The 109961-nt window shown below is 39.3% G+C and overlaps 2 protein-coding genes across 5 annotated transcripts; both read left to right on the plus strand.

Moving 5' to 3' along the window:
- Positions 1 to 11277: 11277 nt before the first annotated feature.
- TRPC3 (transient receptor potential cation channel subfamily C member 3) lies at positions 11278 to 72211 on the plus strand. Of its 3 annotated transcripts, XM_019741417.3 has the most exons (13): positions 11465 to 11814; positions 30265 to 31036; positions 36903 to 37091; positions 44807 to 44971; positions 47709 to 47925; positions 49485 to 49718; positions 51693 to 51957; positions 54926 to 55121; positions 56407 to 56616; positions 57871 to 57918; positions 59616 to 59699; positions 67832 to 67907; positions 70603 to 72211. In XM_019741417.3, the coding sequence occupies exons 1-13, from the start codon at positions 11603 to 11605 to the stop codon at positions 70743 to 70745; spliced, it is 2811 nt and encodes a 936-aa protein (XP_019596976.3). In that variant the 5' UTR covers positions 11465 to 11602; the 3' UTR covers positions 70746 to 72211. The 3 variants fall into 3 exon arrangements, with proteins under 3 accessions (XP_019596977.3, XP_019596976.3, XP_019596978.3); XM_019741418.3 differs by lacking the exon at positions 57871 to 57918 and having other exon boundaries at positions 11278 to 11814; XM_019741419.3 differs by lacking the exons at positions 57871 to 57918; positions 59616 to 59699 and having other exon boundaries at positions 70603 to 70883.
- A 2571-nt stretch (positions 72212 to 74782) lies between these two features.
- On the plus strand, positions 74783 to 109193 carry BBS7 (Bardet-Biedl syndrome 7). Of its 2 annotated transcripts, XM_019741399.3 has the most exons (19): positions 74784 to 75000; positions 76580 to 76645; positions 79620 to 79682; positions 81090 to 81265; positions 83916 to 84102; positions 86040 to 86112; positions 86531 to 86647; positions 88271 to 88401; positions 92054 to 92138; positions 92846 to 92948; positions 94534 to 94726; positions 95906 to 95980; positions 98291 to 98356; positions 100115 to 100254; positions 101941 to 102105; positions 105456 to 105565; positions 105684 to 105787; positions 105919 to 106042; positions 107981 to 109193. In XM_019741399.3, exons 1-19 carry the CDS (start codon positions 74965 to 74967, stop codon positions 108112 to 108114), a joined length of 2148 nt encoding a protein of 715 aa, XP_019596958.3. In that variant the 5' UTR covers positions 74784 to 74964; the 3' UTR covers positions 108115 to 109193. The 2 variants fall into 2 exon arrangements, 1 of the variants encoding a protein (XP_019596958.3); XR_012498235.2 differs by lacking the exons at positions 105456 to 105565; positions 107981 to 109193 and having other exon boundaries at positions 74783 to 75000; positions 105627 to 105787; positions 105919 to 105961.
- The last annotated feature ends 768 nt before the right edge of the window (positions 109194 to 109961 follow it).

The raw sequence follows: 109961 nt of genomic DNA on the forward strand, positions 1-109961 counted from the left end.
ATTTTATATTTTGTATTTATTAAAAAAATAGCTTCTAAAACAGATCTAAAGTCATAAATAAGACCTTATATGTTTTCACATAAAGTGACTCTAATACACTATTCCATTTTTCCCCTTCACTGTACTAATACATAAATCCTTTTTTATGGGTTTTTATTATTCGTCTTGAAATCAGTTTATTTGTGGATACTGGGCTTTTGCTGAATTAGCTCCAAACGTGTCTTTGTTGATGTTTTGATGCATTTGGCTAGAGGTACATAGGATTTCTAGCCAAGGATGAGCTGATTCTTTTTAAATGCGGTATTATTGGCAGCATAGGCCCTTCAATGCATTTTTGGTAAAAATCCACCTGTGATTCACTAAGCTGACTTTCCATGGAAATTGAAGTCATTTATGGTCTGGGAGCCTGCCATGTCCCTTCTGATCTGAGAAGCCTCTCTCTGCCTTTGGGCTTCCAGAATTGTAAGCTGGTAGCAAAACAGTTGAGTAGGGAGGAAAAATTCTCATAAAACAAAACATTCTAAAGAAATGACACTTTTTTGTTGTTCAGTAACCAACTGTATAACTTTTAGGAGACATACTTCTGTGTGCAGAAATAGTTTGTTTGATACAGATACCAACCCTTTTTTTATTATGTCTGGGCTCTGCAGCAAGTAGCACCATCACAAGTGCCAGGAAGTCCCTCGCACAAAGCTCTTTTTCCACGACAAATCAAATTCAAGCCAAGAGTCAAAGCTTCCACTTTCCAATTCCATCTCACACCATCCTCCTGTTCTGTAGTCAAGCCTAAATCTATTTTCTTTTCGGTTTACCATAACGAAGTTCTTTACGAATTGTCTCCATTCCCATTTCCACCTCAGTTACAATGGAAGTTTACTGAATTTGATGTGTACATGTCCAGATGGACTTTGCCTGTCCTTGTAGGTAAAGGGGACGTTGGACATCACTGCTTCCCAGGGACCCTCATACATGTCACCTAGAGTCCCCCTTTGAACACTTACTCCACTGCTAAGAGACACAACTTTCCTTACAAAGGCAGTTGCTCACAGTTTTCACTCATTGATTAAGATGTAAGTCACACCATTAATTTTTTTCCTCTGGCATCTAAACCTCTCCTAAGAAAGTATTTATTGAATTGAAAATGAATCTACAGAGGCAAGTGGATCACGTTTCTTTTAAACTATTTCCATGATAAAGATGTTAATATATATGCATGAACATTTAGCCAGGACAGTGCAGAAGGATTCAAGCGTTAGAAGGTGATCAGACTAGATATCCTTTAAAATGTGTTTCAAATCCACTCAGTTCATGATTTTCAGACAGTATAACCTTCTCCCTTTCCTTTATCCCTGAAATCCTTAAAGACATTATAATGATTATAATATCAAAAATATTAATAATGGAGTTACATATTTTATGTTGCTGTGTGAATATCTTGTCATTTCAATTTTTAATGAAAATTTGCATGAACTTGAGACCATTGAGGATCCCATGTGTGTGGATATTTCACACAGTTTTAAGGTAATTTATTCCAGGTAAATGTAGGGAGAAGCAAAGAACTTTAAGAGTTTATTCTCCTTTTTCTCTTTCCTTTTGCTCTGTCTTAACACTTCCACCTACAGAATTACAAGGTAAAGGACTCACATTTGAAGATGAGAGAGAGCTAATGGGGGGAAAGTTAGGGAAGACATGGCTTAAGAGATGGGGAAACATTCATTGTCCTCTATATATCTAGAGTGTTTAAGTGAGGCCACTTTCCTCTTCCTAAATCCATACCTGGTTAGCCTTGGGGTGTCAGGAAGTCAAGTCTCTCTTCATCCGTTGGTGGTGAGGAGATGCTTGCACTTTTAAACAAAACAAAGGGAGGTAAAACCAGTGACGTGGAAACTAACAACTTTATCCTCATTCTATAACTGAACAATTCCGATCTTAGAACGGGATTGCATTTGCAACCTGTAAAAGACAAGTGTGCAGCACAGAATAAATTTGACATTAAAGGGCTATACATGCAAAAACTTTTTATCACCATTTTTTTAAATTAAAGTTTATTGGGGTGACAACTGTTAGTAAAGTTACATAGGTTTCAGGTGGACAATCCTGTAATACATCACCTATATATCACATTGTGTGTTCACCACCCAGAGTCAATTCTCCTTCCATCACCATATATTTGATCCCTTTTACCCTCATCTCCCACCATGTCGAATATGTCCTATGGACTTACCCTCCACAGGAATAATATAAATAAGAAATTATTTTAGCTCATTTCACTAAAGGTAAAAATACTCTGACTGGAAAAACTGAAGTATTCCATTTTCTCAAACTCCCTTTCTGACAGGTGACTTATTGGACATGTTTCTGCCAGTTTCCCACTTGTAAGTCATCAGTGCTTTTTTTCCTCCCTCAAGGAAGGACAAATATAACTTTGAGGAACATGTCTGTAAATAGGTCTTGGAAGGGGGTGAGCAGGAATCATAGGAACGAGGATGAAGCAGAGTTGTTCTTACCGTTGCCAAAAATAGAGGACGGAGAGATTTGATTTCTGTGTGTACACACAGACAGAGGTCAAGGAAATGAGAGCCAAACACTCACCCTCCTTTACCTCAAATCTCCAAACGCAACGGCAATCTCAGCCTGGAGTAGCAGGGCTGGCGGGACCAGCAGTGTCAGGCCACTCCTCAGACCATCAGCACAAAACTAAGCACTCATCAAGTGTGTATCTTACTACATCAAGAGCATTGATTTCCTCTGGTACTGATTTTACATTTAAAAAAACAAAACAAACAAAAAAAAGAAACAAAACGCTATTAGCAAGTATGTAAACACTGAGGCAGACACAAATTAATAATGCATTTAGTCCCATGGGAAAGTTACTACAACTTCTTTAAAAACCTAATTTAATCTTGGAGATATCTGCTTTGGGGACAGCTGAGAATATTTTCATCTGTAAATTGTCCAAAACTACGAAGGGTCTGAGCTTTTACATGATTTGCAAGCTAACAGGTTAGTCACAGTTTCATGGATGTTGGCAGAAGGCACAGACCTTCCAGACCAGAAACAAAGGACAGGTTATTATCCACAGCAATGGTCGTAAGTAGAGGGTCAGAACTTGTGTCAGCTCCCTGAGCACCAATTCCCACAGAGGGACAAGCAGAGGGCCAGATGACACCTGCACATGCAGTGGGTTGCATTACAAGAAAGGAACGCCGAGCTTAGGTAACTGAGTCTTTTATTAATATCATGATCAGTAAACCTGTCTGACCTTTGCCCCAGGGGGAACATTATCTTTACTATAGTGGACAATGAACCAACCTACACTTTGCTCCAGAGAGAGACCCTATCTCTATCTTGCAAGGCCGTTTGCCACCAGACACCCTTAATGATATTCCAAAACAAAGGCAGCCATTGCCTCTCCTTGCAGGATGTACGGAAATGTGAGGCACTCAGGGAGAATTGTCTTGCAACAATAAAAAATGCTCAAGATTGAGACAATACAGACAGCCGCTAGCTCTGCCCCGTAGCCCACTTTCCACTCTCCTCAAAATCGGAACCTTTTTTGACAGTGCTATGGGCAGATGTTAATGGGGTTTGAGAGGCAAGTTTACATCCTTTGGGGATTGCAGCAGGAAAGCTGCAAGTCACAAACCCTGTAGGGCAGTCACCCCAAGGCTGCTTGGCAACTCCACACACGTCTCTCATCCTCCCCACAAAAGAAACATCTTACTTTCACTTCACTTTACTGCACAGCTGGTAATTCCACTAAATGGATATTCATTGCAGTTTTTGAAACATAAAAATCTCTTGGAGCACGAAAGGACTCTTAGGCATTCACACACATTAAATTTGTGTAAGACATGTTCCCTTTAACAGCTGGCTGAGATTGGCGGCCCTGAAGGAACAGCAATTTTGACTGACAGAGGCTACAAGTGTGACTGAAGCATAGAGCGCTTTTAGGATATAGCAGGCCAGATAGATACGTAACATCTCAGCGCAAAGAAAACAACACGAAGTCACTGCGTCCATAGGTGCCAGGGAAGACGGGCACAATAAGATAGGAAAAGATGTGAGAGAAAGAGTAGGTAGATGCCAAAAAAAGTGTTTTTGCCCGTTTTGGCACTGTGTCCAAAGCAGCTCTTCATTCCTTAAATATTTATCAGGTATCACCTGTTGTAACTGCTACTATTACTAGTTACCGTTTATTGAACACTTGCTATGTTTCCAATTTTATGATTACCCTCGTGTGACAAGGTCAGATGAGACATTATCTCTGCCTCAGTAGAGCTTACAGTCCAGTGGGAAAGACAGACAAGTGAGTCAAGAGTTCCATAATTTAGTAAATACTATTATAGAGGGGCATGTAAATCAGACAGCGCAGGGCCTCGCTTTAGGACCCAGACTTCAGACTCTGTCATTAGTCCTATAGTTCACAATAGTGAAGTAACAGTAGCTAATTCTTACACAGTACAGTCGTCCCCCCTTATCCATGGGGGATACGTTCCATGATCCCCAGTGATGCCTGATACCACAGAGTGTTGACTGCTATATGTACTCAACATACCTTTCTACACATACATACCTATGATAAAGTGTAATTTATAAATGAGGCCCAGTAAGAGATCAACAACAATAACTTATAATAAAAGAGGACAATTTTAACAATATGCTGTAATAAAAGTTCTGTGAATGTGGTCTCTCTCTCTCTCTCTTTCTCTCAAAATATCTCATTGTACTGTACTCCCCTTTTCACTTACAGGAAGCACTTACAGCTTCTCTTCGGCATATCTGAATCACCAGCATCCCTACTCTGCTGCTTTGGGGCCGTTATTAAATAAAATAAGGGTGACTTGAACACACACACTGCCATACTACGACAGTGCATCTCACGACAAGATGGCTACTGAGTGACTGACGGGCAGGGAGCCTGTATGGCGCGGAGACACTGGACTAAGGGACGATCACGTCCCTGGTGGGATGCAGTGGGTCATTGGAGATTTCGTCACGCGCCTCAAAAGGGCATGCAATTTAAAACGGGCCCAAAATACATGTTCTCAGATACCTCCCTATAGTGTCACTAAAATATACTTAAGCTAACTAAGTATGTGTGAGCTGTCCAGGAAATATAAACATCACTTACATCTTATTTCTATCATAAAGTAAATTGTGAGTTCCAAATTTCTAGCTTATGAAGAAATTTTCAAAATACTTGTTTTAAGTTAGGTGACAGCCTGGGCATGTAAAGAGCTGCAAGCATTAGTTTATAGGTATATTATAGGTATATTAGATACACCGTTTCTAGGACACTGTAAATTCTGTGAAAAAGGCACTAGAATATTAATTACCACATATGAGTTTAGGAATCTTCCTTTTTCAGGTTTAATTGTCTGATATACAGCATTTCCCGTCTTACTCGTTTATGCTGTTAAGAAAATTAATGACTTGTTTACTTTAGAAAGCAAAGATTCAAGAGGATAAGCAGGTATGCCACAGACTGGGAGAAAATATTTGCCAAAGATATATATCTGATAGAGGACTTTTCTCTGAAATATACAACAAACGCTTAAAACTCAATAAAAAACAACGAGACTTACACGGGCCAAAAATCTTAAGACACCTGTTGATACTTAACAGACACCTCGCCAAAGAAGATAGACAGGTGGCAAATAAGCATATGGAAAGGTGCTCCACATTGTAAGTCATCAGGGAAAAGCTAATTAAAACAATGAGTTACCACTATATACCTATTAGAATAGTCAAAACCAGAACACTGACAACACCAAATGCTGGTGAGCATATGCACCAACAGAAACTCTCATACATTGCTGGTGGGAACGCAGAATGGTAACAGCTGTTCTGAAAGACAGTTTGGAGGTTTCTTGTAAAACGAAACATATTTTTACTGTAAGATCCAACAATCACATGCCTTGGTATTTACCCAAAGAAGTTGAAAACTTATGTCCACACAAAAACCTGCACAGAGAGAGAAATCAAAGATGGTGGAGTAAACACTGTGCCCGTTTCCTTCTGTGAATACGTTAAAATTACAACTAAATTATAGAACAATCAACCTGGACAACCATCTGAAGTCTGCCGGACAGAGTTTTATAACTAAGGATATAAAGAAGAAGCCACATTGAGGCTGGTAGGAGTGGCAGAGACAGGAAACAGGCTGGCCCCAAACCTCCGTGTGGCAGCTGAGAATCAGGAGGGATATCTCGGCCACAGAGGTTACCCCTAGAGAAGTGAGGGGTCCCAGGCTCCACACCAGCCTCCCCAGCCCGGACTACCTGTGCCAGGAAGAGGAGCCCCCATGACACCTGGCTGTGAAAAACAGTGGGGATTCTGACCATTCGTGTGGGACGGAAGGCTGCAGGAGAAACCCAGATGTTTTCCTAAGTGGCTGACACACAGACTCACACGCAGGCACTCACCTTGGGCTCTAGCGGAGGGACGGTGACTCGGAGGGGGTGTCAGAGGCACACAGTGAGGCATTCTGAGGTGTGTGGCCTTGGGGTGAGGCCTAGAGGACAGTCACAACTTCCCGTGTGGGGCCTACTCCCCGGTAGCCAGCAGGCGGGGTCACCTTTCCTGTGTTGAGCCCGCCGCCACCATGGCCAAATATGAATCTGATTGGCCTGGTGAGCTCCGCTGCTCTGCCCTGCTGACTCTGCTGGGATCCTGCCCCACCTGACTTCCCCAACATCAGAGGTATTTTCTCTGCGAGCAGCCTGGCCCGCCCACATTGCGCGCTTTCTTGGAAAACTATGGGAGTCCACAGGCCCTGGGCAAATGGGGACTGGCCTCTTTGTGCTCTGAGACTTTTGCTGAGTAACTCCATGCTGGCACCAAACCAGAGTCTACATTAACCTGGGACCACAATTCTTCCCACTCTAGTGACTCTCTGAGACTCTGCCTCACCCTACTGGCACAAGGCTTTATCAGTGGCTGAACCTTAAGGGAGCAGGCAGGTGGCAGCAGGCCTTGGGGTGTCCTGGCATTTAGCACAGCTACTACAGACATGGTACTGGTGGCATGAATGGACCTGGAGGGTATTGTGCTGAGTGGAATGTCAGGCTAAGAAAGACAGATGCAATGTGATTTCCCTTATGTATGGAATCTAAAGAACAAACACACAAAACAGAATTAAACTCATAGATACAAAGAACATTTTGATGGTTGCCAGATGGGGGGGCGGGGTTGGTAAAAAAGGAGACTGGATTAAGGAGTACAAATTGGTAGTTACAAAATAGGCAGGGGGACGTAAAGCATAGGGAATATAGTCAATAATATGGTAACAATTATGCATAGTGCCAGGTGGGTGCTAGTCTAGTCAGGGTGATCACTTCTTAAATTATATAAATGTCTAACCATCATGCTGTACACCTGAAATTAATATAAAATAACATTGAATGTCAACTGTAATTGAAAAATGGAAAAGAGGGGGGGACGGTGAAAGGGAATAAATAAGAGGTCCACATTTCCAGGTATAAAATAAATGTAATATACAATATAGGAAATATAGTCAATAATACTGTGATATCATGATATGGTACCAGATAGTTGCTGGACTTATCATAGTGATCACTTCTTTGGGTATATAAATGTTGAATAACCGTCGTGTACCCCAGAAACTAATATTTTTAATAAAATATTTTAAATATTTTTAATAAAAATCTTTTAAAATTTAAAAATAAATAAAAACCTGCATGTAGATGTTTACAAAACCATTTTCCTAAATGGTTATGTATAAATTTGTACATCCAGGCAATGAAATATTTAGCACTAAAAAGAAATGAGCTATCAAGCCGTGAAAGGACATGGAGGAAAATTAAATGCATATTACGAAGTGAAAAAAGCCAATATGAAAAGGTTATGTGCAGTATGATTCCAACTATATGACATTCTGGAAAATGCAAAAACTATAGAGATGATTAAAAAAAATGAGTGTTTGTGAGGGGTTGGGGGAAGGGAGGGATGAATAGGCAGAGCAGAGGATTTTTAGGGCAGTGAAACTAGTCTGTATGGTGAATCCATGTCATTATAAATTTGTCCAAACCCACAGAATGTACACCACCAAGACGGGACCCTAATGTGATCTATGGACTCCAAATGATAACGACGTGTGAATGTAGGTTCATCAGTTGTAACAAATGTGCCACTCTGGTGGGGATGGTGACAATGGGGGAGGCTGTGCCTGTGTGAGCCAGAGAGTACATGGGAAATCTCCGTACCTTCCCCTCAACTTGGCTGTGAACCTAAAACTGCTCTAAAAAATAAAATCGTTTTTTAAAAGAAAGCACAACCCATTCATAAGATGAGCTTGTATTAAGGAAGAAAAAAATGGGCACTGGTTAGAACAGTATACCTATTCCCATAACTTTTATCCCAGGGTGCAAGAATTACTGCTCAACAGTGACGTAGGAGTAGGTGTCTCCCAGATAGCCCTGGAGAGAAAGGGGCAGGGGGGAGGTCTTCCACAGCATGGAAACAGATTTTAAAGAAGGTACAGAATTTTCTTAGAGACATAAGAGAAAATTTAGAGACCATCTTCTGCTACCAGGTTAAAAAATAGTCACTTTTATTTTATTTGGACTTACCATGAAAGTTATACTTTACTTATGCCTCAAGGGCCACCTCTACTTGAAAATAAGCTGCTTCAACAGTTGGATTTTTCTGAAGACTGAATAATAATTTTTTTGTTCCCCAAAGGAGTAATGGATTTTTAATGTTGGACAAACACTTATTTCATGAGTACACAAACGCAGGGATAGACCCTCTCCTACAAAAGAAGAAAACAAGAAGGCCAAAGCTGGCTTGTGGCAGGACGGCCTTGTTTCCTCTCTCTCCTTAATTTCCTTTTCGATTTCCTCTCTCGGTTTTCAGCAATCCCAGGCACACACTTCTTAAGAATAAAAGTCAGCAGACTCTGGGTGGAACAATTCTCTAGGCTCAGGACTCGGTGTGCATTAGGCGCTGAATTGTGCCCCCTCCCCAAATTCACATGTTGAAGTCCTAACCTTGGAACCTCAGAACGTGACTGTATTTGGAGATGGGGGCCTTTAAAGAGGTAATTCAGTAAAAAATGAGGCCATTAGGGTGGGCTCTAATCCTGTAAGACTGGTGTCCTTATGAAAGCAGGAGATTAGGATATAGATACAAGGGAAGACCACAAGAGGACACAGGGCGAAGACGGCCATCTACAAGTCAAGGAGAGAGGCCTCAGAAGAAACCAACCCTACTGACATCTTGACCGCCGACTTCCAGCCTCCAGAATTGTCAGAAAATAAATCTCTGTCATTCAAGCCACCCAGTTTGCGATAGTTTGTTATGGCAACCCTAGCAGACTAATATAATATGTAAGAGTAAACCCTGATACTCCAGCCTTCCTGCTGTGCTTTTACCCAGAACCTCATCATAAGAGTAGCGTATGAACTTGTTAACGTAATTATAAAGAAACTCCAGACTTCTGGATTCGTTTGATAACATGTATTGAGCTTGTCCTGCACATCAGGTACTGAGCTAAAAAGACAAAAGACAAAAAGATGAGCCTCCAAGTTGCTCAAAGTAAATAAGATCCTAAACCATCCTCAGGGAATTCACAGTCTGAAGAGGAGACAGACATAAAGAGTTAATTTCCATCCAGTGTGACCTGTGGTAAGATTGTGGCAAGCACAGAGTGCCATGAGGAAGAACCAGGGGCTGTGGGAGCTTCAATGGGGTGTCACATCAGAGACACGTTGAACCTAGGTCTTTAGGGAAAAGGAGAAGTGTTCCAGGTGGACAAGGGAGACAGCTCAGTGACAGGAATACCACAGCCAAAGTCAGGGAAATTGGGGTGTCCAGAACGTCCAGCGAGGAGTGAGAGGTTCAGGGTGACTGGAGTTAGGATGTGTAATGAGGGAGGATGAAAGGAGAGCCTGAAGGATGAGGTTAGTCCATGGAAGACTGGGAGTGCCAGAATTGGGTTTTAACCCGAAAGCCGTGGGAAGCCACCAGAGATTTTGACAGAGAAAAGTCACGCTCAGACCTGCTGGACCATGTTCTCTGTAGCAGCATGAAGAATGAAATAGCACGGGGAGAGGAGGGCTGCAGGGAGGCCAAGGGCAGCCTGAACTGAGCCAGTGGTATTGGGGTGGGGAGAGCAGCCCAGAGGTGGGATATTCCAGAGATGGGATTGAAGGGGGCCGCAGACTCACAGGGTGAGGCTTCTCAGTTTACTTCTGTCCGTGCCGGTATGGGAAAGGAGCTTCTGACTGGAAAGTACTAGACGATACTGACTTGTTTTCTGCATCAGGGGCATAAATAAACAGCATTGCTTCCTTAAACATACAGACTTTTTATCATCTGACTAAAACACACAGTATTTTATTTACCTTCTAAGAATTAAATTCCAAAGAACCACACTTCCTTACTTGTGTTTTGTTTAAATTTGGGAATAATTGCTCCTCAAAGACATACAGTAAAATTGGATACAGTTAAAAATGTGTATCTTATTTTATCATCATTGCCTGGTATTTTCCACCAGGTTGGACTTGCTGAAAAGCTGCCTCTTTAAGGCAATAGAAAGCCTTGGAAAATACATTCACTTGGGTCTAATCTGAGTCTTCTCATTAGCTACCTACCTTAAATTGTTTACTCAATATCTCTAGGCCTCAGTTTTATTTCTAAAACGTGGGATAAATTCCTTGATTCCTAAGGCTCTTTCTGACTAAAATTCCATTGTGTTTTCTCCCAGAAGAAATACTGTTGTTGAATTTTAAAATGCTTTTTTTTTTTTAAGTTTTAAAAAGGAGAGCTTAAATTTTGCTGGAAAAATATTTCTTGGGAAGCATATAAATCCTGTTAGATGTTTTTGAGATTCATTATTTTTTAAAAAACTGAAACATCGTGCACGTTTAAAATATTACCATTCTTGGGGTACAAAAGCACTCAGGGAAATGTACTTAAACCTGTGTAGGTTCAGCTAAGTCCTGCTTAGAGTGAGGAACAACGAAAAGTGATGCTTTCGAGTTGAATGGGGTAACTACGAATGCGGGAAAATGAACCAGCCAGCCGATTCCCTTTTCCCTCCTTAAGAAACTTGTGTCTGTACATGGAAACGGGCTGTGGAGCCTCTGGAAGAGAGGTGGCAGGATGGGAAGGGAAGTCTCTCTGACCCCCTACCTGCGGGTCTGTCCGATTCCTCCCCCGCTCGCACAGAGTGAGAAAGATCTCACCCCTCCCTCCCTCTCCCGTCCCTCCTCCCTCCCGCTCCTTCACCCGGAGTAACGCAACTGTCCTCCCAAGTGATGCTGTCGGAGCAGGCGCCGGGCTCGGAGGCGGCAGCGCGGCCGCGGCGGGGCGGGAGCGCCTTTCGCAGTCCCCGCGCCCCGCTCCGCCCCGGGCTGCCTCCTCGCGACCACAGCCGCCGCCGCGGCTCCCACGGTTTGATGGTGGGCGGCGGCGGCGCTGCGGCCTCGGTTCCCGCCTCCAACTGCTGGGTCTCGGGCCGCGCCGCTCTCTCCTCCTGCCTTCCCGCCCCTGGCTGCGCCTGGCTGCCGGGGCCGCGGGAGGCGGAGAAGGGGCGCCGCTGGGAGACGGCGCGGCGCAGGCGGAGGCCGGCGCGATGTCCACCAAGGTCAGGAAGTGCAAAGAGCAAGCCAGGGTGACCTTCCCCGCGCCCGAGGCGGAGGAGGAGGGCGAGGACTTGGGCGCAGAGCCGCAGCGCCGCCCGCGGGGCTGGAGGGGCGTCAACGGGGGGCTAGAGCCGCGCTCCGCGCCTTCGCCGGGGGAACCGCACCGCTACAGCCCGCCGCCCTTCTCGCCCGGGCCCGACATGTGAGTACTGGCCGCGGCGGCCCGGGGCAAAGGCGCCCCCGCCGCCCCGCGACGTGCCCTGGACCCCAGACCCCAACCGGCACGGCCGGCAGTCCGATTCGGGGAGGCTTCGGGCCCGACCTTGGCCGGGGTCCTTCCCTGGGTCCTGCTCTCTAGAGGGACTTGGGGGGCGCGGACTGCGTGGCGGGGGCCGTGTCCTGGCTGAAGCGCGCGGAATTGCCCCGCAAACGGACGCCAGGCGCGCTTTCCAGCCAACGGACACTTCCTATCCTACGGTCGGGGATGCGCGTGCGACTACCCCGTGGGCTGGGAACCCCTCGGAGAATAGACCCGGGGTTCCCACGTTCACCCGGGGATGCCAAGGAAGGGGAAGGGGCGCATAGACCCAGGCGCGCGCGCACCCCGACTCGTCCCCGCGTCGAGCCACCCCGGGAACGTGGGTCCCCTCGGACGCTCCGGGCCGTCGGGGGCAAAGGGAAGGGACTGTGTGCTATACGGAGTATGGGTGGAAGATGTACCCGGTCGCTTGGTTTCCCGACGGCCCATTCACAGTTGCGAGAAACCTGGAGCCGAAGCCCCAGTAGGTCCCCCGGGAGAGAGCGGCGCGGGAACCGCTCTGATGACTTGGGCTGTAGTCCCCAGGCGGCTCAGGGTCAGCAGCTCTTTCCTTTTTTAAAGGAAGGTAGAGGTCGGCGCTCTAATGTGTGAGAAAGAGCAACTTTGCTTCATTGCCAGATCTGCCAGACGCAGAGAGGATGAAAAAGAGGGTGATTCGCTTTATAGGGCGCAGGCTCTCTATTTCTCTGGTCACGTACCTTGGGCGTGTCGCGGGTTTACTGTCTTTTTTAGGAAGAACGCTCGGATCTAGGTAGAGAAGCTGGGGTCAGACGAGGCGGGCGGCGCTACCCGCCTGCGCCCGGGAGCTGGTTCTGCAGCGCCCCCTGCTGCCGCGAGCTGCCTGCAGCTCCAGCCGAGGTCGCTGGGGCGACCCGGACCCCACCAACTTGCCTGTAGAAAACAAATAGGGCTGCAAGTAGATCGCCTAGGAAAGGGTTCTGATTTAAAAGGAGCGACGCATCCGGGTGTGGTTCAGTTATTGCTGAAGATGAGCCTGGAGTGGAAATGCCCCAGGAAATGGAGGGAAGTAATGAAATCCTTAGGGATTAAAGCACCACCAGCTTACATCCCCGCCTCACTGAGGTTTTAAGTCATGGTCCATTTTCCCTTTTGTCCATTTGGCTTTTAGAACCCTGTTCAATTTCTTGATTCTTTTTTTTTTCTTTTACTTAACTCTACATTAAATTGGACACTAGAGCACTCTTATCTGAGAAAGTGGGCCGGAGCAGACATTACTCTGCGTTTTGAAGTTTGAGGTCAATTGCACAAAGCTGTCAGGGCAAATTCTATTGTGGACTTAAAGTGTAACTGTTAATGGAACATCTTCCTATCTATGTTCTGAGCTTACATAATTCTACAAGTAAATGTGTACTTGTTTCGTAAAGCCGTTGAGAAGACCCAGTCATTTTAAGGAGGTAGACATTAATTAACGTGTCTTCTGGAGGTCCCGCAGCAGCAGCAGCAAGCTCTCCGTGTTTATTTGAGGCCTGTAGCATGGTAACGTCAGATTCTAGCTTGATTATCTGTAGCAGAGATTCGCTCTTCATTCCTTGAGTAGAAGTAGCCACAGTTTAATAGCTCAGGTGAACAACAGCCCTAGTGGGAATTGAAGAAGGATGACCCCAGGGTTGTCCGTCAGTAGGCAGAGCAGAAGGGATGCTGAGAGTAGAACCCACTTCTTCCAAGAATATTCCTCAGTGTCATCCTGTTGTTCATTTCACTGCTCCATGCTCCAGTATTCCATTTGGGAGTTTTAAACAGACTGATTTAGGAAGAAGGATGACATCTGTTAAATCGCTAACAAGACTTTTGTAAAAACTCCTTTGATAGAACTCTCAATTCAACCAGTGATTCAAGCCAAGACTTCCTCTACCCCAATTATTTGCAAACCTAGGACCAAGTATTAATAGTAAGTCGCTGGTAAGGTTAACTCATTCTTGAAGTCTTTTACTTGTTAAATATATCTGATGAACTCCAAAAAGGCATTTGAAAGCATTCTCCTGAATTTCAATCCAAAGACATTTCTTAAACATTGACATATGCAAAGTGCAGGCTAGGTACAACAAGCCACAAAGATGGGTATGACAACTTGTCTGCACTCAAGGAATTAAAATCTCATGAGGGAGAGGTAGAAATAAAACTGGACTTGAACAATTATGCTATAAGTTAGAGGAAAATAAGCACCATAAAAAACACATACACAAGAATAGAGCTATGAAGGGTCAAGTGCAAAGGAGAGTAAGACAACATAAGGTTGTGGAAAAATCGAGGAAACGTTTGTGGGCCTTAAAACATAGGTAGGCTAGGAGGCAGACACAGAGTGGGTAATGAATTCAAGCCCTTCCCCCACCCCCAAAATGCCAGGCACATCTAGAGGATATTAGTGGACTTTGGTTAGAACACAGTGTGTAGGAGAGCAGTGAGATGTGGCTGGATGTGTTGGTCTGGGCTATTCATGTGAAGGATCTTGTATTCTCAGAGGAGGCAGGAGGGAGCCATAGATTGTTTCAGAGCAGCAGCAATTGGGTCAAAGCCTCTCTGAGAGCAGGATGGATTGACGGGGCAATTGGCAGAATGTAAATTAATAAATTAGGGAGCTATTGTAACTATCTAGGCTGAGCTTAGGATCTGTAATAGTGTAGCACTGGTGGGATGGAAAGGGGAGAAATCAGAAGAGAGAATACACAGAATCTTTGGGAATTTGCAACTACCTGGCCAGGAGGGATTTAAAGAGGGATTTAAACGTAGATAACTACCATCATTAATGTATTGTAGAAAACAAAAGAAAAAGGAGGATCTGGTTTTTCAACTAATTCAGGAAGAGGTGTCAAACAGAAAGATGGAATTGCAAGTTTAAAGCTTGGCGCTATTCAGTCTACTATCTGATGGGAACTGTTACAGGGTTGTATGAGTACATGATATTACCCCAAGGAGCATGAGAGAAAAACAAAGGAAGTCTAGGTTCCCTTTTCTGAGGGAAAACATTTTGTTGCGGGGGCGGGGGGGGGGGGTAGAGAGGCTAGCAAGGAAAAGACAGAAAATGTTGAAGGCACAGGTGGTACTAAGGCCAGGCTACATAGAGAAAAGAGTTTCAAGAAAAGGGAAGAATTGACCCACGGTTGTCAAATACTCAATAAATCAAGAGAGAAACTTAGGAGTCTGCTTTTAGTAAGAATCAATCCTTGTTATATTAGCATACGTGCACAAAACCATTAGCTTTCTCAGCAGTGTTACCTTTAACAGAGAAAGACTTCTAGAAAAGAGGATTCTTCTAGTTTTTCTTCAGAGAGGGTGCTGTAATTTGTGTTTACATAGCATTTCATGCTGTCGTTTATACTAATTAACTTGAATCGCACCTCTTTGAAGTAGGTTTTATTGTCATCATTGGACTGGTACACAGAGAAGTAGTCATTTTCTGAAGGTTACTTGGCAAATCAATAACAGAGTTTCTGTATTCACCGTAGTGACTAGTATTAACTAGTCACAATGCTGTACACAAGAGCTCTGGATTTATTCATCATTTATTTATTCATAACTGCAACTGTGTTCCCTTTGACCAACATCCCCCCAATCTCCTCCCCTAGCCCGTGGTAACCACCCTTCTATTCTCTGATTCCGTGTACTTGATGTTTTTAGATCCCACACATAAGAGAGATCGTGCAGTATTTTCCTTTCTGTGTCTGGTTTATTTCACTTGGCATAATGTCCTCCAGGCTCATCCATGTCCTCACAGATGGCAAGATCTCCATTGTATATCTTCGTCAGTTTCTTTGCCCATTCATCTATTGATGGACACTTAGGTTGTTTCCGTATCTTGGATCTTGGCTATTTGCCAAGGCAGTAGATTCCAGGTGCTCTCACACACAAAAAAGTAGTTATATGAGGAGGTGGAAGTGTTAATGACCTTGACTATATTAATTTCCCTATGTATATCTTTTTTTAAAAAAAGTCATTAAAAAATAAAGCCACAGAGTGATTAAAAGATTTAAAAAAATAGTAAGCTCAGCTCTATATGATAGGGGAGCTGCAGGTGAGTACACAGTGCCTTCTTACCTGGATTATCCAGTAGGATGTCAGTGTCTGTAGCGCAGGCCCCGTGTCAATGTCCTGATCTAGGCTTAGTTCTCCTGGGAGGTTGAGAACAGTGGTGTGTGTGCTGGCTTGAGCATCAGACTGGAAGTTGCCTCCTCCTCCCACCATCAGATGGCAAATCAGACGTTCTCCAAGTGACTGCTAAATGTCCAGGAACAGAGGTTTGGACTTTTTAAAAAAGATTTGTATTAAAATATAGCTAACATACAATATTATATGAGTGTCAGGTGTACCTGAATGATGTGTGTTGGTGTGGGCCTGTCTGGGTTCCTCTTGTTTGGGACTCTGTGCTTCCTGGTCTTGAATACCCATTTCCTTTGCCAGGTTTGGAAAGTTTTCCAGTAAGTTTTCAATTCCTTGCTCTCTCTTTTCTCCTACTGGTATCCCTATGATGTGAATGTTGGTACACTTGATGTTATCCCAGAGGCCCCTTAAACTATACTCATTTTTTTTTTTTTTTGGGGGGGGCTCTTTTTTCTTTTTACTGTTCTGACTGAGTGTTTTCTGCTACCTTCTAAATCACTGATTTGATCCTCTGCTTCATCTAATCTGTTGATTCCTGTAATATATTCTTAATTTCAGTTATTGTATTCTTCATTTCTGACGGGTTGCTTTTCATATTTTCTATCTCCATTTTTATGTTTCCTATTTCTTTGCTGAATGAACTTCTCCCTGAGATCAATGAGCATCCTTACAACCAGGGTTTTGAATTCTGTGTCTAGTAGAATTCTTGCTCGTCTCTATTTTATGTAGTTCTTTTTCTGGAGTTTTGTTCTGTTCTTTTCTTTGGGACATGTTTCTTTATCTCTCCATTTGCTGCCTCCCTGTGTTTGTTTCTCTGTATTAGGTAGGGCTGCTATGTCTTCCGGTATTAGTAGAGTGGTCTTAGGTAGTAGGTGTCCTGTAGGGCCCAGTAATGCAGTCTCCCTGGTCACCTGAGCCACGTGCTCCAGGTGTGTCCCTTGAGTGGGTTGTGTGTGTTCTCCTATTATAGTTGAGCCTTGGTTGCTGTTTGCATGTTAATGGGAGGAGGGATTGACCCTCGGAATCACTGGTTGTGAAGACTGGCCATGACTACAGTGGAAGAAGTGTGGTGCAGAGGCTGACGCTATGGAGCAGGATTTGCTTTAGCCTAGGCTCTCATGCCTGTCCTTTCTTGGAGGCGACTTGGGTCACCTGCTGGCCTACTGGGTGTGCCAGACCCAGGGGCACCTGAGACGGAACCCACTGCAGGCTAAGTTGAGCCACAGCCTGTGTCCTGCCCAGGGCCACCTGGAATGAGCCACAAAGCAATCCACAGATAGCTGCTGCCTGTGCTTTTTCTTGGAGGTGCCTTGATAGGCCAGTGTGAGAACCAAGGCCGGCTGTCACTGGTGCCAGGTTTGGGGCTGCTCAGCCAGAGGTACGGGACATGCTGAAGCCAGATGCTGCTTGTTTGGGTTTTGTGAACCTTTGAGACATTTTAGGACAGTCTGCAACATAAGCCAAGGCAGGCAGTTTGTACAAAAAAGCCACTGGAAGTGACTTGGGTGTGCCTGAAAGTTGGGCGGGGCAGGGTCTCAGAATCAACAGGATGAAAGAACGGGCATTAGCCAGGTTGATGGAGACCCAGATATGTCAGTCGCCTGCATCTGCGTACTGGAAAGAGGGAGCACTCCACAAAGAAATAATAGTTTCCACCAGCTCGTCCATCAGGGAGAAAGCTGCCCCTGCAGCCCTCACCCTGCAGCCAGACAACTCAGTTCCTCCCCGTATGTCCGTGGTGCTTTGCGTGCCGCTGCCCCAGCACTGGAGCTCAGAGTGAGGGAGTCCGTCATCAGGTAAGTCCATGCAGGGGCCATTTAGGAGGAGCATCTGGGACTGCAGCTACCCTCTGTCTCACTCGGCCACAAACACCACTGGTTTTCACAGCCATAAGTTATGGGGTCCTCTCTCCACGGCACTGGAACCTGGGCTGGAGAGGGGCTGGGATGCTTTGCTCCTCAGGGGGGGACCTCCGCTGTTGAGATATCCCTTCCAGTTTGTAATGGTCACATGTGGGTATGGGATCAACCCGTTCTGCATCTCTGCCCCTTCTACCCTTCTTGAGGTGGCTTCTTCTGTGTGTCCGTAGTTATAGGGCTTTGGTCCAGCGAGACTTCGGGCGATTCTCAATGATGGTTGTTTTGTAGTTTAGTTGTAATTTATGTGGTCGTGAGAGAAGGTAAGCACAGCATTTACCTTCTCCGCCATCTTGACTGGAAATTCCAGGAGTTTGGACTTTGAGGACTAAAGTCAACTAGTGTTATTAAGGAAGAGGCAGGTTTCTCCACAGTTATGGTTTAATTTTCAATAGTAGTGCAGCATGGCATTAGACTTGAGACCTTTAGTAATCTAAAATTTTAATTATTATTTTAGTTTATCCCCTAGGGTATAATTTCACAGTATGCAATATAGAGTTGTCATTTTTGTTGGTTGTTTTAAATTATTGTATATACTATCAACGTAACACATGAATATCATTTTAAAAGTTAGATAGTGCTGAAAAGGCTTATAAGAAAAATAGCAAGTCCCCAGTGGTTCCTTGGTTCCCTTCCTCTTTCTTCCTGCCCACTCCCTTTACTTCACTTTCGACTCCTTCAACTACTACTATCTTATTGCTGTACTTTAGCTGGCATCAGTAGTCCCAGGTGGGAGTTTTCCCTCACTCGTCCCTTTTATTCTCCACCTATCCTCCACCACATGATTTATCATGATTTCTGGTTAACATCTTAAAGTCTTCATTATTATGACTGTAAGTACTGTGCACTGCTCAGTCAAGTAGTATATGATTTACACTGCTTTTATAATTACTGTTTTTCTTGGAGTAAATATTTGTCTCATCTGTTCTTGTTTCTTTATCTAAATCTTCTGCACGCTCTGTGTGTTCTCCTAAAGACATCCCTTCTGAAATCCTCTGACTTCCTTTGTATGTGGTTTTCAATTATTTTTTTTCCCTCAGGAAGTTTTAGGGGGGAAAAAACAATCGTCTCTTCATTAGTGCTGTTCTGATATGTCAAGATGATATGCTGTGGTATGGGTCTTTTTTTCATTACATGAGCTGGACACTTGGTGATCCCTTTCAATATCTAGAGATTATGCCCTGTGGTTCTCTCAGAAGTTTTCGTGTATTATTATTATTTTTTTTTTCTTACCCACTATGTTCATTCTTCTCTTTCTGGAATGCCTGCTATTTAGATGCTGGACTTCTGGACTGATCTAGTTTTTGTATCTCTTTTTTCCTATTTTCCAGTGCTTGTCTTTTCTGTTCTTCTTTCTGTGATATTTCTTTGAATTTATATCCCAGTACTTTTACTGATTTTTTTTCCATTTTAGCTATTATATTTTTAATCTCTAAGAGCCCTTTCTTGTCTTATGAGTATTCCTTGTTACAGCATTCTTTCTTATTTCAGTGATGCAGTGTTTTTTTTTTTTGTTTTTTTTTTTTTATTTCTCAGGCAGGAGAGATTTGGGAGATAATGAACCTGGCTGCTGTATTCTATAACTGAGTAGGGATCCCTCTGTTCTTGGTCCCTGCCATCCTCTGGGCTGGTACCCCCACATCTAGAGCATCTCGGTTCCTATTTCTCCAAATATTTTATATCCTACCTTCTTTATAGGGGTGAGGTTTGTCACTTGATCATATCAGTTAGGGGTTAGAGATCTGGCAGAAAAATGTCTACCTACTCCTTATACATATTTTCAGCCAATTCCCCCATTTTTGGCTCCTGCTTCACCTCAACTTTCTGGGATTTCTTTTGCCTTCAATTTCTGGGCCCTTTCTGGTATTGAACAAGGCAGGTTATCTTGTCGTGTTACAGGCACTGTGGTTGGACCTTTCTTCTCTCCACTGAATTATTCACTATTCTTCCTCATCTCTTTTCCGTCTTTGTGTATTGTGGAGTGGGGGCTCAAATGTCTTCCGGTTTCACAGAAGATGAAATTTTTGCTGTTCTTTGTTCTCCTTGTTGTTTAGGGAGACGTTTGGAGAGGAGATGGGGTAAGAAAGGCTTTTATTCCATCATCTTGAAACTGAACATCCCTGTGATTATATTTTAGGTGTTCATATAAGCCCCACTGAAGACGGGATTATGAATGGAACCGAAATTGCAAAAGGGAGACTATTCTTAACATGACTGATTTTATTAGGCAAATGGAGTAGATCGTAACCTACACAGTGTGATGTAAGGGTCGTCTGAAGTCTCCCACCTCCAATCACGTACGTGCCACACTAACATCATCACCCCCTTCAGGAGCAGGCTCAAGGCACAGGGACTGGCCGCTCAGCAGTCTCCTTGAGAGGCAGTCATTCTTCTGAGCATGCCGGCAGCACGACACAGTGTCGGCCCAGCAGGGAAGACAGATTAGTGGCCTGGGCAGCGTGGACTCATAGGAGTCCGGCCCCGGGTACAGGGTCTGGAGTTGGGAACTGTGGGGTGGCCAACCTCACACTTGTGCATAAGGGGCTCAGCAGTGACTTTATGACAACGCTTAGGATTTCATAGCATTTTCTCTTTAATTTAGCTTCTAGGTCAGGGATATTTGTCTACAATTATCTAGTCAAGAAAAATTCCTCTATTAAAAAAAATAACTTTTTTCTTTGCACTATTCAAATAATAGGTGACAATACGGGTTTGGTCCTAGACTTTTTTAAGCAATGAGATTTAGAAGTCCACACGTGTGTGACTTGTTAAAGAAAGAGCATGACAATGATAATATTCTACACCACTTTTGCATTTCTAAATATATTTTGTCAAATAGGACTGACGCATATGGATTCTCTGTTGGAAAGTAGGTCGCAGGGTGATGAGATGAGGGCGAGCATCTTCAAACCTCAGACTTTTGACCTCGGATATGGAAGATAATGATAGAAAACCAGATCCCTTTGCTTCTAATAACATTAGAGGTTAATAGGTATATAATTGATAATGATTAATACATTTAAATTGCCAAATATGAACTTCTTTGGGGTCAGAAGAAGTTTTTGATTTTATTACTCTGTTCATTTTGTTCCATTTCTTACTCGATTATAAACAGATTTTATATTTGACTTCTAATTTCATTGTCACTCGTCTTCCTGAAATAACAAAAATTAGTTTTAGAAAGTATTGTGAAAATGAGTTTATTTTTTAAAATAAGCCTAATTATTATTAGATCTTATTAATTCTAAGATTTATCCTCTGTTTGCCCCCACATTATTCTGATGAAACGTACCTTTATGTAAGATCAAAATCAAGAGCTATAGAATCCATAAGTTACTTTTTGTGCTGTAACTAAGAATTGAATGTGATCAAGCAGAAATCTGCTTTGGAAAAAGAATGATTATTTATATTACTTTAATTTCTGATTATTCATTTGCATGAAGGTACTCAACGGCATCTTTTTGTGTAGAAAAGTTACTCCAATTCCCCTCCCCCACTACTTCCACACATTATCACACGTGATCATGGGTATTCTTTAATCTGGAAGGAGAACTGTCTGTTCCCTTGGTCTTCAGTCTTACAGATTAAGCACACGTGCATCTGTGAGTCCATGTCTCCAGCACGTAGACTTTCATTGGCCATGTACTAAAAGCCAGATGCACAGAGATCAAGAGAGGCAGTCTGCTCTTAAGGGTATTATAGTATCATTGAGGAGAGGCACGAAACCAGACGATGACGAAGCATCCGACAGTAGGCTTAATGGATTTACACACAAAATGCCATTTCTGGAAGCAGGAACACCTAAGTTCCAGAAGGCACTTGCTAGACTGCTTTCTGGGCTCGTGTGTAAGAAGTATAACCAAGAAGTCATGCCGGCAGTGGTTGGGGGTCCTCACCTCTGCTCCTGGTGGCCTTTCAGAGGGATCAACACATGTTAAATGGCTTTTTTGCTTTTGTGGTTTTAGCTGCTGAGGGGCCTGATAGGGAAGGGAATGTGGATAGGAGCCCAGAGCCTCCCTTTAATATCTACCTCTTGTCTCTGACTTGGTCATTAGGGCTGATGCCCAAATTAGTATATGTATAATAGGTTTATTTAAATGATACGTGGAGAATTCTGACTATAACAGGCCAACAGAAACTCTCAGGGAATTGACTGTGCAGACCCAACTATCTCTCTAGACCTGTAAATACTGGCATCTCCACTTTCATTTTTTTGTGGCATGCAAATCTTCAGAAATGAAAGCTGTGCTTTCCTGTTTCTTAACTGGGGCGCCTTATCTTGCTGGTTTGGTTGCTCCCATAACAGTGTATTCTTTGGCTGCTTGTAGCATCGTGGTGCAGGCTCGGCAATCGCTGCTTTGGGCCGTGGCGCTGACGTAGCCCTGTGCCCTGTCCACTAGACAGGTGAACTGGTGGGGCGCCCTCCTCCAGCCTTGCACACCGGTGCACTTAGGGGCTCCTAAGGTCCAGCGGCTCTCCCACTCCACTCCTCCCCCTCCACAAACACATATATCAAAAGATGTTCAAAACATGTGTTTTCAATGACATTGTCAAAGCCATTTGTCAGGTGCTCTTTCCTCCTTCCAAGTGCACTCCCATGTACGGCATACCGCTTAGAAGGCAGGTGTCCCCAGAGGTAGCCACATTGACTGATAGGTGCCTGTTTGCCATGGGGACTGTGAGGCTTGTCTGTCTTTTGACTTTTCTTCTCTGACTTTCTTGTCCTTCGTCAGTGCCTGCTGCTTCCCACCTTCATCACCACTTCCAATTATCACCACCCCAGTCCTGTAACCAGCACGGTGCTTGCTCCCTAATGCCTAACACGTTTTCCCTCCACTGTGCTTTTCTCACTACCAGTCTTCTCTGGCTCCTTCTGCTTTTCTTGCCCTTCACAGAATGACAGACCGATCCTTTCCCGTCGGCCCATCCACTTTCTTCAGTGTGGTGAACTGATGAGTCGAAACAATTTGGGTGTGATTCTTGCTGCTTTGGCTCACATCAATGGTGTTGTTACTTGGCACGCTTGCTTGCTAGATGCCTGGAGTAGTGGAAAGTTCTTCACCTCATTTCAACAAAGGATTTGAGGTGACTTCTTTAATAATCTTCATTTGTTGCTGAGTGCTAAAGAGCTTGTAATTCAATCCAGAGAGCCGTTTTAAAAGCTGTTCTTTATAGAACCAGAATGTTCCAACACATAAGCTAAGCATGTATTAATAATGTTATTTTGATTTGCAAACTGTTGTTCATTTTTCTCATTCCCTAGAAACACTACAGGAAAGTAGAGAGAGCCTGGCAGAGGACCTCTGAGCTCTCATCTCCCAATTCTCTACCTCTCAGTGACCTTAAGGAAATCACTTAACCATTCTCACTAAGTCTCTTCATTTGTAGAGTTGCTATCAAGTAACAAGTATTTTCGAACTTCTACTGCACTGTATTATGTACCATCGAGGTGACATAAAAAGTATGAAACATGAAAAAGGAAGCACAAAGCATTTATCCTCAGTTGAACTTAGGGGACATGAGTATCACAGGAGATAGTAATCAAAATTACATTAAATGTACAGAGTTACTGGCTCAGGCTGAAATGGTCAGGAAGGGCTTCAGAAAGGGTCAAAGGAACGCAGCGTTTCAGAATGAACAGAGCTGCGCAGGTCTGCTAGTGATACCTGCGAAACCGTACCTTCCGCGCAAAGAGGTGTAAGGCAGGCTGGACCGTGGAAGACAGGAAGGGCTTGAACCAGCGAAGGGCAGAAATGAGAGTATGTCCCTGGAGAGAAACAAAGGGAGCATCCCGAGGCAGGCGGAGCAGGTGAGGGGACCAGACAACTTGCACGAGCAGCAACATGGCTCCTGTGATCCACCTGGAACAGGTCGTTTCCCTGACCCTCCTGCCTGCAGGCTGGGAGAGAAGCAAATGAACTCAATGTCCAATCCGTGGTTTAAGTGAGATTTTAAAATGTTGTTTTGTGTTTTGCTTGCTCAACAGACACTTCTTGTCATTCAACAAGTGAACTAAGCAATCAATAAATTAAGCAGTGAGGTTAAGGAAGCAATTAAGCAGGTATGTGAGTGAATCAGGAGGGAAAGCTTGCCCTGCAGTCCTGAGGGACTTGGTCAACTAGTATCTCCTGTGCCTTGAACCTGTGTCTAAGAGACCTTTGCTTGCTGATTCCCAACACCCTCCCCCCCCCCCCCCACCAAGTCTTCACAAGGAGTTGGAGTCTCTTTACGGTCCAAGCATCCACCCCTAGTTGAGGGCTCTCCAGAGAGATGCTATGAGGCCGATTTCACTGATCTTAGTTTGATACACTAAAGTGCATTTCCTTTTTAAAGAAATTCTCTCTCACTTGGATAAAATTGCTCAGGCTCTCAGAAAGCTGCCCCACCCCTTGCTTTTCTCTGTAGCATCTGGGCACTGGGGGAGGGGAGTATTTGTGTCCCTGGAGGGGGACAGGGCTGGGGTCCTCTTACTCTTCTGGTCTCTGGGATGTTCATTGTCTGTCAGCGGAAGTGATTTGACCTTGGCTGACTGGCCTTTGTTAGGAGCCAGCTGTGCTCCCTGCGTAAGTGATTTCAGCTCCTCTCCCACGGGCTGCAGAGCTGGGCGCCTGAGCATACATCCTGCATCCAGCTTACAGCCCCCGTGGGCGTTCCTAGTCTCAGCACAGGGTCCATACCATGTGGGAGCTGAGAGTGGCTTGAGAAAGCCCTCACCATTCTGCTGCTTCATCAGACTGGGCTGTCTCAGATCTCCAAATAGATACACCGGGCAAGAACCTCCCGCCCTCAGTGGTTCCTTACCCTGCTGGAGCCTCATTTTGACTTTTACTTCCCTTCTGCTATGTCTTTTTTCCTTCCAGGACAGTAAGCACTGTGGCTGTGCTGCCAAAGTGGCAGAGCTATCTTGTCTGCATGATGAGAGCACTCTGTGGTCAAGTTTCTTCAAAATTAATGAGAGAAAAAGGAATTGAGCAAATCCTTCCTCAAGACGATTTCCCTTGTCCCAAATGCTGCTTGCAAAATCCCATTTGTCTTGCAGGAAGCTGAAAATTGCCTTGATCTTTCTCTTTGCACTTCTCTTCTAAAATGTGTCTTCTCCAATTCCCCCTAAACACACCCACCCAACTCTATACTGCACCAGTGACCCCCCAGGCAGATGCCCTGAGTCAACCAGGGCAAAGATCTTGTGTTTGGAAAGGCACAAGAGAAAAGCACTTTACTAATTTTTCAAAAAAAATACCCTTGATAGTATGTGCATACCCTTGGTGGTACCGAACTAAGCAGAATAATGTGTTTATAGGACAGTGAAGAACGAATCTGGGCAGCGAGGAAAGAAGGTTGGTTAGGCAGTGGGGCGGGCTGTCAGTGTCCCTGAAAGTCAGCCAGGGGATTCTAGTTTTTTTTTATCTTGCTTTTAAGAGACGTGTGACAGTAAAAGCGAAGTTGAAAATGAGTAAGATGCTGGGGATGGCTGCGGGGTGCAAAGAGGAAAATCAGGAGCGGCGTGGAGCCCAGAGTCAGACCGCGGGCGGAATCCCAGTTCAGCATTTTACTGAATGTTACCGTGGACAATTTCTTTTGAGCTCAGTTTCCTTACTTATGAAACAGAGAACACAATACCTGCTTAATATCATTGTTAGGAGAATTAAATATGATGGTGTGAATGAAGAGCATATACATATGCCAGGCACTCGGTGAAGTGTAGTTGCCTTCCCTCTCGCCATCTCTGCCAGAAAGCTGTTGCAATGATCCAGCTGTGATCTGTTAAAGATCTGGAAGATGATGCTGGCAGTGAGAACTGGAAGGAGGGGTCCAGTACAAGAAACATTCCCAAGGAGAAGCTTCAGAACGTAGTGAAGGACAGGTTCAAAACAGTGAGTCATAGGTGACCTTGAAAGTGCTAAGCATGAATAACCAGCCTGAGATGCACATATTAGGAGCAGATGCTGGTTTAAGGGAGAAGGGCATTTTAGAGTGACCAGGGGACAGAGAGTTATACGTGTGGGGCCTGAGGTCAAGTAAGAGGACAGGGCCCTGGAGGAGACTTGGGAACTCAACTGAACAGATATTATTGAGTATCTGTTCCCTGTGGGACACTGGGTGAGGATACATTATAAAGCGTGACCTTACCTTACCATCCAGGAATGTGTGCAGTGGTGGCATGTAAGGGGGTATTTATTGATACTCTATGTTTTAAAAAAGAATTTAGATAACCATAAAATAGGTTTAAAAGACACAGCGTATAGGATAATTTATTTAAAATCTACATGAGAAATCTTTTAGGAGGAGGGGAAAGACTGCATCAGAGAGCTGAGATGCAGTAGTGATGGTTATTGAGCATTTTTAGATGTAAACTGTTCTGGATACCCTGGGCTTTACAAAATGGCCACAGTTATATAGTTTACATTAGTAGATTCAAGGAAGCAGACTCATCTAGAGAGGCTTCTTGCTACACAATTCTAGGAAGACTTAGCACTTGAATCCTCACAAAAGGTACAATGACAGGCAACCTCTTTGACCCTTTAAATGCGGTTTTGAAGAAGACATGGTGACCTTTTAAAATGATCAATCCTTGATAAAAGCAAGGGCATGACACTAATTGGTTACTGATGAGGGCATTTCTGCGGGCTTCTTTCTGACTGTCACTCAGGTAAGTAGCTTCCTGCCAATCAAATGTTAAATGGTAATAAAGCATAGAGAACTGAAATGGACATAAGACTGATGTCCCTTAGCCTGACTGCTCACCATGTTATTTCAGCTTTTCTCTGGGCCAGTGTGACAAGTGTTTGCAGGCCTCATAGCCTGGGCTCATTGATCCAGCACAGCTCCTTGTTGTTACTCTGGAGGTTCCCAATCCCTAGTGCGCACAGGAATCGCCAAGGATGCTCATTTACAATACGGATTCCAGGGCCCCACCGCTGAGGGATTCTGATGTAGTTCATGTAGAATGGGGCCCAGAGATCTGCATTTTAACACAGTCCAAGTGATCTTGAGACAGGTGGGCCTCAGGTCACACGGAAACACTGGTTGAGGTCAGATAAGTTGATGGCAACATTATAAAAACTGAGGAGTGTTACTTGTATTTTTGCTTCTGAATAGAATGGAGCAAAGAGTTGCCTTTGGGTTCACCAAAATATTTCTTAGGAAAAATTTTTTATCTGCTTTCATGTTTAGACAAGTACTAAGAACCCAAAGTTTGTTTCATAAAGCTACAGGACCTGCATCGCCAAGCCCCGTGGAGACCAGGGCCATGTTTATACATTGTAGATGAATTGAATGTGACTCATGCCATTCTATCAGCCCAGATTAGTGATGTTTATCTTAATACTGTAAGGAAAGTTAAAAAAACAAAACAAAAACAAAAAAAACTTCCTATGTGGATTTACCATGAAGATAAGTACCATTAAGTCAGTTCTTTTAATTTGAAATTGCAGCATAATTTGTTCTAATTGAGAAATCTGACTTCACACTTAACTCAGTGTTAGAGTCTTTTAAAGACAAAACCAAAATGACTCATGTAACTTGTGTTGTCTAGTACTAAAATCCCACATTTCAGCTCAAATACAATATGGAGGTGTAAGTTCCAAAAAAGAGAAGAAATACTAAGATAAAACTTAAAAATACTAAGAAATGCAAGGAAAAAGATTCATGAAAGAATCGTTTTCTAGTATTTTTAAGGCATTCTCTTTGGGGAGAAAAGATGGGGTTTTTATAAGTGATTTTCTTTGTAGGTAGCAGTCATTAGATAAAAGTCCTTTCCATTAAGATGTGACACTAATAAATAATGAGTTTATTTCCCCAAAGATAACCCATCTAAGATTGGAATTCTTCAGACATATATACTCTGTATATATTCTGTAGTCTTAGATAACGTCAACATATTATCAATAGAAGCACAAAATTCATCTTTTATATGATATGAAAATTCTAGCCATTTGAAGAGCACCAGTTTGTAGCTTAATAGTAAAGATATTAACCAATAAAAGTCAATACTATTAATATTAATAAAATATACTTATTAAAATGACAATATTTACAAGATTTGTTTAAAACCCTTGTCATAGTTTGGTCTCGAAACAAAGTTCTCTTCTGTGCAGTTCAGTGAAGACTATTTTCAGTTCTTGTCGGCTAAAAATCATCATACCAACACACAGACGCACACACAACACACACCCCCACTTACCCTTGCACCTCCCTGTCTCCCACATACCACACACTCCACATTCCCCACTCCACACCCGACCCGACACACCACACATCCATACCCTACTAATAATAGTCAAGTGTAGGGCAGTTATTTAGCTTCAGAAAGATGGTACAGGAACGGTTGCCAACAAGTACTTGCATTTTTTAGATTTTGTCGACTAAGGAATTAAACAAAAATTTTAAACATGAATTTTATTTTTTAATTAAAATATTCAGACTATGGTTAAAACTATTCAAAATGTGCAGAATGTAAGTGAAAAGGAAAACTCTCCTTCCCTGTGGATCCTAATTTCCACTCCCCAGAGCCCAGGTATGAAAAGCTGCTGTGTTGCTTTGTAGCAATTGCTACAAATACGTGTATGTGTGTGTGCATACACGTGTATGTATGTGTATGTAAATGTGCTATATCAATACTATGTTTATGTAGTTTTTAAAGTTGATCACCCGACACTAGTTGAGCGGGGAGAATGGGGTGCTAGTCGCAGCGCTCTCTGACCTGGACAACAAGCCTCTCTGGGGACCTCTGTCCAGCCAGGTTTGCCGGGCCACGTGTCCTTGTCCTCTGTCTGTGGCTTTTGTGCTCTTCTCTGGGTTTGAGGCCCACAGAGCTGAGAACTGAGTGGGGGCTGGTCACCACCTCTGTTCTTCTGGAGCTCTCCCTAATACCCACCTGAATGTTCACCTCCAGACCCCCAGGGAGGCCAGTGTCCTCTGGTTTTCAGCCCCTGAGTCTATGAATGCTGTTTTGTCAATGGTAGAAGGTATTTCTGGAAGACGTATTATGGAAGGAAAGTGTTTTTTCCTAGCCATTCGCTTTAAACTTGTTGCTCTTATTTGCTTCAAAAGTCATGTGAAAAGAGCTTTACTGGCCCCTTTGCTGGTACAACTCATACAAAAAACAAAAATCACAGATTTCTTTAAAGAAAGTTATATTAAGCATTTCAATCAGCAAGAATGTTAGAACTGGGTAAAGGTAAAGTTTCAGGCTTATACTTATAATAATAGTCATTGAAATATTAAAAATAATCACAATGTTAAAAACTATATTATTTAACATTGTTTTTCAGAGACGCAGAACTTCTAAAAAGCTTTTTATTCATGAGCTCATGGGAAAATCTGGAGTACTTTATAAATTTCCCTTTTACACCTGGGATAAGGAAGCCCAGGGGAATGAAATTATTTACCCAGCATCACAGAAACTGAAATGTGAGCTCATCAGTTAATGACATGATTTTATTATGCAGCCAAATCTCAACGACTGAGGCTGGTGTTAGGACTTTGGTACATATTGTCCTGGATTTGCAATTTGTGCCACTTGCTTTATTCACAAAGTGATACTAGTGATTTTTAAACCATAAATCATACCGTATCCTTTTAGTTTAAAGAGGCAACTATATAATACTGGTAATTAAACAATTCTTATTACAAAGGCACAGTTATTTTCAATAAAATATATCTAGATTGATGCTCTAATTTTATAATTGTTAAATCTTGTGTGTCATTGGAAAAAATCTTATTTATTCTTTTGGTGGGGAGGGGAGATACCCTTAAGAAATAAAAGTAAACCTAAGATCCTAAAAGATAATACTTGGCCTAAATACTGGGCTTTTTTTTTTTTTGGTCAATATTTTAGTTAAAAATGTGCGATGACTTGTGAGGATTGTTCTGGCCAAATTCTTTAAAAATGTGCTTTCTTTAGCCTTCAAGCCTAGTGCTTTGTTGCCCAGTACCTGCTAGCCTCTATTTTCAAGACTTTTTAAGAGCAGCAGTACGGTTATTTCCACAAAATACGAGACATTCCATCTTTCCCGGGGTCACAGGGAGCTGCAGGTGTCAGGAAATGGTTTGTTACGGTTTCTTCTGAAAGCCGTTTTCCGTGGAACGGGAGCCCTTGTGCGGAGGGCGAGCGGCCGCTCCCCGGGTTCAGGCAGCCCAGGTCTGACAGGTGTGCACGTCAGGGGTGCTGCTAGCGACTGACCCATGGCCCTCGGGCCGCAGGTGTGCGCCGAGCGCTGTGCACTCCCGGAGGGCCCGATGTGTGGGAGGAAGCACCTTGCCCTAATAGTCTAGCTGTTTTTTCGTTGCTGCTGGTTAGATTCATGGAGGGAAGCCCATCCCTGAGGCGCAAGACGGTGATGCGGGAGAAGGGCCGGCGCCAGGCCGTCCGGGGCCCGGCCTTCATGTTCAACGACCGCAGCACCAGCCTCACGGCGGAGGAGGAGCGCTTCCTGGACGCCGCCGAGTACGGCAACATCCCCGTGGTGCGCAAGATGCTGGACGAGTCCAAGACGCTCAACGTCAACTGCGTGGACTACATGGGGCAGAACGCGCTGCAGCTGGCCGTGGGCAACGAGCACCTGGAGGTGACCGAGCTGCTGCTCAAGAAGGAGAACCTGGCGCGCATCGGCGACGCGCTGCTGCTGGCCATCAGCAAGGGCTACGTGCGCATCGTGGAGGCCATCCTCAGCCACCCCGGCTTCGCGGCCAGCAAGCGCCTGACGCTGAGCCCCTCCGAGCAGGAGCTGCAGGACGACGACTTCTACGCCTACGACGAGGACGGCACGCGCTTCTCGCCCGACATCACCCCCATCATCCTGGCCGCGCACTGCCAGAAGTACGAGGTGGTCCACATGCTGCTCATGAAGGGCGCCAGGATCGAGCGGCCGCACGACTACTTCTGCAAGTGCGGGGACTGCACCGAGAAGCAGAGGCACGACTCCTTCAGCCACTCACGCTCCAGGATCAACGCCTACAAGGGGCTGGCCAGCCCGGCCTACCTGTCCCTGTCCAGCGAGGACCCGGTGCTCACCGCCCTGGAGCTCAGCAACGAGCTGGCCAAGTTGGCCAACATCGAGAAGGAGTTCAAGGTAAGCTCTGCGCTCCGCCCGGCCAGCCGGCCGCTGCCTGGTGCCCGCCCTTTGCTCCCGAATCGGTGTTACCCAGTGGATTTAAAACCAGGACAGCTTGGGAGCAACCTTCAGAAATAGCTGATGATTTTCCTCTGTCAGCATGGAGCTGTGATAAATTCGCTTTGGGGATGAGGATATATCTGGATCAAAGGGTCACAGTTACCGTGCTGCTCTGTGTTGTGGATCAGCTTTAGAACACAAGACTTCTCCCCTTTCGTCAAAAGGCGGGATTTGCTGTGACCAACCCCCTTCCTAATTCTCCCTCCCCTTGTGTAGTTAGCTGTATCCTGTCACCCACCACAGAAGTAGCAGTAGTTCTGCATGCACTGTTTATTGGTCCAAACATTTGTGTATCCCTTTAGATCGAAAGTCAAAAGACTAATATAAAATGCCAAACTTTCATTAATATGACAAAAATGCCTCCCCTGAAATCCACAAATGTATATTCAAAGTGGTGAGTGTAGATATATGAACATCAGCTCAACCCAGAAATACAAGGACAGCAGAGTGTTTTGCTTTAATGGATTTTTTTTTTAAGGAGTGAACTTTTTTCCTGGACATCATCTATCTCCAGTCAAGCAGTATTATTATTCAGTTTTATAAAAATTATACATTAATGTAGAACATTTTATTTTTTATATAATTGTTACATCCTCCTATGCATTTTGGATGGTTCTACCTATTAAATCTGGGGCAAAAGGAAACCTGGTCCTTCTGGAGAAAGTCAGTCAGACTGTTTTCCAGCAGGTTCTTTTCTCCTGTTGTCCACCTGAGAAGATGATTATAGACATCAATTCCTCAAATTACCTCCTGGATGCTGAGTTCATCTCCTTTCTAGATCAGTGTGATCGTGTCAGACCCCAGAAAGAGTGATTATTCTGTCTTTCAGATCTTACTACAGTTTTTCATACTTGAGTGAGATTTACACAAACGCTACTAGCAATGTAATTCAGGCTAGAATTCTTGAAATATAATTCTTGCAAGAAGATGGTAGGAAAGTTTTGTGGGGTTTTTTTTCCCCTTCTATACACACCAAGTTCCTAGATATTCATCAACCTTCATTTTGTCCTGGTGGAGCTCGGGCCTTAGTATAATTTTATTTGTTGTTCCATTAAATTTTTTTTCTGATACAAAAGCTACACATATTTATTATAAAATTTTGGAAAATGTGGGAAAATACAAACAATAAAATAAATGTTACCTGATATCTACTCCCTTTGAAGAGATTCATTATGTAGTATTTGAAAGACTCATTTCCTTGGGCCCAAAATGAATTTTTTTTTAGACTGAACTCAAAAATATTGAAAATCTCATTCTGTTTAGAGAGAATAGGAACACATTCAGGTGAAATAGTTCTAAATGTCACTTCTTTATTTTGACATAGTAATAAAAAATATAATTCTGAATTTGTCACTTTCAGATGTCACAAAAACCATTCTATGCATTTTGCTTGATATATATTGAAAGTCTATAAAAGAGATGCTACAAAAGGGAATATTTTGTAAGATTATACTTTAATAACTCGGGAAAGATGGTGACGTTTGCAGTTCTGCTCAGAAAAGTCATCTCAGTAGTGATGGTTAAAAATTTGTCATTCATAGTTTTCCACTGAAGCTGGCTACATCTATATTGGTAATACTTAGAAGCTCCTTTACCCTGACTTAGAGTCACCGCTGATCTTTCAAAGGTGGGAAAATATTACAAGAGGATATATATATATATATATATATATGTATGTATACACACACACACACACACACACACACACACACACATACATATATATGTATAAAAGTGAGTTTACAAGGGCATCCATAAAGTTGCCAAATATCCAAAGATATGTGAAAATCATCTAAATCTCACAGTTCCTTTATCTGAATTATATGGAAAGCACTTGGGTAGCAACACGTTCCCTGAGCCGATATACAGACAGTTCTTCGGAAGTTATAGTCTCTAGGGGACTACAAGTCCCTCTCCCCTGACTAAACGTTCATTTTCTTTCCCATTCTCACCTGTCCTTGTTACTCTCTTCTTATCTGCCTTCCCTTCACTTTTTTGCCCTCATATCCCACACTCATGTCCATCTGTCAGGGCTTTATAAAGATAAAGAAAATAGTACTTTCCCAGCTCTGACCCAGGACTCTCAGCTCTGAAAGGGCTCTGTATGTGCAGCTCATTCTGGATGCAGGCAGGTAACCTAATTTGCCCAGTTTCATGGTGTTCTCTGTATTCTTTCCACAGAGACATTGAGCCTTGAAATAAAAAAATAGATGATGTGTTCCCTAGTGGAAAAGAGGTGATTGTTTTCCCTTTTCAGACACCTATCCCTATTTTATCTTCTCCCTGGCCTGGAAGATCTAGCATCTCCCCCTCAAATTGCTATCACTCGGGTCTTTCAGAGAAAGTTCCCGGCTGCCATGCAATTTTCAAAGTTCCTTGAAAAAATAGAGGCCTGGTGCCGAAAACATATGAATGTCATTACCCCAAGAGGTTGAGCCTTCCAGGATCTAGATTTAGATAAATTAATGGATGACAGCATGATGACAGGTTATTAAAGAAATACTTTGGGTGTGCAAATGCTGTCTGTAGCTATTCTGAGAAACAGAATACTGGAAAGGATGGACTCTGGGTCGAATCCTTCAGATGTCAGAGGCAAGAAGCCAGTCATTTATTAAGCTGTGAGAATGCAAAGTGAAATTTCCTAATTCTGAGTCAGCGATGTACTTTTTTGCAAAATAAAGAAGCCATTTGCCTTCCCTGTGTCTCAGTTTTCCTCTCTTTAAAGTAGAAAAGCAATTTCAATTTATATCACACACAGGCTGTAAGGAAGAGGGAAACTTAATATAATCCTAAAGCAAGATAGCGTTTTATAGCAGGAAAATACTCTGGGAATCATCTGGCTATACAGAACTCTCATTTTACAAATGAAAAAACAAAGGCTATAGCCAAGGTTCCCCCTGCTAAGTAAGCCTAGATTTGGGTGTCTTGGGTCCCAGTCCTAAATATTCTAACATGCTGTACCTGGTAATATTGAATCACATTTATGGTACTAGATGTGTACTAAGCAGGTTCTAAGCATTTAGTCTTCACAATGGTAATATTAGGTAGCTCATTCTCATCAGAGAGGCTGATTAACTTCCACAAGATCACACAGCTAGTAAGTGGTAGAAGCAGTGTTTGAACCCAGGAAGTCTAGCTTTAGATTGATGTTTTAACCACACACTCTCTTTGTTTTTAGGGAAAGGATCTGACAAGACCAGGCCTGCTTAGAGTTGAATTTCAGTTTTCCTTTTAAGGATAAAAAGGGATTGCAGTTATGATTAAATTAGTGTGCTGAAACATGTAGGCAGGGTGTGATGAGGACGAAGTTTCCTTGTTCCTCCCCTGGCTCAAGCAGGTCCTCAGGATTTTGAGTACCTGCTCTGTGAGGTGGGCAGCAGGTCCACCTGGTAACTGTGTGGAGGGCCCTGGTGATGGATGAGTGGCACAATGAAGGTGATTAAGCCACACAAAATCAAGAGAAAATTATTCGCAAATGCTGCAGACCACACAGATAGTCTGAGTTGTGAAGTAACATGCGGGAGGACCTCGTGGTAGAACTAACAGTCACCTTATAGTCAGTGCAGATGTTAGGTAGTTCCTTTTGTACACGAGGAGAGGCCGTGGTAAGCTCTCCATTTTCCATGGGAGTTCTGCATCTATTGACAAAACGGTACCCCATGACCACAGTTAACAGAGACCCCCGTCATCGCCAGCTCTGATCACTTTCTGCACTGGAATAACAGACTTCTTCCAGTGGGAAATGTTTAAATTGTTATGAAAACAAAGTGTTTTCCTTGCAACTCGATGGCCGGTTTTTTGTTTCTTGACCGATCTTTCAGGGTATGTGAAAAAAAAACCACACAGCTTTCTTTACGATGGGACAATGTACAGATTATAATGTTTAAAGATAATGAGTCATTATTTAGGTATTATTACTGCAGAAGTCGTTACTAAGTTTTCTCCAGGCACAGAAAATAGTCTGTTTTATTTCTCTTTAGTGGAGAAATGGCCATCCTGTGTTGTACCAAATCTTAACAGAACAGTTTGAACTGAAGAGTAATGTGAGGAAATTTCATCTAAAAAAAACTGTATTAAAAGGGGAGCTTTATATGGAAACAGACATGGATTTAATACTTCTTCTGGATGCTGTAATAAAATATTTCATTAGTCTTTCAGGCATGGAAGGCAGATGGATATTTAACTGACACTCTGCATAGAAACCAGAGACTAAACATTTTATTAATTTTATCTGTTGCATTGTACCAACTTGAATGGAAACCAAAGGTTGGAGTTTTTATTCATTTTATCTGTTCCCTTATGAGGTGAAAAGGATTAACTGTAACTGTTCTTTATCTGAATTTCTGAGATCTGAAATGGAAACTATTCTAGTCTGTGGAGGCTTTAGTTTCTGCTCTTCTTGTTTATTTTAGTTGGTGACGTGATTTTAGCCCATTGATTCGAATTAAGTAATTATTTAAGGGAACAAAATGGAAATTCTTCCGGTCTTTTTTTTTTTTTTTTTCCGGTCTTTTTTTAAAGTATGATTTCTGGAAGCCCCACATTTGGAAATCCTGCTGTGTAAAGAATGATTTCGTTATTAGACGTACACAGTGTCTCAGGACATGTTGAAATGAGGAATTCTGTTTTCTTCAAGTGTCCCAGATTAGATTGCCATCTGGCTAACTTTCTTAATGGGCTGAAATTTTAGTGAAAGCCGTAGAAGCAGAACTGGGGTTTCTGAAAAATAAGGCACTTTCCCAAGAGGGTCGTTGGCACCCTGTCTGGAACCAATGGGTGAAAAATAGAGGCCCTGTCAGAAGGTAACAGGGAAGGCTGCCAGCTGACTTCCTTATGCCAGTCCTCCAGTCAGTGGCACTATGTAAATATGCTAACGACAGAGTCACAGGTTATTTTCAGCAAGGTGTTAGTTGCAGTGGCCTGGAATTTTTTCTCTCAGGTATTGATACTCTGCAACCTTTGAGAATTCAATGACATAGAATCAACCAGACATTTCTCTCCTTCCAGTTCTGCAGCACATCACAATGTGCCCTGCGGACATACAAGGAAAAACACCGGCTCTCTATGTTGGTACCTGTGCATCTCTTTGCATTCCCTGTGAACCAGTCATTCTCAAACGTGTGTGTCAGAAACACCTGGAGAGTATGTTAACACAGGTGGCTGGGCCCCATCCTCAGCCTCTATCTAAATCAGGACATCAGGGATGGGGTCTGAGAACGTACATTTCTAACCCACGGCCAGGTGCTGTGGAGGCTGCTGGTCTGGGAGGCAAAGTCTCCGTGAAGGCAAAGAGATAGGAAACTGGACAAGTTATTTTCACATATAGTCAATCTTCTAGGTCAGATCGCCACTTTAGAAAAACCTCTGTTCAAAAAAAAAAAAAAAAATTCATCATAGTAATGGTTTTGCTTTGGCTTTAAGAAAATGATTGTTTATCCGTACAAGAGAGATACGGCCTTTTTAGATCCTTTGGTCTTTCAGCATTAGCACTTAGCCAGTGTCTTTTAATGCAAACCAGTGACTTAACGTGCATAGCATTTTCGAGCTGTCTCATACGGTGGGCAGATTGCATAAGGTCCTGGCTAATGGAGTAAGTGGGGACAAACCCAGCCTGTATCTAACTCAGCAAGCCTTGCATCCACGTAGGGGATGTTTTCTATCCAAGGAAGGGACGCCCTTTTTCTCAATGCACAAAAACCCTAAACACTCTCCATTGGAATTAAAGCGAATTCATTGTATTGAGTTCCAAACCTCTTATTCGTAGAATGACTATCGGAAGCTCTCCATGCAGTGCAAAGACTTTGTCGTGGGCGTGCTGGATCTTTGCCGGGACTCGGAAGAGGTGGAAGCGATTCTGAACGGAGACCTGGAATCCACAGAGCCTGCAGAGGTACACAGGCATAAGGCTTCATTGAGTCGCGTCAAACTTGCCATCAAGTATGAAGTCAAAAAGGTGAGTGACCCCGCCCACCCAGCACCATATTGGAATAACGTGGAATATCACTGTGTATTTTTCCAGGACATTTTTTGAAATAATAAGAGTAGAGATTATTGATAAAAGGTTTTTTTCCCCCTTCATGAAAGAGATTAAGTGAAGTAGCAGGGTATCCAGCTTTGATCCTTTCCACTTTTCATTCATTGTGAGGCCTTGAATAAGTCATTACATTTCAGTTTCCTCTATAAAAAGATAATATTTGTTATCTGTCTCAGGATTTTAGTGGGATTTCAATGGATTAAGATACGCAGAAGAACTTTGTAAACCGTTCATTACAATGCAATTAATAATAATAAAACCTGTGACTTCGTACACTGTTGCATGCATGCTCACCTTTATCCTTATGGTAAGCCTATGTCATTATCCATTTCACCTATAAAATAGGTAAGATAGGTGATGAGATTGCTATTCTACAAGGAAACTGAAGTTCACCAAGCTTAAGTGGTATGTGTAAGGTCACACAGCTATGGAGTTCGTCATACAGTTGCCAGAAATAAAAATTATGATTACGTCTTTATTCTGGTTACGGTAGGTAAACTGTTATGTATATCTATTTGCAGCTTGTCTGAGGCTTTTAGATAACTTATGAAAATTGTAGTTACGATCTTTCACTACAATTTCAGGTATGCAGAATCTAACAGCTTATGAGGGTGCATGTTAGGTAAATGAAATTCTTCTGTACTTTAAGAGAAACTGATAAATCACATGGAAGTAAACTATCATCAGGAATAGATCCAGTTTCATGAACAGGTCAGTTCCTATATAGCTGAGGGTTCTCTCCTTGCCATGCGACGTGGTGCTTAAGAGGACAGACTCCAAGGGTTCAACTCCCTGTGTGACCACAGTCTCCTCAGTAGTCAGGTGGGGACTACAGTAGTAATGACTTTTTCAGTTGTTTTGAGGATTACATGAGCTGATTAATGCCTGTAAAGTAACTAACACGGGTACAGTACTTGGTGATTGTTCATAAGGATTAGCTAAGGACATTTCTATCTACATTATGACAACTCATTCTCGGAATGATGTGTCTTGAGCAAGTTCAGTGCTTAGTCATCAAACAGATTTCATGTTCATTGTTATCGTTCCAGCCCTTAGCAGCAGACCATAGCCAATTTAAGGAGAAAGGAGTTTAGTGAGGGATATTAGGAGGCTCAAGAATCATTAGAAGTGGAGGAACAAGCTTCTCTAAGCTGTGTTTCCAGAAACCTTGCCCAGAACCAGGCCCAGAAGTGACCTGGGTTTGTGAGGCCCAAACAGAAGAGCTGTGTGTGTGCTGCAGAATGGCCGGCACCTGCACTGGCAGACAGGTGCCCCGAGCCCTGCCTGGTAGATTGGCCCTTCCACATCAGAGGCCTGTGCAGGTGCCTGTCACCAGTGGGACCTGGGCCCACGTCGGCAAACTAGTGAGGATGGGGCGACCTCTCTCTCCCTCTCTCCCCGCCCCCGACACCCTTGCACACACACAATTCTACCACAATGGAGAGAACTTCCACGTGTGGTGTTCACAGGACTATAGCCAGCCATTAATGACAGATCTTCCCTTCTACTTCACGGGACAGTGAAATGTGAGAATGCTCAGTAAATACGGAAGTAAGATAACTTCTCAAGGAATTCCTGGGTAAAAGACAATGAAGCTGGCTTGATTGCCCTCCTCTGAGAGCACATTTGCTAGTTGAAGTGTTGTCTCATTAGAGGGAAAGATCATTTTGAATAAGATTGATATTAAACCATTTTTAGAAAACTGTCTGGACATTTATTCGCAGGTCTTGCAATACGTATCTCTTCTCTTTAGTACCTGAGAGAATTGATTTCAGTGGTCACAGGTTCTTTATCATTGCTGTGAAAGTGTCATATTAGCAGAGACAGCTCATTTAGATGTGCTTCTGTTAACAAAGCTGTCTTGCAGAGTGAAAATCTTCCTGCGTGTTCGTTTGAAATAAATTGATGTGTAGATTATAACATATGAGGTGTCATTAATAATAAATTCACTATCAGTCAACTGCCAGGAAACAACAACAACAAAAAATGTATTTGGAACTGAAAGGAGATTTAAGACTTTGCGGGTATTTCTGGTTTTGTGTGTTTTGTGCTATAAAAGGAATATTAAAGTCTTTGATTTGGAATCTTCACTCAATAAATGTATACAAGTGTAAGAACGCCAGTTTGGAATGCCCAAAAAAGGCCCAATTCCCCATTTTTCCCTCTTCTGTCAGAGGATTCCTTTATTCTTTACTCAACACACATATCTCCACTCCAGCAAAGGAAAAATACGCCACCCACTCCTGCCGCTTCCTTCTCCTACCCTCTTATTTCTAGCCCTGAAGAAAAATCACCTCGTGGGTTATACAGATGTATGGGACACCACCCACTGTAGCACTGAGGTCGTCTGTGACTATAGGAAAGGCATTGGGATTTCAAAATAATTTTATATGTTACAGAATTTTTCCCGTGATAACATAGTAAACTCGTATTTAGTCAAATCAACCCATAATTCCACCAAGGAAACCAGTTTGAAGCAATGGTAAGCTGTGTAGGTCCCATGGAAGACTCAGGAAGTGTCTTCTGCCATCTGCCCAAACCTCCTCCCAGCTCTGCTTCTGAGTCCGCTGGCTTGTGTCTGGGCTCCGAGTTCCCAGAACTCAGCTCTTCCCTGAGAATCACACCACGAGTTCAACCAGGCCCTGGAGACTCAATGGCAGTTAATCAAGAAAATGAAAGTATGAAAAACCTGCATAGGAACATTAATGATTATGTGGGAAAGAACTTTTCAATATAAAAGTGACTGAAGATACAACAAAGCAAAAATATAAATAATTTAACCACGTACAACTTAAAACCTCTGTACAGCAGGAAGCTCATAAACAAAAAAGCGAAAGACAAACTGGGGAAAATATTTTTCTCAATTATAACTTATAAAGGATTGCTATTCTTAATACCCAAAGAGCTCAGTAAGGAGACTTTCCAGAGCCCTATAGGAAAATAAGCCAAAGACTTGAACAGGTAATTCACAGAAAATTGAAATGGCTAAGAAAAACATGTTTAAAATTTTCAAGTGTGCTAGTAATAAAAGAAATGCATACTAATATACAAATACCATTTCTCATGTCTCAAATTATTAAAGAATAAAGAATTACAATTCTCAGTGCCATTGGGTAAAATGGGCAATCAGAATGCTACCAGTAGGGAACAAACAATAACGTATTTCTATCAGGGATTTTGAAGATTATTCATCTTAGAATCATTTCTGAGGGGTCTCTAACAGAAATAATACAACTGGAAAGATGTAAATACTATTAGCGTTTGTAGATTTACCTACGTTCTTCTATAAAAAGAAAATGGAAGATGAAATTTGATGTTTTAAAAAATGAGTACAAGAAAATTAACTTTTAGGCAAAAACACTAATTATTTTCGAATTAGAATACTGGACTGTTTGCCTCCCCAAAAGTCCTGAGCTCAATTTCTGTCTCTCTATCTTCTGGTGACTTGAGGAGAAACACCAACCCCCTCCACCCATGGAAATACCGAGAGGTCTGTCTGCTCCTACTGCACTGCGTGTATTGTAAGAAAGCCCTTGGCAATGATAAAAGACACTAGGTCTCAATAGACCATCGAACCTAGAAAACTGGGCTCTTGAGAAAAAGGAGAATATTCCCTGATTTCTTCCTCCTTGCTCTCTCTTTCCTCCGCAGTGGGTTTAGGTTTAACTGTAGAAAAATCATCTAGAAAACAGGCATGCAGCAGTATAAACAAAATGATCCGTGGTGTATGCAGAAAGTGTTCAGAGAAAGCCCAGAAACTGAGCAATGCAGCCAGAGAGTAGTGAATGCACTGCGGACTTTGGGTGCGTGTGCTGGCCGGTGTGGGCCTGAGTCCTGCACTGGGCAGCCTCAGGGCCGGCTTTGTGGCCAGGCACCAAGAAGTCAGCATTTTACACTCATTGGACTCAGAATCCAGAAATCTAGCACCATGTAAGTTCTCAGTTTATATGTCCCAATTCAAAGAACTTTAAAAAGAAATGGAATGACCTAGTTTTTATTCACAAGAATATTTTCTTTTAAATTGTATAAACTGTAACTCCAACAATGAAATTAAGAACAAAAACAGTGTCCCTACCATGTTTGTACACGACAGTATATCCACGAAGACAGTTCTTGTAAAGGCTGATTTGATGAAAAGACAGTGTAACATGATTTTTTTTTTTAAGTTGAAAATTATCTGTTTTCCAGACCTGTCCTGATTGGTGGTTGAGTTTACAATCTATTAGTCATTTGGCAAGGGGAAATAAATGTTTTTTTCTCAATGCTGTAGTCGTTTTGTTCCATGGAAAGACTGAGATTTTCTTGTGCGTCAATCATTCTCCCTTTAAGTCAGAAAACGTCAAAGAAGGCTATTATTTTTGTAATTATTTCAATTACTGGTCCACTGAAGTTAGAAAGCAGCATACAAATTTGATCCAGCTGGCTAGGACTAGTGTGGCAGCATGAGGAGATGTTTTAGGAGGTAAAACAGTCATAAGAGATAAAGGTCACTGCCGCCCCATTTTGAAGTCACTGAAAAGAGCAAAACTCATGTCCTAGGGGGATTAGCTTTTTTACCCTCATTTATTACTACTGTATTGGTTTTCTTTTTTTAATGTTCCTTGTGTACTCGTATGAGGATTTAAAATCAATGGAAGAAAATATCTATTTGTGTTTTCTTTCCATGGATTAAAAGAGTTCAACAGACGCCATATGGTGGTGTTTATTATCTCAGTTAACAAGAGGGCAGAATTAGAAGTATAGGAGATATGGCTATTAAACTGGGTAAAGTGTAACGAGTAAAGTGAAAACCACCACGATTTGGGCTAGTGTCTAACGGATATCAAGTGTCTGCACTGTATGTACAAGTCTTAATGGGTCCAAGATTGATCAGCACCTGGGTGCCGTGTGGAAAGGATCGATTCCCATCAAGCCTGTACCTGTGTAACCTTCGTACATTGTAATCAATGCTGTGAAGCACATCTTCCAATCCTAAGACTAGCTCGAGGAGGAGGAGCGAGAAGAGGGAGCCATAGGACAACATGAGTACTTCTGTCCCTGAGAGTTTAAAACCTACGGAAGAAAGGCTGGACACTCGCAAAAGGGAAATGTGTCTACCAATTTCCTACGGATACATGCACCCGTCTGTTACCTTCCTGAGCATTTCTGTCTTGCACAAACCCACAGCCTATAAAAAGTGCACTGATTTGATGATATTGCAGAGTCTACCTGTAGGTTTCCCAGGATGCACCACTCCCCATTCAAAGCCAAGCCTGGCTGCAGTCACAGCCTGCCTTTTATTTGCTTCTACCCGACTTGCCACAAATGCAGATTTTCCAAACACCAAGACCAACATTCAAATGAAGACTGTTTTCAATGCTGATTATTTATCTTGGCAGGTATGTGGAGCCCAGGTCTCCATTATCGCAGCTTTTTTCATATTCATTGATAGCTCATTGTGTGCCCTCAACCAGGGACCGCTCATCACGTAGGGCAACGCTGATGCCCCTGTTTTCATCTTCTTGTACCAAATGCCTAAACCAGATACCCAGTGCCTGGTTCATGGGACAGGCTTTTGACGTCCTGAAGAATGAGTGAGTGAATGAATGAATGAATGAATGAATGAATGAGACATTTAGGGTCTGTAGAGGGGAGGAGGCTTATTCACACAGAAGGAGGGTGAAGCAGGAAGGAAATGATCTAATAGATGTAGGGACAGAAGGGGAAGTTTGGAGAAGTTCTCAACAAGAATCCTAGGAAATTGCCACATAGAGCCCAGGAAACCTTCAACCTGATTATGTCCACACATTTTGTCATGAGTTCAAATAATAACTGCACTGACCTTGAAGCACTGTTTTCAAAAATCAGAACTTTGGAAGAGTTGACAAAATCTTGAGTTTGGAAAAAAGACCTCATGTGCACTTTGTAGCTGGCAATGAGCAGTGAGCCTCGGGACCTGCAGTTTTTTATAACTGAATTAAAAAGAACTTACAAGATAAAATACGCTTTTTCACAGTGAGTTCATCAAGCAAGAAAAGACAGCATCTTCTCTTTAGCACTTTAACTCTCCCAGCCCCTACCAGTTTGTATTATTGAAAAAATTTAAGTATTTCAAATCTAATAGTTGTAGACCCACCCTCAACCACCTCTGTCAATGGGTCGTCGACTTCTCCAGCTCAGTGGCACGCAGCTACCACCAGAGTGACCGTCATGGGCTCCCAGAGGGTGGGCACACTGGGGGCAAGAGTGGGCATCTGGGGGAATTTGTGCCTCCACTGCCAACTCCAGGGGATGAGATTTTATTTTTGGTTTGGAGTTGTTGTTTTTTTTCCTTTTTTTTAATGAAAAGCACTCATGGAAACTATACACCAGTAAGTGAAACCTTCTTCATTGCCCTGTAGGTAAGCTCTTAATAAATAGCCAAATAACTTGCAGGATTGCCCAGAGTTACTAGGAATCCTTAGGATCGGTACCTCGGTTCAGGATGAGCCCACTGCCTGGTGGGAACTGTGGCTGTTCACGGCCTCTCAGAGTTCGCAGAAACATCTCACGGGCACTTCCTAACAGGTTCACCATTATTGTTTGTGCTATGGTTTAGAAGATAGCGATACCTTGACTCTTGTATCACTAAACACTCTTTTTAAAAAAAATATGTTGGCACTCATAGTTGATTTGGGTCTGACCCTGAATAATTCCTGGGCTTGGGCAGAGTGTACCTGGCCATTCACAGAAAGGCAGATCCAGCTGTAAATGGGAACCGTTGCACCTTCTGGTGTAGGGACCTTTCCATGGGCCTGATGACAAGGACATTCTGTTACCTGAATAAGGACAGGATCTTAAAGAAGTCCCAGTTATTGTAAGTAGATGCAGGCAGATGACTTAACAAAATCAGATGGCAAAATAAAATACAACGGCAAGGATGAAATAAGTATAATTTGCTCATTTTTCCTGATTAGACTTGTAGTTATAAAATTACCACTGGAAATAAACGTTTGTGGTTTTTTTGACCTGTGATAGAGGAAGCAATAAAAAGAGGACAGAGTACTGCAATAGGGAGGAAGTGACATTTGATGCCAGCTCCGAGAAGCAGTGCATTGTGGACCGAGCATAACCTCTGCAGATTTGTTGACTTTTGGCAAATCTTTTGCAGAGTTGCCATGGTCGTGCATACATACACATAGGCCATATCATGTCTATGTTTCTCACACATGTAGCATTTTAGGAGTTGCTCGTGAAACGTGACACGTTTCTCTTTTAGGTATAATCTACATTAAACCAAATAACTTCTTTCTTTTCCATTTGAACTAAATGACAAGTAAGCAGGCAGACAGCAAGATGGAACCACCTTTCCACAAAAGAAAGCGTATGACACCCAGATTCCAGAGCAGAGTTTGGATTATGGAGAGTTTCAAGCAGAAAGAATTGTAGGTCAGGTCAACATCAGTTTGACCCTCTTTTTTCCCACTTTGGTTCTTCTATTGATGCTGAAGCACTTTTGAAAAATGAAGGGAAGGTAAAAGAGAGTATTACCAGAACCTTCCAGCGCCTGTATTCTGGGGAAATGTGCATTAATATGTTTAGGAAGTACATGCATTCAGTAGTTGAACTGTGGACAGTGACGTGGTGACCCGCCTCCTCTCTCTCCCTCCTGACAGTTCGTGGCTCACCCCAACTGCCAGCAGCAACTCCTGACCATCTGGTACGAGAACCTGCCGGGCCTGCGGGAACAGACCATCGCCATCAAGTGTCTGGTTGTGCTGGTGGTAGCCTTGGGCCTTCCATTGCTCGCCATCGGCTACTGGATTGCACCTTGCAGCCGGGTACAGCTTTTTACACCCATTTGCTCTGTGGTGGGTGTGCCGTGTCCTTTTAGGGGGAAAAAAAGAGACAGCTTCCTACTTAAGGCTCTTATTGGTTTTACCCTGAATGTCAATTGACTCAAGAACACGAATTCTGCTTTTTAATGACCGGATCAATTCAAATAAGGGAGGAGAAGGGATTTGGTGCCTGCCAGTGGGATAGATCCCATTTGTAGGCATAGAACACTCAGGCTTTTAAGATAGACTCCCCATGGCAGACAGGAGGGAGAGCTGCCGGTGGGAAGTAGCATGTGCACTGATTGCACAGCTTAGCAAACAGAGTCAGCTGTGCTGGCCTAGGCACGGGCAGGGCAGAGCCCTGCTGCAGGGATACCAGGAAACAGCCAGCCTGGTAACTGGAGGGCGCTCGTTCTAACCGCTCAACGCCATTTGAGGCCAAGTGTTTTAAGCCCAGTTGTAAGCGTGATCTTACCCAAAATTCACAAAAGTGCGTGCGTGTCAGCTTCCCCGAATTTTTCACTCTTCAGAAGAAAAAATGTAGAATTTGGTTTTGGGGGCTTTGACTTTTTTAGATGGCTTGTTGCTTTCATTTTGCCTGAATCGTTTTGTTCACAACCTTTCTCCCTCTCTCAACTTGCCAACATAGAGTCAAGTTGATTGCGCCTAAAAGATCCTGAACGAGATGTGGGAAGGACTACCAGTCATGCTGACAGAATTTGCGTTAGGTTAGCAAAGGGCACGGCCAGGAGAAGACTAGGTCCTTTCATCTGAGGTCCTTGAATCCTGTTGTTACATTCCCAGATCTGGTTTGGTTTAAATCAGAGGCACTTTCAGGCAAAATGAGTCGAGGCCACTTACAAATGGCCCTGGAAACCCGTCATCTCTCTGGCTCGGCAGCCTCCCCGCAGAGTCCTCGTCTGCAGGCACCACATATGTGCACGAATGTTCATCCATCCCACTTTATGCCTGAGCCGCCTATGTGATTTCAGGCAGGAAGCTTGTCATTTTGATCAGTTTTGATGAGTTGAATTCCTTCGTTACAGATCATGGAAAAATACCTTAAGATGCCTCAAATACATAAGCACTAAAGACTAAAAAGTATAAGTAATATGAGACAGCATGCATTAAAGCAAAAATCATTTCCCATTCTGGGGGAAAGGAATTGGAGAGTTCAGGTTTCTAAGTGTTTGTCTCTTAGTGGCAGCTTAATCAGTGAAAACATTCCATCAGATCTGGAGGAGGCATCTTGAAGTATATGCACTCCCTTTTTCTCATCTCCTGTACAAGTGCCGCTGATGGTATGGTGAACTCGCCAACCAGCAGAGAAGGGAAAGGAGTGAACGTTCGTACCCACGTTTATACCTGCCATATACCACCTGTCCAGTGGTGAAAGACACAGCAAGGTTTCTCCACCTGGAGCCTGTCTTTATGATAGGCACGCTGCTTTCTTTTCGTGTTATTTAAAGTTTCAAAACACCAACCTTTTGGAGACTTGGCAACTCCCAGGAAATCACTCAGTGTTATGAAGGAGCTACCCCAAATGTGCCCTCTGCAGCTGCCAGACAGCACAGTGATACATAAATGTGTCATTTATTTTCCTGTATCTAATATGGAAAATGTGCATTGATCTGTGTGCATTCATGGTCAATGCCAGAAATGCTTGACATTCTTTGGTTGGTTGTTGACATCAAATTAAGGTTCTGGACATACGAAAACATTAGTTTGAGGTTGCAGTCTTTTAAATGTGAATCTTGGTGCTTTTTAAGGTCACAGACTAAGTTGAAAAGTAGGATCCAAGTGTGTAGAATGGAGAACATAGTTGATAAATCTTCCAAATATACCTAATTCATGGACCGTGGAAGCCTTGGGGACAGGAGGAATTGTTTTTCATTTCTCCTAGAACATTGGGCTTTTAAGGACATCCTACCACAAGGGATTTTAAAGGCGTTACCTTAAAATAATTATAAACTGAACTTTAGAAATGCTCTTGTACTATTTATATGATATTCCAAACTCAGGGATGATTTTCAATTTAGTTAACCTACTTAGAGGTTTTAATCATTGTGTACCTCCCTCTTCTAATTGGGATAGTAACAGATAAAATATTTATCCGAATGATAATATCCTCTGCCTTTTTTCTATCATACAAAGCACAACTTGATTTTGGAATATTTAGAAATGAGAACTAAAATTTACTTCTGTAGTAGCAAGATTGCTTTTTTATTCTTCAAAGGGATTAATGTGTACAAACACATCAACACATTTGAATTATAAATGAACAACTCTACAAATTTATCGTAACATTTCAATTTTAAAGCAATAAAGAATTATACGTTACAAATTGGGAGTTTCTTTTCCTGGACTCCAAAAACCTTGACATTGCCTGTCTTTCAATGCAAAAATAAGAATAACCAGTACATGCCCTGTGATTTCCAGAAATGCATCTGTTAATGAAGTATATCCTAAGACAAACTGGATATTTGGAAACAGTGAGGTTCAAAGATGTCTTAAATTACGTTTGGAGGATGCATCCCCTAAAAGAAGCAATTTTCACAATGTAGAGCTCTTCAGAAACAGAAGCAAAGCTTTGAAAATGTTCTCATTTCACCGTTTTGTTTTTGTTTTTGTTTTAAATCCCGTATAGTAATTTTCATAAGTGGAAGCCAGATTTTCAAAAATAAAAGTTTCCTTTTTCTTTCTCTCTCTCTTTTTTTTTTTTTTTTTGGTGTGGTTATAGCTGGGGAAAGTGCTGCGAAGCCCTTTTATGAAGTTTGTGGCTCACGCTGCTTCTTTCATCATCTTCCTGGGCCTGCTTGTGTTCAATGCTTCAGACAGATTCGAAGGCATCTCCACGCTGCCAAATATCACCGTCATCGACTACCCCAAACAGATCTTCAGGGTGAAAACCACCCAGTTCACGTGGACTGAGATGCTGATTATGGTCTGGGTTCTTGGTAAGCCTTTTATTTTCAAGTAACCTAATTTCTACCAAAAACGATGTCTATAGAATGATTGGCATTTTCTATTTAAAATGTTACTGTACATTATATGGTGACAACATCACCATTGTTAGATGAGCAGAATAGCAAAATAATAGAATAATTTGGCAGCATAATGCGAAAAGGTATCCCTTAACACCAAATAAAAATTTTTAGGAGTAACATGAGCCTAATATTTATTGATATCTAACTTTAATGATTGAATCAAATGTAAGCTTTTTAATGTCATTCACTGTGATGATCAAATATTTAATTGGAATTCTTATGAAGTAATCCCAGCGGCTATTAGCTGACGACTAAAGAACACTTATATTGTTTTAGTTTCAGAGATTTTAGGAAAGTGTCCTTTTTCAGAACGTTTGTTACTTCCCCTCACAATAGCCTGTTTTGAGTAGCTACGCATATATGAAAGTGAACATTGTATTACATCATCTATAAATCCCATTGTGTGCTCACCCCCCAGAGTCAGTTCTCCTTCCATCACCATATATTGGATCCTGTTTACTCCCATCTACCCCCCCCTTCTGCTCTTACCCTCAAATTGTACACTTGAAACCTATGTGACTTTACTAATTGTCAACCCAGTGAACTTTAATTGAAATACACACACACACACACACACACACACACACACACAAATTGTAAGCAATGTGAGGGGGAAAAAGGAAATTGGAGCCAGTTGATCTTTTGATCACTAATCCAGTCACCTTTGTATGTTCTCCCTGTTTCACCCAGTGTGTTTCTTGATGTCTTGTCAGTTCCCAATTTAATAGGTCGGTTCCTCCCTCTCATTCACTCCTATGGCCTCGGTCTAGGTCAAGCAATTATAAATTTTATTCTGAGCCATTACATTTCTTTTTAAACTTCCACAATATTTTCTCCTTGCGCAGCCAAGGCAAGGAGAATTTTGTCCTTTTCTCCCAAGATGGCTTTTTCTACTTTCAGTTTCTTCCTAACGTCCTAGGGCCTCCCACGTAAGCTGCTTCTTTTTCCAGTGATGTTCCTCACCTCCTCGGCCTGAAGCTGGAAGGAGAAGAGGGGTAGGGCAACGGCGTACGTGTTCCTGGAAACCGTTCTTGTTAAATCTACCATAAGATGCTCACGTGGAGGCTATTTCTCCAGTGATCGCTATGGTTTGGTAATTAACCAATGTAATTGTATAAAGACGAATTTCTCCTGTCCTCCAAAAGTCTCATGGGGCAAAACTGTTCGCCTTGTAGAGCCTCCCTGACGTAAGTCCTCCTCCTTCCTGCCCTCGCCCCCTCAGTATGAGTGGCACCATTTCTGGTGGCACACGTACAAGTGTGTTTCTTCGAATTCTAACTTGGTGGAGTAAATCATTCTTTGGGTGGAAGCCTCTTCTTCCATTTATTTCTGCCCACGGCCTCTGAGCTGGACAGCGGATGCTTCACGTACGGGGCATTTTATAGACGGAGACTGATGTTAGATGAAATACGAGCTTCTCAGTCTAAGCTGTGAGGTCTAACGTGTACCCTCCGTGTGTGTTGGCACAGGAATGATGTGGTCTGAGTGTAAGGAGCTCTGGCTGGAAGGACCTAGGGAATACATTTTGCAGTTGTGGAATGTGCTGGACTTCGGGATGCTGTCCATCTTTATTGCTGCTTTCACGGCCAGGTTCCTAGCTTTCCTTCAGGCAACGAAAGCACAACAGTATGTGGACAGTTACGTCCAAGAGAGCGACCTCAGTGAAGTTACTCTCCCACCAGAGATCCAGTATTTCACATACGGTAAGTCAGGAGCTGCAGGGCCCTCTTATGTTTCGGGAGGGGCAGGGGAACCATGTTTTGGAAGGAAATGTCAGTGAAGAGTTTATTTAGTAAGCGAAGAGTGCTGCATGTTTCTGGACAGTGGGGAGAGCATGAGCTTTAGAGCTGGATTCAAACCCAGGCTGTGACTCTCCCTCGCAATGGGACTCTGTTCAAGTTAATTTACTTCTTTGTGCCTTAGTTTTCACGTCTATAAAAAGAAGGTGCTGCGAGGTGGGAGAAAATTACCTTTAAGCCTAACAATGTAATTATTATAATATACTTTCAGGACCTGAACCTGTCTTAATTGGGGGGAGGGCGAAATAGCTTGATAAATTGCTTGATGTGGAAGATGAGTCCCAGAGCATGGGTTCCAGGAGGTGAAATAGTAATCGGTGCTAAACTGCTGTACAGGTGCGGTGCTGAAAAATTCAGCAGAGCAGGAAGTATTATAGGAGCGACCTGACCCTACAGTGACCATGAGAGTCTAAGCTCTGAGCACCTGCAAAAATCTTGGAGGGGGTGCTGTGCCCCTGGTCCACGTGGCACAGGATAGAGTTGATGCCACACATCTGTATCAGGGATGCCCCGCTGATACCCAGCGTGCAATGCCACTGGTGCCTTTCCTGCCCAGCACACACCCACATGATGTAATGTTAGCCTCCCTTCCCCCGTGGCCAAATTGGGGAATCACAGTTGGCACATGTTCATATGATTGTAACATCTTCAATCTGGAAAATACTTCAGAAATGAGGGTCTCACCTCCATTTTACAGATAAGGAAACTGAGGCACAGAGTTTAAATGTGTTCTGATTGTGAAGCATAGGGCTTGCGTTGTGCTGAGGACAAGCCGCCTGTTAATGTTACTGAAGGTTGGGCGTCTGCTCCAAAGTATAAGGTGTACATTTTCACATTGTAAACTTTAAACTCAGTAGCTCTCATTGTCAGCAAGCAAAGAGGAGACCAGATCAACTGAACAAATGATCACCATTTATAGTTAAAAAACTAACTTAGATTGCATGTTTGTGTTATATATATATCTCGACTGTCACCATAGCCTATTTATTCATGTGTATTTAATGACTCATCTGGAGGGAAATTTGTGAATTCAGGCTGCAGTACTTATTATGTGTGTGATTTTTATCAAGTTTTTAACCTAAGTCTTGGTTTCTACATCTCTAAAAAGAGGATAATGATAACATCAAATCCATAGGGTCATTGAAAGCCGTGTCCGATACATATTAAACATTCTTCTGGGAGTGGCCAGGTTTGCACAAAATTAACCACATACTGTGTCATTGACCTTCCAGGGAAGTGGGTAGAGTCTGCTGTGAACTTGCTAAGTAACCTTGAAAGGGATGTTAGGGTCCTCATTTAGAATCAATATCCAAAATTTCTGCACCTCAATAGCAGTTCACATTTTCCAGGAATAAGTTATATCACGCTCAGATGTCACGTTGACAGCACCGTTGTGATTCAGTGACATTCTCACTAATAATATGACAATTTACTGCATAGACTGAGAGGAACTAATTTCCCCATCAAATATGGAAAAGAAGTTTGTGCCAACTGAGCCAATAGGATGACAAATAGCTGGTCAATAAATCTAGTAACAGAGGGGCAAATCAGTCATCCTGACTCAGTCTGTGTCTGATGAAGTGTTTTAACCTCTTTCTTCCTCTTTTGCACTTCATTCCGTTTCTGCTCAATGTGCGGTCAGCTTAGTATCTTTATAATTGTGTTCCCACCACTGAAAGAATTTGTATGAATGTAACAATCATCTGTTTCTGGTTTAACACAACAAATAGTGCCCGGACCGTTAATTAAATCTAGAGTCGTTTCCACCGAGATATTAACCGCGTCCCTACCCACAAGATAGATCCTATTTATGATATTGATTTTGCATAGGTAGCCGTGGATAGAAAGTTCATTGTTCATCTCTCTCTCTTTTTCTAGCCAGAGATAAGTGGCTCCCTTCGGACCCTCAGATCATATCGGAAGGCCTCTACGCCATCGCCGTCGTGCTCAGCTTCTCCCGCATCGCCTACATCCTCCCTGCGAATGAGAGCTTTGGCCCCTTGCAGATCTCTCTGGGCAGGACTGTGAAGGATATCTTCAAGTTCATGGTCCTCTTTATTATGGTGTTTCTTGCCTTTATGATTGGCATGTTCATACTCTATTCTTACTACCTGGGGGCTAAAGTCAATGCTGCTTTTACCACGTAAGTAAGACAGAAAAAAAGGTACAGTGAACAAAAGGAGAAATGTCAGTGACTGTAGGAAAGATGTTTTTCAGAGCAGAAAGAAAAATCCATTAGAAAGTTAGTGCTTGTGTGTGATCACGTTGCTCCAGAAGCTCCCGTCTTTGAGCTTACGTAGTGAGCGTTTGACCACAGAACGGATCCGAATTTGGAAAAATCCTAGACAAAACAGGTTATTTTGAGAGCGTAAAGTAACAAATTTGTAATACCAGATGTCTCTTACATGATGTATGACATTGAATTCAGTTTTGTCATTTTATAGTGATTACTGTTATTCCAACCAAGAAGCATTGGCTCTTCTTTTAATATAACATTAATCAGTACAGGATGTCGAGGAAAAAGAAATTCTAGCTAAATGTGTACAGCCCACTGTAAAGGTAATACAGTGGCCCCTGCTGTGGGCCTGCTGGTTTCTGCACTGGAGGCTCACCTCCCCCAGGCAGTCTTCCTTGATTATTGATTAAGCTTCCTTGATCTTTGTCCTTCTAAGTTCCCTCAGCATGGAGACATTCAGATGGTGAGATTGCTGTCACCCATCAGGGTTCAGTTGTCATGGCAGTGGGCCCTTCCTCTGGATGTAATCCTTGAGGGGGGTTCATCATAAACCCCTCCTGCCTCCCTTTGTACCCTGTAGTGCCACAGCTGGAAACCAGGGAGCCATTCGTTAAGTTCCCTGAGGCTAAAATAGAACCTCAAGCGCTTTCAGACATCTAAGTTGTTTGAAATGGATTTTTTCAAATAGTTAATATAGAACAGGTCTTAGGGGTGAAAGACAACTAAGATTGACTTGCTTGTAAAGAAAAAAATCTGTTTGAACCCAGTAGAGGAAGGACAGAGAGATCCTGAATACAATGCTGCCCCTTTCAACTCTATGAGCTCTCATTTTATATCATGTTTTCCCGAAAATAAGACCTAGCCAGACCATCAGCTCTAATGTGTCTTTTGAAGCAAAAATTAATATAAGACCCGGTCTCATTTTACTAGAAGACCAGGTATAATATAACAATATAACATAACATAACATAATGTAATAATACTGGGTCTTATATTAATTTTTGCTCCAAAAGATACATTAAAGCTGATGGCTGGCTAGGTCTTATTTTCGGGGAAACATGGTACCTTACATTTTCTTCACGGTTTTGTGTGAAGACCTGGCAACATGATAGCATGGAAAGAACGGCTGAAACACCAGGCAGACCTGGATATGGATGTGGTCTCTGCTGTGCTTTAGCTGTGGCCTTTGGTCAAGCTACTTAACTTGTCTCTGTTAGTTTCCTTATTTTAAAAATAAGCATTAAAAGTTTAAATCAGGCTGTCATGAGGATGATATAAGGTGACTTATATGCAGCCTCTTGTCCCCAGGAGGAGCTCAGGACCTGCCAGTACCCTCTCCTTTTCACCATCCCCCTCGCCCTACACATGTAGATTCTCCACAAAAGTTGGGGTGGGAAGGTTTGCAAAAGAGAGAGGAAGAAGGCAACAGTTTTGTGATACTGTTAAATTAATGGCAGGAGCACAGAGCTTATAGTGTTTCTTAGTCTCCTTCCAGCGTCTGTGCTATGGCATCACACAATCAGATGTTGTATAACAGAGAGTAACTCTGTAGGAACAGGAACCCTCCATCCCCGGGACCTAGCACAACTTCTAAAACATAGGAGGTGCTCCATCGATGTTTGTTGAGTGAATGAATTAATAAACTAGTACTAAAACCTATAGATCTATCAAGTTGTTATTTGGAATCTATTATAAGAAATCAAAAAAGCACTGATTCCATAAATCTTTCTTTGCAAAGAAGGACTTACTTTTGATTCCTCCTTTGCAATGAAATTCCATACATGTAATTGTTTAGTTTAAGGATTAGTCTTGCGATTTACAGACAAAGGATTACAACTGGGTTATATGACAAAGCCAGCCAAATTTGGTTGGCAAAGGTCATTTAAGTGATAAAAGCAGGGAGTTAGTCTAGGGAGGGCCTAAGTGCAAATTGCTGCAATGGAAGAACCAGGAAGTAGATGATATAAATTAAGGGAAAAGAAGAAGAATCTTTCATTCTGTTGCTTCCTCTTCGTTTCCTCCAAGCATGACTGTTAGCTAGGTAATATATTTTCGTGACAAAAATTCATTTGCAGTGGTGAAAAGCCTGTGCCCCCTCCTCACCCATGGGTCCCAGGCTCCTAGTGTTCCTTAGTTTCCAGCGACCTGTGTTTCTTTGGCTACACTTTCAGAGATAGTTCTTTGCATAAACAAGAATGTGAGTACTTGTGTGCCCCACTTTTTTATTCAAATGGTAGAATATTTCACCCTTGCCATGTCATGTTTTTTCATTTAAGCCTATATCTCAGCTCTCATTTTATAGAAACACGTGAAGGTAGATCTGTCATTGTCCCGAGTGGCTGCATAGCATCCCATCACATGGATGTCCAGAGTTATTTTCCCACTCCCCTATTGATGGATATTTGGGTTGTTTTCATTCTTTCCTGCTGCCATGCTACAAGGAATATGTTTGTGCCTACTATTTTGACGTGGGTATAAAATTTTAATTCTGACCTTGTTCTATTCCAGAAAACCTGATTTAAATTTCTAAACCACCTACCAAATCAAACCCCAAACTTCTGTCCTTCTGGGAGAAAGGAGTGGGTATTATGGCATGGCTTTAGCTTTCCCCTGCTGAGTTCAGAGAATTGTCACATGATGAAACGGTACAGAAAGGCTAGGCATTCGCACGATTTAATCGTTGAGTTCCTGAAAACTTGAGAGCATAATTTCTATTAAATATGATGATAAAACAATGCTACTCGGGGTTTATGATGATGATATTTTACGATGGCGTGTTACATCTGTACAGTATTCAGACCCTGACTTGTTTTCACTTTTGACATTTTACTCACGAAAACTGTTCCTTTACTTACTGTGTACCTTCTTTCGACAGTGTAGAAGAAAGTTTCAAGACTTTGTTTTGGTCCATATTTGGGTTGTCGGAAGTGACTTCCGTCGTGCTCAAATACGATCACAAGTTCATAGAGAACATTGGCTACGTTCTGTATGGAATCTACAATGTAACTATGGTGGTCGTTCTACTCAACATGCTCATTGCTATGATTAACAGCTCATACCAAGAAATTGAGGTAAACCTGATTCCCCCCCACGGGGTCTGCCTTGCCATCCCATCCCTAGTAGCGTAGCACATCTGCTTCTGTGCCCTGTGGGGGAGCTCCAGCCCATGGAGACAGAGAGGCTTATACCAGGCAGAGGGAGCCTGGGCCTTTTTCTGTGTTTTCCATCTGGACAGATAGGCATGCACCTTCCAGTGTCTTCTAGGAGCGCAGCAGCAGTGCCCATGAATTTACCATTGCTCCGGTGTGTTTCAGAAGTCCTGAAATTAGTGGTTAGAACAAGTATGGGCTGTCGGGATAGTGTCCTCTCCTCAGTTAGCCAGCAACCACCTGAAAGATCCTGGTAGAGGGATGACTAGGTGTCTGGAAAGCACTGATGATGCCCTTAACCAGTCAGAATTTTTGGAATGCTAGAAGTCACTTTGTGCTTTGGATCAGGCAGGTTTGGCACCTTCCTTCATCGTTGTACATATGTTCCCTCATATCCTCCAGTTTAGTATTCAGTTTTAGTGTTTCACTGTTTGTTAAGTGCACGAAGTGTGTGTTTTAGCAACACAGAAGGTAGTGTTCTCGAAGCAGAAGATAAGTCCTCCAGAAATGAAAACCGTGGCACTCTGCACACTTGCTTGCAGTGGCTGTTTAGGAAGTGGAAAATGAGTGAGCCAACTTCCTTTGCCTGCGGACCCCTCCTCTCCATTTCTTCTCTCCGTTCCTTCTCCCAGTAAGGACGGTTATGCCCTCACCATGGGGCAGCACTGAGGATAAAAAGAAATGTAAGACAGGAATTGGCCACTGAGGGCCTTTTGTAATGTCAGACACAGAAATTCCAAAGTGCAGAATACTATTTTTTCCCTTTGCCCTTGGGGTATATATGCTGTATCTACAGCCTGGCTTGGATGGCTCTAGTTACGGAGGGAGGGTGAGTACAAAGTGGGGAACTCTTGTTGGATATGCAGACTTGGCTGGTTGGGGAGGGAGGAATTCATCTTTTCATCCTTGACCCTGAATTTTTCTTGTGTGTTTACTTTGTTTTTGGATGGCAGGCAGGAAATTCTGGTTAAATTTCAGTGGGTACAGACAGAAGCATATGGAAGAGAAATTTTTTTAAAACTGAGTATTATAAAAGTGGTACTCGGACTATTAAATAGGCCAATAGAGATTATATGCAGACAAATGTATATGTCACTTATCTATTTCAAATGCATAAGTTTTAGGTTCATTGTAAGAACCTACTGGAATCAATTACTAAAATATTCAGTTTTTAAAATGAGTTGTTCTTTTCTGTTTTGTGACACAGGATGACAGTGATGTAGAATGGAAGTTTGCTCGTTCAAAACTTTGGTTATCTTACTTTGATGACGGAAAAACATTACCTCCACCCTTCAGTCTAGTTCCTAGTCCAAAGTCATTCGTTTATTTCATCATGCGGCTCATTAACTTTTCCAAATGCAGAAGGAGAAGGCTACCGAAGAACATAGAAATGGGAATGGGGAACTCCAAGTCCAGGGTAGGTCTCGGAAACTTAACCACAACCTTAAGCTAAATGGTCTGTCTGTCTCCTTGTCTTTTGATGTTTGTTCAGTGTTTTTTATGTTAGAAGATGTTGAAAGTTATTGTCCATTCCATAGTCTTTCATAGACTAATACTTAATATCTTCATAACGTCTGAAAAAGTCACTTAGTCTATGTCTTGCCTTTGGTCAGAATGTCATGTAGACTACCAGATTAGAAACAAACAAAAACTTCCTTAACTTGTTAAGAGTAAACAGAAAAATTATTGTTAGAAACCACTTGGGGTTTTTGTGTGTGTTCCATGCTTCACAGCTGTTACTCTGAAGCTGAATAATTTTAATCTCACATTTTCCACTTGGTTTTATGTGTAATTCACTACCATATTCTTCTTATTTGTAGAAACCCTTTATTGGGCTAAATACTCTTTGCTTCCTTCAATATTATAAAATGGATACAGAACTCAGAGTATCGTCAAATAGTAACCATAAATGCCCCCTTTATAAATGACCAAGAACGGTTTGTCCATAAGTTGTGCTGGTTGAGTCAACCTTATGAACGAAGATGAGTTTCATGATAACACCTGATTATCATGAACTTAACTTTCAGGGATAGAATTGGTATAGGCGACAGAAGTATATGGGCAGAACCTCGGATGTCAGCAATCGAGGCAGATAGGAGCAAATGTGTGAGGTTAAAATAGAATTTTTGCCTAAAGTTGGGAAAACAGTCTATAGCTTCTTGGAGCCACAAGGTAGCAATGTTATCTCCATAAAGTACAGGCCTTCCTGAGCAGAGCTAGATATTTTTTCTCAGTTGAAGCTGGAAAAAAGACTGGATTCATACAATTTCATTTCTCACTTTTTAAAATAGATGTGCCTTTCCAAGACTTGTAATACCCTGACATCTCATTCTTTAAGAAGGTGGCCTTTCAAACCTTTATTTGTTTGACCTAGATGTGGGCTCTTCAGGCTATTAGGTTGCAAGGCAGTGATTGGCTATGATTTGAAATACTACCTTGTATATGCCCAGTGAGAAGCAGTATATGTAAGGAAGAGAGCCTCGGCGTTAGACCTGGGTTTGAATTCTGGTGCTTATGGCTTATTAGCAAGTACCATGGATAAATGATTTCATCACTCTGAGCCTTCATTGTCTCATCTGAAAGGGAAAACTTCATAGGGTTCTTGAGAGGATGATGTGAGATGTCTAAAGTTCCAGCCTCAACAAATATCAGTGCCCTTCCTCATTCACAGTTTACAAAGTGCTTTGCTGTACATTTGAACCTCATGCAACACTGTGAGGTAGGTATGACTATTATTCCCATTTTATAGATAAGACTACTGAAGCTGTTACAGTAACTCACTTATGCAAGCTCACGGGGGCTAGCCAGTGCGGGGTAGGTGTTTTCATCAGATGCCTAGCTCGGTTCTGCTGCCCCTGGCTGCGCTCTGGCTTGGTTCCTGCCACACTTCCTCCCCATGGGCTGCACCTTCAGCTGCAGGGTTTCTTAAAGGGGCCGGGCTCTGATTGTCACCTTGGGCAACTCCTGCTACTGCTGACATGGACTTTCTCTGCAGATTTATTAACTGAGGCTTCTTTCTTTTAAAAGGAAGCCTCTCAGGCATGGGGACCACAGCTCTTGCACTTTGCACCTTAATGTTCTCTTTCTGTGGGTAACTGATTTCATTCCTGATGTTGTCATCATGTGGAAGGGGGAAATATGAACAGTCATGTTGCAGAGAGGGCATTCAGGTGGCCTGGGACTACCTAGACCCTGTAAGGGAAACACGGCTTGTGATCAGGGACGTGAAGGGAGCAGACGGCCTCCTGCCTGGATTGCACCGTTAGCAGGAAGAAGGCTTTTCGCAGAGGTTGCTGCAAGTGGAAGGAAGGCTGGGCTCTGATCTCCCAGGAGCCAAACTCCTTGGCTTTCCTCAGTCTCTAATATCTGGTTAGAAACTGCCATTTTGATTTTATTTTTTTAAATCGTGTGTGGAGCTGTTTAAATTTGTTTAATGTTACTCATATTCACAGATACTCTCTGTGAACTGAATTTAGTAAAAAATTGGAGAAGTTTTATTTCTATTTTTCTTTTTTAGAAGAAAGGAAGGAGCCTCCAGAAATGTTTTGTGCTAACCTACACAGCTAACCTCAGTCAGCGGTCACATACTGACCCCCAGTGGCTCCTGGGAGAGTTCACTTTGCCCGTCAGGGTTTTTCTCCTCGCACCATCGTGAGGACCCCAGCACCCACAGCTTCCTGAGTTTTGACGGTGGGGAGGCAGGTGGCGGATTAATACATGGTTTTGGACAGGGGTCCCTGCCTTTGAATCGCACCTTATAGGTAGCAACTTGTCCGCGAATAAGAAGCGGGCCCTGCTCACTCTCCCTGAAGAGCAGGCGGTAATTGTGTGCACCTCTTGCTTCACCTACTCAAAGTTAAACCTTAAAAAGAAAGAGAGAAAAGAAAAGATTACCAAAATTCGTCAGCCCAGTTCTCTCCAAAGTTGTGAGCCTGGCTCAGAAGAAGGTCAAGATACTTGGGAAAACGTGTTATTTGGGCAAATATTTTAGGGTTACAAAATACTAAGTAATGCCATCTGAACTTGTAGTGTGTTTCTGCTCAGTGCAGGAGAGGAATGTAGGGCCAGGAGCAGGTAGCATGGCTTCTGAACTTGGCCTTGTAGGTGCTGTGAATACATTTCGATAAAGTATACAGGGTCCCCAGGAGCAATTATGTTTACGACTTAGTAAAATATATTTTCAGTGAAGCAGTCCTGTCACAGTACATCCTGCCAACATGTTGATACACATGAGCGTTGTACTCACATTAGTTTTTACCTTTGGAAATACATTAAATCACCTATAAAACTCAATGTCCACAAAACGTTCCACAGAAATATTGATTCCAGAAATGTTATCGAGATGAAAGTAGATTATATTTTTGATTTCCAAGTGAATGTATTCTAATTTACTAGGTTAATTGTATTTTTTCCTAGTTAAACCTCTTCACTCAGTCTAACTCAAGAGTTTTTGAATCACACAGTTTTAACAGCATTCTCAATCAGCCAACACGTTATCAGGTAAGCATTCATCAGACATGTCTCTTTTTTTGTTTGTAATTCTGTGTGTGTGTGTGTGTGTGTGTGTGTGTGTGCGTGCGCGCGCACATGGATAATGACTAGACTTAGATTCTTCAGATTTACTACCGTCTTTCCCCCAAAATAACCCCTAGCCAGACAATCAGCTCTAATGCTCTTTTGGAGCAAAAATTAATATAAGACCAGGTCTTGTAGTACTACAATATAAGACTTATTTTACTATAAGGCCAGGTCTTGTATATGATATTATATAAGACCCGGCCTTATATTATAGTAAAATTAGACCCGGACTTATATTAATTTTTGCTCCAAAAGACGCATTAGAGCTGATTGTCTGGCTTGGTCTTATTTTTAGGGACACACGGTTTGAGGATAGAATAGAATAGAGAAAATAGAATGTTACTTGCAGAGAATTTTGCAAATCAGAGTCCAAGTTCTTTGTTTTTCTAGTTGAGGAAGGAGAATTTCTTTGCTGTATTGAAAGCAAAGTGTTGCCACAGTTTCAAAAGGACATTATGTGATCGCCTGAGCTAGAGAAAGCAGTGGGAGATGTGGTGTATTTGGAAAATAATACTCTGATACATTGCCCAGATTGATCTTTCAGGCAGTCCATTTTTCAATGGATTCTTAGGCTACACTGTTTCATCAGTACTACTTCAAAATATCTTTTGCACTTTGATATTGGATGTGACGTTGGAACACTGTTCTCCAACTCAGAAGAGAGTATAATCCTTTATTTTCCAGATGGTTGATCATTTTTGATTATCAAATCTTTAGATTTCTAGAGTGTTCAAGATCACAAGAATGAGGATCAAAAAATTTATAATGTGTGGTGATGACAACGAATAGCTTTAGTCCTCTTCATGTGACTTTCTTAGAAGCAGCAAGTTGTACAAAATTACTTGGCACAGTGATTGCCAAAGCTTTACTTTTTAATGGTTATATTATATTCCATCATATGGTTATATTTATCAGTGTTCTGTTGATGAAAAGACAGAATATTGTCATACTGCTGTAAGTAACCTTGTATATATGACATTTGAAATGTGCAAATCTATAGCATTGTCTGGTTAAAGTATATGGGCATTCTAATTTTTTAGTTATCAAACTGATTTTGATGGAGTTTGTGCCAATTCACATTCTTAAAATAAATGTATGAGAATGCCTATTTCTTCTTTAATTTTCCAACAGTGTGTTACCAAAGGTTTTTATTCTGGCCAGATCCGTGGAAATGGTATCACAGTGTAGTTTTACTTTATATTCTTTATCATTAATGAACTTGACCATCTTTTTATGTTTAGTGTTCTATATGCTTAAAACCCAATGCATATTTGGCTTTCTTGATGGGCTTTTTGCTATAAACTAAGAGGAATTTTAAGAATTAATTAATTCTTTTAAGAAAATCAGCCCTTAGCCTGTGATAAGAATTGAAATTTTTTTCCCAGTTTGTTGTATGTCTTTTTAATGTTTGTGGTTGTTTTTCCCCAACTTTTTGATTTTTGTGTAGCCAACTTTACAGATCTTTATAGCTTCGGGTTTTGGGTCCTAATTAGAAAGATCATCCCCCATATGAGAATATTTTTTAAATTTTTAACCTATGTTTTATTTAGTATTTTCATGGTTTCACTTTTTATATGAAAATGTTTGATTATCATAGAATATATTTTGATGCAATGTGTGAGGTGAGGATCCAAATTTATGTTTTTCCAGATGATTACACAGCTGAGTGTGTGGAGTAATCTATCTTTTCTATTGATTTGAAATATCGCGTTTATCATTTACTAAATTCCTGTTTCTATTTAGATTTATTTATGGGCTTTCCTATGCTGTAGAACCACATTATTTGAATCATAATGATTTAAAACAAAATCAAACAAAAAAAAATACACACACGCATGTCCTTACTTCAAGACTCTTACTTTACATACTTTTTCTGCCTATTCTTTCTTGTTTATTTTTTTATTTGAACTTACGAGTAACTCAAATAGGTATTTAGAATGTGGGGCTTATACACCATCTGAACAAAGGGAGATTCATTTGTGGAGAGGTGACAGACAAAGGAAAAGAGGTTTGGGCTCCTAGGGATGGTAAATTATGGGAAGGTAAATATCTGGGAAGCTAATGGGAGCTAAGGGTTGCTTTAGGAATGCTGGTTCGTGCAGCCCCATCTCAGTACCCCCTTCCTATCTCCAGTGATGATGCTTATTTTCCCTCCTTCTGATGCGGGAGAGGGGAAGGGGAAAACCTTCACCAAGGGAAGTTTCTAAACTGCTTTTAGGCTGACAGGAGGAGGGCATAGAGCTCTTTCTGCATTTTCTGCTTCTTAATCGCCTTCAGTTCAAAATAATTCTTATGCCAGTGACATATTTTGGGGTGGCATATTCTGCTCCCCTTCACTACCTTTTCAGGGACTATAACCCACATTTGTTTTAGTTTTAGCCCAATGGTTAAACAGAATCAAAATTCACCACTGGTCTTTTTGCTGTAGTTTTCTATTCATTTCGGTCGGCTGAAGTTTGTCTTCACATAGTTTGTTCGAGAAGAATTCACAGGAGCTATGTTTTCCAACTTATTTAATGCTCCCAACTGTTTTGTGTTTTCTGTATGTCTATATTGACTAGCTGTGAAATTCTTAGATGCGACTTTATTTCTTCATGTATTTGTAAACTTTGCTCCAGTGCTCCTAGAATGGAATGTTATGAGAAAGAGTTTGAGGCCAGCCTGATTGTTTTTCTCATATAGTTGACCTGAGGTTCTGGCCTGAAAACCCCAAATTTTCCTTGTTTATCATTGAAATCTAATAACTGGCTATTGATTATTCTGTAGGTGGATCTATATGAATTTTTTCCTGGCACATGGTGTAGCCATTCAATCTGTACATTCAAGTCTTCTTTTATTTCTGGGGAATTTTCTTGAATTATATCTTGAAATATTGTGTCTGTTCCATTATTTGGTATATTCTTTAAAGATACCAATTGGATGCCTGAGGAGAAAAAGACAGATGCCCATCTTCCATAGCTACCATCTTTTCTCTATTCCTTTTGAATTTTTCATCCATTTCTCCTTTTTGTCTCCTTTTTTCTGTAGTGTATTTTATACCTATCTATCTTCATATGTGCTGCTTCTGATTTCATTTCTGTGTTTGTTTTTTCCTTCTTGAGATTTTTCCAACTTATATATCACTTCTTTTGGCACCATATTTTCTTTGACTTCTTTGTGCTTTTATTTCGAAGACATGATTGGTATATATTTTTTTTAAATTTTGTTTTAATAATGGCATTATGTGTTTTTATCTTTGCTTTAACATTTTTCTGATGAGTGTTCTTTATTTGCTATTTGTTTCATCCTTTTTTTCTTAAAATATCTCAATATAGATCTTCTGTAGATACCCTATTGGGAATACTCAGTTTTGAATGAAGTAAGTTCTTCTTGGACCAGCTACTTTCAAGAGGTTGGAGTGGGGCTGGAGAATTCCAGGGCCACAGTCCAGGCAATTAGGAATTTTCCTGTAGGCACGAGATTGTGCGTGTGAGTTCATTTTTTCTTTATTTTTCCTTGTCAAAGAATAGCATTGTAGGACAATTCACAAGGTAGACTCTCCCTCTGCATCTCACTGAGTACTCCTGGTAAATACGGCTTTTGTCTATAATTTCTTCTTCAACCCTGTATCTAAGCTTCTGTAGACGTTATATCAAACAGTAAAGGGAAGTTCTGAGCCATGAATGTCTACTTTTGACATTTCCTCACACCCCCAGGTGACTGTTTCTTATAACCTTTCTAAGAAAGGGTATGGGTGTCTCTAAGTGTCATTAAAGAAGTTTAGTCATTGTTTTTTTTTTTCCTGTTTTTTTCTTTCTGTTTCCTATTCTCCTTGTTGCTTTTGAGTGGTTTAGAAGAAGTAGAGAAATTCCTAAATTCCCTCCCAAATTGAAACTTCTTGTGACTGAAAATTGTTGGTGCCACCACAGCTCAGAGCATTTTTTAAATATCTCTGAAGAAATATTTTTTAAAATTAGTTTACAAGACCCACAAAAAGTGTTTTATTATTTTCTCGTTACTCAGCTAATTATTCACCGTATTAACAACAGTCTGTGCCATATGACTTAACCAGATTTTCAAAATCTGGTCGTCACCTTATCTGTCTTACATTCAAATGAGTGTTTTCCTCTCCAAAACAATTACTTCAAACACAGAGATTTGAATGTGCTACAAAGGGCACAGAGGAAGAATTCCAAATATGTGTTGATCCATGGCAGTATTTATATTAACATTAACTATTAATAGTACGCTGAGGTGATTTTTTTTATATATGTAAAGAATTTTTTGAAAAACTGGGGAAACTTTTTCTGAAGAACATAGTCTTGGAGAGATAGTTAAGATTGAATTCTGCTCATGAATACCTGTGTTCATTTGAATTAAAAGTACATAGGTAGGCCAAGACAGAGGTGTAGGAAGGCCCTCAACTCACATCCTCCCACAGACACACCGAATATGAACCTACATATGGAGTAATTCCTCCTGAAGTAGAAGTGAGGGCTGATTGACCAGCTTCTGCACAAGTTATAGAGGGTGTTAAAATTTATAAGGAACCATAAAATACCCCAAATAGCCAAAGCAATCGTGAGAAAGCAGAACAAAGCTGGAGGCATCACTCACTGATTTTGAACTATATAGTATACTACAAAGGTATAGTAATCAAAACAGCATGGGACTGGCATGAAAACAGACACAAAGATCAATGGAACAGAAAAGAGAACTCAGAAATAAACCCATACATATATGGTCAATTCATCTACGACAAAGGAGGCAAGACTATACAACTGGGAAAAGATAGTTTCTTCAATAAATGGTGTTGGGAAAACCGGACAGCTACATGCGAAAGAATGGAACTAGACCCCCATCTTATACCAGCTACAAAAACAAGTTCAAAAATGGACTTACTTGAATATAAGACCCGAAATTATAAAACTCCTGGAAGAACCCATAGGCAGTAAGCCCTTTGACTTCAGTCTTCGCTGTGTGGGCTGCCTGCCCTTTGCACAGCTCCCAGACCTGGAGATCTGGCTCTGACTTGAGGTGTGGATCTAATTGTCACCCTTTCCATAACAATAGCCCATTGCCCCAATCCTGTTTGCTGACAGTCTACCGTTTCCCACTGTTGCATACTACTGACTTCCTCCCAGCATAGTGGAAATTTGTGTTTGTCAAATAATAGGAGCACAGGTTGATGCAATGGCTGGTCCTCTCTTGTCTGTTCTTTTTGCTCCCTGACTAAACTGCCAGGAGCAAGTCAGCAAGTTGGAAGAGACATTTCATTGGGAGCAGGATGCCAGGCTCCCTTTCATTTAGGCACCTCTAATCTTTATGGGTGATTGCCTTGGATTTGCCCCTTCCCTTAGCTTCTGGGGGACACCCCCTCCCTTCTACACAGGGGAGAAAGAATAGCCTCCTTCCCCCAAAAGCTCATGATCCCTCTCACATCTCAGTTGCTCTCCTCATGGGGTTGCTGAGGAGGAAGTAGGTGCTATATAGCAGCACCCTTTATCCACGCTTTCACTTTCCGAGATTTCAGTTACCCACTGTCAATTGTGGTCTGAAAATATTAAATGGAAACTTCCAGAAATAAACAATTCCTACGTTTTAAGTTGTGGGCAGTTCTCAGTAGCATGATGAAATCTCACTCTGTCCCACTCTGTCCCAGCTGGGACATGACTCATCTCTTCATCCAGAGTCTCCACATTCTACACACTCCCTGCCCATTAGGCACTTAGTAGCCACCTTGGTTACCAGACTGACTGTCATTCTATCACAGTGCTTGTGTTCACATCACCCTGTTTACTTTATAACGGGCCCAATGCACAAGAGTAGTGATGCTGGCAATTCGGATACGCCAAAGAGAAGCCGGAAAGTTCTTCCGTTATGTGAAAAGGTAAAAATTCGCCACTTAATAATATAATCTCCGCATAATCTCATATGCTGAGATTACTAAAATCCACGGTAAAAATTAATTTTCTATTCATGAAATTCTCTAATTTGTAAGTTACACTTTATCGTAGGTATGTGTGTATAGGAAGAAACATAGTAGACAAAGGGTTTGGTACTACTAGAGGGTTCAAACATTCACTGGGTGTCTTGCAAAATATCTCCCATGGATAAGTGGGGAGTACCATATCTGCATTTTAGTTCAGGCCTTTGTTTCTTTCCTTTATTACCTTTTGAATGTGATATTTGATGGAGGCACAAGAATATGTATAACACATAATAAATTATGAAGTATAATTACCTGCACACCTATGAAGCCACCTCCCGCCTGAGAATGATAACATTATCTGTCCATTGCCTCTATGTAGGTGTCCCTCCCTAGCCCACACCCTTGCCACCACCTAAGAGATAATCCTTAGGTGGGTTTCTCATTCTTTTCCTTTGGTTTTCTTTTCAAAGAGAAGATTATTGCATATATAGGTAATCCTAAAAATGCATTATGTAGATTTACTAGTTATTGAGCTTTATAACAATATCTTCATACTTCGTGACATCTGCAACTTGAATTTTTCATTCAACATTTATGCTCCTAAGATTCATCTATTCTGTAGTGTATGGCTACTTTTCATTAATGTCATTAATTTCATTAGTGAACACAATGACATTATATTACGTACCATACCATGATTTGTTTGTTCTTCTGTTGATATTTGTTTAGATTGTTTGCAGTTTTTGTTTTTTTCGCTATTTTGGACAAGATTGCTATAAACATTGTTGTTTATGTCTCTTGGTCCAAATGTGAGAAGTTTCTCTAGGTGCTGTACCAAGGAGTGGACTTTCTGGGTAAAAGAATGTTCAATTGAAAAAGATAAGGCCAAATTATTTTTCAAAGTGGTCTGTTTATACTCATGCCAATAAAGTGTAAAAATTCCATTGATCCATATCCTTTCCAATACTTGGCATTAGAAGATTTATTAATTTTTTCCCCTCTTTAAATGTAAAATTGTATCTCCTTTTAATTATAATTTGTATTTCCCCAAGAAAAGACTTTGAGATTGTTTTATATACTTGTTGACCATTCACAGTTCCATTTCTGTAAAATGTCTGTCTTTTGCCCATTTTTCTATTGGATTATTTGAGTTTTTCGTACTGAATTAAAGTTCTTCATATATTTTGGATCCAAATTGGTCATCAGTTACAAGTATTTCCAGTATTTTCTCCCAGTTTGTGGCTTGCCTTTTCACTTTCTTTATGGTATCTTCATAAATAGAAGTTTTAATTGTAATGAAGTTGAATCTATCAGTCTTTTCTATTACAATTATCATTTTTACCTTGTTTAAAAAACATCTAGCTCTACACTGAATTTATAAATATATTCTCCTATACTTTCCTTTGAAGGATTTAAAATCTTTGTCTTTCACATTTAAGATGCATGTGGAATTAATTCTTGTGTGCATGGTATGAAGTGGGGCTCCAGTGTGATTTTTTCCATATGGATAAACAATTATCCTGTAAGAGCAGTTATTTAGATTGAAATACATTCACAATACATATTTCTACAAGAGAAAAATATACAATATAACAAAATATATGATATTAAAAAAATAAAATAGAGCACATATAGTAATTTATATATATACCAAATTTAAAGAAAAGGTATTGGAAGGGCAGACATACACTAAAATAATAGTGATTATCTTTGGATGGTGGGATAATTGAGCATTTTGTTTATTTCTTTTGTCCTCTGCATTTTCCAAATTCTCTGTGTTGAACATATAATCGTATTTTTTTAAACAGTGAGAAATAAGGTAGTGTCTATAGATGATAATGTAGTGTCAACATACCTTAAAAAAAATCGAGAAACCATGAATTGAAATCTTCCCACTTAATGTTTTAAAAAGCTTCTTCCATTCCTGGGGCTGGGGAGATGTTTGTGAATTATGCAGTAAGTATCAGTAGAAGGTGAAAAAGGGTTAACTTCTGAAACCCGGGTAATTCTTCTGTAAGTAGTTACATAAAATTGCTTTCCCCTGAGTTGTTTGCTTTACGGGTATGTAAGGCTCTTTGGAGAATAGGATCCAGGTTACTTATGTGTATCATTGGTGATAAAATCATTTTTTTTTGCCCAACAGCAAATAATGAAAAGACTTATAAAGCGATATGTTTTGAAAGCACAAGTAGACAAAGAGAATGATGAAGTGAATGAAGGTAAGCATCTCCAACTTGAAAAACATCCTTTTACAAATAATTTAATGAACTTGGAAAATTTCAGTAATTTGAGTTTCCTGTGTTGGCAGATTAAATACGATACTTTAAAAGGATACTTTAAAAGTCCAATAATCTCAAATAACAGTTTAGGTCCCTCCAAGATTAACAGGAGAATCTTATGTTACATTTCTAAAATTCTATCTTTTTAAAGAAACGGCTATTAAAAATATCAATTAGAAACAATTTATCTCTACTCAGAATGCCCTGATTCTTAGAGAATATAAAGTCTGCCATCTTTCTGGGAGCTTTAAAACCCCTATTACATAAGGTAGTTTCAGCGAGTTCACATGAGTGTTGACGTTTTTCCAATGACGTAGGTAAAATAATGGTTGGCTCAGACAGAATCCACATTTCTTCAAACATGACTTTGTTGTCTGAAAGAAATCTCTCACCAATTTTTCTTATCTGAGTTTCTCTTTTGCCTTTCATTTTTCTCCTTGGCTCCTTATTTAAACATGTCTGTTTTTCCAGGTGTATCCTAGGCAGGGCATCTGTGTGAGCTAGAAAAATTGTTCATTAAAGACTGGATTTTAAGCCAAAAAATCAGCCCAGAGTTGAAAAGAAATCAACCTGGAGAAATGAATTGCCCTAAAAATGCAAGCAATAGCTTTCAACACAAATGAGATGCTACTAGATCTGTTAAGAGAAGAAAAGGCTAAACAGCAGTGAAACTATTAATGAGCTTTGCAGTCATTACTTGATTAATGCAAGGAATCCCTTGCAAGTTTGAGTCAATCCAATGGTATGTGTATGTAGAAATGAAATCTATGAATGTATGAATGAAGACCAGCAAAAATCCAATCATGGTGACTAATTGCAAGGCGACAGGGTTGGAATATTTCTAAGAATGAAATTTAGAAGTTTAGAAAGTGGAAATCTGATCAGTTATACCATAACCTCCTTGAAAAAAACCAAAACAACAACTAAGTAAGTGATGGGGCCATGACAGCATCAAAAACAAGGAGCCATCTTCCAAGCCCTTACACAAAAGAGGAAATTGAATTAATGAGAATTTGGCATTTTGAACAAAGTTCTAAATAAGAAAATATCATATATTGTAACCTCGTTTAATAAGTGAAGAAACGAGAGTTCCAAGAGGTTGAGTAATTTGTGTTCCCTGTGTTGGCAGATTAAATATGATACTGAGTATTCAGTCTCTCTATAACTCAAAACCAAGGAAGAAGGATGCGGTACTACGGAGGTGAAAGGGCGTCCACTGGGCTTACGGTCCAAATATGATACCGAATGGTATTTGAATCCATTTCTGCCACAAAACTGACCTTGTGACTTCAAATTAGATCAGTTTATTCCCTCTACATTGCCATATGCAAATGGAAGAAGCACTTTTTTTTTGCCACAAAAGCAATTTGCAAATGTTTTGTATGTATTCTAAGGGAGAGTTAGAATTCCTTAAAAATAAAAAGATTCTGACTTTAATAAAAGAACATAGTAAATATATTTTAAAACATCATAAAGATACCAGGACATATCATTAAAGGGATGTTTTACATGTGATTATTTTATCATAAAAAGCTGTTAAAGTGCCAATGATTTGAAGAATCATTTCTTAGATTTAAGGTAAATTCCTGCTCCAAAATTAACCTTTCAGGGTCAATGGCTTATCTACATTGCAATTATTTATAAGAGAATCCAGTTTTTAATTACAGTCTACATATGCTCAAAATACTGCCAAACACAATTATGGAAACAGTTATGTTTTAATAGCCAAAAGTCTCCTATGGCGACTCCTGTGTATGTCCACATAGCCAGTGGTATCCCATCTTAAACTGGGTTCCTAGACCCCAATTCCATCGTGGCGGGGCAGGTCCCCCACCCAACAAACCACTCGCAGGACACCAGCAGGGTATCTGAGAATTCAACTCAATTCTGATACCATCTACCTGGAGATAGCATCAGATTCCATAGGTTAAGGGTTTAGTCCGACAAGACTGCCCCACCCGTCCCTCTCCCCCCAACATACATATTTCAGGCGCCAGACTCAAGTCTAGTTGGTGCTTTTGACCAACTAGCCACAGATGAGAGGTTCCAACAACCTCTCTGACTCAGAATGCCAATTGTTAAGTCCAGGTTGTCACTTGTCCTTCTGACAGACTGGCTCTAAATCAGAGGTTCCCACAACCCCCTCATTGGGTTGTCTTAATTTTCTAGAACAGAATTCAGAGAAACATCATACTAGATCACTGGTTTATTGTAAAAGGATATAATTCAGGACCAGCCAGATGGAAGAGATCCTAACAAGGACGATGATCTGTGTAGGTGTCAGCTCTTCAGGCTGGGGGAACCCAAGGGGCTCCCTATAGACAGAAAGGACGTCCCCTGGTTGTAGATCAGTTAACAGAGAAATCACCCTGTGCTAGACTGCTCCCATTGGCCGAGCCACAGGACGACAACTTCAGCTGAGTTTTACTATTAAGAACTTAGCTGCACTATTTTTATAGCTTTTTTCAAAGGTCAGTATATTTTTAAAGACTAAACATTTTCAAGGAAAAAATCTAAAATACCTTGGAGACCTTATGAGGTAAATGTATTCATATCGTATAAATTGTATTCTGTTCTTTTCTAAGTCCAAAGAGCAGATTGCCAATTGTGTGTATTTTTAATCCAAATACTACAGGTGAATTAAAAGAAATCAAGCAAGATATCTCCAGCCTTCGCTATGAACTTCTGGAGGACAAGGGCCAAGCGACTGAGGAATTAGCCGCTCTAATTCATAAGCTCAGCGAGAAGCTGAGCCCCAGCGTGCTGAGATGTGAATGACCCCATCACCCAGAACATGGCTTGGACTAGAGCACAAATGTGGGCAATAATATTTCTAAGTATGAAATACTTGAAAAACTATGGTGTAAATTTTTAGTATTAACTACCTTTATCATGTGAATCTTTAAAAGTTAGGTCTTAATGATTTTCCTGTGTTATCACATGCAAATGGTCTTCATTTTAATTGTCTGCCTTGACATCACGAACAGTGACACACCGTCATATTTAAGGCCCAATATTACTACATTACTGACATTTTTGTCCATTTTAGAGTAAGCTTTCCTCCGTCTTTGCACTACCTGTTGGCTGCCAAGAAACTGTAGGCTCCTTGGGGACAGGCACCATGTCATATTTATCTTTGTGTCTCCAGCATCTAGTACAGTGCCTGGTACATAGTAGGTGCTCAGTAAATGTTGTTGAAACCAAATGAACGGAACTGCCAACAAAATACAAAAACAAATAAAAAGGCTGTCACTATGTAGCACACCTCTTGTAAAAGTGCTGAAGGGATTTTTTAAAAACAAAAAACTGAAAACATTTCACAAGCAGCTATGACTTGGTCAGATTTTCTTAGAATTTTTTGGCATCACTGATAATCCCAGAACTTTTGAGCCCCAAAGGAAGAATTTAACAATGAAATGGGTTAATAGAAAATATGATTACATTACATATTTAAGTTTCATAGAATTGTTCAAAACAACACATTAAAGATTTTTCTAAAATACATGTTGTTTGCTTTCTGTCTTAGATTTCCGTTTCTTGTTTTTTCAGTCATGTGAATTTAGTCATAGGGGTGATGAATTTTTTTAAGGCTGGGGGTTACTTAGCGCTGTTATTTTGTTTTAACCTCCTAATCTCTGCCTGTGATGCTTTAATGCTAAGATATCAACAACTGACTTCCTGTCTTGCTCATTCACTCCATTCGGAGTTTTGGAGGGTGTGCTTATGGGAAGAAATAGGGAAGAGCAGTGGCTGTGTACCTGAAAAGGTATGTCCAAGTACCACCAGGTATGTTCCATTTCCCTTTAAGGCCTCTCTTACTTAAAATGATGGACATTTAAGTAATGTCTCATAGAGTTACGCTTAACATCCTGATTCTCTTAAGTCTGTTCCTGTCTAGTCCTACAGGAATAGCCATTGTGATCACACCTCAAAGATAGTTTCATAGGCCCTAACCACCAATTAAATACACGATACTTTAAAAATCATTATCCTCACACATGAAGACAAAAAAGGAACATTAAATGGAACTACATAAAGCTTTGTAAAGATGATTTCTTAATTTCTACATTTTGGGACTTAAAACAATTAAGTTTAAAAAAAGAACTTTATACATTTTTGCTACTTTAGACTATTTCATTAACTTTTGTGCTATTCTAATAGTACTTTGTCTTAAACAGTTTTGAAACTTTATGTATTTTATGTTATGCCTCAGAAATGAATAAAATATTGAATTTTTTCATTGTTATGTTACTCTATTAAAACACTAAAGATACGGAGTTTGCATAATAGACAGTACTTTCAGTCTTTCAGTACTTTCTAATATCCCAAGTGCGGACTGTTTGTTAATAGCTGTGGAATGGAATATTTAATGAGGTCTCTAATTGGGGGTTGGGAAAATGTTGAATGGAAAAGTGTCTGATTCAGCTGGGGACATTCAGCCTAGGATCCTTTGAGTCTTGAATGAAGATTAAGCTCATAGCATTTTTTTTTTTTAATTCCGTACCTCCCACAACTGTAGAATTCTCAACACAGATCAGACAAGTTCTTCTCTGTTATGGGCTAAACTATGTCACCCCCTAAATTCATATGTTGAAGTCCTAACCCCCTAATGCCTCAGAATATTACTGTATTTGAAGATAGAGTCTTTAAAGAGATAACTAAATTAAAATGAGATTAGGGCAAGGCTTACTCCTCTGTGACAAATGTGCTTATCAGAAGAGATTAGTACACAGACACAGAGGGAAGCCCCTGTGAAGACACAGGTTGAAGATGTCTCAGGAGAGAGGCCTCAGAAGATTGGTTTGGTTCCCTGCTGACACCTTGATTGGTACTCCTAGCCTGTGAGATCCTGTAAGAAAATAAATGTCTTGTTTAAACCACCCAACTTGTGGTACTTTGTTATGGTGGCCCTTTCTATCTAATACACCTTCCAACCCCCTAAATTCTATAATATTCTATAAAATTCTATTTTACGCTATCTCCTTTGTGGCTATTTTTCAATTTCTAAAAATGTATCTATTTTTATTGAGTCTAAATTAACACATATTTTCCTCAAAGTGCTATATGGCTAACCCAGCTCAAGGCATTATTGTCTAATTTAACATAGTTATTTTAGCCTCAGAAAAATAATTTTTCTGGAACACCCTGGGACCTAGGCAAAACCTCAGATCCCTCTGTAGGAAATAATTGCTCTTTCTAAAAAGCACCTCTTCTCAGGGGTTTAATTTTTGATTCACAATCGTTTGTGACCTCTCCCCTAGTAGACCACAGAAATCAGCAACAGGCCAGTATCTTATTCACCTGTAGTATTTCTGTAGGCAGAAGTGTACACTAAAGATTGATGACAGGAATGAAGGACTTTGAGCTCTTGGTCAGATCCTGAGTCACCATAGGCCAGCAGTAGTCTGAAGGTCCCTGAGGCCTTTTCAGGGGCTCTGATTTTGAAACTATTTTCATAACACTAAGATGTTTTTGTGTTTTTCATTGTGTTGACATTTGCACTGATGGTACAAAAGGCATGGTGATTAATACTGCGGGTACTTAAGCATGAATCAAAGCAGTGGCTTCAAACTGTAGTAGTCGCTGTATTCTTTATGCGCACATTGGCAGGAAAACAAAGTTTCATATAAAAACGTTCATTATGAAGCAGTAAAAATTGTAAATTTTAAGCCTTCACTCTTGAGTACATGTCTTTTTAAATATTCTCTGATATTGGAAGTATGCATAAAGCATTACTAGTAAGTACTGACGCATATTAGTTGTCTCAAGGAAGAGCATTTGTGTAATCATTTTTTGAGTTGCTAACTCAACTCGTTGCTTTTCGCATGGAACACATGTTTTTTGTTTTTGTTTATGTTTTGAAAGCACAACTGAAAAATTATGATTATTCAGAGTTGGGTATTTATTCACTTCCTTGTAAATTCAAGCAGGGAACCTATCATTTCAATGAAACAATTGACAGTGTTGCCAATGCTTAAAATTTGAGTCTTTAAGCACAAATTATATGTTCGCAAAATTTGTATGCACCATCTGAGGTTGACAGCTTTCCAATACTACAAATCTTTTCTGATGAAATCCGTGGTGATATGAACAAATGAGATTTTTTTTGATGTTGTGTAATGAAGCCGCATTCCACATTGCAACTAACTTTTCAAACTACCACTTGTTGAGTTTGGACCAAGTTTCTTTCATATACTTACAAATAATCTACACATACACCAATATATTGAACGCAGAAGTAGATCTGGGACTCCCTTTTACTATTCAGATGGATAGTAAATAGATTTGCAAACAATGCTAGTCTCTTTAGTTTTTTTATTTTAAAAATAGTTATTTTCATTAAAATGTGTAATGAGTTTTTTTCCAATATATTTTTTAAATTTTCAGTTCTAATTTCGAATATGGAAATAACAAATAATTCATATAAACCTAAGGTCTTTGGTATCCTCTCAATAGTTTGTAAGAGTTTTGTAAAGGGGTCCTTAGGCCAAAGTTTGAGAACTGCTGCTGTAAACTAACGCCTAGAACGGTGGAACTTAATTCTTTGAGGGACCCTTTCCAGTGTCAGAGAAATAGGTCCGAATCTACCCGGGCTTCACATCAATCCTTTACATCCAAAAAGACTTAGAGGTGTGGCTCTGGGCGGCGGTGCGGGTGGAGCCAAGGCTGCGTCTCCGGTCTCCCTGGAAACAACCCTCCCCCAGTCACCTGGACCTTGTCCTCAGTCCCTCTCCGCCTCTGATTGGAGAGGTTACGCCAGTGGGCGGTCCGTCGGGAGAGGGGCGGGGCTTCACTTTCGTCCGGGGCCCACTCGCGTGAACGTATTGACGTCACGCCGAAATCGCTGCCTTGACGCTAGGCGTTTGCATCTCCGCTGAGGTACCTGGAGCTGGGGTCGCTCGTCTGGGGGGACGTGAGCTGTTTCACCTCAGAGGCCTGAGGTCCGGCAGCCTGTCCCTCCCGGCCCGGCGACGCCCAGGGCGTCCGTGTCGCCGTCATGGATCTGAATTTAAACCGAGCGGATTACTTACAGGTAAACCCGAGGGGGGGGCGGTCGCCGCGCGGGTGAGACCCGCTCCCTGAGAAGATTCGGTCTTTCCACTGACGTCCGTCCGGGTCGCCCTGAACGGGTGCGGCGGCGAAGTGGGGGCTGGCAGCTGCCCTCCGGTGGCCCTCCTCACGGACAGGTCCAGCTCTCCGTGACGGTCCACGGGGACTTGGAAAGAAGCGGCACGTCCTCGCGGTGCTGGCGCCCGTGCGTCCTGACGCGACCCTGGAGTCCTCCCCGGGGGCCGCTGCTCCCGGCTGCCGCTCCCGGGGAATCCGTCTCTACCCAGGCCGCTCTCCCGAGCGCCTCTTAGTTCTTACTGTGAGCTGCACCTCACCAGCCAGGCCGTAACAAAAGCAACAGCCGTTTAGTGAGCATCTAGTTTATGCTGAGAGTTGAATACCCATAAATATTTAATCCTCATAAAAATTCTCTCAGCTCGTATGATAGATGATGATGATCCAGGGGCTCAGCGAAGGCAATTTGCTTAATTAGCGAGAAAGGATGGAGTTGCTGGTTTGAAACCAAGTCCCAGACTCCAGAGCTGGTGGTCTCTCTGTTACACCACCCTGCCTCTCAGTATTTCCGCCCTAGACTTTCTCGTCGCCATCGCCTCTTTTTTCAGTAATCCTGTTTTGGCTAATGGTACAAATGTTTGCCCGGTCAAGTTCCGCGGGAGTTACGCTAAGCACTTCCCACCTTAAAGTTTTCCCTATTCAACTGCTGCAGTTATTTCTTCAATACTTCTTGAATCTGTCCCGTTTTCTCCAACTGCATTACCCCCAATTCAGGTTGTCGTCTTCTCTTGCTTGGATAATGGAAATAGCCTCCTGACTGAGCTCCTAGCTCCAGCTTCACCTCCCTCCAAGCATCCTTCACATCACCTGCTAGATTGCTGTTTCAAAATGCAAATCTTAGTTTCAACTTGAATACTACTACTGGATTACAGAATAACATTATGGATATATACTATATGTAAATTCTTTCACGGTCTGTTGTTTTCTCCAACTTGTCTCCCATCTTCCTCCCCTAACTATGCACTGCTAGTGATAATTCCCTGCCGAAAAAGCCATGCTGTTTTCATCTTCTGTACCTTTTGTAGAGTAATCTTCATCATCAGTTTTACTGGATGTCATTGCCATGAGCATGTTTGGTATTTTAGCAAAAAATTTTTCTTTGTTGCATTTTTAATAATTTCTCTATTTCCAAAGATTTTAAATCACTTTACAAAAACTAACAGCTATATGAAGTTGTAAAAGAAGTCTTCTGGAAATATTTTTTTTGTGAAGTATCCTGCCAGTAATGTCAAATAATTTTTTTTGGCTTGACAACATAAATTTTGACAAGCGTAAATTTTACTATTTTTGGTTGTTTCCTGTATCCTGACTTTCGTGGCATATTTCATTAGATAATAAATTCATCACTGATAATTATTTCATATCACTAATTATTGCAATAAAAAGACTCTATAATCTGAATCTGCTGGACCTTTAAATCTCTGAGGTAAAACTCAGATTACAGTATATGAGAAAACATTCAATAAGTGGCTGGTGTGTTTCCTTAGGTGGGAGTGACCTCTCCGAAGACCATGAAGCTACTTCCTGCTTCAAGACATAGAGCTACACAAAAGGTACTGTAGAGATACTGATTTCTCCACATCTCCTTAGCTTTGACAGAGGAGAAGTTTATATTTCCTTCTTTATTGGTAAGTTATTCTTTTTAAAATGCAAATGTTAAAATGGAAATGAATTTCTTTAATTTGAACAGAGGTTGGCATGCCAAGGGACATTTACAAACAGTCATTTTCTTGAACACTATAATTATTGTGTACAGTTAGTAAATAGTATAAACAAACTTGTTAAAACCATATTCCATTTTCTGGAAATAATTTACTCTGTGTATACTTGTATGCACCAGGTTGTGTATATGAAAGAAGAAATGTAAGACACAACTGAATATAGAGAAAATGTTTTTTTGAGACATTATTGTATTTTAAGAGTACATATTTTGATGTTGAACTTTGTATTTAGCAATACTGATTTGATTATTTTTATAAAAATACTGATTCTATGAGACATGACAATTACAATTTTATAGTAGACTAGTAGGATATTTTTAATAGCTGCAAAATAAATACAGTGTCCTGATATATTAACATTTTTTTCAAGCTAAATCAATAGATTTCTGATTGTCATTTATTCACTCTACTAGATCAGCATATCTCTGTTAGGTCTCAGGACCCTTTCACACTCTTAAATTATTGAGGGTTCCAAAGAACTTTTGTTTATGTAGATATATCTATCAAGTCTTACTGTATTAAAATTCAAGCTAAAAAATGTTTTCTTTATTATTCTAGTTTAAAAAACTAATAGGCCTATTACATGTTTGCATAATATTTTTATGAAAATATTTTCAAAAACAAAAAAAGAATTTAGTGAGAATAGCAGCACTGTGGTACATTTTCTTTAGTCTGGCATAAGCAAAGGTACCTGGATTCTCATATCTGTTTTCATGTCAGTCTGCTCTTATGTGTTGTTTTGGTTGAAGTATATGAAAAAAATCTAGCTTACACAGATACATAGTTAAAAATAGGAATATTTAAATGGCTTTTCCAAATAATTATGGCTCTTCATATTTGATACTACATCTATACTAGACAAGTGGTAGTATCTTAAATATTGGGTGCAATGTGGAATCTGAAACCATATTGATTAACTTTTCATAATTTGTTACATTAAAATCCATTGGTCTGTCTTGTACTTTGAATGGATCTTTTACCCATGCATGAATTTATAACATCCTGTGATGTTCATTTGAGATTATTGGTTCATTTGAGTTATACATATCTTCCAAATGTTGACACATTTTATTATATAATATCAAGCATAGCACATTTGTTAATATTACTTCTGGTCTCATCAGAAAAGTTATGTATTGAGAAGCTGTTCGTCTCACAGTAGCAGATACAAGACTTTCCAAAGTACTGATTTTCACTTGAAAGCTCTGACTCTACCATTTGTAGCAAACACTGTCAGTTATTTTCTTTTGAAATAACAAACTCACCTTCAATTTTTTAAAAAAAAAATCAGGAAATACCCATGTGTTAATAGCAACAGTTGTTGGTTGTTCCTTTGTTCTTAAAAATGGTGTTTCTTGAAAAAGTGGATAGTTCACCTCGTAACTCAAATATTTACACAAGTACTTTTCGTTAGGACTGTTTTGGTATGCAGCAGAAGTGTTTAATGCATGCTTCCTATTTTCTCACACTAAATATTAAAAAGACATGTATTCAAGGGTCAAGATTTAATAAGATTAATAAATTTTTATTGCTTCATTAAGGATATTCTTATGTGAAGCTAGATTTTTTTATTTTTTCTCAAATGGTGAAGAAGATTACAGATTACTGGTATAGCTTGGTGTCATTGTTCAGTTTCTTGTCAAACACCCTAATTTTACCCACCATTACTTCTGTACTGTCATTGCAAATATCAACCTAGTGAAAGGGGAAAATGAAGACTTAGAAAATAGTGTTGACCAGGCAGATTCTCTAAAAGGTTCTCATTGAATTCCAGGAGTCTAGGAACTACACTTTGGAAATCCCTGTAATACCTTATTGTTTTATAAATTATTGGATAAATGTATTGTCAGAAAATCAAAACCTTAACTATTCTTGTGTATTTTTTCATCTGAAAAGAAATCTCTGCCAGTACCAAAGATCCATAAATATCCTTAAAATATGAACATAATTATTTGTGAATGTTCACTGTTCTAGGGAGAAAGTCCACAGCTTTCATCAAATACACAAAGGTAATACAGGAAGTTAAAAATCAGTGGCCTAAAAACAGAATCTGCGCAGTACCAACTTTTTGATATGTGAGACTTGTTTTATATCCTAATACTTGGCCAATTTTCTATTCTTCCTCTGTGCTTGATTCTTGGGATGTGTGGCTTTATTTACTATTTATACACATACATATAGCCCTACATATGTACATTGTGCATATGTTAGATCAAAGGTAGTTGTTTTCTGGTTCTTATCTTTTGTCTTGATTATCAATTTCTGAGAAAGAAATGTTAAAATATCGCTCTATATTTATTCAGAATAATCCATTGGCCACATTGGGTAATTGATAATTGTTGAAACTGAGTGATGGATACATGGGAATTCATTATAATCTGTCTACTTTTGCATGTTAAAATTTTTCCATTAAAAAGGTTTAAAAAATATCAAATAGGTCAGTCACAACCTTATTTGATAATCTCTTTTAAAAATCAATCTTAAAATATTCTTATGCTCCCGTTAAGAAAAAAAAATTACATCCCCTCTATTCGCCTTGGCGTTTCTGTCCCTAGTATCTTGTGCTGTTTACATTGTAGGAACAGAACATATGGCCATCTACTTCCATAGCGACTCTCCATGACCTTTTCTTTGACGCTTTTCTGTAATTCTTTGGAGGATTGTTTTTTTGTAGGGCTGTCTTTCCTAGATTTTTTAATCTTTGCTTTTAAAAATCATAATTTATATATTGAGAATCTTGTTTTCTTCATTTATAGTTAATAGTGCATGATAATAGTAATTTTAGATTCTCTTCACTCTATTACAGGTAGTTATTGGTGATCATAATGGTGTAGTTACGTGCTTTGGTATGAAGAAAGGAGAAGCAGTGGTATGTATGGGTTTTAGTTTTAGGAGGAGAAAAGATTTTAAAAGAAAAGCACTACTTATTGAATAATCCTAGGTTAAAAATTCTCTAAAACACTATTAAAAGTGGGTTTTGAGGGAAGTAGTTCTATGAAGTATGAGACGACAGCCCAAGAGTCATTTGTCAGTTATTTGTAAAACACCTTTGACAGTCTAGGGTGGTTTATTAGTTTCTTATGCTGTGTAACAAAGTACCTCAAATTTAGGGGCTTAAAATAGCACACGTCATGGCTTCAGTGTAGATATCAGCCAGGCTCTATTCCTTTCAGGAGCTCGCAGTCCTTTTCCAGGCTGACATGGTTGTTCTCTACTGTTGTAGGACTGAAGCCCCCTCTTTATTGCTGTCTGTAAGCCAGGACTTGCTCTCAGCATCTTGAGGCCCCCACAGTTCCCTGCTATATAGTCCTCTCACAGGCCCTCTCACTACATGGTGACTTAACTTCTTCAGACCAACAAGCAAATCTGTCCAGTCTAAGATGGAGTCATAGCATCACATCACATCACATCACAACATAACAACACATAACATCATAGAAGTTACTATCCCATCACCTTTGCCATTTAATGTAACCTAATCAGGGAAGTGATGAGTATGTCATCATAGTCACAGACCATAGTTTACGTGATGGGGGTGAGATGTGAACTCTTATATTTATTATACCTTATATGGAATTTACAAAAAGATGAAGATGGCGAAAATTATCAGAAACTCAATGTTTCCATTATTCACATGTCCTCTTAGATATTTTGCTCTCTGTGTATAAAGTCGTGGGGGGAAGGGAAGAATCTGATGCCAGTAATAAAATGGAAAATAACCAGAAAGAAATTGATGATACAAATGTTTTCCATTAAATAGAGAAATATTAAGTGAAACATTCAGGTTTCCAGAAAATTCTATAGACATTTATTTACACCACCAAAACTTATAAAAACTGTAAAGAAAACAGGAGAGGTTATTTTTAAAAGATGAGTAAAGTGTAAAATCCTGTCCATTGCAAGCAGTTGAGGAATCTCATTAAAATGCAGTGTTTCATTCCATAGATCTGGGGTTGGGCCTGACATTCTGCATTTTTAAGAAAATTAATCATATAGTTCACTAGCGATTGCTTAGTGAACCCTACTTTGAGTTGCAAGAGTTTAGATTTTAGTGGTGTCACTGAAATATGTGTGGGATAAGTATTCTAAAGTTAGAATATATTTAGCAAAAAAACCCAGAAGACCTACTGAAGTAAATCCATGTGTATCTAAAGGTATTTTTATATACTAGTACTATAATATTTTTCTAAGTTTAAAAATCACAGCATTTTTACAATAAAGGAAAATGCTTACAATAAATCTGTGTACTTAATTTTTTCCTCAATGATTTTTGCAGGCAGTATTCAAGACTTTACCCGGGCAGAAGATTGCAAGACTGGAACTAGGAGGGGTTCTTAACACACCACAGGAGAAAATTTTTATTGCTGCAGGATCTGAGATTAGAGGATTCACAAAGAGAGGAAAACAGTTCCTCTCTTTTGAAACAAACCTCACTGAAAGCATTAAAGCTATGTATGTTTATTCTGTTTTTATTTTTACTTACCCATTTACAATATTTTGGACAGGTGACAAACATTTGATTAAGTATCATATCTTAATAGGTTTTCTGGGAAATAAAATTGACTGAAGGTACTTTGTAAGTCAGAAATTAAATTTGACCTACAATCAGTATAAAATCAATCAGTTTTTGAAATGTTGTCTTTTTAAAATAGTATTTATATATTTTTGACTAGTTGGTTCAGTTATGATTTAAGATCAAGGTATAAAAGGAAAAAAAGAAAGAAATCTCCAGATATTTAAGTTTCTGTTTCTTTGCTATCTCTAGTAGTTCTTGTTTTGAGGTAGTATCATTTTCTTAAAAGGCTGACCATCAAAGTTGGTGACTACCAATAGGGTATAATTTCAGGTGAGTCAGGTAAGACTCTAAGTGAAAAAATAGCTCCCTTAATGGTTTCCTGAAATGTGAAATTTTGCAATTAAAATTTTAGTTTTTGAATCATGGACTGGAAAGGGATTTAAAGTTCATCTCATCCACTGTTCCTCAAATCTTCTATTTAGGAGAATCCCTTAGAAGCTTAAAATAGTAGATTCTTTGTCCTACCTCACACCTACAAAATCAGAATTATTAGGAGAGGGTTAAAAGAAAGTTCTTCATTTGAATCTGATGCAGCCAGGCCTCAGTTTGGAAACTACTGATTCAGTTCAGAGTTCTGTGTAATGCATAGCTCCCCTGTATAATTCTGTATACTGCTCAATACATGTCCTGATGTCTGGGCTGTAAAACATTGGCTTGGTGAGACTAGATAAAAAGTAAACAATGGCAAGTGGTTCAACCAGAATATAATACTTTTTTTTTTTTAATTTTTTATTGGGGAATATTGGGAAACAGTATGTTTCTCAGCTCCAAGTCATTGTCCTTCAGTCTAGTTGTGGAGGGCGCAGTCAGCTCCAAGTCCAGTTGCCGTTTTCAATCTTTTGTTGCATCCTATGGTGGGAATTGAACCAGCAACCTTATTGTTGAGAGCTTGCGTGCTAACCATCTGAACCATCCGGCAGCCCCTCCAGAAGTCCAGCGGCAGCTCATTGTCTTCAGTCTAGTTGTAGAGGGCGCAGCTCACTGGCCCATGTGGGAATCGACCAGGCAACCCTTTTGTTCAGAGCTCGTGCTCTAACCAACTGGGCCACCGGCTGCCCCCAGAATATAATACTTTTGAAATGCTTTTGTAGATAGGCGTGGCCAGTGATAATTAAGTAATAATTATTAGCATACCTTCACATTCAGAAAGGTGTATGGACAGAGATGGGAAAATAACGAGTTTCCCAGCCAATAGTCTCTTTACCTAGTTTCTTAAATGTTTTTACTGGAGTGGCAAAGGTGGGATGATAAGGTTCTTTGCTCAGCTTTTGAAAAATTATCTGAATCTCCACATTTTTATAAGGTTGCATAGGATAAAAAGGTTATAACTTGAAAATATTCAATAAGGAAGTTGATCGCTTATAAAATTGGTTACCATTCACACATCCTTCCTGGCTTGCTGCTTCTATGTGTCTCACTCTTGTCAACAGTCGTGACTCCCAAGCAGTACTATGGACAATGTAATGGAAGTATAATGCAGACAGGTTTCACGTGAAATTTCAAACCTTGAAAAAGATAGGAAGTTTCATTGGGTTGATAGAAATATCAAGAGCACTACTGAAATCATGTGCAGAGCCACAAAGTGAGGCCACCTAAACAATAACTGAAGCTGAGAAAGTCAGTGAGATCGTTATATAAAGGAATAATTTTAGTACCCCCCAAATTTTAAATATACCTTAGAGGTGGAGAAATAGGTAAAACCTTCCAATAAAACCACAGTATCCTCTTTATGATCACATGATAATAGCAATCTAGAAGTGAAAGATAATGTTTTTGTCCAAAAATTTCAGCTCCCCAGTGAAAACGATTCAATCTTAAGAATTAAAACATAGTTGTGACTACTAAATTACATTAAATATAATTTGAAATGGATTTGTTTTCATTTCTTTATTCAAAATAAAGTTCTAATTTAGTCATTTTGTCGCACTGTTTATCATTTAGTTAAAGTAGGTTGCCTTCAAATAGCCTTTTCTAAGCAATATAGTGTGGTAGTAAGAAAACTAACTCTAGAGCTGAAAACTACCTGAGTTGCAATCTACTAGTAGTTGTGTGCCATTAGGCAAGTCACTTAACATTTTATTATTCACCTGTAAAAAGGGTTAATAATGATCCCTAGTTTATGGAGTTCTGATGATTGAGTTAACAGATGTAAATCACTCAGGACAGTGCTTGGCACATACTACACATTCAAAAGTGGTTGCTGTTTGACATGTTTGTCTTCAGTATAGATAATTAAATGATCATTCTTTGTTTTCAGTTTTCTGACTTCAATTTTTGAGAGGCCTGAGGCCTTATGATTCTTATTTTCATCTTTCAAAATCAGTGTTATACCAAAAGGCTAGGAATTAAATAAGGGGACGGGGAATCAAAACAAACAATAAAACCCAAAACTGTGTTCTCCAAGTCTGTGATAAAATGATAGTAAACTGTATAAACTTTTATTTTTATCTGAAAAAAAAAATCAGGAGTTTTCTGTGCTTATTTTAAAAGAACATGGATGTCTTAAATTACTTTTAATATCCTTAGGCACATATCTGGCTCAGACCTCTTTCTCAGTGCAAGTTACATCTATAACCATTATTGTGATTGCAAAGACCAACATTATTACCTTTCTGGGGACAAAATCAATGATGTCATCTGCCTTCCAGTGGAAAGATTACCTCGTATTACACCGGTATTGGCCTGCCAGGACAGAGTTCTCAGAGTTTTACAGGTTGCTATTATTTGCATTTTTGTAATTTTTCATAGTTTAGGTAAATGAATGTTGATAAACAATGTGTACTTGAGATAAATTACTGTATTGATTTCTACCACTTTAAACGTCCTGCTTAACTAGAAAAAAAATTTTAATATTTTAATTGATAATCTAATTTTTTTACTTGAGGCAAATGTGTTCAGATCTTTGGCAAGATTTTAGAGAGACGTATATGAATGAAAGGACAATTCCTCACACACACATACACACACACACACACACACACACACAATTTTTGAGCTAATACAATCACAGTGGAGTACCAGGGGGGTTTTTTTGGTTTGTTTTTCTGCTTTATTCCTCCATCACCCGCCCCTCTCCCAAAAAATCACATTAAATGAGGAAATTGGGTTTAGGAGAAGTTGTTAGGCTTTAACAAGGGATAGTTGAGATCAGGGTTGTATCATTTGAATTTATCCACTGTTTATGACAGTATGTGGAACACAATAAGTGCTTAGTAAATATTTGTTAGATAAGTAAATGGGTGATAGATTGAAAAACTGAAAACCACAATTGGCTAAAACAACTACGTAAGGCCATTGTTATTAATAATAGTTATAACTATGTCTTCTTGGAAGTGACTTTCAATAAAATACACACAAACACACACACACACACACACACACACACACACACGACCCATCAAATTAAGTGCAGGTAACATAACAGGTGGATTAATTGGTTCAGAAACTTAGCCTGATGATAGTGCAGCTGAACGAAAGTCTAGCTGTTCATCCTGTGCCACCACAGGCTGTCTCACTCTTTGGAATTTCATAGCCATATGACCATTTCTTGGCATCAGCCCTTTTATAAAAGGAAAAATCCAGTGGCTCTATCGGGTTTTTTTCTTTGAGGAATTAAAGTTTCATTCTAGAGGCATGAATGATAATTTCTCCCCTCACAGGTGCTCCCAAATATGAGTTGTTTGAATAAGGCTTTTAGCAGGAGCTGGCTAGCATTCAATAGATTCTGCTTTGTTTAACAGCAAGAGGTTCCTATGTTTATTGTAAAAAAAAAAAAAAAAAAAACCTCAAAAACACTAAGGATTTATGGAAAGCAGGAAATTAGTCTTGCCTCTGCCCTGCACACGTCTCCTGTTCCCCATCTGCCTTTCTAGGCAATCTTGCCCCAGAGGTAGCCTTTTTTAGACAGTCTTGTGTATATTCTTTTGTGTTTATATAGTTTTATGTAGATCTCTGTAAACTTTTAAATGTTATTTTACATGAAAGAAAGCATATGCCTCTTTTATATGTTCTTTATATATTTAATTTTTTTACTATAATTTTGCGATTTTTTCCATCAAATGGTTTATCATAGATGTCTTTTCCATATGAGTATAAGTACTTCTACCTCATTGTTTACAGTTTCACAAATACTATGCCCTACATAAAAGCATTACAAGTGGCAAGATTGAAAAAAAGACAGATAAAAGGACCTGCCTTGTTTTCTTATCTAAATAGCAGGCCATTCTGCCTCTCACTGAAGTGGATTTGGGAAATACCCAAAGGCAAGGCCAAAATTTTTCTTAGGAAGTGACTTTGGGTCTGTTTAATGTTTGAATGTGCGCTATGTTAGGACAGAAAAAAAAGCATGTTCCTGGAGGTGTTGTTAGGAGAGTTACCAGTGTCAAGTTTTCAGGTAAATAGAGTATTTAAAATGAAAAATATTAAAAGCAGAGAGTATTTTAAATATTTCTCTTATTGATCTTTGCATTTTATTTTAAAATGAGTTAACACGTGCAAATTGCTAACAAGTACACATTGGTATTTGTGACCTAATTTTTTCAGCAGTTTTATTCTAGAGTTCTTTATATGAATATTGCTGCTATTTCTGAGTGCCTGTATCAGTTTAGCTTTGTATTCTGTTTCACTTTTAAAATATTTGTTCTCCTTCAGGGATCTGACGTGGTATATGAAGTCGAAGTTCCTGGCCCACCTGCTGTTTTAACTCTGCACAATGGAAATGGCGGTAATCGGGATTTCAGTTTTCACAATCAAATAAGGGAGTGCCTTATGTTAAGTCTAGACATTTCAGGGTTTTAATCATTTAACTATATATTAAGGGAAAATGGGAAATTGTAGAAAGAACATTTTTCATGAACTGGAATTGAGATGGTGGATGTCTGATAACTTGCCAGTAACTTATAGTAATGACTTATTGAACTTTAATTTTCAGTTTTTTCATCTTAAAGTTAAATGATAAGGAAGGGTGTTACCTCTTACCATTATAAGGTTCTGTGAATATATAACATCCTCACAAATTAAGTTTTCTGTCTTTATATTTTTAAATGAGATTTTTACATGAACGTCAATGTATATGAAAAATTTTAATCTTAAAGAGATGAGTGGTGGGATAAATATAATATGTTGACTTTAATTATAACTAGGTGACTCCGGAGAAGACCTTTTGTTTGGAACATCAGATGGAAAACTTGGGCTTATTCAAATCACTCCATCCAAGCCAATACATAAATGGGAAATTCGAAATGAGAAAAAGAGGGGAGGTATGTTTTTGATGTAGTTCATATTCTGAAATTTTGGTGATTATTAAATAAAATATCCTAGATTATATAGTTCATTCTGTTTTATTTATTCAGAGTATGTATATAGCAGACTTAGCAAGTCACAGAGCCACCTCATACATTCACTATTTGTTTACTTAGCAGGGCTATCATATTTTTGGCATAAATTTTTAAAGTAAAACATGCTAATAGTAATTTGGGATGGATAGGCTCTTATGCGCTAATGTCCATCTATAACATCATTTTATGCTCAAACCCATTTTTCATTGTTTGGTGTAGGGAATTAATTGGAATTGGGGAGTACGTGGTTTGAGGCAAGGAAGAAGTACAGCGGATCAGGGAATATTCCTGTTTTCTAAGGAATTTCTGCTTTCTAAGGGGAATTTATAACTGACTTGGTAGGTAGTGAGATAACTATAAGTACAGCATGTTTATTCATATATTTATTCCTCCAACAAATACTTCCAGGTTAGAAGAGACAGAGGATAAACCAATAAGTAAATTAGATAGCTTCAACTAGTCACCTGAAGAAAATGTAACAGGGTAATGTGCTAGAGAGTGATGCGTAGAAGGAGGAGGCCTACCTTTAGACTGGGTGGTCATGGGAGGTGCCTTATAAGAGGTGAAATTTGAGCTCAGATCTGATTGATATGAACATGAGTTAGTAATGTAAAGATTTGGGGGCAAAGAATGTTCCAGAAAGAGGAAAAACTAAGGACCAAAGACCTGAGGCAGAGGTAAACATGATTCATTTGAGGAGCAGTAGGAAGACCAGTGTGGCTAAATGCATTAGCACGGAGTTGAAGTCAGAGAGGCAGGGTGGGACCAAATCGTTTAGGTCCTCGTGTGCGATGGAGAAGAGTTTGCATGTGAATCTCAGTGCAGTGGGAAGTCATTGGAGAGTTGTAAGTGGGACGTGACATGATCTAATTTACCAAAACAAAACAAAAGTGGATAGAGAATGGATTTTGGAGGAAGCAGATCAAAATTGGAAGCATGGAGGTCAGTTAAGAAGTTTTTGTTGTAGTTGTTATAATTTATCCTGGTCTAGGCTGGATATGCCAGTAGCTTGGACTAGGCAAATGGTAGTTGGGAATGGAAGGAAGGAGTATATATTTTGGAGGTAGAGCTGATAGAATTAGCTAATGGGTTTGATGCGGGAAGTGAGAAAAAAGAGAGGAATCAGAGATGCAGTCTAGATTTTTAGCCTAGGAAACTGGGTGGTATCATACCGAGATGCGGGGAATCTGGGGAAGGAGCATTATTGTTGGGGTGTGCTGAAGAGGGGGATAAAGAGTTTTGTTTGGGGCACGGAAACTTTGAGATGCAACCGGATGTCTCAGAGAAGATGCTGAATAGGGACTTGGATAGATGAGTCTGCAGCTCTGGGGTGGGGCCAGAGCTGGAGATGGAAACTTAGGGGCCATTGCCATGTAGATTATATTTAAAGCCTTGGAAATGAATGGATGTGGATGGAAAAGAAAGGGACACTAGATTATGCTCAGAGTTTTTGTTGTTTTGCCCCCATGTTCATGCTTACTTGGTATATACTTGACTATAATATTAGTTTTATTAACAACTTATCACTTATATTATTTTTTAAAGGTATTTTGTGTGTTGACAGCTTTGACATTGTGGGTGATGGGGTTAAAGATTTACTTGTTGGGAGAGATGATGGAATGGTGGAAGTTTATAGCTTTGATAATGCAAATGAGCCTGTCCTGCGATTTGATCAGGTAAGTTCATTTTTAAAAAGACTGTATCTGCTTATTATGCATCAAATAATTACAGAGATGACTATGATGATTTGGGTTTTATTATACATTAAAATGTTGTTTTGGCTTAAAATATTGCTGCCTTGATGTTATCAAAATCTCTAGACTACTCTTGTGTTTGAATAATAGACTGTTGCCTTCAAGCTGAATAATAAATTATTTTTTCATTTGGATTCTAAATATTGTATATCTAAAGTATTAAATATTTTGCCTGAGTTTCTATAATACGTAATAGATTATAGGAATAACATATGTAACATACGCGTATGTTTGGGTAACATAAATGAGACTGTTTTTTAAAGTAATAACGTTTCAAGAATAAGCTTCATATTGTTAGGACAATATAAAAAATATCCTTAAGCAAAGAGGCAAAAAGTAACAATTTCACTTCTAGCCACCCAAAGGTCCACTGAATAAGAATTACTTGGTAAGAGTAATTTTCATTTCACAAATTTTAAATGTAATTAAACTTGTTTACCCCAAGGTACAGAGTCACATGGAGAAGCATTCTGGTATAAACTGAGTCTTTCATTTTCATGAAGTGGGAATTCTCCAGTCCAGGGTTTCTCCGTCCTGCCTTATGCAGGATGCACTGACTCAGTTCAGCTTTTCCTTTTTGTCTAATTTCTCTAATAATTATGCCACCCAGTCCCAACTTTAACTGTAGATCAGCACATACAGATGTTTTGGTGTATAAAGTATATTATATAGATAATACGGGGATAAAAATATTATTCGACTTATTTTCTAAATTTATTTCATATTTGTTCATCTCACTTTGGTATAAAAAGTCATCTTGCTAATGATGCAAAAAACAGTTTAGGCTTAAAAACCTATAGTAATGTTTTGTTGGTAATCTCCTGTATTTTTCTCATCAACCCCTGAGAAACTTTCCTATTTAGACCCTAAGTCTCCGCCATGACTTCTGTTCCAAACTCCAGTAGTGACATAGCATTTCCCTGCTTTGCTGGGTGTGACACTAAGAAATCCTGTCTTCCTACTCTTTTTCCTGTTTGTCTGATGGCAGAGGTACTCTTTCAGGTTCTGTTAAGGCTGCAAATACACTGCCTCATCTTGGATTCATGCCATTAGTTTATTGTTTTCTTAATCACAAGTCCTCTTATCTGACGTAGTCTGGACTAATGGTTGGTTAATCAAAAAAAGTTAAGGAGCAAATCATAAAAAGAATATATTAATATATATACCTTAAACATCATATTTTAACTTAAGCTTATAAATAGATATTCATTTGTCAATATTTTGAGGGAAAGAGCAAGGTCTATTTTTGTGAGTTTAGTTCCCTGATTGGCAGTCCATGTTGTTATTCACGTAAACTATGTCTATACCATATTAGCTAGTCTCCTGCTTTACAGTTATATGATTTTTTTAAAAAGATAAGTTGAATTAGTTAAATCTACAACTCTGAGAGACTTTTACTAAAATGTACTTGAAGTACATTAAGATAAATGAATTTTTAAAATGTATAAGCAAAAACATAGAAATTAACAATTTTTTTATTTTTGTAACTTTTGAGTACATTGGGTTAATTAAGGTACTTCTAAATGAATGAAAAAAATAAAAATTATAATTAATAGTCACCTAATAAACCACTCAGGAAGTGAGAAAGTGTGTGACTCTATTGACTGCCTAAGATATCCTTCTCTAAGTTAGATGGTTTCCATTGTTTTTCTTTCGATAAATTGAAGGGGAACCTGATCAAGTTGCAGACGATATGTCATTAAAAAACATTTTTGGGGGTAGATCAATGGGTGATTTTAGCTATATAACTTGGAGGATGTTTAAACAATTGAGTGAACTTTCTATAACAAAATTTCTTTTATTCTCATCAACATCTTTATATGACCTAGGTTGATTAGTGCTGTATCTGTGAAAATGAAAAATAGGAATAGAATTGATGTTGAACCTAGTCTTACTGTAGTAATATATAAATAATATTCATTTATGATGCATGAATAATTTGGAAGGAAAAAATAATCTCCATTTATCTGATGAGATTCATTTCCTATAGAATTTTGCTTTTGCATTAATTGTTTACTAAAACTTGTAAATTTGTCTTCATCAGTTGTGTAATACTAATTATAATGACAGAAATTCCTAATGCTTAAACCTTTAAGATCACAGAAGATAAAACCATTTCAATTATTTTTTCTTGGTTGCAGAAAAGTATAAATTTCAAGCATATGAGTACATTTCATTAAGATAAATATGTGTGGGGGAAGTAGAATGGAAGGAAATAAGAATTCAAGAAGAAAAAGGAACAATGTAAAATTCCCAACTTTTAAAGAAGGATTTGTTTCTCCATTTTTTAAGCCAATGATTGTGTATGTAAATTTGTCCTGGTATTTAGATTCATTGGGCATGATTACAGAATGTGACAGCTTTATTTTAAAATGATAATCTTTAAAACTTCCAGAAACTACATTCTTTGTAACTATTTAAAGTTGTGATGAAAAATCTAAAAGGCAGCTTATAAATGTACAAGGGGGTGCATAGTTATTTTTCAGAATAACTTTAGTGGGAACATGAACAGAAAGTTTTGAAGACTTCAAGTGTACGTATGTGAGATGCACTTGTTAAAAAAAAAAAGAAAAATAACTTTTTTGCAAATTTATAATCAAACCTTTGTTACTTGACTCTCTCAGGTTCTCATCTCCGGAAAGGCTAAGATAGCCTGATTGGCAGAATAGCTCTAAGGTTTGCCTCCTACAAGAAAGATGACGAGAACTAGAATTTTTAATGCTAGTTTTTAAATCCATTTCCTCCATCTTCTCCTTTAAAACAATGTTTCTTACCCTTTCCTGATAAGAATTACCTAGCAGAGTTTTTCAAACTACTGGTCAAACCAATTAGTGGGTTGCCAACCCTTTTTTTTTTTTAATGAAATAGAATGGATTAGAATATATCAGCATGTAATACAAACCTTTTAATTTATATCTGTTGTTATACACGTTCATGCATGAATGTATACCAGATTGCAATATAAAATATACTACTTGCTTTCCGAATAGCTTGAAAACCACTGACCTGGAGTGTTTGTTAAAAATACAGATTGCTGGTTGACTCACTCAAGTGATTATTATCAGACAAGTTTGGAAAGTATTGCTTAAAAGAGCTATAAAGCCTGAACTTTCTGAAAAACTTGCTTTCTCTCTAAAGTAGCAAATTTCTCAAAGGTTCCTCATAGGGTATGATCTTCTGTATTCATCAATAAAACTATTTGGACAAAACACATGAGAGGTGGTCTGTGGAATTCAGATAATAGACTAAACGTTTTGAGAGTTTTGCTTATGTCATTTTAAAAATACGTTATTATATAAGTAACACATTTTTGCTCATTAGATGACGCCTATAGCTGAGTGGTACACACAAATATAGGAGTCACTTTCAGTCTTTTCTCCAAATGTGAAAACACTGAAATTTTCTGACATTTGTGCAGGATTTTTACCTTTCCAATCTCAGTGTCTGCACATAATAAGTATTCAATAATTATATGTTGAATGTCTGGAGACAGGAAAATATATTTTGTGGCTTATTTTAACACGTGTGAAATTTTTAGTTACTAATGAAGTGCTTGATCTTGAATTTATCTTAGGCCTTGTCGGAAAGTGTCACATCTGTCCAGGGAGGTTGTGTAGGGAAGGATGGCTATGATGAGATCGTATTGTCCACATATTCAGGTAAGGGAAGTGGTAGGACGTAGTTGAAGAAAAAAAATCAGTAATGAAAAATATAAATAAATAGCTTTTGATGACTTTTTTAAAAAGTGTTATTACTAACTCACTCTTATCTACAGCATTAAAAGCTTTATTGGTTAAAAAATGAAGGAGTGGACAGATTGATTTACAAAACAGTTAATATTTAAATAACAGTTTTTAAGAGTGCCTGGCATATCACTAGTATCTTTAAATGTTCAATGATATTCTTTGGTTTAAAAACAAATTTATGTTTTGTTACTGAATATATTTCTTATTAAAACTTGCTTGCTTTTGAGTAGGTCATTTTTGCATTCTTACAGTAGTTATACAATATTTTAACTTTCCATGAAAATAATTGCTGAAAAACAATTCTTTTTCATCAGCTATTTTTGCGTTTGCTAGAATGTGTTGACTTATTCCATACTTGAAAACTAAAATTGTAAATTAAGAAGTGAAAAATTTCCTTAATCATAGTATTACAATCTTTTAGGCAAAGCAAAAACAGTATCACAGAATGCTGACATCATTTCTTTATGGTTTGAATATTTTCCAGTGTGAATTATTTTGTGTTTTGTTTTGTTTGAAGAGGAATAAGCGAGGCTGATGGTGGTGGACAAAGGGGCATGTAGATGGGGTTTCTGTGAAGAGCAGCAGCACTGATGGCACACGATTCTAACTCCTTTCTACAGGCTGGGTTACAGGTCTGACAACAGAGCCTGTTCATAAGGAAAGTGGACCAGGAGGGGAACTGAAAATTAATCAGGACATGCAAAATAAAATTTCTTCTTTACGGTAATTTTGGATTTTTTTGTTTGCCTTTTTATTTTTCATTTCCTGAAGTGTATGGTTGTTTATTACTTATACATGCAGTATATTTTCTTGGAAATATTTAATATAATTAATGAAAGTTTATCAGTTTGAGAAAATTATCAGTAAGTGCTGATTAATATTTTAGAGTTAGAAATATACTTTTTGTATACTTTGTTCTATGTCGACTTTATTTAGATCAATAATTATGTTTTTGCATTTGTTTAGTTATAGATAATTGTAGTGTTTTGGGTTTTTTTTTCCATGGACATTAGAAAGAAACTAATACAGATGGCTGTGTTCCTCATTAATTGTAATGTCAACTGCTCCTATGGGCTTTTTTGAATGTGTAACTTTGGCTTCTAAGTTTTCTTACTGGATGTGAGTGATATTGACTTCCTGACACAGAGGGATTGCTTTCGTGGCCTGTTCAGTTTGTCAAATCCTTTGAAGGGGACTCAAGCAAAATTGCTTCATATAATGAAGATGTGGGAGTTGCTGAAGCTTTTAATGACTGCTCTCCCTACTTCAGCCCTTGTCAACCCCTTCGGGGAGAGAGGGCCAATAATTTGTTGATGGTAGTTGAGGGTTTTTAAGGCAGCAAAATTCCACAAGCACTAGTTCACTAAAGCTACACTACAATTTCTCCACAAGCCGATTGACCAACGCCACCAGGAGAGCAAGCTCTAATGATTATACAAGAAGGATACCAAGTAGAGTTAACGAGGACTATCTCACATCCTCAGTACAATACCTCACATTTATAACCATGTCTGCCCCTCCTGACGAAAGCTCATGAGAAGCTCCTGTTTTGTTCGTTCAGCACCTGGAACATAGATACATTTGAAGCACTCAGTACCACTTCTTGAACAAATGAGTCCTTTCCTTTGTTCATTGCACAAACCCCTTCCAGGATGCTCCCTAGACTTTTCCCCCTACACTGGGGTAGTAGCTAAGCCTCGGGTTGGTCTACCTCAGTTACTATTTACTTCATTTGCAAATGGCCTTTGCCAGTAATTGGAGTGTCAGCGATGCTGCACAGTGCAGTCTCAGCAGAATCCTCCCCAACACCAGGTAAAACTGCAGCTATACCCCTGCCTCATGATTATCCTCGTGGTCCCCCAGGTGTTAATTCTTATTTTGTCTCTTCCTTAACGCTTCCTGAAAGGTGCATGTTTACTGCTTTCACACATTTTGTTTCTTATTAAGTCTGACGTCTTCCTCTGCCCCAGTACAATCAGGTTCTCTTCTGTGTAATACTACATGGACCTGTAACCAGATCTTGCATTAGAATTGATTATTTGCAACCTGCTTTGATACTTACAACTCTTTATTAATATTGCTGCTGTGGGACTGAGTGGATGTTTTAATGTTTAGATTAGAGATAAATAATGTTGAATCGTTTGTTCAGTTATAAAAGCAAAAAATTTGTTCCTATTAGTGTCATAGTTCTAGTTCAACCAATAAAAGTCCATTTTGCAGAAGTAAGTGTCTCAAATTTTTATAAACATTCAAAGGACCTCAAGTGTTTACCCTTATAGCTGACGAAGTTGTGCATATTTTCCTATAGCAGTGAGTTGGAACACCTGCAGTATAAGGTACTACAGGAAAGAGAGAAATATCAGCAATCTTCTCAGTCAAGCAAAGCAAAATCAACAGTACCTTCATTTAGTATAAATGACAAGTTTACATTAAATAAAGATGATGCCAGCTACAGCCTCATCTTAGAGGTGCAGACAGCAATAGATAATGTCTTAATACAGGTAAGCAAAATGTCGAATTTCTTTGTTTTATGACTGAATCTATTTTGCAAACCAGTCATGTGCTCTAATTATTATTGACCCCTTTTAGTTTTAGACAGTAATTTTCAATATTTGTCTTTTAAATGTTATATTTAGTTTAGATAGTAATTTTAAAGGTTTATCTTAATCTTCCATGAGATGACCATTTTGCTCATAGATTATCTAAATTATATCTTTCCTTTTATTTATCCTATACATACTAAACAAAAGGCTGATGGACTTAAGTTTCCAGTTGAGTCAGAAAGGACAGTAAGGATTTTGTTCTTTAGCTAACCTATAAGAGGAGCATAACAGAGGTGCAACTTAGAAAACTCCAGTATTTAATGCCCTTATTCGAACCTTTTCTCAAGCTCCAAATACTAAAATGGTAGCCTGCGGTACAGCCTGCTCATCAACCACCACTTTCTAGGGAGATCAGTAGGCAAAGGAGATAATCCCAAAGGTGAAATTTAGGAATAATAATATACAACTCCATTCATCAATATACTTAATTACTTTTTCCTTTAACTTGGGATATATTCATGGAGTTGAAAAGGATGATATATAGTATGATGAATGGAAAACAAGCAAATGATGGAAAAAGCCATCAAAAAATGAGAAAAGAATAAAGAGGAAGAAGAGGACAAGGTTTTAAAAGATAGGGAAAGATCAGATTATTCATTAGAACTGAAAGGCAGAAATCTCTCTTAACTAATGCTAGCTTGGGGGCAGCTGCATTGAACAACTCTAGGAGCACGATTAATGTCAAAAGTGCAACAGCGGTTCCTCAAAACTGCCTCTCCAGAGGGGACCGAAAGTCATCCCCTTTCTGTGTTACAACTGAAGTTAAAATTGATAAAAGAGAAACTGATATAATCAGAATGGCCGTATGATTATTTGCGATCCATTGTAACATTTTTAGCTAGCACAGACAATAATAGGAAGATTATACCTTTAAGGGGTTAGTGAGAGACAACATTCTATAATCTCTGATAAATAAGTCATTGTAAGATAAATTCCCTGTTAGATTTATTTTCTAGAAGCACATATTACCAAATGTAAATTCAGATGATACAGGAATAACCCTTAGTGAAAACATGTTTTGTGAAAATTTTTAGTTTTCCATCTGAACCTTTTTTTTTCTTTGAATATTGACTGTAGAGTGATGTTCCAATAGATTTACTTGATGTGGATAAAAATTCTGCTGTTGTCAGCTTTAGCAGCTGTGATTCTGAGGTGAGTAAAAAAACAGAATTCTTCAGATGCTTTCATTTCTTAGGCCATTTTGAATAAAGCCTGTAAATGTCACTAGGGTTCATTGTTTCTTCAGTCTCTCCCTTCACAACTTTCCCTCAAAATCTGCTGCTCTCTTTCTTTGTCCTCAGATAACCTGTAAACTAGGGTGTTGTCCGAGATCCCTTCCTTTCTCTGATCTCTTAAATCCAATTACTTAATGGTTCCTGCCCTTTCTATCTTCCTGGCCATTCTGCCTTTGTTTGGCTTCATTTGCACGTCTGTTGACGTTCTGCACCCTCAGCACCCTCAGCATGCTTGCTGGAACTGCTCATCCCCCACTTGCTCTGCCTCTGTCGCCTCACTGCCAGCTGTGCCTTCACTGCCGCCAGAGGCCTTCCTAAAATACATGCATCACTGTCGTTTCGACCGCAAAACCTTTGGAAGATTCCTTGTTTCCTGCTGCATATAAGTCTAGATTCCTCATTGTGACGTAAAAGATTGTCCATGATTCAGCTCTTGATTACATCTCCAACTTATCTTTCAGCAGCAGCTACCTTCTCTTCCATACACATTATTTCTGTCAAGCTGACATTCTTAAAATTTCTTGAAAATGCTATGTAATTTCACACATTCATGCATTTGAACGTGATCTGTTCCTTCTGCCTGCCCTTCCTCACTTTTCTGGGCTTGTTGACTCTTGCTTAACCTTCATTCAGTAGGCATTTATTGAGCATTTACTGTGTACAAGGAATCTCAGATGAAGTCTCGCCAGAGCTTTGGGACCTGCTAATTATATCACTTCTTTCTGCTTCGTGCTAGCAGACTAGCAATCTCAGAGCTCCAGGTGGCTCCTGAAGAGAAGTTAGGTAAACAGAAGGTCTGGAGTGGCTGCATTGCCCAAGGCAAGCCAGAACGGGGCGGGACTGGGCTTGGCTGCTAGTTAGTTACACAAATGAAAAAGGGATAAATATAAAAGGAATAAAAAGAGTAAAGATCCCTTCCTAACTCTGATCTCTTAAATCCAATTACTTGATAGCTATGTGAGGGACTAATTTTCAATGTAATATAATTTCATATTAAAGCTTTTTTTCTTGATAAGAGATTTTGTAACAGTTATATTATATATGGTTTGTCATCCCTTTTTGAGAATTAAAACATACGTAAAAAATTAGGGCCTACACTTTTATGATCATTTAAAAAATCAAGGTAATATAAACATAAAATCTTTAATTCCTCAATTATTATGAAAGACTAACCTTTTATTTACATCACTGCAGGATTCTTTGGAATGATTATTTTATAGTAGTTTAAAACCTATTCTCTAGAATGATAGCTTTATAAAAACCTTACTATGGGTATTTCAAGTATATACAAAAGTACAAATAGTATAATTATCTCCATACACTCACCACTAACTTCAACATATGGCCAGTCTTACTTTATGCTCTTCACCCTTTTTTCCCCCATTCCAAACCTAATCCCAGATGTTTTATTTCTTCGAATCTATATCATTTTATCTATAAATACTTAAGTACCTGATATTTGTTTTTAATTCCACAAAAATTAATTTATTTTTCAGTTGATTGAGCCTATGCTGACTAGGTTTAAATGATTTGAAATGTTAATGTTTGAATTTTCTTTTTGATATTTGCATCCTTTTTATTTCTTCAGTTATTAAATATAGGGAAATAACAGTACATGAAAATTGCATATCAAATATTTCATGTTGCTTTGCATTTGCAATTCATGAACCCAGATATATTTTTCTATTTTGGTAGTTTAATATTCAATTTCAAGAAGTTACAATACTTGAACTAACCTCTCCAATTTAATTCAACAAACATGTGGGACTGTGCTACTTGGTGAGATATTTCTCAGTCCTCTATAAGTATTTGTGAAAATCAAAGACATTCTATACCAAACATTGATGTTTTCGTCTTATAAACATTAGGAGTTGGTACCATACATTAAAATTTTAGAAGAACAATTAATATTTTAAAACGTTGTTGTAGAGACTCAAGATAGAAAGGGCATGACCTTTAGAGTCTGAAAGGTATGGATTTGAGTTCCAATTTATTACTTACTGGCTTTTGGGAAATTTACCCAACTCCTCATGCCTCAGTTTCTTCATGTGTTAAAACGTACTTCGTGAATCTTACTGCATAGGGTTGTTTATAGAAATAAGCAAAAAGCATTTAGCACAGTGCCGCCCAGGTGATAGGTGCTCAGTAAATGGTAACCATTATTGATGTTGTTTTTATTGTTAAAAACATGGATTTATCCTTTTCCTTAACTTTCAATTCTTCCCAGTCAAATGACAACTTTCTTCTTGCCACTTATCGGTGCCAGGCAAATACCACAAGGCTGGAACTCAAGGTAAAAATGTTTGAAAATACCTTTACTTGAAAGTTTGAACTTTCTTCTTTACCTTGGTATATATCTTGCAACAAAAATGATATATCTTTGTATTAAATTTCTCCCTGAAATGATTCATTTTGTAGTAATGACTTTTGAATGATGTGTTAGGTTTTAATTCAGCCCAGACCATTATCTCTGCTATTATTAGTCAACCAGTCACCTGCTCTAAATTTACCAATCCTTAATTTCCTCTAACTGGAAATATTTTTTCTACTTTTCTATTATGGAAAGTTTAAAACATGTGTAAAAGTAATTATTCTAGCTTCAGCAATGACCAACTGTTGGCAATCTTGTTTATACTCTCTCCATTCCAAATTATTTTAAAGCAAAGACAAGATATTTTATAATTTCAGTTGTAAATATTTTAGTGTATGTGTCTAAAAGATAACTCTCTTTTAAAACATAACATAATACTATTATCACATCTAAAACAATTAACAATTCTTTCATGTCATCAAATATTTAGTTTTCACAGTTCTCTAACTTTTGTTTTTATTGTTTGTTTGATCCAGTCATGGTCCAAATAAGGTCATTTGGTTATTAAAGTATTAGAGCATTTGCCGTATATTTTCCTACTATCTGGATTTTTCTGTCTGCATTCCAGTGATATCATTTATTACTATCTGTTCCAGAGAAAATCTTTTAAAGTTTTCTTTTAGCAATTTAGTAACATAATCACTTCTATAAATAAATATTGATTGTGGCATACAGATCTAATTTTTAATGTCAGATTTAAAAAATTTTTTATTTATTTACTTTTTATATATTTGTGATCTAAAAATTAAGGAGGACTGTAGCTTTTTTCCTGGTGTTCCTCATGTTCTGAGATTCAAAGTATGTTTCCTTTAAGAGATATTGTTACACAGTTTTTTCCACATCTGGGTAAGGAAATTCCAGTTTAATGTAATTTTTTTTCTAAATAATATATTTTAGTCCACATACGAGTAACACAAGAGGTACTACATACAATCCATCCCGTAAATTGGAACAGAGGAGCTGAAAGGGGGCAGGCGGGAGAAGCTGGACAGCTTTCCAACTCGTCTAAAATTAAGTCTTCACAGTTTAATGAATTACTGCTTTCTGTTAACTGTTTATGAATTCTCAGAATATTCAACCAGCCATCTTCAAAATCTCTCAAAACAATTTCCTAATCTAAATATATTATAATAGATTATGAGTATACTTCTCTATTTTCATAGAAAATCAAGAGTTAAGTTCTTGGAAACATTTTTTTCTGTCAATAGATTTTTATAGCTTTATGCTACAATACCCCTATTTCTGAGGAAATTAAATATTCCGTATAAATTTTAGTTATTTGGAAAACTCAACGCTTCAACAAAAATATCTAAATTTGAACCCTTTTTGATGTGACTCATATATTATTCACCTGTGTGTTTAAATGTGCTAGACTAGTATGTGAGAATGTGTGTCTTTTGGAATGCATAGCATTGCTAAGTATAGACAAATCACCTAAAAATACGTGGCCGGGGTAACTTTTATAGATGGATTAATTTTGCTTTCGACTGCCAAAATCTTCTAAAATTTTCCTTTACTCTACTAGTACAAAATAGCTGTTTAATAGAGTGCCGTTATTTTCTTCAAGATATTACAGAAGAGATTAAGGCCTAGTGCTTGACTACTTGTTTTGAACATTTTAAGATTATGTCTACATTGGTAGATTATTTTCATTTTCTTTCTTCTTTTATGTGGAATCAGATTCGCTCAATTGAAGGCCAGTATGGCACACTTCAAGCATATGTGACTCCAAGAATTCAACCCAAAACCTGCCAGGTCCGCCAGTACCTTATCAAACCCCTTTCACTCCATCAAAGAACTCATTGTATTGATCATGACAGGTAGGACAAAGGAGGAGTTTATTTTTAGGGTATTACATGGCGCAGATAACTTGCTTTTAATTTTTATAGTGTGAATTCTGGTAGATATTTGTACATTTTAAAAATTCAGTATTTAAATGTTATGGATTAATATTTCTGATAGATGTAAGATCTTTGTCTTCTTTTAGAGGCTGGCTTGAGCTGGACTTCGCTCTCTCTCTCATATATTACCATTCTGACATCTCTAACACAGTAACAGTTTCTCTCTCTCTCTCTCTCTCTCTCTCTCTCTCTCTCTCTCTCTCTCACTCTCTCACGTATAGTGAGCAAATAGCATTTAGCTTTTGAGTTTTCTGTGAAGTGAACAGGACCTCAAGCATTGTCGTTCTTTCTATTTCACCTCAGAAAATACTTGTAGAGCAATTGATTGTGATAGTCCCTGTTATTTCTGACTTCCATTCCCTCCTGTTTGTAGCTTTTCGCTTTATTTCCTGAAGATGAGAAACCATGGGTTTAAATGAAGAATAAGGGAAAGAATTGAATGGTTGAACACTTTCCCTGTGTTGTGCATTATCATTTAAGTCTTACAGCAAGACAGGTAGTAATAGCTCCATTTTACAAATGAGAAAGGGAGGCTTGGAAAAGTAAAGAACTTGCAGATACAAGAAATAAAGCTATGATTTGAGACCAAAGCCCATGTGTTTTCCTACTGCAGCTTGTAATTTTAAAGATATGTAATTTAAATAGATATAAGGAGAAATATTCCTGAGGAAGATTTGTTTTTGAAAACATTAAAGGGGATAGATTCTTCTCAGGGTGTCTTCCTGCATAAAAGTTGGAGTTGTTAGTGGAGGTAGCATAGCGTGCTGCAAAGAGCAGCAAACTGGGAATCAAGAGACTCGGTTTATACTCTTAAATCTGTTCCTGTGTGACTTTGGGGAAAGAACTTAATCTCTTTGGGCATAAGTTTTCTCACCTGCAAATGAGAGGGTTGGTTTGGATGGTTCCCAAAGTCCCTTCTAGTTCTTAGTTTTCTTAATTTTTTTATTTTCTTAAAATTCCTTCTGAACCTTCAGTTCCACAAGCTTTATATTTTCTTAACTGTTTATAATTACTCATTTGATTTATTTAAACTCTGTTTGTTTGATTTATTTCACAACCGTGTGTGTGTGTGTGTGTGTGTGTGTGTGTGTGTGTGGTTTTGCAAGATAGATGGTATTATTCCCTAACTTGCTGAATGGTACACAGATATATAATAGTAAGTAATGGAGCAGGGTTTCAAATTCATCTTATTTAAAATTAAAAGCCCAATTCTTTGCCTTCACATTATGCTGATTATTTTCCTAAGGAGATTCTTGTATAAGTATGTTTTGTACTTTGTATAATAGAAATACTAGATGAACTTTTTAAAAATGAAATTTATCTGAGTAAATTGAATTTATTTCTAAAGCATGTTATAATGAAAACAAGCTATTTATGTTACTTAACTGAATATTAAAAGCCTGAGGTATAGATAAGCACTCATTTTTTTTTCATGAAATCTAAATGTTCATTTATCTGATATGTAAGATTAATCTGAGAAAAATTAAATGGATACTTTTAAATTTGTTTAGCTACTATTGCAAAATCCTGATTGTTAATGTGTTGTATACATATGTATTTAATCAAACCCACACACAAATGTGTACCTCTACTATGAAATTATAGACCCGTGAATACACTGACTTTAACGGGCCAGTTCAGTTTTGCTGAAGTTCACTCCTGGGTGGTGTTTTGCTTGCCTGAAGTTCCTGAAAAACCTCCAGCAGGAGAATGTGTGACATTTTACTTCCAGAACACCTTCCTGGATACACAACTGGAAAGTAACTACAGGTAGATAACACTTGTTACTACTTTACAAGGTTTCTTTATAAATGGAGCTTCTAAATTTTCATTTGTTTTAAAATAGGAATAATTTGCAAATAATAGGATCGAAAGCCTATACTGCTCAAGAGAATCTATTGAAAAACAAGTAAAATTAATGAGTTTTAAAACATGATTGAATAAAGATAAATATGAAAGATCAGTACATTTCCCATTCCCAACAATAACCAGTTATAAAATAGATTGTTTAAATAAGACCCTTTCAGAGTAGCAATGACAATAACAAAATATCCATATAAAATCTGTAGGACTATTTTTTATTAGATACAAGCAGAAGTTACATGAAGAAAACTTTAAAATTTTATTGACATGAAAGACTTGATTCTATGGAGTAACGTCTTCTATAGTCATCAATATGAAGACATTGTAAACATGTCAGTTCTTCCCAAATTGATTTGAACATTATTCTGATTCCAATAAAAATTCTGAATCAGTTTCTTTATGCAGAAATGGAAAATGACTGAGAACTTCGGCTTAAAATGTGCAGGTTTTTGAAGCTATCGAGTTATGAGGTGGAGGTCACTATGTTCTTTTATACTTTTCTCAAGCTCCCAGCTGCACTCCTGTGCTCTTCCCACCTATATCTCAGGGGCTCCCATAATTTGTATTTCTCAGTACAGTAGAGGCTAAGATTTCCTTCTCCTTTGTTCCCATCTCTGAGTGTGACATGACTTCCTTCTTGGGTAAGGCTGATTGCTCTACCTGTGCTCTTTGAGCTTGTACCTTCCTGCCTATTCAAGGTCTTTGCATTCTGATTGTCTCTTACATCTGTAGGTTGTTTTTGTTTGTTTGATCTTTTGTGTGTTTTTTATTTTTTATTTTGTTTTGTTTGGAGGTGAGTGGGCTCTTTATCCTCTCCCTGTCTCTGTCTCTTAAGGTTTCTTTCCTAAGGAGATTATTGAGATTACTGAGGTTTTCTACTTCTATTTGCTAGCTGAGACCTCCCCATGCTGAATTCTGGAAACAGCTGTGAACTCAAAATTTTACCTTAGAATGCAGCCTTTTGGAACCAAGAACTCTCCAGAAATCTAACTAGTTTTAGGGTCAGTTCTATGGAGCTGTTTCACTGTACCTTCCAGAGGACCTTACCCATATCTAAACCTGTAATAATGACTCCTGTTTTTTTGGGGGGTTTTTTTGTATTTCGGTTTTTTTTTTCTGTTTTTTTTTGTTTGTTTGTTTGTTTGTTTTAAAAAGAGGATAGTTTATTGAAAGCAGAGGGTCAGAGCTCCTGAGAGGAAGGGGGTCCCAAATGGGGGTGCCCGAATCACTCCTGTTTTGAAGTACCAGTGAACCTCACACTTTATTCATAGCAGACAATTCGACATGCCAGTAGCATATAATATGTTTTTATAATAGCATGCCTTTCTCTTTACCATTCTGTGTCCCTACATTTTTTTTTTTTCTTTTTAACAGTCAAAACTCTACTTACCCTTCTAGGCCCAAATGAATAGCTGCATTTTTTACTCCTCCTTTGATTCTCTTCTCTGGTCCCATAGCATTTTATTCTTACCTGTCTTAGGTATTTATTGTTATTTATTTGAAGTAAAAAGAGGGTGCCAAAAAATGTGTACACATTTTAAGAAAGGAAAACTGTATTAAAATTGTAATACTCAATATATACCGATAACGAAAGATGAATACAAGTCACGTTTGACTTCTGCAATTACAAGAGGAGCTCAGAGTGATTATTATCAGCATCCAGACACTTCTGATTACGGGAACTACTGCTTGAGCAATGTTGACCAAAGTGTCCATTTGTACATATTTTTGGGCACCCTTAGTATAATAACTTTTATGTAAGCGTCTCTCTCTAAATTAGACTGTAAGCTCACAGCAGTCTACATCTTGATTATCTTTGTATGTGTCCCCCAGGTACCTAACACATGGTTTTGGACATAGTGGTGCTCAATAAATGTGTTTTGGGAATCTGAATAAAATACACATACATGGAGGAAGTGTAGGAGCATGTGCTTTGGGGGCAGACATCCTTAGGTTTGCATCTTGGCTCTGGGACTCGCCCGCTCTTTGACCTTAACTAGATTATGTCACTCTCTGAGCTTCAGTTTTTTCCTGAGGAATGGATATAATAGCACTTACTTCATTGAATTGTGATGATTAAAAGAAGATAAACCCTATGAGTCATTCCACAGTATCAGGTACTGTGTGTTTAATATTAAGTACCATCAGTTAAAGACTAGTGAAAAGCTTATGATTTCTAAAACTTTAATTGGAATCAAAATAGTAGGTGTGTATTACTCATCTTTCTAGAAAAAAGAATCAATATTTGCCTACAGCTAGTCAATATAAACTATTTTTGTGTGTGAAAAGATGAAAGATAGTATATATTAGGAAACTTTTGGTCGTCATAAAAAGGAGCCAAATGCAAGCCGACGTAACCAAATAAAAGGAATTTATGGACTTAACATAACTTGAAAGTAGCAATAATATGCCTGAGCACAACTGGATCAGTGGCTTAACTGGTGTCATTAAGACTATCCTTTTCCATTGCTCAGCTGTTTTTGTCTTTTCTTGGCTTTCCTGTGTAGTGCCCTGGTGGCCGACAGCAGCTCCATCCACCTTACATCTTTTCAGCTACCATAGAGCCTCTCTTTCCCACTAGTTCAAGTGAAAAAAGTCCCAGGAGTGAGTGTCACTGTTGAGCCATGAACCACTGTGGCCAGGAGTACGGAATACACTGCTCAGTGCTTCCTCCTGAAGGCCCAGAAATGGGGTTGAGGCCAGTGCCAATGATATTATATGCATTGAGAAGGAAGAGAGAGAGAGGAGTGGTTCCCTAAAGAAAAACAAGGGTCCTGTGATGGGCCATAAGACGTGACAATAGATGCTGGGCGTGGAAGAACAGAAGATGCTACTCTTAGGTTTGATGTCAGCTTTCTTTTAAGGAAGAAGCATATAGTCATGCTGTAATTTATGTGAGTACATCAAAGAAAGACATGTAAATAAGCAATTCTAAGTGCATTTTATATACATAAGGGGTTAGCTATTGGAAATTTTAATAGAGAAAATGAAGTTGTTTTAAATCGAGGACATAAATTAGCATATTTTTAGGCGGCATATATCTAACATCTTTTATTTAGTTTTGCAAGTATGTTCAGAATTTAAATTAATACAACAGTAAAGGTTATACATTTAATATGCTTTATATTAAGATGTGTGTATAAAGAAATCTAAAATCAGATGAAATCTAAACACTAATTACTAGTTACAAAATATGTATTTACTGGATGTATTTCGTTCTAAAGCTGTTCTTTAAAATATATATATTAATTTTATAGAAAAGGAGAAGGAATTTTTAAATCTGACAACATTTCTACTATATCCATCCTAAAAGATGTGCTCTCTAAAGAAGCTACAAAGAGGAAAATTAACCTTAACATCTCATACGGTAAAAAAAAGAAAAATGAATCATTTTTTTCTGGGTGTTTTTTTGATTGTTGTTATTACAGTGAGAATGTTTCTGATCAAAGTGACTTTCTAATTATGCCTGGCTCAACTTCTTCTAGAGATAAATGAAGTATCAGTCAAACATACTTTAAAGCTAATCCACCCAAAGCTGGAGTACCAGTTGCTTTTGGCTAAGAAAGTTCAGTTAATTGATGCTTTAAAAGTAAGTATATGTGTCATGGACTCATGATCATTATTTTATTGTGATGGGATTTCCAAAATTTTAAAGACTTTAAAGTTATACTGGATTGAATTTTGAGCATTAAATTGCTTCTGTTTTTAATTTTAACCAAGGAATTGCAGGTTCATGAGGGAAATACAAACTTTCTGATACCAGAATATCGCTGTATTCTAGAAGAGGCAGATCACCTACAGGAAGAATACAAAAAGCAACCTGCACATCTTGAAAGACTCTATGGTTAGTGTACTATTCTAGAATACCTTGCCATATTTCTTTTTCACTGGCTGTTTGTAAAGGATCATGTGAGAGAAGCTGGGCAGAGGAGACAGGCAAAGATTACAGCATCATGAACCTGTGACAGCCAATTTGTTGCTTAGGATATTTATTTTGTCAAGTTAATTTTAATATTTAGTAGTTTTACTTGTTAAAATGCAAGTAAAATTAAGTGAAATAAATATAATGCAGTGTGGAGTTATATACATGAAGAAACCTGGTAATGCTTTTCTATGAAGCATTAAAATTTAGGCTATATTTTACACAAATAATTTTTAGGTTTTTTTGCTATTGTGAAATATCAAAATGCATCATTTAATATATTTTTAGGCAAAATTTAATAAGGGATCTATATATACTGTCAATTTACAGTCCAAAACTCATTTTGTGGGGTGGCTGGTTAGCTCAGTTGGTTAGAGCATGGTGCTGATAACACCAAGGTTGCTGGTTCGGTCCCCACATGGGCTGCTGTGAGCTGCGCCCTCCTTAAAAAAAAAAAAAAGTAAAATAACAGAAAACTCATTTTGCTTTGGTGGTAGAAGTTGGGTATTTCACAAATTATACTGAAAAAGAACGAAAGCAAGAGGAAAGGAAGAACCAGCTTAAGAAAAACTTTGTTTTTTGCAGTCTTTACATAAGACTTACCGTACATAGCACACTTGTTTATTTATAACATTTTCGTAATCAGGTGGGATACTTAATCCTTAAAATAGCTCTGCAAGGTAGATGGTGTTATCTCCATTTTTTACACTTTTTAACTGAAATCTGAGACTAAAGAATTTGTTGTCGCATAGGTAAGTATCCGCAAAGCCTGCAGAACCTCCTCACCCCAAAATGCATGCTTTTTGCACTTTTAGCACTATGTCAAGTCTTCTATAGAGTCAATTAGTGTCATCAATCTATATTCATCCTTAAGCCTACCTGATGAATTTCTTTGATTACATCAAGTGACTTGCTCACAAACTGTAATAATAATATCTAATATCTTAGTATTTACTATATGGAAAGCACATGGTCTTTTATCCTTATAGCAGCCTAGAAGATGGGTGGTGCAGAACAACCAACTGTCTCTTATCACCACTTCCAAAATCCAGAAAACTTCGAAAAACAAAGCTGTTTTTCGTAAATCATTTGGCTTGATAAGTCAGTCATAAATCAAATCTGACTTGATCTGAATTAATTTAATGACAAAACTTCACTTAAACTGACATGAAATTATTTATAATCTTTTTTATTCCACTTAGTGGGATTGTTTATGCATATATTTTGTTGCAGAAACATTACTATGTTTTGTTATCAAATGCTGTCATTCACTCCCCTTGAGTATTATACCATATGTGCTATATTCCTTTTATTATCTTCCTAAACGGAAAAACTCTGAAACATACCTTGCACCCAGGGTTTTGGGTAAATGGATTGACAGCTTGAATCATTTCCATGTACATATGAGTGAAATTAAAGGTGAAATAATTTGCCCAGATCTTTGAACCTAGGAAGTCAAATCCCAAGAATGGTCAACATATTGATGGAATATTTTAATATAAATAAACTTGTTAAGACAGAATTTCTGTTGAAATGGTCATCTTGGTGGATAAAACAAACCTCTTGTTGTGATGTTAAATATACCGAGAGCAGTTCAAAACTGGACAGTGTTTGTCTGAATTAATAGCTTGTAATGAATTGTTAAGAGGGTTATTAGCCAACTGATTTATATTTTGAAACTTGCCTTAAAATTCCCCCAAAATAAATATTTTTTAAACCATCAATCCTTTCAGGTTTGTGTATAAATAATGGAATTACAGGTGCCTAGAAATAGAGTCTCAAGCAATCATTCACTTTTATTAAGTACCATGTCATTAATTAGAACTAATCAATGACAGGAAATTAACATTTTTTTTATAGGCATGATCACCGATCTCTTCATCGATAAGTTCAAGTTTAAAGGCACCAATGTAAAAACCAAAGTCCCTCTTTTATTGGAGATTCTGGACAGTTATGACCAAAATGCATTGATTGCTTTCTTTGATGCTGCATGAAATACAAACCAGGTAAAGTTCCAGAGAAGTTGGCTGTTTAAAAGTAAAAGCTAACTATATAAACTTTCATTTCAAATGCTTCTAAATATTTTCTGAAGATATTTGAGATACAACTTTTTTTTAGTAATGCTTCTATTTCTTTTGACAAATACAACTTTTTAAAAATAGAGAACATTTTTATTTTTAAAATACAAGTGGAATGATTATAAGGTATTCTAATGAATTTTTTGCAAGTGAACGTTTCAACTTTTATGATGATAAATAATATTTGGAAAATAAAAATACATTCAAATATTTCACAAGCTCTACCCACACATTATATATATAAACTGCTTTACAGTTTTCAAAATGTATTTGCATTCGTTTACCTCTTTTGATCTTAACTGTATTATTTTGTCAAGAAAACTGATTCTCACTGAGGTTAAGTGAAGAAGACTGCTATTATTTTGTAAAGCTGGGACGAGAACCCACATGCTAGTGCCTGGTTTGTGTCCTGGTTACTAAATATGCTGTCAGCCAGTGGAAATAACCTACCAGTTATTTTTTCTAGGAGTAGAGATTGATTTGCAGTTGATTTCACTCTTGCTTGGTGATGAGCATCGTGACCAGTGCTCAGTTTGTAAGATACTTAAGTTGGCTCAGTGCTATTAATTGTGGTCAAAGAAACAAGCAGAGCTTGCACAGATGGGGGTTGAGGGGGACTTGAACTTGATGTGCTGTAACAAATAGAGCTAGACCAGTGTGCATGTGAATAGTGCAGAAATAGTGATGGCTTCTTATATTTTCCAGCACTAGTATCCACTCATTTCCTTTCATCGTGTATGAAAGGAAGTATGACTTTGAGGCTACAGAAGTGTTAGTCATTAATTTTAATTCATGTCTATTCATATTCAGAGGAATATTGTATTTAAAGTTTGCTTTAAAATGGCATAAAGATTATAATGGAAAATCAGCTATTCTGTTTTTAAGAAGGACACACTCATGAATTTGTCAGAAAACAATCGTGCTTAATTATATACCATTATATTTATTAGTTATGTACAGCCTTGAATATTAAATGTGAAAATCTGTTAAAGGCACATATCACTAAGAGTTTTATTTTAATAAGGTCACATTCTACTATATTCAAACAACCTTTTCTAAATGGAACACATATCTATGTCACTAGAATTTCACTGGTGCTTTTTGTCGGCTGCTACATCGTGGGTTAAAACAGATCAGAACTGACGACTGTCTAGTTGAATTTCTTGTAGTAATTACTTTGTTATATGTGTCAACATATAACATATTTGTTATATGTATCAACAATAGTTCAAGGTGGCACCTCAGATTAATTGCATCTTCATTAGGAACAATAAAAAAGCATCTAAATGGTAGATGATATAATCTGCCTGTTACTACGTGAGCAGCGTGTTAAATAATTTATGCATATAATTTAATCCTAACAATGAGCAGATAAGAAAACATTCAGAGACGTTGAATAACCTTGACCAAGACTACCGGGCCAGTTAGTGGCTGCGTCAGATTTCACACTTTGGGAATCAAGTCAGTCAAAGCTTGGAGGTCCCTGGGCTAAAGGCTGGGGCGGCCCACTAATCACGGCTCAAGTTTCACTGGTGAATCCTAGCGGCAGCCCTGAGCCCAGGGGCCGCCCGTGGCTTCATTTAAAGTCACGGTAAAACCAGGCCCCGCCTCCCGCCGGCGCAGGCGTTTTTCCTCCCGCCGCCGTCCGACATTGCCCCGCCCAGCCCCTACACGGTCGCCTGCGCGGCCGCCTTCACTCGCTTGCGACGCGTCGCCCCGAGTGACGTCACGGGCCCGCGGCCTTGGTCATTGGCTCATTTCAA

Source organism: Rhinolophus sinicus, chromosome 15 (genome assembly GCF_057876585.1).
Source record: "Rhinolophus sinicus isolate RSI-liver-muscle chromosome 15, RSI-T2T, whole genome shotgun sequence".
In the NCBI taxonomy this organism is placed as follows: domain Eukaryota; kingdom Metazoa; phylum Chordata; class Mammalia; order Chiroptera; family Rhinolophidae; genus Rhinolophus; species Rhinolophus sinicus.

Coding starts and splice junctions, on each gene's coding strand:
- TRPC3 (XM_019741417.3), top strand. CDS start 11,603: ATGTCCACCAAGGTCAGGAAGTGCAAAGAGCAAGCCAGGGTGACCTTC. Junction 44,972..47,708: donor GGATTGCACCTTGCAGCCGG/GTACAGCTTTTT, acceptor GTGTGGTTATAG/CTGGGGAAAGTGCTGCGAAG. Junction 55,122..56,406: donor GCTCATACCAAGAAATTGAG/GTAAACCTGATT, acceptor TTTGTGACACAG/GATGACAGTGATGTAGAATG.
- BBS7 (XM_019741399.3), top strand. CDS start 74,965: ATGGATCTGAATTTAAACCGAGCGGATTACTTACAG. Junction 102,106..105,455: donor CAACTGGAAAGTAACTACAG/GTAGATAACACT, acceptor TTAATTTTATAG/AAAAGGAGAAGGAATTTTTA. Junction 106,043..107,980: donor ACATCTTGAAAGACTCTATG/GTTAGTGTACTA, acceptor TTTTTTTTATAG/GCATGATCACCGATCTCTTC.